Here is a 143,324-nt window from a genome sequence, read left to right as displayed (position 1 = left end):
CCCCCGGCCGCCCAGCAAAGAGGCAGCTTTGCTGCTGCCCAGGTGCAGGGAAGCCCAGTGCGAACTCTCCTGCAGTGGGTCAGCGAGACAGCTGCGTGCTGCAGGGCGAGGCCGCTGGCGCTGCAGCCTGCACAGAGCTGCTGATAGCAGACTCGTGGCCAGTTGGCTCTCTTACTTTGGTTATAAAAGAACTTTTTAAAAATAAAAAACAAGCCTTGTTCCTTACTCCTGATAGGAAAGATGCCTGAAGCACTCTGAGGTTCCGTTTCTTTGCTCATTAAGGCCCTGAAACAGCACTGGTTCTGTCTTGGAAAACGCCATCCTACCCAGCAGCTACACCACCACACAAGGGCTGACAGCCTTCACTTTGCTGAACAAACTTTTCCAGCCTTAGCTCCTCTGAGGTGCAGCCATCAGAGGATGGGGTCTCAGAGGGACAGGGACAGGCGGGCTCCCTGCTTACCATAGTCCATGAGGGATTCACAGTTCCAATTGAGGTCCTGCTCGCCCCGCGTGCAGCTCTCCCACAGCGACGCTTGGTGCACGTAGGGCTCCGACTCAGACTCCAGCCAACCCCGGCCTGCCAGTGCGATGATACCCATGATGATGGCCAGGCCCAGCAGCAGGGGCAGAAGCCAGCGGCACCGCCAGCAGGCGAGGCTGCATGCCACCATCCCGCCGGGCTGTTGGGGCACCTGCGAGCCCAAGCTGCTCGGGGAGGGAAGGGTGGGTGCCACAAGGACACTCCTCCAAGCAGAGACTGGCTGTCTGTCTGTCGGAGCTGAGTTTTAAAGCGCGCTGGGAGGAGGGAGTCCCACCCACATTCCTGGGAGCAAGCGTGGCGGCGGCAACCTGTGGGGCTGGAGGAATGGAGAGGAGAGCACAGGGCTGGGTCCTGTTCCTCACCCTGACTCTGCTCCCTCTATGCTAAGTGAGTGTGCAGTTACATTCCTGTCCCACAATTAACTCCTTGCTAGCTGCCACCCTCCCGTGTGCAACTTCACTTCTTGGTCATGGTTGTGGTGCGGCCCTGTGTCCATGCTTGTGACAGCATAGGGAAAAAGCCACAACTGCCGTAAGACCCCCAAACCACCTGGACGGACACTTCAGACATCTCTAACATCAGAGTGTATCACCATGCCTTTATCCAAACATCGCTGTCCTAAAATATGCAGTGCTTCATGTTGGCTAGGGCCATCCTCATAATTACATTCTGCCTGTCAGGTCCTCAGTACACATGAGCCTTCATTTAACCTCCATTTGTTACATGACCTCTGCATGGTACCCCTACATTATACCCAACAGACCCTCCCAAGTCTGTCTGACTTTCTCCCCACCTCTACAGATATCCTGACAGCAACTGTAGCAAGCCACAGCAAAAACTTGGAACCCTTGCTTTGCTTCACAAGCCCTGCCCTTTCCCCGGATATTTAGCTCATCTTTCTCCTCTCCATTCACCAGATAAAGACAGATTATCATTACCTGAAGTCAGTAACACTAATTATGTCAGCCGCTTTAGGTACTGAACTCTCATAATATTATATGTTTTTTCATGATTGAAATAGTCAATTCCTTGCCCAGTTTTTGGACAATTTTAATGCAAATGAGAAGAAGAAAGGTGTTTTTTGAGGATGGGAATATGACATTATTCACAAGGAAACAGCGCATCATGGCATTAAGATCAGCATTAAACAAATGTGTGGTTTTGAAATGCTTTTGAAAAAGATCAGCATTAAACAAATGTGTGGTTTTGATTACTATTGTGCTCTGACATTCAACCAGGCTGTGCCAGACACAGTACAGGAGTGGTACTCAGGACCCCTATGCCCATATATTTCCCCATTCCATGTCTGGAAATGCACCCTGAAGATGAGCAAAATGAAGGTTTCCCCATTATATTACATGAGTGCTCACTCAATATCATGGTCACAGGAGAAACATTTTTCCATAGTAAGATCTACACACATCCCATTTTGTTATCCCCATGTTATCCCATTGCCTAGTACCAGTGCAAACTCTTCATATGGGCAGATGTGCTGATCACATGGGATGCATGCATTTTGGGCATGTAACACACGCATTTGTTCAAGTCTTAGAGCAGCTTCAAGGTTTCAACAAAGAGGTCAGTAGGACAGCAGATGTTTGAGGTCTGAAGGGCTGAAAGAAATTACTGGGTATCGTGAATTACATGGCGTTCAAGGAGGATGTGGGACTATAAATTCATACTGAATTGCACCAAATGGGATTTTGTCACAGCCACGTTAAATGTGTTCAAGCTGACTGATGTCGTAGAATCACAGAATATCCTGAGTTGGAAGACACCCACAAAGATCACTGAGTCCACCCCCTGGCTCCATACAAGACCACCTAAAATTCAAACCCTATGTCTGACAGCCCTGTCCAAATGCTCCTTGAACTCTGGCAGCATGAGGCTATGCCTACTGCCCCGAGCAGCCTGTTCCATGCCCACTGCCCTCTGGTGAAGAACCTTTTCCTAACACCCAGCCTGACCTCCCCTGTCACAGCTCCATGCTGTTCTAGTGAGGAGGTACAGTGAACTTCATTTGAGTACTGTGATACCACAGTATCTTATAACTTCTTCACCATGAAGAAGTTGCAAAAATCTCAGACAAGTTACCTCAAACGAGGTGAAGGTTCACCAGACCTCTCAGCATTCTCCTCAAAGTTCCCACCAGAAAAATCTATGAAGAAGGTATATGTATCTGGAAATTATGCACTTTTATGTGCTTGTTTGAGAGAAAAAATGGGACAGTGTGAAGTTTTCATTCTGTCAATGACAATTAAAGTATATAATTTGTATTAAAAAGTAGCTTTAAAAGATTATTTGCATATTTGTTGTATAATGTGTGGCTTTCCAAAGAGTGCAAATCCAAAGCTATGGCTATGAACTATATTAATACTTAGTGGAAACTGCAGAAAGGTTTTTTTAAGTTGATGTTTTTAAGATTATCAATTTCTGAATAGTGTTGAGGGACCAGTTACAACTGTCTCAAGGGCTTTTGCCTATCAAGCTCATACTGACTGGCAAAATAATGAAGGGCTAATTTTAAAATCTAATCTGTCTTTAAGTCACCTATCTGGAAGATTTAATGGCCTTTTGATTCTGGCATACTGAGATTTTGACAAGATATCAATTTCCTGTTTAGTGATATGCATATCTATACATACACACATATCTGTGCATATACATATGTACATACACATATCTATACACATATATGTGTCTATGTGCGTATACTTCTTGTTTCTAACTCCTCTTCCACCCTTCAGTTCCTGCCACCCTTCTCCCACAATACCAATTTAAATTGTTACCAGTTTTTTATCATTTTTGAAGCCTCGATTACCACAACTTGGTCCTTTTCACATCCAATCAGATCATTGGCACCACACTGCAACCAAAATAGTCTTCCTCATTCATTCCTTATTTCCATGCCCACCATTCAGATTTCATTCCAAATTGATAAATTTTGCTTGAACTACTAGCTTGCATGCTTGACATGTCAACACATAATTTTTGCACAGGGGAGAGGGGAAAATTAACTTTTTTGCTTGTAGAGAGGACTTTGTGTGCTCAGTGCTGAGAGACGTTTTTCCAGCAGCTCATTGCCAGCACTGAAGTCACCTCAGAAGTAGGTACAGAAGCTATTTGCTTTAGCAGAAAACACAGGATCTGTTGTCTATTGTTGGAAGAGAAGTGAGGTTAAATTTCATCTGTGTTGTGAGAAATATAGCAGGAATTCACTGCTCAGAAAATTGCTCACTTTGTTAGAAGGTCAGACGTTAGAGACTTTCCCCTGTTCAGAAAGGCACATAGGGCTGGTTGCTGTGTTTATTAGTTGCATTAATGGGTTTCCCAAGACAGGGTATGCCTTGCAGTGGTGTCCAGAGATGCAAGAAGCCCACTGGGGTGCTGGGGCAGCATGGCCCCACAGTGTCACACCATACGAAGCCCACCAAAGCCCTCCTTCAACATCAACAGTTGTGGCCTGCCCACCACACCTTGGTGACCACATGAAGAGGGAGATGAGTCCCCTCTTAGTTGAAAATATGGGGCTTTTTCAATGGAGACTCAAGGATGTCCTCCTACCTACCTCCTTGTGCTTCATGTCTTGCCTTCTAGTGGCACTGCCCTCTGTACGCCAGCAAAGCCTGCAGTTAAGCACAGCATTACATTTACAGAGCAGGAATAGCTTAAGGTGAATATTCCCCTTACAATTCCTAGCATTTCTGGGTACTATTGGTGGAAATGTCACTCCATGAGGAGGCTATATACCAACGTGCTATACAGATGACATGCAAGAAAAAGAAAAAACAACTGGGAAATGCATCTGAAGTAAAAAGATAACACAACAAAGACTTCCTTTCATGTGACCAAGGACCTAAAGCACAGAGAAGTCATCTGCATTCAGTTCCAGTGTTACTTTGATTTAATAGTGAGAAAAGCTAGAAAACCAATAAACCAGTGCCTCCTGCAAACAAAATAGGCAGCTCCAGCAGCATATGTAGTTTCTGTCACCTCCAGCTTGTGTAGCCAGCACAAACACAGGGACCAGATGGCAGTAGTCTGTGGGGCTGCAAAAATACGTGCATGAAAAGCACGTAGCGCTATGATCATGAGGAAAAGATGCCCAATATTTAATTACATGAAAACCCTATTGGAAAACGCAACTAAAGGTTTGCTTTACTACATGACTGAAAATGCCTGATTCTCTCTGGGCATTTTGGATCATGCTCCTCCGTCAAATGGATGTTACTTCCAGCTATGAACACAATTATGTGTTCTGTGGTTATTATGAAAATCTAAACCCCTGCTTCCAATTTTTCTTTTATCATGTAAAAAAAAAAAAAAAGGAATTATAAGCCTCTTTCACCACCACTATCCTTACTTTTAGTTATTTATTATGCCAATAATTAGATCATTTCATAATCTTTGGGGCTCCACAGCTGTATTTTTCTCTTCACTATAAGAAGGGATGTGCTCCTCTAGCAGACAGTGCTGTGCATAGAGTAAATCATTTACCACTGCCAGCAATTATTCACCAAGCTATCACAGAGAGCGAGGAAGTGCTGAGTGAAGGTCAGCCATCAGCCCCAGCCCAGACGGGCACGGCAGGGTTCTCACAGGTACAGTTTTGCAGAGGGCAAGGGTGGGAACCTGCAGGCTGTTTCCCAAGGGTCTGTTTGGGGGACATGGTGGGCAGCAGAGAGCCAAGGTCCCACCTTAGCCCCCACACTGGCATCCATGGGGCAGGGAAGGGGTCTTCTCAGGATCCCCTAAGGGCTGGAGCTCTCTTCCTTTTCCCATTTTACCTGAAGACATTTTTTTCTATCTTGTTTACATCTTGTTTAAAGCCTTTAGGAAAAAAAGCAGTGTTTGCAGACTGAACACATGCTGTAAATCCAATTATTTTGTAATTCATGGGTGTAGTCCTTCCATAGCGTCTTTTGCTCACTTTCCTCAGTGTTCAAGTGCCCTAATTCTGCTTAATCTCTCTTCGGGCATCATGGTAGTAAGATCTCTATTTACACACTAACGAGCATCACCAAAACAAGGTAGTCACTCAAGCCATAAAACAGGATAGGGACGGGAGGGAGTGTAACCCACATCAAACACTCCAGCAGTTTCCAAATCAAATTACTGCTTCCTTATCTGTGCTGAAACTTTGCCATTATCTGAATTTAAAAGAAATCCTTTTTTTTCTTTTTTTTCTGACAAACTTTTGTCAGGAGCTCTGGTTGAATTCAGGTTACACTGGAAACTCATCCAGCCCTGGATGTGCTCTGTGCAATTAATTGATGTGCTGCTGAGACTGCTTCAAGAGCCATGCAAAAATACCAGGTTGGATGAGCAACACAAGAGCATCAGCATGGCCCACAGAGGTTGACTAATTCTTTCTCATTCCAGCACATCCTTGTATAAATACAAGGAGGGTAAAGAGCCCTCCTTCTTCTGCACACACTGTGCCTATGGTGGCTGTGAAGAGAGGCATTAAGGTGCATGTGAGGGCACTGACTCAGCTACTGAAGTTTTCTGCATTTGAGTTGTGCAGAGGTCTCTGTTCCATTTCAGAGCTGCACTGGATGAACTTCTGCCTCTATTGAAGGAAATGACAGAATCCCTGGTGGAAAAGACTTTAACCCAGAGCTCTCTAGAGGCCTCAAGACCACTTAGATCATGGCCGGACCATATCCCTGGTATGATCATCTTCATGCATGATGCTAAATGGTGGTAACGAAGTCCTCAGAATTGCCCACCTGACCCTGAAACTGCTGCTTCAGAGATGGGAGCTGGGTGCAACATGTAAATCTTATTTTCTCAAACTGAGAATATTTCTTTTTGATTCCCCCTCCTCACAGAAAACCCAAGGTACAGTGTGTTCTTATGTGTGAGAGTTTGTAGGTTTTCATGGATTGTGGTTTGTGTGTTTGTTTGCTTATTTTTCCATTTTCTAGTTACTCACAGAGGTCCAGGGAAGAGTTACTAATTCTTGGACAGCAGCATGATCATATTTGTTCTAAATTATGTGTTCAGATAAGTTGAGAGAAGATGTATTTTGGAAAACCTGGAAATGGAAACATTGTAGCTTGGCATGATCTATGGGGATACTGTCCACTTTTTGTGCCATTCTGAGAACTGTCCTCGGATTTGAAGCTCTGTTTAAGTGAGACCTGAGGCTCCTGCTGCGGTTCCCACACTCTAACAGAAGAGGTGATGCACAAGTACCTACTGACAGTTGCGATGCACAAAGCCTGGAGGAACTGGTGTTCCTGCGTTAGGCTCCAGTCGACTTTCACCCCACGAAGCAGCTGCTACCAGCAGGGGGCAGGAAACACCTCAAAAACTGGAGGGGTTTACAGACGCTTTCATTTATACTATATTTGCATGTCCTTTCTTCAGTCCATATTTTCTGTCTCGATTCCACGTTCCCCTCTGTAAAGCCACCCACATCTCAAATCTGCTTGTGCAGCACTGTTGAAGATTGTCAGCTTTTTGCTCTTTTTAGCTCATGTAAAATGATATCTTGGTTCCCAGCAGTGGCACCAGGAGCTTTTGGGATACATTTAATCTCCGTGTGCATATCCAGAACCAGACAGGGTGCATTTTGTTGCACAGCTCTGCATTAAAGACCCTGATTAGCTTTTATAAATGACTCATGCAGTAGCTGAGTCCATTGAAGCCTGATTTCCAACTGACAATCTGGTCTTTAAGTACATGCTCAAATGAGGGATCACAAAACCAAATTAGTAGTGCATGTGGACGTGGCACTGAATTCACTCAGCGTGCATGAATATCAGGACATTGAGTCATTATTTGAGGAGCAAGTCGGGGGGCTGTCTCTTATGCATCCTTTCCTAAGCCTTGCTACAGCAGGAGCTGCTTCTGTGTTCCTCCCTGGCATTGACCCATTTTGCTGTTCTATTATGCAAAACAGTGATCATAAATAATGCTGTTTTCTCTACCATAGCACTGGACAGACAGAAAAATCTCTATTTGTTCTGCTGCAAAATATTCTTCAGTTCAGCTTGGTCACACTTCCAGGATCAGCTTTCCGTCACAGAGACAGCACTGTACCTCTGATTTTGAAAGTATCTTTCTTGAGCATCTTGCTGTGATAGAAAGAGAAGTAGCTGAATGCAGGTGGATAAAAAGGGACTTTGCAGAAGATAGTATATGTAAATTACTAAAAAAATTGGATGAAAAATAAATTTTAAATTACAAAGATATGCGGAGTTAAAACAATCATGTGCAAGCAAGAGTAACAGTTAGGAGCAGTAGGAGAGGGCTGGGAGATGGGAAACAAGGAGAAAAGGGAAACACTGTGCTCAGGGGGAAGGTTTCCATCTTGGCAAGGGTGCATTTCATTAGATCATGGAGTAAGACAGTGTCTACACATTACCCTCAAGTGTTGATGAGCGTATTCTGTAAACACTTTTGCTCTTTAAAGTAGTAAACGCTGAGCTGGAAGCATCAGATTTGAGTAGAAAAGAGTGTAGATGAGGGATTTAGTTTAAATGCTGTCACCAATAATAAGAAAGCATTGACGATGTATGCTTACAGAGGAAGAGAGGAATGGTAGGCAGGGGAAAAATACTCTCATCTTTCTGTTCCTCTCTTTCTAGTTTATACTTCATATGGTAGTTAGCAATTAAATTGAAATATAACCTGCAGTGCAGTTTGATCAGTTGGAAAAGTGAGACCACGAGAGATTTCAAGTGATCACACAATAACAGATGGGGTAATAAAACCTGGGACAATAAGGGATATTTGCGGAACAAATGAAAGATCAATTTCCCTTCTGTTACAGAAGCAAGAAAATAGGCAAGTGTTAAAAAACAATCTAAAAGGCAAATTGATGAGAAGAGGAACATATGGTCAAGATGTAGAGTGTTAAATACACACAGAGGAAAATGTATACTTTCAAACCATCATTGCAGAATGCTTGTTTCTAGTTTCTGCATGCTTTTCCTTGCCACCATTTCTGAAGAAACAGTTCCTTGGATCTCTGTAGTACAAAGTATGAGGGAACTAGGTCCAAAACATAGGTTCAGCAGAAGTTTAAAGGAAAGCAAAACAGGCAGAGGAAAGAGGCTTTATCACAGCTGATCTGAATAAAAATGCTACCAAGATCTTTTTTTCTCCACGCATGCTGCTGTAAAGAGAGTGGTGCCATGTACAGAAAGTGAATGCAGTCAAAAACTGGAGGGGAATCAGCTCTGCTTTGGGCTCTAGTGCTATAATTTTCAGTGGTGGCCAAACAATGACATCCAGTGAATTCCATCATTTGTATAGCTGGAAAAAAAAAAAGCAGAAACAATAATCATGGGAAGCATCTATAAGCTTTTCAAATACTGTAAACTCTTTCAGCTACCCAGAGTCTGATTTCACTAAGAACACCAGGCACTCCTCTTGCACTGAGCCAAGCTCTCAGCTAGGCCCCGCTGAGCTCAGTGGGACTGCTCTACAAGCTAAAGATAGACCTGTGAGTTATCTGCCAGCTGCAGGGACTGCAGAGGGTGGCAGGGCACTGCCTACCCATGTAACAGGCTCAGCAGCGCAGATGGATGAACATTCCCTGGGCCTCAGATTTGGATCTCGCCTTGTGCAATTCTTAGCAACATCAGAAGTAGAACTGAACAGTATTGAGGTAAAAAATCCTAAATTTAGCAATAACAACTTCTTTTCTATATTCCTATTTCTGTTTTAAACAAGTAGATATTTCTCTTTATGCTCTATTTCCCCATTCTTATGGCAGCATGGAAAAGACAAAAGTAAGAAAATGAAATGGAAATATCCCTACTTACAGCCTCATTTGAATAAATCACAGTGAATCTTGTCATTTGCAGTGTTATGAGACTGACAACATGGAGACAACAGCAGCATGATGATGCTTATCACCTGGGCAATGCTGCAAAGCACTGTAATCTGTATTCCTGGCAGAAACTTTTTCTGGGTTATGACTCATGCAGAGCCCTGATTTTCCACTCCTGTGCAACCTGCTCTGACAAACAAGAGATTTACAGGTAAATAAATAAATAACCAGCTCCATCATCAACCAGAATTTAATAAAGAAATTCAAGATACTAGTACATTTGTTGTGTGCAGATACACCTGGATCCTGAATCCAACACCGCACCTGTGCAATGACCTGGAGCCTTGTCCCCCTCCTGCTCTGAAGACTTAGGCAGAGTTCTTCTTTTTCAGATCTTCTCTTTTACAGTCACCTGCCTCTAGTAAGCAAAGAATGGAGGTTTCTGGGGAAGAGTAGGTGGAGGGTTGAGGGGAAGAGATGAAAAGACCAGATGATGCAAAGAGTAAGGTAATGCAAGGACAAGTCTGGGCAGTGGGTGAGAGCTTGCTAAGAGTAGCTCTATCACTGCATTCTGATTAAGATCTTTCCAATGATAAAGGTAGGGTTTGGGGTTTCTTTGTAAGCGTTTCACTTTTCTCTACCTGAAGGATGGCACATCTGCCTCTCAGGACAGTTAAAAGTAACCAAATGGAAAGTACAAGAGCGGGTGGAAGTGTATCCAGGTGAAGTGAGACTGCTTTTCACTGTACACAGCAGTACTGAAGTTGAGCCTGAGAGCTGTCAGCAGCTGAACACTTGGTAGTGGAGCAAGTGATCCAATACCATCTGGGTAACTTGGGCAAAGAGAATTAATACAGTGGGTATCCTGCACCTATGAGTAATGCACAGGTGTCCTGTGCTGCCCGTCATCTTTTGGGCAGCCCACTGAAGGAGCAAAATCTTGACACGATCCTAAGCTGACTATGTGAAAGTAGGAACTGCCTTTATGAGGCTCACAGGAAAAGGTCCTCAGTGTCTGCTTCAGATAACTAGGCACACTAATCACTACATGAATGTTCCTGTATGACACATTAGGATGCAAACAGCTTGACAACCAAGTGACTTAATCTTTTATGAAGATATTTTTATCAGGAGCCCATTAAAAAGCTGCCATAAATTCATCCCTTTGGCTGAACTGATGTATTAGCACCTCAGAACATAGCAACAGCATTCCATTTTCTTGAGCATTAGGCTTTTGTGCTCATCTTTTTGAAACACTGAACTGTTTCCTCTCCTCCAGTGACTTCATGGGTTTTTTTGTTTGTTTTTGCCCTTTTTTTTTTTCTTAGTGGAAAAGACTTGTGTGCTTGTGCTAATACTACAGGAGTGAAGGTCTTCCCTCAGGCTGGTTTATTTTGTGGACATCAGGAGCATTTGGGATCAGATTACACACTAGCAAGTAGGAAAATGGCACTTCCATAATGCACGGGAGGCTAATTTATAGGCTTTGCAGCTGTGAATGCATTAGCATGCAAATCATGAGCAGACTCCACCTGTAAATAAGAGAACTTACCTTTACAAAGAGATGGCTGTTCCCAAAATATAATAAGTATTATAAATTATAGATGGGTCAGATTTCAGCTTCCTTTATATTCTTGTACAATTTCTCTAAAGGAGAGTTTAAAGATGAAATGTGTAACACAGTGCACAGCACAGGCAGTTATAATCTTTGCTGCCCAGTGCTATTATTACCTTTTGCCACTCCTTCATTTATATGGAAAAGAGCCATTCCGATTTGTCAGTAGCTTTGAATAATATGTTATTACATGCTAGTACTGTGAAAAAGAAGGATGAACTGTGGCTCAGGAGTTTTTCTGCCCACAGCTCTGCCTCAGACACAGCACTTCCTCAAATTGTGTATGTGGCTTTCGGCAAGTAATTTAAGCAATCTATGCTATAATTTCTTCAGAGAAGAAATTAGCAAAATTGAACTTTGTTTAACCTGTGTTCTCTCTTTAAATAATATTTTGGGCAAAGCTGTTTACTTTTGTATATAAAGGATTGTGTATGTTGGTACAATGGGCACGTCTGGTAGCAGAAATAACAAATCTCCATTGTCCCTGGGCCTTAGTTACATTTTCATAAGATATTTAAGAATTACCTCAGATCCCATGGGAATTAAAGTCTAAGGGTTTTTGTTTGTTTGTGGGTGCGTGGGTGTGTATGTGCACTTCAAAGTTTTGGGGATTTTTTGGAACTTGATGAGAAGGCAGCACTTATGTCATTGGCTCTGTCAAGTCCCAAACACACGCAGTGCTGATCTCTGTATGACGGCTTCCTGCCACTCCACACTTCTCAAAAACATTTTTAATGATAAAAGAGCAAAAGCAGCAAAACTGAGGAACTCCTACAAGTGTTCTCAGAACACATTACCTGGTGGAGGAGAGAATCGCAAAGCAGCACTTTCCTAAGGGAGAAGCTCTACAGGGAACTCGAAGAGAACTACAGAACTGTTATGTTCTGTTGCTCATTTCTCCCTACAGTCACAATTTTTTGAGGTTCATTCCAGCTAAAGAAAAGTCCTCCTGAAAGTGAAATGAGCTTCTAACAGAGAGAAGGCTCACTACAGCTTTGCTTATTTTATGGACGTTACACCAAGCTGAGCCTCTGACATCTGCTCTGTCCCCAGTTGTAAATGCAAAAAATAAGAATAAAAAAAAACCAACCAACCGAAACCAAATCACAAGTGCAGCAAGGAGATAAAAGTGATTTAACTGCGTATACATGCTCCCCTGACAATGCAGCTTGCACTGAAGATGGTTGTTCTCATGATTCAGAAACAAATCATGAGAAAAACAGTTCACACATGACACAGTACATTTCCTTCTGAGCTGGAGTTTTGTTGAAGCAAACCTCCACAAGACTGTTCAACTGTATGCATATGAAATTATGTGAGCTTTATGTAAAGACTGTCCTTAAATATCTTTTATGTTTTTTGCAGCTCAGGCAGTAAGGCACAATGAAGTGTGAATTATTTAAGGGATTATGCCCATGGTGGAGGTAATGCATGAGGTGATAAATGGTTTTCATGGATAACCAAACACCACAGGAAGGCTGTGAGATATCTGAGGAGCAGAGAAGGCATTCATTGAAAATATGTCCCAGTTCCATGTACAACAAGGAGAAAGTTAAAGAAATACAACTGTGGCTTTCCGGCCTTGTGAGGATTTGAGAAACTCATACAGCTACTTTTCTATAGAATAATCATCAGAAAGCACTCAGTTCTGAGGTGAATAGATTAAGGGGGAAAGTAATCGGGAGTGGAAAATAACTGGTGAGATACGTGTAGGTATAAGTAAAGATGCACCATCCATAGGAAGTATCCATTATGCACTTTGAGACAAATCCTCATCTAGAGATGCAGCTTTGTTACATGGTATTTTTGCTTCTTTTTAAACATAAAGACAAAAGACATGAACCATCCATACAACATAACCTGAATCACTATAATGCCCATATAAGGGCTTTCCCTCACTGAATGAAATTATCATCTAATGTCTTGCATTTGTGTGTGGAATGCAAATTACTGTAGAACTGGTTTCATTGCTAACATAATGGGCAAAGATCGTTAATGAAATGATTAACAAGCAGTATGTCTATTCCTTGAATTTCTCTTCAAGTTAATTAAGTTAATAAAATATAATTAACATCAAGATGTTTTATTTTCTCTTTGCATTGTAAGACTAGATACTTTAAATTGTGGCATACATATACTGCAGTATAAAGCAGGATAGACCTAGTTCTTCTGCTGATCTAAAGGCTGGACTGTCTTCTTTGACTTTAAAGACCCTGTGTCAGCTCACAGTATCTGAGGAATTGATTCCTTATGGTACAGTTCTGGGATGTGCATTGAATTTCCTTCTCAGAAGGGCATTTTGATCAATTATGAGACACATGCAGAATATATACAGTCTTGTAAATACAGACACGAGTGAACCTCTGTGTAAAGCATCAGTTTTTGGAAATGAAGGCAGACAGTATAGGAATTACTGCTGCCCTCTCAAGAGAGTATGTGCACTGAAGCCTCCAGCAGCTGCATGAAATATGTGAAGTATGCTAACTCATGTTGTTGGGGAAGACTGTGATAACTACAGGACTTACCTCTATTGCTGAAGAGAAATTCTCTAATGGTGGTTGGCCTTTGTCTTGATTCATTGGCCAACAACAGCAAATCAGTTTACCTTTTGCACAAGGCTGAACCAAAACAACTTCAGGTTGAATATTAGGAAAAAATTCATCTCAGAAGGGGTGGTAATGCATTGGAACAGGCTGCCAAGGGAGGTGGTGGAGTCACTGTCCCTGGAGGTGTTTGAGAAACATGTGGATGTGGCACTGAGGGACGTGGTTAGTGGGCATGGTGGGGATGGGCTGATGATTGCACTAGCGATCTTAGAGGTTTTTTCCAATCATAATGTTTCTATGATTCTATGGTTCTGTGAAATGGAACCTAGGAACGTAATTAAAAGGATAGAGAGAAAGAATTATTTATATTTCATATGTGCTGCATTTGTATATCTGTAAGCAACATGACTAAATTCTTTTATTCTGATATCTGCATTGCTGTTTGTAATGAGTCAACAATGCTCTGCTCTTCTGAACTGTAAGGATCAGCTTTCCTTTGATGTGGGCAACCATTGGACTAATCTGTTCTTGAATGAAAAAATCATTGAAGTTAGACACTTGGTATTTGCTATCATCCTCCAAACAGGCCAGAAATGCCACAGTAAATGAAATGAACAATATTGTTATTCCTAATGACATATTGTGGCTGTATGAAACAAAGATTGTATCTGTAAAACATATGCATGTCTCCAGTTGGATGGTGTTCTAGGTGGGACAGTTTGAAGGTTACCTGGCAGCTGCCACAGTACAATCTCATTTTCATTTGCTTTGCCAAACACTAACTGGGGCTGAAATCTTCCATCTGGATGGGAGTGGGGGTGACTGCTCTAAATTTCAGTCAGCTTAGTTTCAAGAGACAAAAGAAAGAAGATGTTTTGCCAGTGTCAATGCAATGAGATAATCTTTCTATGAGATGATGTGCTGCCACTATTTGTTGGCATGAAGAATTAAAATAAAATGTACATGTGGCTTGTGAACTAGGGCTATGCTTCTCGCTGCATAGTCGAAAACTTGTCCAAATCTTGCCAAATTTCATAATATCATTCTACACATGCTTTTATCAGCTGAAATTCTGGAGAGTCTTTTTATGCTTAAATGCATTTTAAGGGACTAAATACAAATTTTCTTGCATTTATAAGCCTGCACACCTGTGGGCTGTCATGAGCATGTGATGCAGGAGCTGAAAGCAATCAGATTTGCTTCTCTTGTACCACAATGGTGTCCAGGTCAAGGCCCAACCTAGACATAAATTGGTTACCCATTCCTAAAAGGAGACTACTGAAGAAGCATGTAATTCAGCCCAAGTTAATCTAACCTAATTCAGAGTAGGACTGTCCCAGTTACAGGAACACATCATATAAATTTAAGGATCTATGAAGGTATAGAATTTTTTTTGAGAAAAAGACAGAAGGGCTGACTGAGATTAGACATTGCCAAAGGGCAAGGCAGAGTAGTGTTTATATGGGGTGAACTTTATCTGTTGTGGAGAGAAGTGTGGGACAGGGAGGCAATGAGGATAGCTGAAAGCATCTGCACAAAGAGAGGAGATATGATGAAGAAGCCATTGCAAAAATGGGTAGAATTAACAAAGAGGCTGGATCTGCGTGGAGGGGTGAAACTGGATGAGTATCTAGAGTTCATCATAATGCACAAGCTGTACATCAATGTTTTTTCAATAATTGTATTTTGGATCTCTATTCTAACTAAATACTAATACTAGAACAAGAAGTAGGTGGACAGGATTTCAAAGACAGACGAAAAAGAAAAGACGACAGTCATTATTATCTTTTGTTTAACTAGCTGTCAGGAAATCATAGTGTTATTAATTGAGAACATCATGTATTCAAGCAAGACCTCAAATACTATTGTACGTAACTGTACATTCATTGGTTTTCAAATCTTAGACAGAATTTCCATATTACAATCTAATGTCTTCTCTTAAAATATGCCATATACACACAATTATTCTGAAGAATTAAACACTGAAAAGGCAAAAACAATACCTTATCCTCAATTAAAAGAACAATCCTCCTCAATCCAATGTCTGACTTCTTTGTTTTTCTTATCTCCCTATTCTTTAGGAGTCCAGGTGACAGAAAGGGCAAATCAGTGCAGCTAGTGTGCAGCAATCTAAGCTTTTGCAAGAGTATCTTGCAAAAGTAAGGGGCTAAGTCAGAAAAGGCCTTCTTTTTTTTTCATATCAGCTAGACTTTAAATCAGACATTTCTGCTGGCCGCAATTGCGGCAATAACATGAAGTAGAAGAGATGCATATATCCAGTCATGTACCACTGCAATCAGTGAGACTTACAATAGCAATGAAGCCAGGCTTCTGCTGTGTACAAATATGTTTAAGATCAAGCCAACTAAATACATTCAGACTGTATCCCTTTAAACAGTCATTGTTCTTTAAAGGGCCATCATTCTAATAATATCCCAAACATCTCTTCTTTTATGTCTGGTTACCCTTAAGTACACCATAGATAGGAAGGAATCCAGTTTGACTTCTAGAAACTGGATGCATCTGTAGCCTTGTTTATTAGATCCCTATTTCCTCAAGTTTTTTTTCATTTATATCTTGAGTATAGCTGAGCTGGAAGCTACAGAAATCCCAGCACAGAACTCTGCAATGACATTCTTTGAAATCCTTTTTCAAACTAGATGTTAGTAAACACTGTGTCTTTCTGCTACGTTTTCCATTTAAATTAACAGCAATATTCAAAAGCTTGTAGAAATGCACGTTTGGATATCAGCATTCTCCCTCAACCCTAAAAGGCTGTGCGCTTGTGTGCCCACTGTTGTAATAAGAGCTTTTGTCAATAGCCACTTAGCATTGGATTTTCAGATCACGACTTCAAGGCAATTACTGTCTATTCTAGGGAAGCTGGAAGCTGAATGCTATATTGCCTCGATTACAATTCCAGAAAGGATCTGCCAATAGTAATCTGAGCATTGACTTCATATTGGTTAACAGAAGTAGTGAAATATAAAAGGGCATCACTCAATGTGCAAGATCATGGGTCAGTTTACAGCAGTCTGCTCTCTTGAATGTCCTAAGAAAAACCTCCAAGCCTGTCACTATTCCACAGGTCTACTTACAGATCAACCTTTCTGTTAATACACAGATTTAAATGTCAAATTCAAGAATTCAGTCCTGAGCCCAGTCACATGGCAGAGACAGATGTATAACCAGTTGATAGTCTTCTGATGCATGCTGGAAGTATTGAATATGTTTTACTCTGAGATAACAAGAAGTATTGTCTGCAAGGATGAAGGCATATGGGGCATAACAGATCTTTGGAGTCCAAGGTCTACTTTCCTTGAAATAAATTTCTACATACTGTGAAGAAAAGAAAGTATACTAAATAGGAAACAAAGTATGTTCTGGAGCTAATCTACTCTCTTAATTCAGAACATTTTTGCTTTTGAATCTTCTAAGTTGGTCTTTAAAGTTGGGCAAATAAACGCCATTAATTAACGGAGTCAAACCACATTGCTGAGCTTTCTGAGGTTAGCACAGAGAAAAAAATGAACAAAATTATCATGTTTAATCTTTATATGTGAATAATATATGAATGCATAAAAAGAAGACTGATTTGAATTTTGTCACTGTTGCACTGTAAAACTGATGATGTTCCACTGAAACCAGGGGATTCATTTCAAACTGATCTATCTGTCTGTGGCAGAACATCATCATAAATCAACATCATCAAATAAATTTATATTTAATCTGTCTCTTTGTACTTCTGTTTACTTGTTTCTATACTTAACAAACAAGGAATCTGTCTCAGAGGAGCCATATATTAAAATCTGAAATAGTTATGTGAAAATCTACTTATCTGTTTTTAAAAATCTCATTAGATAGAATCCTAACTCAAAATGAGTTTTTCTCGGAATATTTCTAGTAATTCAACGCATTTATTTACATGTTTAACACCAAGCAGAGTATGTAAATCACAACCAAATTCCGGCCTGGTGGAGAGATATACTTAGGTCTCACTGACCTTTCCCGACTGTGCTTCACAAGCACCTGACAGATGTAGTTGATATGAAGTCCTGGTTTTCTCGGAGTGAGAGATATCTTTCTCAATCAAAGGCCTCAACTGTATGTGACCCCAAATGTGTTTAATGTGTTTGTAATTTTGAATGACCTACATTTCATACAGCATCATGACAAGTTATCAGTTCAGTGTCTTTCTAGACGCAGCTTCAGACAGTTGTTTTTGAACACTTTGAATATACTAAATACATGATGGCCAGGTGGTACAATCCTTGCTTTTACTTTCAACCAAAGAATGTACTGTTGTTACAATTTAGAATAGAATCATAGAATATCCCAAGTTGGAAGGGACCTATAAGGATCATCGACTCCAGTTTTTATTTCTCTTTCCATAGATTAAGAGTATGGGAACCCTCTGGATTAAAGTGAGAATAGTGGGACACAGTGAGTCCTCTGAAATGTATCTTTCTGGCTAACTTGGAACTTTTGTGATATTAAGTTTAACTCCATAGTTGCTTTTAATTTTCTTCCCCCTTGAAGCCTTTTAATTTCCTTCCCCCTTTTCAGCAGTCTGACCAAAGAAAGAGCTTTAGTTCAAATCTCCATGCTACCTTTTTCCCACATATTTACTCTTTTCTCCAAATTCTCTAATTTCAGGGTAGAACAGAACTGGAAATGGTACAGAGAAGGGCAATTAGTACGAACAAAGATGATAAATGAAAAAATTAACAATAGAATAGTCTCCTGTGGACTGGAAAGAAAACAGACAAGGAAGTACATGATCAGTGCATGGCATAGAAAAAGTGAATAGGGAATGCTTATGCAGTATTTCTCATAGTACAAAAGTTTGGCAGCATTAGCAGAAAAAAAAGGAAAAAGCTAAAACTGTACCAAAAAATTTCTTTTGTTTGTGCACCACTCATCTACAGAACTTGCTGCCAAAAGATGGCTGTGAAGGTCAAAAGGTTCAAAAGGATTAGATACATTCACAAAGAAAAATCTGTCAGGTATTGCTGAATACGTAAAGATAAAACCCCATCTCCCAAGAAAGTGCCTAGTCTGCAAATGAACAGAAACTGTGGGAGTTTACCAGAGGAAGGGGTGCTCTTTCCATCCTCTCCAAGAATACACCACAAATCTGTCACAAATAAGTTTGTGGACAGCAAGGACCTTGATCTGACCTAGAATGGGTATTTTGCATATCTGATACCCTTGTTGATTGCCTTTGCAATTCTGTGTGGAGATGAGAAGATTATGGTAGACTGAAGGCAGTTGGGGAATTTTTGCTTTTGATTTGTCTTTGCATAAAGTACATCTCAGCAGGGCCAGAGTCTTGTCTCACATTTCTATCCTGGTATGGGTCTCATGACTTTACTTTTGCTTCACATATTCTTTACGGAATACACATGGTTATGTTGAACAGACATTGCTGAATATATGCTAGCTTTGTTCACAGCTCCCACTCCCTGCTCTCAGCAGCACCCTTTGTCTCTGCACTTCATAGTGCTTTGCCTTTGCTCTGCAAGGTCATGCTGTGAAGGGTGCAGAATGCAGCACCTGCTCAGGAACAACTTGATTGAGCATTCAGCCAGCCTCTGCTAACTCTGTGTAATCAAGCAAAAAATGGCAGATGCCATCCTATCGTCAGTGACATAGTTACAATCTCTACAAGCAAAACTAAAAGCAAAACCCAGCAAAGGTCTTGCTTGCCAAAGTCTTGCTGCCTTTCAGGTGAAGTAAGGAAGGGTACCTTCATCTGGTATCAGCTGTCACAAAGGTGCTAGCCAGCCCATGTTGCAGCTACACCCATTTTACTGATTATTTTTGAGCAATATGTTCAGTAAAAGCAAAGCTACATGCACAGAGAGCTCCAGGAGGAAAACTGAACCCAAGGATCTTTGGCAAGTCTGGTCACTCCAGTCAATGGGGGAGAGAGTGAGGCAGCACCTCTAGAAGAGTAATGTTGAGAAATTCACTTCTGTACCTTTTTAAAGCTGTGGAACTGGGTTTTTTCTTCCTGCCTTTGGAGGGTATTTCTTTGCATTTTCTAATTAGACTGGATTTTTAAGGGACACAGCCCAACTCTTTGGTCCACACTGCCCAAAGTCTGTAGCGTACAATGAGATCCTGACGAATGTTGTTGACCCTGACACTATTAAAAAGGCTAAAGAACAGGTAATATGTGAAAGTTAGTGATTAATAGCAAATGTATGACTATTTCACAGTCCAACAAACCTTTTTGTCCTGTTTTTCATCTGTATATTCTATTCATTTTTAGGACCTCAAACACTACAGTGGCAGAGCAGGTGTGTGCATGGACGATATGGACATATGCTATAGAGATTTAAATCAGTACCACATAGCCTTCCTTGGCTACTGGAAGCAGCAGAGCTGTAGTACCATCAAGGTAAGCACAAGCTGTTCCATAATTCTGCTTACAAGCCTAATGGAGACTTGTACTAACATGATTCTAGTGCTTTGAATATGTTGAGTAGGTTGGTTTTGTTCACACACTTCTAAGCTGTGTTCTGTCATGGATCTATCCTGGGATATAATCTCCATTCACACACTGCAAAAGATCAGCAACATCATCAAATGAGAGTCTCAGAAATGTCCTGTGTATCTGCCAGTGTTAGTGCATAATCTTATAGATGTATCTTAAGATGCTCAAGAGAGCACTTTCAGTGCTCACTCTTTTGATAACTGTGAAAAAAAGTGTTTAGAAGCAGTATGGAATCCATTCTGCTTGAAAACATTAGACAGTGAATTAAACACAAATACAGCTCCGAGGTGACCTGATAGCAGCCTTTCAAAGGAGGGGACAGACTCTTTAGCAGGGTCAGTGGTGACAGAACAAGGGGAAATGGCTTTACACTCAAAGAGGGTAGATTTAGGTTGGATATAAGGAAAAAGTCTTTTACAGGGAGGGCGGTGAGGCACTGGAACAGGTTGCCCAGAGATGTGGTGGATGCCCCGTCCCTGGAGACTTTCAAGGCAAGGCTGGATCAGGCCCTGGCCAACCTGATCTAGCTGTTGTGTCCCTGTTCATTGCAGGGGAGTTGGACTAGATGACCTTTAAAGGTCCCTTCTAACTTCTATGATTCTATGATTCTAAGTGCAAGTCTTGATTCAGTGACATCAGCATCAACATCCTCTCGTGTGGATTTCAGCTGCAAAGGGTTTCCTGTAGAGACCTCAGTGAAATTAACAAACAAGTTTGTGTTGCATGTATCTAGAAAATAATCTAGAATTCAAAATTAACTTAATCATCTGCTTCCTGAAAATAAACAATTAGTTATTTACAATGAATAGACACATACATATTTATTAGTGTTCTATGGGTCTCAATGATCTCTGGTAAATCTTTTCTACATTAAAAATACCTCAAACACTACCACAGTCCTTTTTTATTGTTTTCCCCTTTAGGAAAAAATATGAACTATCTAAAAAGACGGAAATTGACTCCCATGCTTATTCCGCTAAGCACATCACAGAATAAAGAGGACAGACATGTAGGTAGGGAATAATTCATCCCCACTTCAGCCAGATCCTTGACTTAGAGCATCATGGTACATGGACAGCTCTGGTCACTAGCTATTGCCAGTAGCTAATGCAAGTTGCTCATTCCAAGGAAGGTGGAAGAGCATGGCCAGAGATAAAAAAAAAAACTCTGGAAAACTACTTCCTGTTGCTTAGAGGCTGGTTGGCACCCTGGAATCTGAAGGGTAATTGTTTTTCCGTCAGAGCATGTTTTTTTAATCCCTAAGTGCTGTAATTCTAGACATTCCCTATCTACCTACAGACCTTGCTGGCATCATTTTTAATCCTTTTCTTCAGACGTAAGTTTTACACTCTGGTTTTAAAATGCAACTATGGATTATGCGTTCATTATACTTTCCAATACAAGCAGGATCAGCCCTTGTAAAAATTTTGATAAGGTACAGCCTCTGAAAGCTCAATGTCCTATGGGAAATGCTATGGCTGATTCACCACGTGCCAATATTCTGTCTGGTGAATCACAATTGGTACACTTCCAATTAGTGGTAGAAGACATAACCGCTAATACAGCCAGCTGCTGCACGGCCTGCCTCTCTGATCTGTTGTCTTTTTCTTTTCTTATCTTGTTTGTCCTCTTGCACCTTTTGAGAGAGTTTATTCTCCAACGAGACAATGGCAATAAAACAGTCAATTAACGTGATGTAGTCACAAAAAGGGCAAGTTGCATTTCCTAGTGGTAAGGCAGGGAAACAAGATACTGAAAAAGAGTTTTGCTAGGCAGAAAGCGTTCAGGGGCACGAGGAGGCAGATCTGAGCTAGCAGTACGAGGCTGGCTGGCTGGGGACAGAGAAGTGCAGACTCAGGGCGCAGGTGAAGGCGAGCAGGCTGCGCTGCCTGCCCCTCAGCACACTCCAGTTGGGAAAAGCAGTGCAGATCCTGGATCCTGTTGGGCACGCGGCCATTTATTTGATTTCAGAGGTTGGTAAGCCCTGAGCACACGCCGGTAGGCAGGCCTGGCTGCCTCCCGCCGTGGCTCCGCGCCTTCGGCTGCCTCCCGGGGCAGGGCCGGCGGCAAGAGCAGCGCTTCAGCTCTGCAAAGCCGAAGCGGAGCCGCAGGCAGGCTGCGGGCACACCTGCGTCCTGCGGGCAGGGGCCGCCGGTCGCCATGGCGACCAGCAAGGCTGCAGCCTCCCCTAGCCCCGGCTGGATCCGACGGTGCCGACCCCGTTGCGCTGCCCGGCCGGGAGCAGCCGCCGCCACCTCTCCCCCCGGTACCGGAGTAAGACCCCGCGCCGCAGCCAGCAGCGGGGCCGCAGCCGCCGGGCTCTGCCTGCGGCGGGCGGGGCCAGGCCCGGCCCCAGCCCGACTGCGCCACAGGAGCCTGCCCGGGGTGGGAGGAGGGGGAGGAGGAGGAGGGACTCCGCCGCGGCAACAACTGACGTGTCCTCGCCATGGAGCTCGGCGTGATTCATCAGCGGCGGCAGGCAGGTTGCGGGGTGCCGCGCACCGTCCCCGCGTAGGCACGGCCGCGGCTGGGACAGCCCCAGTGCCGCATCACGCTGCTCCTCCATCTCCTCCATCGCTGCCTGCACCTGTGCCCCCGCGGCGACGCGACGGGAAGGCAAGATGGAAGAAATCCTACGGAAGCTGCAGAAGGAGGCGTCGGGGAGCAAGCACAGGGCCATCAAGGAGAGCTGCACCTGGGCCATCGGTGAGGACGGGGGGCTCGGGTGGTGCGGGGCAGGCTCTGTATCGCCGGCGGCAGCGAGACCTCGGCAAACTTGTTCTGCCGCCGGCGGGACCGGAGCGCCTCCAGCGGCTCGAGGGGCCGGGCAGCTCCGTGCTGTGGTACGGGTTCGGCGCTCCGGGGAGTAGCCGTGTGCCCCTCCTCCCCGCTCTCCGGGATTGCTTTCGTGGGTCTTCGAGGCAGATACGGGTGTCAGTGGCAACCAGTTCCCTTCTGTGTGGGGGTTGTGTTATCTCAGCCCCTTCCCTCCTCTTCATTTCATAAGTCACTGTTAACGAAAGCTCTAGTGCAGATTTTACTGCTAACTTACGTTCAGGTTTCTATTTCCAAAGCTGGATGATGATGATTATTATTGTATGTGTATTTTTCTGGATTCCATGAGTTCTGTGATCCTTGCTGTATAATGGAATGCATAGTTGCTAAAATGTGTTCTTTTAGGTGAATGCAAAGTTAGGTAAATTTCAGGGTTGGTTGCCTGTGATTTGAGGTTCTTTTGGCAATAACTGCTTGGAGCTCTGGTTGGTGTGACCTGAAACGTATATCAAGATAACTGTACACTTAACATTGCCTTAGTTTTTGAGAGATGGCAATCTTTCACTTTTATCTATACTTAGTTACAGCAGAGTCTGTGATAGTCCATACCTGTTGCTGTCTCATTACTGGCCTTTTGGTTTGATATTCCATATATTGCTTCATGAATTGATATTGTGCTTGCACAGCAGCCATGCTGTTATCCTCTGTACTGTTCCAGTTTTGTGCTGCTGAAGTGCTGGTACATGAAAGGGAATTAACTGAGGAAAAGATAGTATTTCATAGAATCAGAGAATCACAGAATGATTGGTGCCTTCTCATTGATACCTAATGTCCTGGTAGAGCTGTGTAGATCTTCGGAGAACTGGAGCACTTGTGACAGTTATTCTGTCAGCTGGCATAGGTGTAAGCTTTGGGATCGTTGTTTCAGAGATTCTATTACTCCTGTGGAACTCAGAGTTTATTTTAATAGTTTTACTGTTTCCTTTGGTTATACAGAAACCTTGGATTCTCCTGATGCTGCTATCAAGATACCTCCATATCAGCTAAGGTAGGAATATGCGATGTTGGGATTGGTAGAGCTGTGAGCATTTGTTAAATTAAAGTAAAAATTCAACTAAAAAGTGAGGTAGATGGGAAGAGGCTGAATCTGTGTTTTCATTAGTTCATATATACACACATCTCTACGTTAACCCTAATGAATAATTTGTTGATATACCCTTGGCCTCCATGTATGAATAAAATGTAAGGATAATTGTAATAATGGGCAGAAGTATGCGTAGTGATGTCTTTTCAGTTAGGAAAGAGGACTGTTTTATGGTCTGATACAGTTTGTTTTTAGTATGGTGATGCTTCTCAATCTTCTTCGTGTCTATATTTTCTTTTAAATCTAGATCAGTTCCTGTTTACTGAAAATAAATATTCTAGAAACAGGTCATATAATTGTATAACTAGGACACTGACTAGGAGCTTAAACAATACTGTTCCTATGCTTCCTCTAGCCTGCTGGATTATCTTGAGTAAGCCTCATTCTTTCTTCTTGTCTTTATTTGGTCACCTATAAAATGGAGGTGCTATTTAAGATCTCCTTTTAGAAACTGATGCTATGGAGAAAGTACATAGACAAACTTATTTGCTACCACAGAATGACTTGGATTGGAAGGGTCCTTAAAGGTCATCCAGTTCCAACCACCTTGTCATAGGAGGGTTACCACCCACTGGATGAGACTGCCCAGGGCCCTGTCTGGCCTAGCCTTGAACTCCTCCAGGGTGGGGCATCCACAGCTGTCCCTTCCGACAGAACCACTAGGAAGCATCAGATGAGAATAGCAAGTTCAATGTTGAAAACATTAGGGTATGTACTACTTCACGTAGCTTATAATTAAGATGTGAAATGTTTAGGCTTTCCTTGTTAGAAAATGTTATGAATGCTAAAAAAAAGTTTGCATTAGCTCAAAAAGCCCCTCAACAGATCCATGGAAGAAGTCAATTGAAATCGTATGCAGAAGTACCACTTCTTATTTACAAGTATTTGGCAATACATGAGCTTATAAGAGAGTATGTAGAAGTGTTGCTATGAATTTATCCTGTCCTGTAGTCTTTCTGGACAGCAGCTATTACTAACTGCAGACAAAGATTACTCTGGTTGTTTTTTTTTTGTTGTTTTGGTTTGGTTTTTTAACCACAATAATACTCTCCTGGGAGTATTTTTATCATGTAACTTCTCTCCACTGATCTTGGTACAGCTTTGCACAAGGAAAATTATGGAATTGGAGAGCTCATTTTTCTAGACTAGTCACCAAACAGGGAAGGAATCAGAGCAAGAGAACTGCTGCTCTTGGATGCCTGTCAGCTGTAGTCCAAAAGTGGCCTCCTGTCAATAAGGAATGAACATAGCACAGGTCTGACACAACCAATTCCAGATACATGCACTTCCAATACAGTTAGATGAGTAATTCCCAGGAGATCCATTACATTGTTTACTGTGCAGTGTGGCTGGAGAAAATTTAGCTTCTTACCCTCCGATTTGCTAGCCTTTGTCTTTTACACAGGATACAGTCTCTGTATTCTAAGTACTGTTTTCATTCTGTATGAATTAGCTGGCTGTTACCTCATTTTTCACTTGCCTAATGCTTCTTTACAGATATGCCTTTTTTCTCCTTCTTCCAATGTTTTTAATGTTGTATTTGTTTAGTTTAAGTGTAAATCTTTTTTAAATGAAGCTAATATCTTGACAAGTCTTGATGTGAAGGGAGTGTGTGGGTTTTTTTGTTGTTTATTGTTTCTTAGAAAATGAAAGGTACATTAGAGAATTTGAATAAAAGTTTTGGTAGTGGGATCTTTGATATGGCACTGCCACACAACCTCAGTCCTTGAGAAATACTAATTTCACCCGTACTCTGAGCTTACTCTTCTATTCTCTGCTAACAAGTTCCTATTAGACTCCAGATGATCATCTTAGGCTGGAATTTGCCTTTATGATGTACCAGTGAAACAATGATAAATGCTTATTTTTTCTAGTTGTTAAAGAGCATCGTTGTGACAGCTTGATTCCTAACACTGTAAAAAGGTAGCCTTGAAAATAAGGCCAAGACCAGAAATACAGCTAAGACTGGTGCTTCGTAGAGAGATCCTGACAGTGCTCCTTACCTTTTGTCATCTTGATCAGCAGCAGATTGCATCATCTTCTTTAACACACATCAGCCTTTGGCTGCTTATCCGCTTTGAATCTACCATTCAGTCTTTCTACTTTAACACTACTGGGTGTAACAGCAGAGCCTGGGATGTAGTCTGGAATATTCTGTGATATTAGAGTTGGTGGAAAAATGATACACGTCTTCACTCTAAGTGACCGTAGTCCATAATTTGGATCTGAAATCTGTAGTTGCAACATACTGACAGTACTAAGGGCAGCATGGAAAACAGTTCAGGAGAAAAATATGTTTTTTGAGTTCTATTCCAAGAACAGCAGATAAATGAGTGTTTTGAGTACTCTCTGTGCAGAGAGAATGTTTAAGCTTGTTTAGTAGGAGATTTTTGAGTCATTAGAATATTCTGAATACAAGAAAAATACATCAATACTTTCCTGTGTTATATTTTGGCAAGTTCACAATCTAGAGCATATCTATACTGCATGAGAGTGTGGGATATAGATTCATGAGCTGTCCTGTCCAGTTGAGGTAGATGCTGGCTCAGTTCCAGAAATAGCAAATCTAGTAAGTGCCCTAGTCAGTGTCGTTTCTCTTTCTTCACAGAACAGTATTTGGCTTCTGCTGGTGTTAGTGCTTTTGAAATGGAGAGGCTGTGCTGTTACTTAAATCCTTGTTTTTCTGCTGGAACTGAATGATTTCTGCTAATGAGAAGGAGAAGATATGAACTGTTACTCTTTCTGCTCCCTCTCCCCCCCCTTTTTTTTTTCCTTAAGATATAAAAGGCCATTTGCTGCTTTTGAAACCACAGTTCTGGATGAGTAGAGATTCCTCAAGCTTTTCTTTTGAGACAGTGGTCCCAGTGTGAGAAAGGGGAAGATGAGGTGTCTCTGCATTTCCTCAGTCTAATTGAGTTGAGATGTTTTGTGTATGTTAAAATAGCTATGTATTTGTCTACACCATGATGTTGGGGCTGACTTTTTCATTGTCCTGGTTTGCTTGTGGCTTGTCCGCAGATTCTGCTTTTGTGCTTAGCCCCTGTTACTGAGCACAGGGCAAGCTGTGCGATACTGTTTCCTGAAGTCCATGCAGGTAGGTAGCTGGCTCAGTTGTAGCGTTTGCATCAGTGCTGTTTCCAGCACCAGCAGTTTAGACAACACATAACCTGGTGTACTTGGGAGCATGTGGGATACTTTTCCCCAAGGAAGTGCGATGATTAGACATTCAGTCTGGAATGTCATTCTTTAATTAGTTTAATAGAGATCTATTGGGCATATTTTCAGACGGCTAAAGGAGACTATTTTGCTGTTCATCTTCCTTTGGTGTTAATTGGACTTATGAACTCAGTTGATGACCTTGAATATTAATTCTACAGGGGGCATGATTTAAGTGATTCATTTCCTAAAGAGATTCAAATCTCCAACAAATACAGTCTTCCCCACAGAGTCCTGCCAGTTCTGACTTGAGGTAGAAATATGCATGTGTTTTTCAGCACTTCAACTTGTGATCAGAGTGTTAAACAAGGATACGAAATGTTAAAGATTACAGAGAAATGGAATGAAAATGAGCTTGTCCGTTCAGGGCTTTGCCATAGATGCCTACTGAATTTTTGAGAAGGGAGAGTCGTGTAACCCCACCTGCGCCTGAATAGAATGGTGGTGTTTATGTCTCTGATGAACAGGTGTTGTGAAAATTAAGTATGTACTAAATGCTTGAGGAGACTGGATGAGTGGCATAAATAATGAATTAGATAAAAGGAATTGGTCATGTGGAAGTTAGCTTAAGGGGGAGCTTAATGCTATCTGCCAACCAACAATTGTTTGCTACTAAGTTGGGCTGCATTAGTTTCACTGTTTTTCAGATGACAAACTGTCCTATGGCCAACCACCCACACTGAGCTAGCCTCTCTTCTTGGCTAATTCCTGCCAAGTTTCTCCATTGCAGTTTTAGAGGCTGAAACATGTTTGGTAAAAGGTAACTAAACAGACACAAGGAAATGAGCCTATAAAAGGAACTGATGAAGGCAGATTAATATTAATATTCATGAGGAAATTGGGATATACATTTTTTTTTTTCTTCTGACCAAAATAATGGCCAAATGCACAATTTGCCCTTCAGCTGGTTGTAGGAGAAGCATTGCCGCAAACCTGAGTTTGATCCTGGAGGAGTGTGATTGAGTGCAGAAATGCATAGGCAAGACTCTCAATAGTATCAGTTACTGTCTGTGCCAGCTCAGACTTTCCCCTGTGGACGTTAAAGTAAAGTCATGTTGATGAGTGAAGCATTTTGGCACAGTGAGTAACGTAGCTTGCATTCCTTCATCAAAGAAGATGCAGAAAGGCCTTCCAAATGCTTACTTTTCCCTTCAGCATATTGATTGCAGAAAGTAATTGAATCAAAGGTACAGGCTCAGGCCTTCAAGATACCTATTTTGTGTGTGTAGTCAGGGAGATACAGACTGTGGCTTTCACAGGTGCTGAGTGTTTATAAGCCTGTTTCTGTCGGAAGCAGTTTCTTCATTTATTACTGCAAAAGCTTGCATCCCTGTGTTTTTCACATTGACCTCTCAAAATCAGCCAGTATTTCTGGGGATTGGAGCTGGAAAGGTGAAAGGTTTGTGATGAGTACACTCTTCTGTAGTAACCAGCTTATGTCCAGTTCTGTCTCTCCTGTTTGTGTCCCAATGCTCACCTTCGTGCAAGTTTTTAAGGACAATTTGTGAAGTCTGAGAAGTCAGTGCAATGAAGAGCAGTCAGGAACAGAAGTAAGTCTTATTTCTAGGGAACCTCTGAAATATCTACCCTACTTGTGATTTTTCTGTAGTCATGGGAATATGGGGATGCAATTGGAGGTTCTAGTCTGCCATTTATTTTTACATCTGTAGTTTTGCATCTGGCAAGTTGAAAAGTAGCTGTGGCTTATAAACTCTTAAATTAGCATACCAATTTTATCATGTATGTGCTCAACAAAGAATAAAAACTGTAAACATGATATGATCATGACCAGACATGTAATACCAGGGAGACTTCCATCCTCTTAACTTCGCAGACAGTTCACCCATTTAAAGAATATTAAGGCTCACGATGCATTTTGGCTTCTACATTGTGAAGAAATATTTGTAATTTCATCATTTCATTATTGTCATCATTTTTCTCTTATCTGCTTTATCTTGTGTGTTGTTTCTTGTAGTTTTTACTGTATGAGGATGGATAAAGAAGCTGATTACTCCTTTTCTGAGTTTGACCTAAGAAATCTGATTTTTTTTTTTAAAATACATTATAAAAGGTCTTATTTCCATCCAGCGCCCCTAACTTTCCTAACTACAAGGAGACTTTTAACTGATCTGTGTGTTATTGGAAATTCATACTTCAGAATTTTTAAGCAAACCTAAAATGGATGGTGAATAGTGAACAGAGTTACTACTGCTTGTGTACTTATCTGATGAGCACTATGCTGCTAAAACATAAAGCTTTACATGTGCTTATTATGGGAATATATAAACAGAGGGGAAGATCTATCAGGAATATAAGTAGATATGTCACTTCTGACTTGAGAAGTGTCTCATCTGTCGTCTCTTGTGGCTGGTGAAGTATAATAGTCTGCTGATTGTTCTGTTCTGTTATCCGTTACGTGCTGTCCCATCTGATAAGTGGACATTTCTAATAATGGTTTTGTGAGTTACGAGGCGGATTATCTGAATTATGTTTGTACATAAACTTAGAAAGCTGCAATTTATGTTATCCTATTGGCAATTGTAGTCTAATTTAAAGAGTTTGTCCACAGCATCACTTGAGACTGTGATCTTTGAGTGCCATAGGCCCAGATAATGAGCATGCATCTTTCTGCAGGAATTAAAAATAACCCCCAAAAATTTCAGATTTGTAAGGTAGTATATTAGCACACTGGTTGGTAAAACATTGGAGTTCATGATTTATTTCATTGCACATCTATCATAAATCACGTAGAATCTTTTGGATAACTAAATAGGGAAAAATTTAATGGATACATAAATAACTAATATTCATCTAGCCATTTTTCCCACTAATATTCATCTAGCCATTTTTCCTCTTCTGTATGCTGGTTTTACTATGGTATCTTGTTAAAATCTATAGATAACAGTACACTAAATTTCTTATTGCTTTGTTTGGGAGTGTTTTATGAGCGTAGTAGTTTGCCTGGCCAGGAGAAATGAGTGGGGAGGGAGTAATGACTATCTCTGAGGTTGGTTTTTGTTGGGTTTTTTGGGGGGATGGTAGCAGGTTTTTTTGGGCATACATCTGTCTTACTCTTTATTAAAAGATTGCTTCCTGTTCTCACTGCCACAACAACCTGGCATTAACTGCTCCTAGGTTTTCCTCTTGAACCTGACTGCTGAGCATATGACTCATGCTGCTCAGCCATTACAGAGTTGCTTCCTGGCATTCAGCAAGTGTGTTATGAGTTGCCTGGAAGGCCTCTGGACAAGAAATTCTAGTGGCAGTGTGGATTGCTGAGCTGCATCTCCTATGCTGTCAGTTACATGCTGGATCCAGAGTTTGGGGGCATTTGTGTAGCCTACGTTGTGTATATGAATAGAATCATAGAATTGCTCAGGTTGGAAAAGACCTTCAAAATCATCCAGTCCAACCACAACCTAACCATACTACTCTAACAACCCACCACTAAGTCATGTCCCTGAGCACCACATCCAAATGGTTTTTAAACACATTCAGGGATGGTGACTCAACCACCTCCCTGGGGATCCTGTTCCAGTGCTTAACAACCCTTTCTGTAAAGAATTTTTTCCTGATATCCAACCTAAATCTCCCCTGGCACAACTTGAGGCCATTTCCCCTTGTCCTGTCACCTGTCACCAGTGAGAAGAGACCAAACCTGCTCTCACTGCAATCACCTTTCAGGTATTTGAAGAGAGCAGTATGGTCTCCCCTCAGCCTCCTCTTCCCCCGACTAAACAGCCCCAGTTCCTTTAGCGTCTCTTCATAGGGCATATTCTCCAAGCCTTTCACCAGCCTTGTTGCCCTTCTTTGGACCTGCTCCAGCACCTCAATGTCCTTTCTGTAATGAGGCGCCAAAAACTGAATGCAGTACTTGAGGTGAGGCCTCAGCAATGCCGAGTACAGGGGCGGGATCACTTCCCTAATCCTGCTCACCACACCATTCCTGACACAAGCCAAGATGCCATTGGCCTTTTTGGCCACCTGGGCACACTGCTGGCTCATATTCAGCCAACTGTCCATCAGCACACCAAGGTCCCTTTCCGTCAGGCAGCTTTCCAGCCACTCCCCCCCAAGCCTGTAGGGTTGCCTGGGGTTGTTGTGACCAAAATGCAGGACCCAACTCTTGGCCCTGCTGAAACTCATACAGTGTACTTTGGCCCATCGATCCAGTCTATCCAGGTCCCTCTGTAGAGCCTTTCTACCCTCTGGCAAATCAACACGCCCTCCCAACTTGGTGTCATCTGCAAACTTACTGAGGGTGCACTCAATCCCCTCATCAAGATCATTGATAAAGGTGTTGAATAGAAAAGTATGAATGATGTATATGCTCTGATCTTGATTAAAAAGTTGCATTCCTTCTCCTAATGCATGTGTGACCAAGCGTTGAGAAAGGCGGTGCAGCATTGTATGATACAAGATTTTGATCAGTCTGCATGATTATTCAGAGGTGTGTAACTTGCCCTACTTCTTGTCTGGTGGGCAGGTATTTCTGTCTCAGTAGAGCTTTGCATCTGTTTTGGGATCACAAAAGTGACATAACAGCATTGGGGAGGGAAGGAGTGCATAGTGTCAGTTTCCATTATGCGTGTCTGAATTCTTGCTGTCAAGACACGATTCCAGAAATGCTGTAAGGCCCCTTGATCTAGCAGTCCCTAATCACCTGTCAGCCAGGGTTATGGCTCTTGAAGGTAATAAAGAAGCTTTGGTAATGTGCAAAAAAAGTACTTGGTTTTGAAAGATTTTTTTCTGTTACTCTTCAAAATCATTGAGTAGTTTGAGGTGGAAGGGACGTTTCAAGATCTTCTAGTCCAGTTCCCCTGCAGTGAACGGGGATATCTACGGCTCTTCTTTGTGTGCAGTGTTGTTGGTTGATTTGTTTGTCTTGGTGTTTTTAAAGGTATATGCTGTTTATGCTGTTTCGTGAACCAACTTTTTGCCCTTCCTGACATTCTTTGTAGCAGTGAAACTTTATATTCACCACTGCTTTGGCTCTTTGTTCCTCTTGTGGATTTTCTTGAATGTCTGTTCTGAATTTGTGGCCAACGCCTGCAGTCACTGTGGGATTTACGTAATCTATTCAGGATAGGAATAGCGCCAGTAGAAGATGAGAGCTGTCATAGTTTTGAGCATTTGTCCAATTTGTAGCAACCAAAACACTGCCCTCAGGATGACAATGGGATAACAGCATGTATGTGTTAAACATCTGATCTGAGTGCTTGCAAAGGAGAAGAAAGTGAGAAAATCAAGAGTCTATTGGTAATTGCCCTAGATAATGAAACACGGCTGATATTGGGTGTGTGGAAGAAGAGTTGTGGCACTGAAACTGTGTGAACTGTTTTTCCTTGATAAGCTTTCAGAATTGCAGGTGCGGGTAGTCCAGTGTGTGCTCTGCCCAAGGCCAGGAGGTATTCTCTGAGAACAGATACTCTGACGCTCACCTCATCCTTATACTTATTCAAATAGTAATAAATAAGATCAACTAAAGGATACAGATTATTTTATAATGAAGACGTTGGGGGGTTTGTATGTCACCAAACTCCTTAAGAACAGGATTATTAAGTGTCTCTCATACCTCGTAAACAAAGGGCTAAAATCTAGTGGGGTGGATGTTATAGGGAGAGTGATGATACCATATCACAGAGATTACGTGACATCTTTGGAGACAGGAAGCACCCTGGTTATTACTTCAGCCTTGTCCACTTCAATATTGTGTACAAGCTTTTGTTGTCTCTCTTCTTTCATGGAAGGTACACTGTGTGCTTATATTTGTTGTTTGTTGTTTTTTTTTTCCTCTTGACAACAGTGTCAGGCTACTATCTGGGAACATTGTGTTGAAATCAAAATGTTATTAGCAAGTATAGCAAGGAAACAAATGACCTTAAAAGCACTGTCTAGCTGAGTAGTGGTTCTGAGCTATATAATTACTGTAGTTGGTATGAGTTCTGTTGTCTCAGCTGAACGGGAGATCTAATTGTTTATGTTTGCCTTTTCCATGGGTAGACCTATAATTCTGCAGTTAGTGCAAATCCATTTATCTTGGAAAATACGTAGTTAATAAAAACAAACCTTTTTAATACCAATATATGTTAACTTATAATCTCATTCGACATTTCAGATTGAATAATTGTTAAAGTTCTAGCTAATGAGCTACATGAAGTCAAATTTAGACTTTATCCCTCTTTTCTTTTCCTCTCCATCATAGAGTTTCCTTTAATGTGCAACTCAAGCTTCACTCCAGAGGCATGTTCAGTTTATTGTGGGGTGATTATTCTGTGCTTTGGTTTGTAAAGCAGAAGGAGGGTTCTCTCCAAAAGGCTTCAGCTTTCGTCTTTTATCCTATTGCTCTAAGATTTCTACAAATACTATAAAAAAATCTTGTATTTGACTGGAAGGGTCTGTTGCAGGCATCTGGTATGCCTTGCTGCATTGTGGAGGCTTAAGAACCCCTGTACTTTGTAAATGGGATATCCATATTTCTTCAGTAGAAAAGATAAATGCCTTGAGTGTAAGCAAGGATTTAGAATCTGCTTTCTTCACGAGGAGTTGCTGCCTGAAAAAATGTGTTTATTTTCCATTCCTCCTCCAGGTTTTAACTACTTCTGTTATGAACAATGAAGTTGTTCTTGGAGTCTTTTGTCAAGGTTCTTCAAGCAATCACAGGAAGAGAAGCGTTACAGATGTTTCTGCTTCTGTATGCACATCTGTTCATATTGACACTGCTGGAGTTTTATACAAATTAAATTGTGCTTTTTCTATGGGGATAATATTTGTTTCTCTTTACTGTATTTAATAGTAACAGCTGGGAGTATGTCCAGAATTTTGAGAATTTATCTTTATCATTTATTTTCTGATGGTGGGCCAGATTTTCTGCTTGAGTAAGTGAGGTTAATGGTGTTGCATGCTGTGATTGTTCATTTTAAGCAGTCAGGACTGAGAAGCTCTTCTCAACTGTCAGTGTTACTCTGACTAAAAAATGTCAGGCTCTGGCTATGACTGTTCTGCTGCTTAGCAAACAGCTTATCAGAAAACAGCAACAACAGTGAATCAAGTCATTATCTGTTCTTTGACAGGGTTGTGAATTATTCTATGGAATGCAAATTACGTGCTGATAACTAAGGTTATCAGCCCTGAGGTTCTGAATTTTTCTTCTCCTATGTAATTTTCAGGGGGGAGATAATGCAGAGTGATGTTTTATTTTTAATCTCCTTTTAATCCATTTTCCAAAAGCTAATATGGTTACGCCATGTGAATGAAGGGAAATAACTTCTATGGTGGTAACAAATACTTCATTTGTAGTGCTCCTGCCTCTCAGTCAATATGTTGGAGGTTAGGTGAGCCCTGAGACTGATTCAGGCCCTCAAAAAAAAGAGTTAAGTGTGCCTTTTCCTATTTTCACTACAATTTTCATCATGAGATTGAACTAATGAGCCATTGTTCTCTTCTCACTGAAGGCTTTTCCCACTACAATGAGAATAGGAAGATTTTTATGATCTCTTGTTTAAAATAGTCATCTGTCTTGTTCTGACCTTTTTGGCAGTCTGTTTTAAGTGGCCTGTTGTATCATTCCTTCTGACAGACCTGCAGGGAAAGAGGTGGGTTGATGAGCCATGGCAAACTCAGACTGTTAGAAAGGTCGTTTTAACCCAGTGTGCTGAATATAAAGGCTATTTATGTTCTCGTGACTCATTCTGCAGTTCGTGAGGCTGATAGTGGTGGAGTGGGGTAGCTCAGGAAGGACCCACTTGTTCTTCTCAAGGTACGGGTCCTGGATTATGCACCTGTTCTTATCACAGCCTTTCTGCTTGACACTGGGCAGGCCTCCTGGGATTCAGTCCCACACCATGGAGGTCTAGCGGCAAAACTCTAGATGGCCTAAGGAGGAACAGGACTGAGTCTTCATCCTTGGTTCTCTCTGCTTATTCTGTTCTGTGTGTTGCTGTTGTCTCTGTTGAAGGAGTGCCTGTTAGTGCAAATAGTTGGTTGAAGCCCTTATTTATTTATTGGGCTTTAGAGTCAGGGGAAGAGAGTGGGTGGCAGTCTTTGTTTTCAAGGGAGGAGGCTGCCTTCATGCTATACTCACTTGTTCAATGCTTATGCGTTATGCCAGATTTTAATGGGAACGTTGGGGTTAGGAAAGCTGTTTTGTTTCTCCGCAACTGCTTTGTCTTGTAAAATCATTCTTCCAAACCCTTGTTCTGAAGTAACTCTTGCCATGTCCTTTGCACATGTCATCAAAGAGGAAAAGAATGATTAAAAGTGCCCCTTTCTGTTCATACCCCTCTCTGTGTTGTACCTGACTCCCCTCATTCAGGTTTAAGATACATATAGGTGCATGTACTATATGCACAGTTGTGTATATCAGTAAGTAAATTTGGGCGTTCCAGTGTGAAACTAGTTTCTCTAGTAACAGAAAACAGTAGCAGAAAACATTTATACCTACTGTAAAGTCAATTGATATGCACTAGCTTATTCTGAGAACTTCATGGAAATAAAGTGTGTTACATGTATAGCACTGTGCAAGCTGAATGTATCATCAACTTGATGTATTGCAGACACTGGAATAAGCAACATGATCCCATGGCAGGGCACCATGGGACCACTCAAAACAGGCTGCAATTATAAAACAGTTACAAGGTATAAGGGGAAACCTCAATCCCTTTCTTAATTGCATTCTGAGACTGAATTATGGTTTACATTATCCCTTGCGCAACCTTTATTGAAACCAGTTCTTAAAGGGTACACTTTAATAAGGAGCAACTGTGTTTATTTACGTCATCATCTCCTGTTCTGAGGATTGTCTTCCTTGTCCTTCTGTGTTCTCATACTGGCAGGTGATGTATTTAAATAGCAGGTCAAACTGAAGTGTGGAAGATACTCCAGCTAATCAAACACTGTGAGGTATCTCTGCAGGTGTTTTGTAGCTATAGCATGGAAATGCTGAAGGTTTTATAAACAGAGTGTATAACAAGAACAGGAAATGACACAATGCAATTTGTTTTCTCAAAGAATACAATGGGAACAGAGGCTGCAGCTACCTTAATTAGATTTTTTTCAATTAAACATTTTTAGCAAGGATGAGAAGTTCTGCTAATTGAATCTGTTCTAATTTCCGTCTCCCTGTTTGTCATGTTTTGCTCTTTATTTTGGGAAATATCTCAAGAAACAGCTCTTGTTGTTCTCTGCTGATTACAGTATGTGGTGACAGATGGCAGGCAGCATGCTGATGTGCAGGGTAGCTACACATAAGCCATAGGAACTCCCACCTGTCTTCATTGTAATGAAACTAAACTGGATCCAGTCCAGTGACTTAGGACTGCATTCCCTTTCTCCTCTCCTACCAGTCTCATCCACTTTAACACAAAAATAAGTTTGTTATGTGTTAGTAATGCCCCCAAATATTTATATACTATTGCAGTGAACTGTAGAAAGTCTAAAAGAAACATAATATTCTGTCCTGAAGAGGTGCGGGTCTAAATAACTGTTAATTTTTAGCATTCCTGTAGTTGGTACTATACACTATTGAGATTTCTTTATGTGTGTTTCTGACTCTTCGAGTACTACTCAATGCATTTAATGTTTTGGTACTTGTTGACCTACTTATTTCAAATGTGAGTTTGCCCAGAGGGTGATATTGATGACTTTTAAAATAGACTTGAATGTTCTTTGTGTTAGAGATGACTCTGTGGTTTAGACAGGTGCCACAGCAGTACTTCTCACAATTTACCTGTGTGCTACATGTGTTCCCAAGTCTGAGCAAAGGAGACAATAGATGCGTAGGTGATACTCAGTTCTATACTGGCTAAAGGGTTGCTGTCTGAACCCTGAACCAGATGTTTTGACAGTTTCTGTGTATCTAGATGAATGAACTCTGAGGAAATGTTTCCCAAATGTTCCATAATTTTAGCTGTTTAAGATGTTAAACCTATGGGTTTTTGAAGAGTCTTTCTAGCTAAAGCGATTCCAAAGGATTCAAGAAAGGATCTTGTGAGAAAACTGGGCTTAGTGCCTGCCTATTTCTCAGAGCATTCTGAGTGAAGCAAACTGACTAGCTTTTTGTTAGAAACCTCTTTTGAGATGCACGTGGAGTCTACTAGAAGTTCTTTAGAAATCTGTGCAATTCGGGGTTATTTTAAAAGCTGCTTTTGGTGTAATGCCAGGTGGTCTTTTACAAGTTCACATAACTGGGAAGAACTTACAAGCACAGAAAGACCTGCAGATTTGTCTCAGGAGATCTTTGCCAACTACAGAAGCTTACTAGATTGCTTAACTGAGCCATGCCTGTGACTCTAGTCTTTATCATTAAAGAGGAGGGAGCTGCATTTCAAGGAGTGTACAGCAGTTTTGTGCTCCTTAAGGGTACCCTTAGTGATTTGTGCCCATTTTGGGGCAAGGTGGAGGGAAATAAAGGAATACCAACTGGACCCATACAATATAACACTGATTTTCAGAGTGGACATTCGGTCCCTGCTGTAAACAGGATCTACTGAAGGAGTTTCGAGCTGAGTTCTGCAAAGCTGAAATAGCCAGTGTTTGATAACCCCAGCTTTATTTAAACAAAACAAAAAGGCAAGTTGAGGTTGTAGACTACCAGATTTGGAGGGAGGTTGGTAGGTTGTGGGCAGACTGTGGCAAGGCATAATTTTTAGGCAGCTTTGGCAATTGCCTGAAACTGCAGCAATTACTTCTCTAACCTGGAACTTCTCCTTAGCTCGTTATGAAGGAAGAACTTGCAAAAGAAGCAGATGATACACCGTGGCATAGTGCAAGTGTTTTAATTTATCAGAATATGATCCTTAAGAATTCTAAGAGAGTTGATCAATTTTATTTTTATATAATTTTTGACAGATACCTTAGTATTTCGTCAACTGAAACTTAGTGAATCCAGGTCAAAGACACCTCACATGAAAGAAGAATAAAAGAGGGAAAACACTTCATTTTGGTATTCTTAGAGATCAAACATTCTGACTCTGCTTTGAGAATACCAGAGTGGGTGAGTTTGAATACACTGAGATTTTAACACAGAAGTATGTTCCAGATGGTCAGGCATGCAGAGTTTGCATTTAGACAAAAAAATAGGTAACTAGCTATCTTCTTTTCCTCCTTGCCCTCCATACACTTGTCCTCTGAGTGGGAAATTCATGCAGGTGATTTCAAAGGGGCTCCTTGGGATATGATACTGACATTTGGAGAGCTAAGACTCTCAAGGCCTAGCACAGGATGGTTTGCCATAAGAAAACCGTGCAAAACTAGACTCTATGGGTACGAATAAGTGCCTTTATGATACATGACCTAATGAAGTGTTGCAGATCTTCAGGGAGACTGCAGTCAGACATAGGCTAAGTATCTCTGAGTGGGAATGTAATTCCTGCCAATGAGCAAGATTAGCTTAAAAGGGCTTATGGTTGCTAAGGGTTCTCCAGATGCTGCAAACATTCCCTGATGTAGAACAAGGAATAAGGAGAGAAGTCACAGCTCCAAGTAATGTTGGTTTGGTCACCAAACAAGAAAAATCCAGTGTCTGAGCACTGAGTCAAAAGCATCTAAACTTCTACCTGGGTCAGTGATTTGCTTTAACATGCAAAAGTTTGTGTTATTCTATAATGAAAGTGCAGCTTAATCATAGTTCTTCCACATGCTATTTCGGATGTAAGCATTTGTGTACACATTTCATAGAATCATAGAATCGCCAAGGTTGGAAAAGACTCCAAGATCATACAATCCAACCGTCCACCTGTCACCAGTATTTCCCACTAAACCATGTCCCTCAACACATCTAAGCGTTCCCTGAACACCTCCAGGGATCGTGACTCCACCACCTCCCTGGGCAGCCCGTTCCAGTGCCTGACCACTGTCTTGGAGAAGAAGTGTTTCCTAATGTCCAACCTGAATCTACTCTGCTTTTTCTTGTCCATTTGTTTTTGTCTGCACTATTTATGGTTGTGGGCAGCTAACATGACAGGACGCACTGTACTGTGAAGGAGGCCATAGACCAAAACTTCACCAATAAGAAGTAGGATCTGAAACTACTTCTCTGGCAGCCTGAATATTAAATAGAAGTAAAGTGACTTTTTGTTCTTTGCACATTCATTTATGCACACAGAACGCTAACAATTGAGAAGTATTTTGTGAAATTTCAATTTAAAAGATTATTCTTAAAAGAATGTGAAGACATATGCCAGCTCTCTTTAGAGGCGAAAAGTGCCTCATGGAGTTGTAGTGAAACTCTTCTTGTTTACTGTATGCAAGTACTATCTTATTGAAAGTGATACAGCCCTTCTGGAACATTGTTCTTTTGAATACTAATTTTAATTCCATTGTTCCCATTCATATATATTTACTTATTTATTTTTACTTCAGGGAGAAGTGTCTCCTTCCTCTCCAACTGGCTCTGGAATCGAAGAGCATGAAGTTGGCCCAGCAGGCTCTAGCCGGGATGCAGGTATGGCTTAAGAGTGGGGTGTGTGTACATTAGTAGGTAGTGGGTGTCAAGGAAATTTAGGCTTTGCTTTTGAAAAATACTACAGAAGAGGTATCTGTCTTTTGATGGATATAACAGTGATGTTTATGCTTCTGTAACAGTGTTCAGAATTTAGGGTGCAAGTGAAGGCTGTTGGTTCTGTAGAAGCTTGAAATGTTCTGCAGATAGGTGGGAGTTCCTGACTTTCAACATGAGATAGAGATGTAGTTTTCCTCATGTGGCCCTGTGCCCTCTGTGTGGTCCTCAGAAAGCCTTACCTTTCAGCTGCTTACTTTCTTAGAAGCTAGAGTGAAGTGTTGAAGAAGTTAATAAAAGATCCTGAAGCTGTATTGTCTATTTGCAGGTTTTTTCTACATTGTTTTCAGTATCACTGGATTTGAAAATTGCAGAAAAAAACAGCAGCATAGCATGAGAAACAAAAAAGCACTATAGTGTGACAGTATAAAATTAAAACAGTTTACGTTTCTTTTAACTGGACAAATAGCTATGCATTGGTAAATTCTTATCACTAGGGAGATATTAGCTGTGGAAGAAGCTGGTACATGTTTTTCAATAAGAAGCTTCTCTTTCAAAGAGCAAACATGAAGTTGTTTTGGGAGTGTAAGGATGTACGTTCAAATTCACTTAACTCGGCATATGAGATGTCAGGCGTATTGTTAGAGGAAGTGATCCATATGGGGCCACAACATGGTGGTGTGATGCTTCATCTAGGAAAGAAAATTACTTCCTTTAAGGTTACTGTAATTATTGGGCTTTGCATTGACATTACTTGGGAAGATAAATGCCGTAGTTCTTTCCTCTGCCCACCCTTCTCCTTCTTTCCCCTCAGCTTTTCCTGCTGAGCACAGCACTGTATGGTAGGGAACATTGCTTTGGTCAGCTGAGATCAATTATGTTGGCTGTGTTCCCTCCTAGCTTCTTCTGCACCCCTAGCCTACTCACTGGCAGGGCAACATGAGAAACAGGAAAGTCCTTGGTGCAATTCAAGCACTGTTTAGTAATAGCTAAAACATGGGTATGTTATCAATGCTGTTTTGTTCATAAACCCCAAACACAATGCCATGTGGTCTACTGTGAAGAAAGTTAACTCTATTCCAGAAAAAAAAAAAACAGTATAAGCATAGAAAATAGAAGTAGGAATGAAGTAGTACTACAGACTTGAAACTGGGAGGGAGCTTCAGGACAAAAGTGATGCAGAAAGGACAGGGTAAAGTGGACTGTTCAAAGAGTGTTCTGGGACATTGCAAGCTTTTGTTCTTGGAAACTAAGACAAGGTAGTTTTGCTCTGCAGTTGGAGCACCTAGGAGAGCCAGTTCTGGAAAAAAGATTTGAGTGAGCACATTTATTGCAGGAAGCTGTCACTAATAGGAGGTGCCAATGAAGGTGTTTCTAGACTATGTAAAAGAGGAGTTTCCAGTAGAATTCTGAGGAAATTGTGCCACTCACCACCTCTCCTTGATGTGTTACCTAATATGTGATTCTGATTTAATTATTTGTTCTTCATAAGGGTGCACTGAAAATAAATTGGAGCTGTTATGGTATTTGAAGCATTGTCAGTCTTGTTGTAGAATTCTGATAGAACCTGGTTTGTTCAGGTTCAGTGAACAAAAGCAAAGATATTTGATTTTTGTTTGTTTGTTTTTAAACAACAACAACAACAAAAAGAAACCCAACCAAACCTTTAGGGAAAACAGGAAGAGTAAACAGTGGTTTTTTGGGGTAGGAAAGGAACTTATGTGAATAAATTGAGGCTGGAATGTTAGAGGAAGTTATTTTTAGAAACTTGTTGATTTTTATGGGAGAAGTGTGAAATAACTGAAAGAATCTTGAAATGGGACATGGATATCTCAGGGAAGTGAGAACATAACATGAAGAGCTCAGTTAAGTGTTGCTGTCTATCAGTCCTACTTTCAAGCATGAAAATGTACTCTCAGAGAAACCTGGTGATGGTCTCTCATGTTCCGTTAATATTTTTCATGTTGATTCCCTCAGCCTCACACATCTCCAGTTGCTGGAGGATGCTGGCTCTGATACTGGCTTTTTCAAGACAAAGGAAATCTGGTTGGTCTGAAATACTTAGCCTGGAGCTCAATCAGTCTGTACTGAACCCATTCCTGGGTACCATATTTGTGGTTCCTATGCCACTCATTTGCTAGCAGTACTCTCCTTCTGAGGAATTGATAGCATTCACCGTGTCAGCTTTTGAATGACACTAAAAGCGTCTTGTCAATGGTCAGAAATGCTATGTCCACTGTGCTTGTGTTCTGTGTCTTTCAAAATTAGAAGACAGCTGAATCTTTTGTCTCTCACCAAGTGGAGTATCTGCTAGAACTAGTTTGAGGTCAGGGCACCAGCCTGTTAGGAAATTTTTTTATTTCTTTTTTTTTTTTTTTACTTTGTTTTGGAGGGATGGAAGGCATTACTTGGAGTGATTTGTGGTCTCACATCAGTTGCTGATAACTGCTTTCTTCTGGACACTCCAGAGGTGGCGTGGGAAAGGCACTGCTGGAATGGCAGCTGGTTCAAAAGGTGCTATCCTTTCCTTCATCATGGCATGGATTTTCCAGTTTTTGCTGTACTTCATTATGTTACTGGATCACTTTGAATTTTGTACACAGAACCTAGCCACTGTAGTACCAACATTAGTAGGCTTGGTATAGTAGTTAACAGCAGCATTAGTCAGAGGCAGTTTTGTCTTCAATCTGTGCATTGCCGCTTTCTCTCTACAGAAGCTGCTGTCTGATGAGAGGTTTGTATCCGTGGAAACAGACTCGGATGAGAAACAGTTGCTTAATCAGATGCTGAATGCCGTCAAAGTGACTCCTTCGCTCAATGAAGATCTGCAAGTTGAAGTGATGAAGGTTAGTGTTTCGCACATGTCAGTGCTTGCAGTAGAAGCTGTGTAACTGCTGGGACTAGCAAACAATTTTAGGCATTGTGTTGGAAATCTTCACTGTAGGGACTTTGATTCCTTCTTTCCTGTTGGCAGATGTCAGTTGCTTTCATTTCTGCTTGGTTTGTGTTGTCCTGGGTTAACAGGAGGTATTTAGAAAGAACTGTGACTACTACTGTTAATAGAATCTGAAACAGGACAAACAATTCACTCTATGGTAATTCACAGGTAAATGACTTGCAGATTTGGAAGTTTGTATTTGGTATTAGTGCTCATGAACTGGGCTACGCAGTTTTGTAATTTTGAAACATGTGGATAGGTGCTTGCTAGTTTGTGTGGGTATATTATAACTTGTATATTATAACTTGATAGTACTGCCTTGAAAATAATGTCTTCCAGTACCTGCATTGCTCACATGAAACAGTACGGTGATGGCTGGATCTTCAGTGGAAACCCTTGTTGAAAAAGACTCTTCTAGTGGTCTTGTGTGTTTGCCATACTTAGCACTGATTTATATGTTTGGATCTACTTACTTGACTGTCATTTACTGTTAAGTTCATAGATTAGGTGTCTTTATTTCTTTCCGATGTGTGACAGCCTTGTCCTAATGAATATATGTTACTCACTCTGAAACTTCTCTGTACTGGCTGTACTCTGCCAGTGAGGCTGGTTGCTTGCCTGCAGCATGCAGTCTGTGCCAGAACATGCAGAAGGTTGAGCCTAGCAAGAGGGAAAGAGGATGAGCGTTTGTCTGTTCCACATTTTATGGAAGCAGGATTTTGCCTGTGAACAGGCTTAATTTAATTTAATGCACTCAGATCTGCAGTTCTAACCCAGCATGCTTCTTTCCTGCCTGCAGTGAGGAAGGTGAAGGGTTAAGCAGCAGTGCTTCTGAACTGGCACCCTCTCACTTTTTGTTTTTTTGTTTGTTTGCTTTTAGCTTCCTGAGTATTGCAGATTCAGAATCTTATGTACATTGTTTCTTTGAAACAGTGATGCAATAAGCAAAATAAATAAAATATTTTAAATATTTTAAAACAAAACAAACCACCACCAACAACAACAAAAGCAATGCTCGCTTCCAGTTCTGTGCAAAAGAGAAAGGGAGACATCATCTTCCTTGTACTGAGTGAAATTTTAATGTATCAATTCTTTCCTAAAGTTCTGGATAAATGAATGGTAAAAATGGGTATATGGTAAAAATCACATTTCATCTTTACAGCCCAAGAACAATGTAAAACTTGTATTTTATTGTTTGAGGAAGACCAGAGGGCCGAAACATTTAAACAGAGCATTTAATGCTCAAGAAACTGTATCTGAGACTTACCTAAAAGCCAATTTAAGCAGTAGATCCTTTTACATTGTAACCTGAAGGTTACAAATGCAGTTGCACGTGCATCTGGGAGTAGAGGTCTGGGAGTGTGGTGAAGTCCTCAGGATTTCAAGCAGCTTGTCTCAACGATGCGGTTTTATCCCTAGTTTTGCTAAATAGTGTCGTAAAGGCAGCATACAACTACTCTTTAGACTGGGTTATTCTATCCAGAGGAGCTTAAACACATTCTTACGTGTTGCAGATATTAGATGCTCCTGAATGTGAGGTTTGTATGAAACTAGGTCAGCAGTGATAGCAGCCTGATTCTTTGTGACTTGCTGCACTGTTGCAGGAGTCTCCCATGTATTGACAATGCAACCAAAAGCTTTTAGTTATGTAAAATAGATTCTACAACAGAAGTACAGGAGTGTAAATCTCACTGTAAGTTACTGGCACTTAAGCTCCTGACTCGCTTAAAAGCTTTGTTTGGAAATCCTATCCAAAATATCTCCTGTTGTTCCCAGCAAGTATCCACCAGAAATTCACACTTTACTAATTATCCATAGCAAACACTTTGAATATTTATCTTTATGGTTCTTTGTAATTTGTCAGTTCTGCAAATGTGTATGAAGGGATTTGATGAGCTTGGGAAGCAGTCTGTAAAGTTTTTACATTCAGGTGACTGCAAATTGGGATTAGTAGTAAAAGGATGAACACAGGATAGAAGCATAAGTGCAGGTAGTTGCTTTGGTACACTTAGGGGAACTATTAATTAATACTATTAATCGAATATTATTTTATATATTAGATTATTATATATTGTTTTTGTATAATTAATCAAATATTATTTAAAAAAGGCGGCATTAGGTATAAATGGAATAGGAAAACTGTAGTGGTTGCTGTAAGTGAATGGAAAGGAGTACTAGCTGGATGTCTTCCAGCACTGAGGAAACTGAACAGTTGAGGCTACTGCTGTAAAAGTGGAATGGCACTCAGTAGTTTATGGATAGGTACTAGATCCTCCTTATTTTCAAGAGTGAATGTTATGGCATGCTACACAGATTCCCGTGTTGGAGGATCACAGAAATGGCACAATGGCAGTGTTCAGGGCAAGGCTGGACACTGGCTGAAGTACATCCTGGGCAACCAGGGAAGATTAATACCGATGAAATGCAGCTGTCAAGATAAGCTCAAAGTCTTCATCTTTCACAATACCCCTCTCCTCTGTGATAGGTGAAGGTGATTTTATCCTTTCTATAAGCTGTTTAAAAGTGGAATCTTACTTTGTGTAATAAGCAAATACTAAATTTGACTGCAGATTAGATATTGCTGGCAATATCATCAGTTCTTCTGGATACCAGCCATGGATTGCATCTCTCCGTTAGGTGTTTCATTCAGAGCAATTCTATGGGAGAAAGTTCCTCTGAAGTTCTTGCTCGTCTTTTTGAAGGACACTGTTAGTATTAGAATCGTGGAATCATAGAATTAGCTAGGTTGGAAAAGACCTACAAGATCATCCAGTCCAACCATCCACCTACCACCAATAACCCCACTAAACCATGTCTCTCAACACTATATCTAAATATATTAGTAAGTACTGGGCAATTCCTATATGAACAGTAGTAGTATGCCCAAAAGAATTTGCTGGTCTTCTCTGTGAGGAAGGAGAAAAAGCTAAAACTTCCTGGCACGAATGTGGACCAGTAACAAATAAAGGTATACTGACTGCGTTGGATTTCGCATGTACTAATGAAAGGTTTCAGTGGTGTACGAGATTACATTCTGTTTAAGTGCCAAGCATCAGATGTCTGTAGAGTATCTCAGTGAGTATGCTGTCTGCTTATTCTTTGTACCTCTAATACATTTTGACAGAGATTTATTAGTATTTTTACACTGAGAACTAAATTGGGCTTGCTTATGTGTTTTAGATCATGTTAAAAGATGCTAAAAAAGCAGGTTATCTGGAAAGTGTAATCAGTAGAAACAATGGACCTGATGCAAGGCCGCCTTAGCATTTGCCTTGCTGTTGCCATGATACTTCATTATCACACTGAAAAACCTTCTCATATATGCTGAACCTGTCTGTCCTTTTCCTATGCTCAGCTGGCTGTATCAGGGGAATGGAAAATCACACAATTGTACAGTACCTTGTTGTTGATCTTCCCGTAATCCATCAATAGATTGACTGCAGTTAAAAACGGAATGAGTATTTTTACTTGCATATTTACATTGCAGTATTTGTGCAAGTTGAGAAGGAAGAGCTATGCTGATCACTAATCAAACGTTGTCAGTTTTATCAGTGATGCACCAAAGTGACTCACTGATTTATTGATACATTTGCAGATTTACAGACAAAATTGGAGGGGGGAAAGAGGGAGTAATTCACCCTTTACATCAGACCAAGAATATGGCTGGCTCAGATGTAAGAATAACGTGGTAATGTGACATAGGGCTGCATTATAACTGAGTGAAATGCAAGGATGTGTCTTGTGTTGAGGATTAAGGACATTTTGTTGGCCTTAGCCCTAGACGAGTGAGCAAGTAGTCTGCAGCAGAAAGCATTTCTGGAGAGATTCTTGACCGAAGATAAATATCATGGATTTGGGTATGGTTGTGGGGTAGGGAGGATCTTCATTTCTTTCTTGGTTAACTGCTTTTAAATTCAGCCATTTTAAAAACATCTGAAGCCAGAAGTACATCTGCTTTGTTTAATTAGACCTTTGCCAGAGCACATGCAGTATTGACAAAAGCACTATCAGATATGACCAGATGAGCAGAGGAAAATGAAACTAATGTATAGCTGAGCATTTTTATTTTCTCTCTTTGATTTTTGGTAGTTCTTCAGCTGGAAGATCTAGAATTTACCTTTGAACACAACTGGTGCCAAAGCAGGGGAAACATAGTATGAAGGAAGAGACTAGGGCAGAAAGAATCCAAAGCCACAATGATTTTTTGCCTCTTTTCACTGAAGTTATGGTGACTTCCACTTGGAATTTGACAACCTTCTTAACAATGCAGTGCCTCTTTCTGTCTATTTATCTATCTGTGCCAACATTTTTCTAAAATAACAAAAAGATCTTTAAAAAAAATAAGGAAGCTTGATGAGTAATTGCAAGATAATAGATAAGTCCTCACTCAGAAGTAAGCTCTCCAGATAAGATGGATATACCACAAAATAGTGGGCACTGGCAGAAAACAAGAAAGGCATAATTCAGCTTTTAAATTTTCTGGGAAGATTCATTTATGTTGTATTTCTGGCTACTCTACTTATGGTGTTTTTTGAAATGGACTTGTGGGTTTTCTGGAAGCAGAATCTGTTCTTCCAAATTTGCTTGAGGGAAGACTCTTCTAATCCCTGTATTTACCTATTACCCGTGGTGAACAGCAATTTCATTTAGGAAAGGTTAGTTTATTCCCAGTGAACATAATTTTTCTGATTTTATTCTGTGGGCTTTCAGTGAATAGTCAGCCAAAACTCTTTCTAAGCTTTGAATGAGATTTAATGAGTGCTTGCTAAATCTGCTGTGTTACAGCAATCTTTTCTCTGTACCTATTCACTGATGCATTAATAGAGCATTTGGGAGCTCTCCAGCAGTAATACTAGACAGCTCTTTTTGGGACTTCAGTTCTTGGTTTTGGCTGTAGTCAGAAATAAAATCTAGATTAGAGTTCTTTGATGAAAGTTCTCTTCTGTAAGAGCAGGTGGAGTGGAACAAATACCTCTGCCTCTGAAATGCTGGTTTTAGGTTGAGTATTAGTAGTTATTTTTTCCAAGACAGGAGGGGAGAAGGGAAGAGGAGTTGTTCGGTTGGTTTTTGCTTTGGCCCTTCGTGATAGAGAAAAATTTACTATGCATTTGAAAAGTAGTTCTAAAATGTTTGATCTGAAATGGTGACAGAGCACAAGTCTAAAATCTTGGTCTCTCTGGATGATTATATTTTACACCTTTACCTTGGATGCTCGTAAATGAGCGGATCACCATAATAAGCTCTCACAAACATGGATGCCTTCCCATTGTTTTAAGCTTAATGTTTATGAAATATGTCTCCACATACAACTTGATTTTTGCTTAGTAGAATATCATTTGCAACTGTTTTGCTTTTTCTTGACTTGTGCAATCAAATGGACAGGAGAGCTGAACTGAAATAACTTGCATTTAAGAATGTATATACAGACTAAGTTCTCTATACTGCTTCTTCAAGACATGGCATGTATAATGGTTTTATTTAGGAATAAAAAGAGTAATTGCAGGACACATTTAAAAATAAGCGTTCATTGGTGCAGCAGTAAAATTATGACTGGTAAATGGTGAATGTGAATCAGCAACCTAGTTACTAATAGTTGCTGTTAATTAAAAAATAATGTTAATTATTCATTAATTTTAATGAATAATTTTGTGATTACATTATTTTTTCCTCTCAATATATTTTGTGCACTGCATTATTGAAAACGTTATTCAACATCACTTGCAATACAAATTACATTCTGCTCTCTTTATGAGCAGGGAAGGACCTGTTTCATACACAGTGAAAAATGAATATCCAACTTTATTCTCATGCTTTAAATGCAGAACTGGCTTAAATGCGTACTAATAAGAAAAAAAAGAAAAGAAAATGCTGAAAATTTGCAGATGAAAGTTTCAGCTGAATGTGATCTTTATTTCTTGTAACTGTGGTGCCTAATATGAGCAATAGGCAATAACTGATTTTTGTCCAGTTCATAATTCAGAGATGTGATAAGTCTGCACCCTCAAAGAGAGGAGTCTGCAAAAACCTGCATAATGTGCAAATGGGATTCTTGTCTACAATCAGTTCTTATCTAGCTATGCTAGCGTTCTTAGTGGCTCTCCTGTTCAACCATTTCATAATTTTAATTGTTGCAATGTAGGCCAACTGCAAATCCAGACTCTCTTGGGTTCACATCTCTCTCTCTCTCTCTCTCTCTCTCTCTCTCTCTCTCTCTCTCTCTCTCTCTTTTTTTATTCTTAATTTTAAGTAACCAGGTTAATTCCAGAGGACTGCATGACCTATCTTATGTATTTTAAAATAAGCTCATTCTGTCCTGAATTAATTAGGACTGTAGTAAGTGCACAGTACTCATAATTAAGATTATGATATTCCTATAAATCATAACTCACTTCCACCAATTTTTAGGTGCCTGACCATCATAGCAGAATCCACAGTCTTGAATGAAATACCTGAGCTTTCTCCATCGTGGTTAAAAAAGAGGGGAAGGGTAAGACGGCAGGGTTTTTGGTCCTTTGTGGTCACTTCTCCATCAGTCTCTAGCATGGATAAGACAGAAGGGGCAATAAATAAAAATGCTTGTTATCAAATACTGCATAGATTATGCTGTCTGTGCAGGTTTACTTATTCTTTTGGAGTGCTTGTGACAGGCATCCTCTTTTGTATGAGTGCTGATTTTAAAGAAGAACTGTCTCAAAAGGGAGAAATGGAGGAACTTCAGCAGTACTGGAGGCTTATCGCTCAGCTGTTCTGTGCCAGGCCGCATACACAAGTGAGTCTGAGTCATACCTGCAGATTTCCCTGTGCCAAATGGAAAGTAGCAGGTCTCCAGCTCTGGAAAGTATGATGTAACTAACAGCTGTTCAGCGTGAAGGGGAAGCACAAGTTCCTAGACTTCAGTCTTAGGTGTATACCAAGAACTTGGGGATTACTTAGCTGTTAAGGAAGTAAACCACAAAGACATTGTATGATCACAAAGCCAAGTACAGAAACCCTTTAACTTTCATGTATTGCCATTTCATCTTTCCCCTGCAGCCAGACATTATTGTTTACTGAATATTATAGTGCCAAGCAACCACAAGAACAGCTTATCTGGCTTTTTTGTCCTCTTTCCTGGATGCAGGTCAGGAGATGGTCTGGGACAGGGTGAAGTGTTCTGGCAGGCTAGACAACCTGTGGGGCACCCATTTCTTAGGTTTTCTTCCGGCTGCCTTCTTATAAAAAAATCTGTTGACTTGAAACAGGAAGCTCAAATTGGCTGTCCTGAAGTACGCTGTCACACAATGTTTCCTTGATGCAGTTTTGTTGAAACCTTGCATGTATCCCATGTTTTCATATATCTGGGTGTAAGGAAGTTCACAACTCTTTTCCCATCAAAAAAAAAAAAATCATAAATGGCAAAATCTTTCAGCTAGGGAATACACTAGTTCTTGTTTCCTTCTTGGCTGTGGGTGGATACAAGTAACTTCATTTTTATGTGGGAACTGAGTTCAGCGGGAAGATATTGCAGTTGAGAAGCAGGGGCTGTAATATATTTCTTTTATTTGTCTAAGTAATGATTAGGACAATCATTGTAATTTGCAAAGTGGTCAAACAAACTACTGTAATGCAGGAAAAAAAAGCTCTATGTTATGTCAAAAAAATAGCAAAATTCTGTTGTACGTGCATGCAGTTTATGTTAGTTGCTATGAATGGGTGGCCCCTAACTTCCTTTCTTGTGCTTTTCCCTTTCTTACAATTTCTAATCAGTTACTCTGTGATCTTTTTTTTTTTTTTTAATACCAGCATAATTTGTAGCAAGGAAACAGTACTCAAACATGTAATTACTTACACGTATCTGTATGTAAAATGATTGCCTTAAGAATATTTGTTATACAGACACATGGAACAGTTCGATGCTTTGAGTTTCTTTCTTTGTTTTTAGATGCCCCACCTAAAACTTCCTTTCTGCAATTCTTTTTCTTCTGGGTTTTACTAGTTAATTGCTTTTTTTTCTTTTCTTTTTCCCTAATGGTGATAGTCTTTCTCATCCCTCTACACTTTCCCATTTCCTCATTTCCATTTTTTGCCTCATACATAATACTTCCTCTTCTATTTTATGGGAGTTTCCTAGCACCATGAGTGAGCAGACCAAAAAGCACTCACTTCATGACTGATCTACTGGAATCTCTCTTTAAAATGTCATTCTCAATGAGAAAAGGAGCATTAGAACTTTGGCATCTTTCAATTTGCATTTCTTTTTTTTTTTTTTTACTCAGTTTAACTGTCTTCTTGTTCATAAAGTAGTGCAGTGTACCTAAATATATTGTAACCTGTGAAGTGTGAAATGCAACCCTAGCACAGTGCTAACTGCCCTTTTTTTTTTCCAAAAACCTTCTCTTTTCTCAAGTGTTACCATTCTAAAGACAAAGCCCCTGTCAGAGCTGTTAAGAAAGCCAGTTAAATGTCTATTAAGCAGTTGCTTTAAATCACTTCTTTCCTTCCTACAACTGTACTTAATGTGCAGAAGTTTCAGTTGGTTTCATAACACCATAAATAGTGCTCAGCAGTAGTTCTGTTCTAGTCTAGCAAACTAATGGGCGTGGCCATCGGGGAGCATTCAGCATGTCACCATTGATAATTTGTGAGGTTCTTCTATAGCAGATACAACCCTTTTGCTTGAAGCCCTGGTGCATGCCTAATGCTGAGCACCAGTTGCTGGTGATAGCAAGGCCTTTCATGGGTTTACTAATTCATGGGAGACACTGTCTCCTTTCTCTTCATAATTAAAAACTTGCTGTGTTTTGTATGGTGATACACGGTGACACTGTGTCCACAAGTTCATTAATGCACTTCATTTCTTCAGGCCTTGTTTTCCTTCAAAGCCGAAGAATGTAACATGGTCAGGTTACTAGTTATTCTGCCAAATACGAAGTCATTGGCTGTTCTGTTTTGCAGAAATGCTGGATGACTGCTTTAAACGTCAAATTATTAAATTATCCTTTGCTGTCTTGGGGGCACTGCTTGCTTGCTTTCACACCTTGTTGAGTTCATATGATTCCACCATAAGCTCTTCAGCGTGACAGTTGCCTTTCACTACAAATATGTACTAAGCACTTGGGGAACATGGCTGGCAACACTTAGCACTCTCCTAATCTGAAATGTTCCTTCTATAAGAGATCTCCTTAAAATGTCAGATAGACATTGTAACGTAAGTTAAATTCCATTGCAGTTCAAATACTCTAAGTCATTTTGTGTCTACTGACTTTCAGTATACCATTAGAAGCACTTTTTTTTTTCATTCTTACCTATTGTGAAAACTGCCTGTGTGTGCAGTCTTGTACTACAATTGGTATCCTGGGACTCCAGGGAGTGGGAATCGTATTTCATGTTCTATGACAGGCAAAGCTTCAACAGTAATTAAAATTAATGTTTTCATTATGGGTAGGCCATTTACGGAAATCTAATCTCATCCAGGCATTTGCAAGATAATACAAGCCAGTTATAATATCCTAGAGGTTGTGTGATTTTGAAAATATCTCTATGGTTATCAAAGCTCCTCTAAAAACAAAAGGTTGTTTTAGAGTCCAAACCAATTAAGATTTCACCACAGCAATGCAGAGCAGAAGCTGATTTTCAACTTTGTTTTGTACTGAAGATGGTACTAGGAAATGCTTTGTAGTATTTTTTTTCCTTCCACTACAAGTGGTTGTGAAAACAGAATGCCATTGCATAAGAAAGTCTCTTTTGTTAACTTTTTAAATATAGACTGCTTGAATTAGTATCATGAGCAGTTAAGCAGCCTTTGGGATTGCATTGGATTTGCATTGATTGTAGGGTAATGCAGCTGTGGCCCCTGTGTGAAGGGGCCCAGCAACTGCCCCATGTCAGGTAGGAGCCAATTCCAAAACATGCCAGCTGCTGCCCTGAGCTGAGATAGTGGTGATGCTGGTTGTGCCTTGTTAATAACATATTTAAAGAAATGGCAAAAAATGTTACACAGCAGCTGTGAGAGGGAGGAATGAGAAAATGTGAGGAAACAGCCCTACAGCCCCCAAGGTCAGTGCAGAAGGAGGACAGATGCTCCAGGACCAGAGCAGCAGCTCCCTGCAGCCGAGGAGAGGCCCACAGAGGAGCAGGCTGTCCCCTGCAGCCCGTGCACTCCACGCGAAGCAGATCTCCGCGTGCAGCCATGCAGGAGCCCGTGGTGCAGCAGTGGATGTGGCCTGAAGGAGGCACAGCCCATGGATACCCCCACAGAAGCAGCCTGGGCCAGAGCTGCAGCCCGTGGAAAGAAGCCCGCGGTGGGGAAGAGCTGGGGGAGCTGCTGCCCATGGGGGACCTGTGCTGGAACAGTGCCTGAAGGGTGGAGCCTTTAGTATGGACCTGTGTTGGAGCAGTGCTTGGGGAGCTGCGGCCTGTGGGAAATCCACGCGGGATCAGTTCAGGAAGGATGGCATCCCGTGGGAGGGACCCCATGTGAAGCAGAGTCAGAGAGTGACCATGAAGGAGCTGCAGAGATGAACATCATGGACCAACTGCAGCCTCCATTCCTTGTTCCCCTGCGCTGCTTGGGGGAAGGAAGTAGAAGAGTTGAGAATAAAGTTGAGCCTGGGAAGAAGAGCAGGGGGAAAGGAGGGAAGGTAGTTTGAATTTTATTTTTTTTTTCCCACTATCCTATTCTGTTGCTAATTTGCAATAAATTAAATTAATTGACAATAATTGGTGATCAGTCTCCCTGTCTTTATCTTGGCCATGAGTTTTTCATCACATATTCTCTCCATCATGATGAGGAAGGAGAATGAGAGCAGCATGGTGGGCACCTGGGGGCCAGCCAAGGTTAACCCACCACAGGGATATACTGTCTGGACAATCAGTGTCTGTAGTAGATCTGAATGATTAAGGGTTGTTTGTTTGTTTAATCCCATCTTTCATCCAGTAATCTCAGAAAAAAACTGCTGTCATCCTGTTCCATTGAAATGGGAAAACATGAGTTAAGTGCCTGGAAAATTGCCAAGACTGTAAATGAGCTCTGCAGCAGTGCTGATAGAAATCATAGCTGAGGGCAGTTTTGTGCGTGGTCAGAGACTGTCTTCCAGATCTTAGAAACAATTTGTAAGAGAAGATGGTGACAAGTGAAGTAAGCCAAGAATATGCAAGGAGTCTGGCAGATAACTTTGTGTGTTTCTCTGATTTTTGAAAACTGTAAAGAAAGTTGGCTTAGAAACTGTTTAGCTCTAAAGCTAGATGTTAAATATATAAAAATGAGATGGTAGGGCACAAATGTTGTACTTCAGAAGTGTAGCATGTCCTTTTCATTTCTTATTACGTGTTTTTGTTTGTCCAAATTTGTCAGCGTCTTCTTACAAAGGACTGAGTGAGAATCAGGGCTAGATACCATATATAAACTATATAAAGCTGCCATTACATAATGCTTTTCTTGGAACACTTCTTACAGTGAAACCATCTTTCCTAAGAATAGGATGAGGCCCCTGACTGTTATTTTCTTAGTATTATAAAAATGCAGCCAAATAAATTGTGAATAAGGTGTGATAACCTGTAGTGAAATACAGTTCTTCTGCTGGAAAAAGTAAAAAATAAAAAATTGTAAAGATACCGTGCATTTCAGTGGGTAGAAGCTTTTCATACTGACTGCCAAAATGTGAAGGAGGTTATTTATGTCCTTCTGCAGAAAAATGATGCACTCATCTGTGGGCAGGCACTTCTGTCTGTACCTGTAAGAGCACATAGATAATTCTCAAAGCTTCTCTTGTACATAGAGTTCAAATTACTCTAAAATTATTAAATGCTTTTTTCCTAGTAATGGATTTTTCCCCTATGGTGCAAAATAACTGCACAAAGGAGAACTCTCCCAGAGATTAAGTAGTAATGATGAGGGTTCAGGTGCTGCAGCTTGCTTGAGAAGTGCTACAGTAGAGTTGTCTGGGATTTTTTTGTCATTCTTTTTGAAGACTTTGAGATGGTTGTAGAGATCATTGTGATCTACGGAGGTGACACAGCTTGCAAATGAGAGGTGATCCAGCTTGCTTCTTCAAACTGTGACATTGATTTTCTATTGTTCCAACATAATGTGGAAATCGCAATACAGTGAAGTCAGAAAAATTATACTCTGCAGGGACCTGAAGGCAATAATCTCCCCAAATACGCAACTTTGCTTCCTTTTTTGGGGTTGTTCAATTTTGTAAGGTCTGATCAGATGCACTGTGGTGAAGTTGTTTGTTTTGTGTTCTAGGCTAAGGAGATTACCCTAGGATATCATGTCTCAGTAGCTGTCAAGGAACCAGACAGTAAAATAAAACCTAGTTCCACTGAGAAGCATGTAACAGATGAGAGAAACAATTAACAGTGATACTAACTGGTCTGATGCCCTGAGTTTCCTTTTGAAACAGTGAACAGTAGTACCTAGTGGCTGAGGAAGTTCTAGGGACTGACGTATTGCTGTTAGCGTGATCGATATTTTTCTGGTACGCTTATCCTAAGAAACTCAGGCTGTTTCAGACCAAGCAAAGCATAACTTCTGACACGGGGGGAAATCATACAGGTAGAAGGAGAGAGGACAGTAGATCAGACTCTATCAGTCTTCCATAGTGCTGGAGGGATTGGAAAGGGAGATAAGGGAGAGAGGAAGGGGGGAGGAAGGACATTGCCATGTGGTGAAAATATCATACAACACTATCCCATGGTGGATAGCATCACATTTCGCCTCCCCCTCAAAGCAAGGTGCAGGGTTTTTAGTTCCTACTCCCTTGTGAACTGGGGTCTGTGTATTACCTTTTATTGTTCATTTTCAAGTGACTACAATTACACTTACTTTAAATACCCAAGGCTTGGAAATCCTTTCCATGTCAAGCAGTAATTAATGGCTGGTTTCACATAATACGTATGTGTCTGTGTCATCTGAGTAATAATTTGTATTTTTCCCTCCCTTTCCTAACAGAAATAAATGAAAGGACTGATTATAGTTCGTGAAAAGCTTGTGGATGAAGTATAAATGGATTTTGGCTATCAACTGGTTTTCAAGGCTGGGATTGATCACAGAACTGTTTTTCCTTCTTTGGTCAGATGTAGGAGATTGATAAATAGTCCATTGGGCTACACCTCTGGGGCTAGGAGTTGCAGCTTTTCAGGAGGAAGCAGCTAAGCTCCTTGGTATTGCCAACGTCTTTATTCCAGTAGCATGGTGCTAAAAAGCTTCTGATATCTACTCTAAGAATGAAAAGAGAGGTGGCTGAAAACGCATAAAAGGGAAAGAGAAGCAATAGCAGATGAAATTTAAGTTTTCTTTCTTTCTTCCCTCTCTTTTGATTCAAGGTCTTGCTCTGTATAACATATACCTCCACATTTGAGCTGAATGGGAGTTCAGTATTGAAGATTGCCGAGGTAAGTGCCTCAGTTGTATAGTTGTTGGAGCCATTTAATGTTTCCCCTCTAGCTAGACTGTGTCTTCTGTGTCTATCCTGCCTGAATCTGAAGTAGTCCAAATCACAGCTACCGTCTTAAGGACTCATACTACTTTATGTCTAGTATGAAAATACAGCTGCAAATTGTACAGAGCTGGTGGGCTTGCATGAGAAGGCACACTTTTTGAAATTGACTGATGATAGTAAACTTGCAGTGCTGTAGCATACAACTTCTCATATTTATTTTGCTTTGTGTTTTGCAATAGGAAAACGTCCTTATGTTCTTAATAACATAGTATTGTGCTGATTCCTTACCTGGTGCAACTCTAAAACTACTGAATTTTATTGAAAAGGGATGTATAGACTATAACATGCCTTCCCAGCAGAAGTGCCACAATATGCCCTGTTAGCTTTGTGTTTATTTTTCCTAATACTTCCAAGTAAAGGATTTATTATGCCTCTGGATATATGGTGTTATCCAGGTGCTACTGGTCGTTTGTCTCCCTTTTTTTCCAGTCAGATTTTAGTCTGAAAGTCTTGAGTTGTAGAGGAACTTTGGCTGTAGAAAAACATACGTGCAGATCTACTAAGTGAGCATTTCTGCATGAGTAATATTTTGGTACATTGCGTAGCAAGCCACTGGACTGTTGATTCAGGTTAGAGAAGGTGGACAGAAACAATTCATCCTCCTGCACAGCACACGCTGTTATGTACAGAATGTTTTCTGAGATTATATTGTTAATGTAGGGGAGAGCTAATGCCCATGGAGCAATATAAGGATTGTATACATGTCCTTACAGTTTCTACATACCATCTCTTTCCTCCCAACATGTGTGCTAACTGTTCTTTCTGAAAATGAAGGCTTACTAGTATTGCCATATTTCAGCCCTGACCACAGAAAGGGGGTTCTTTAAATGTTTCTTGTTAGACTCCGAGTGAAATTTGTGTATGTAAAGCCTTAGAGATGAGTTCCTTCTCAGTTTTTACCATTTATGGGGGGAGTTTTTTTGTTTGAACAAATGTTCTGCCCAACTCATACCATGGTTTCTTTTGTGCTATGTGAGGCTTCCAGTGCCATGAGGTGTGGCTGTTCTTGGAAGTCTTTGTAAGCCCACCTGTCAAGGTTGCAGTAAGACTGAACTGAACTGGTATTTAAAGTCAGTCAAAACATTTAAGTTTTACTAAACCCTCCTTAAGTTAACATCCCAAACAGAAGAAAACAGGTTGTTTCCCCGATGTAGTTTTTCTCAGCAAACTTTCCAGCATGCAGGGTATAAGCTGATTAATTCATCTTAGTCCATCTCTGCTGCAAGTAAAGAGCTCTAATTTAGACAAAATACACACTGGGAAAAGCATTTAATGACTCTAAACCCTTCCGATTTCAGCTTACGACTAGAGGAAAATGGTCAATCAGTCATGTTCTGTGTGGTATAAACTGTATCAGAAATCATATTTTCTGTTCTCTCTGTAAATTTGGATAACAGTAGACCTGCTGTTCATTTAAAACATCCTGAAAATGTTTTTTCATAGATTAGGGTTGAACTCTGCTGTTGTTGGTACTTGCAGTTCGCTCCCCATAAGTCTATCCCAGCTCTTAAAAATCCTTGCTAGTGCAGTGGTACGAGTTACCACAATGATTGTTTCCTTTTTCTTTTAAAATGAGTAGGATCCCTGATGAGCGCAGATGAGATCTGCCATCAAAACAAACAAAATTTTTATGTCCCTTAGGGAATTAGAATAAACTATGATAGAGAACACAAATATTTTTATTTGGTATGTTTAGAGGTGCAGGTATTTTCCCTACAACCCTTGAGAAAATATTGTTTCACTGAATGTTTACCTCTTTCTAATTAGCAAATACAAGCACATACATGCTTCCTCAGGTTCCTTCCAGCCGGGTTTTAGGTAAAGCAAAGACTTTATCAGTTGGACTCAGTATTCCTTTGTATCTGAATTCTACAGTGTATAAGCAGTAGGAAACAGATAATGATTTCTGAGTTCAGCTTTTGCTTAGTCCCCGCATTTATTGTTCTGACTTGCTCCAATGGAAAGATGGCAGAGAGGAGCTATGCACTCCACTGTCTGTGCTATTTGGCGTTTCTTTCTAAGTCCCTTACTTTTCCTAGCCTGCCCTCTGTAGCAAAGCAGGAGCCACTGCAGGATTGGAAAGATGCTGCCTGTGTTATTGGTGGATCTCTTATCTGGGGATTCCCTGTGACAAACAGGTCTACCCACCTGGTTGATTTGAACCGTCCAGTCATTCTCAATTCATGTGTACCACTCAGTGACACCACAAATCTTGCTGAATATTTTCAGCCTCAAATTGGAATGTTGGAAGCATCCAACATGAAGAGTACTATATGATATGGTTTAAGTATTATTAGTAATGAAAACAGATTAAATCTTGCTGTGTGCAACTTCTCATGCTTGCCTGGACCACTACAAGAAAGTTTAATTCATGTTCTGACTGTTGTTTGTCATGTGTTTTTGTTAATCCCATCTCTGTTTTGAAAGTTTGTTTTGTTTGATTCTGTTGTTTCATTCGCTAACCCTTCTGTGTTTTGCTCTTAGTTGTGTTTTGCATGCAATAGAGCTGGAAGTCCCCGAATGCATGAAATGATCAAAATGTCCATTGCATACCTCCTTGGGGCCCTGAGCTCTCGAACTTTTACTGGCACTCCTTCATCAGTGGCTTTTCAAAAGGTACCTTGCCCAGCCATTTTAGAATACAGGCCTTCCACAAGATCAGAGCTCAAGTGGACGGTGCTGCTGCTCTTCAGCAGGCATGGGGAGGGGAGAGAAAAAGATGATATCAACCATGCTCTTACCAGAAAGTCAGCCTATCTTTGAGAATGGCATTCCATCAATTAATTTGGGAACTCTAGAAAAGGAGATTGAGCTTCAGAACAATTGTGCCATGGTTGTCAGCAGCTCAGCAGCATTTGGAATGGTTTGGCCTCTCTGAAGGGCTCTATGTGGTTAACAGGCTTTAGGATTCTTTGTTCACTGGAGTTTGGGTGGTAACTGAATGATGGGAGTAGTTGGTCCTTTTTTTTAAACTTACAAGATCGCCTTCACATGGTAATTGCTCTCAAGATCAATAAAATCCTTTGTTTTGGGAGGGGATTAGAATCTTGAGAAAGAGCAACAAGAATTAAGTCATACTCAATGATTCAGTCCCTTACATGCTGCTTCTTCAGATTATGGTCTCAGAAGATTGTGTTCCACAGCTGTTGAAAACCCATGAAGCTGTGTCAAGACTGTTACCCATTTTGTAGCTTAAGTAATTACAGTGGTTACAACAGTTCAGTAGGAAACCTCCTCCCAGAAAAATCTGATGAAGGATAGAGACTGTAGTTTGCAATGTACTGTCCCCTGGATCCCAGCTGTATTATGCTTTGGTAGCTATTTGTGTAGCATCTTGAGGCAAGAGTCCAGCAGAATTTTGGCCACAACACAGTGTCAAAAAACTGCAAACAGCTGAGCATGGAGCTGGGAACTAGGTGATACACTGATGTTCTTTCATTGCAGGCTTCTCATTTAGGTTCTCCCAGCTAAGGAGTCTTCAGGTTGCCAGCATTTAAAAGGCAGCCATTTATGTAATTTATGGTATATCACAATAGTATCTTCTGTAGTAAGAAAAGCCATTTAGAGGCTTTCAGATGTAAATATATGTGCTATATTAAATAGTATCTGCATATGTGTATACATATATGCTGCAGTAAAATGGAATCATAGGATGGTATGGGTTGGAAGGGACCTTAAATATCATCTAGTTGCCACCTACTTGATCAGGCTGCCCAGGGCCCCGTCTGACTTGGCCTTGAACGCCTCCAGGGATGGAGCATCCACAACTTCTCTGGGAGCCTGTTCCACTGCCTCACTACCCTTCTGAGTAAAGAATGTCATCCTAGTATCTAATCTAAATCTCCCCTCTGTTAGTTTAAAACCATTCCCCCTTGTCCTATCGCTATCAGACCGTGTAAAAAGTTGGTCTCTCTCTCATGTTTATAAGCTCCCATTGAGTACTGGAAGGTCACTCTGGGGCTTTCTCTTCTTCAGGTTGTACAAGCCCAACTGTCTCAACCTTTCTTCATAGGGGAGGTACTCCAGATCTCTGATCATCTTTGTGGCCATCCTCTGGACCCACTCTAATGACTCTACATCTTTCTTGTGCTGGGGGCCTCAGACCTGAATGCAGTACTCCAGATAGGGCCTCATGAGAGCAGAGCAGAGAGGGACAGTAACTTCCCTGTCCCTGCTGGTCATTCCTCTTTTGATGCAGGCCAGGATACAGTTGGCCTTCTGGGCTGCAAGTGCACACTGCTGGGTCTTGTCAAGTTTTTCTTTCACCAGAACCCCTAAGTCCTTCTCAGCAGAGCTGAACCCAATGGGTTCTTCTCACAGTCTTTACTCATGACTGGGATTGCCCTGACTGAGGTGCAGCATGTTGCACTTGGCCTTGTTGAACCTTGTTAGGTTCACGTGGGCACACTTTTCAAGCCTAAGTCCTTCTGGATGGCATCTTTTTTTGTCATATCAACTGCACCACTCAGGTTGGTGTCATCCACAAACTTGCTGAGGGCACCCTCAATCCCAGTGCCCGTGTCATTGGTAAAGATGTTGAAGAGCACTGGTCTCAAGATGGACCCCTTGGGGACACCGTTCATAGCCAGGCTCCTCTTGCGAACAGAGCTGTTGACTGCCATCCTCCGGCTGTGACTGTCCAACCTGTTCTTTAGCTCCTGAATAGTCCACCCCTTACATCCATATTTCTCCAGTTTAGAGATAAGAATGTCTTATGGGACTGTATCAAAGGCCTTACAGAAGTCCAGGTGGGTGACATCAGTTGATCTCTTTTAAACTGATTTAGTCACTGCATCATAGAAGGCTATGGTGAGGCACAATTTGCGCTTATACTGATTACAGAAAAAAAAGGAATGAATGCTTATATGAGAAAAACAACAACTTTTAAGGATTGGAGGGTATTTACATTAGAAAAAATACAGACTTGCAGAGTGGTAGTTACAAATAAGTATCTGGAAAAGAACAATCAAACTAACATTTAAAGATTCTTTTTGTAAGTGCAAGGCAAGCGCCAAACTCAGTTGGGCTTGACAGAAGGGGAAGATTTTGCCAATTTTGCCTTACCATTCCTGCAGCTGTGAGACTTATTAACCGATTAGCTGCATGTTGCTTCTTGGTGCTATTTACTCAGTTATCCATATTGCTGAAAACTTTTCATGTGCTAATAAGGCAATATGGAATAACAAGGAAAGCTGACTATCTGCATGCAAGAGACCTTGGTATCCTCTTAAACATGTGTTACTGGTAAGTTACAGTTAATATCTACGTATTGCTATCTTGTTTCCTCATCAGGTTTGCATTGAGACATATGTATCTAGCTGTCACCAGCGGAGCATTAACACCGCTGTGCGGGCAACCCTCAGCCAAATGTTGAGTGACTTGACTTTACAGTTACGACAAAAGCAAGAAAATATGGTGAGCCTCCTGGCATCAACAAGTGGTTCCATATCCATAGCTGTGTGCCTTTTAGTTTCTCTGATTGCAGTGTGTTGTCCTGGCTTATTGTGCCGTATGGATTTTATTTCAGACTTCCATAGCTAATCCCATTCAGAAGCTTTTTGGGGCTCTGACTTTGCGCCTGCCTCAGAGCAGTCTGTCAGGAAGGCAAGTCTCACATTGGCAACCCTGCTTGGCTGGGTTTTGTTCTCATTCTGTTAAACGAAAGAGGCTTTGTTCTGATGTCAGACTGCTTTGGCCTTCTCCTTTTCCATTTTTTATTTTGTTTGCTTGTTTACCCGAGATTTGTGGAAATCCTTTCGCCAAAATATTCTACGTTACAGATATTTATGCAAACCAAACAAATTCTCAGCTGTTGAAAGTGTGATCAAGTTTTTTATTGTTACTCTTATTTTTAATGAAGGTAATTTAATGGAATCCTTTGTCTGCTCAGTTGTTAGCGAAAACATTAGTTCTGTTTATTGCATTATTAAAATCCATGAGAGCTGCTTGAGTGAAACCCCAGCACATTGTCAGCAAAACTGTAAATGTTCTGGGCATACATGAAATGTCATTGGCTTCTTACATCTGTTTATGCTTGTTTGTATATAAACAAAAAAGTACTATTTGTAAGGGTCAGTATTTGTTTATCAGAAAGCTTTGAGGACTGTATTTGTGCAGATTATTTTCCCTGTACATGTTTTGGGTTAAGGTGACCACTTCTGTTTTGGATTGCTGAACTAGATTATTTTTATCCTAGTAAGCAACTGTGGAACTGAATTCATAGGTTTACTTAAACCTATCTTCTCTGTGTGCTAAGTAGGTTCATTTTACTGGCCGTAATATTTAGGACAAAAAAAAAAAAAAAAAAGGAAATTATAGTTTTCGACCTTGAGTTTGGATTTGAAATTTGAATTTTGTTAGTTCTGTTCTAAATGGAGAGTAGGTGAAGATAAGTGAAAGTTGCATTGATAGGAGGTGTCCTATACCGCAACTGAGCCAAATGATGTAAGAGGTCATTTCTATTTCCTGGCTGTCATTAATTTGTATATTGGCACTGTAATATTAATGATGATGGTGTGATAAACTCTCCAATACTCAAAGGATTTTGGTTTCAAAGTACCTTTTGAAGTCTAAATTGTACTTTCTTCTCAGTTATTTTCAGTGGGACCTACATGCCTAGTTATTACTGTATTTTCGTAGACCTAGGAAATCCCTTAAGAATTTACAAATCCTATTTCAGCTAAATGAGATGTGGATTTCTTAAATCTAAATAATTGCTTAAACAGTTCTTAAGGAATTTTTGAAAATTTAATGCAAAACCTTCACTTAAAAAAAATACAGATAGAGGACAAGGATTTGTTAAGAAAGCTTTGCTATTAAAGCATTGCTTGTATGGTGGCTTTTCTACTACAGGCACTGATTATATCACATCTGTCTTTTCTCAACAGTCAATTGAAAATAATGAGGCCGTGCAGAAATTCAAGAGTCAAGGTATCGGTACAACTTTTTTAGTGACTCCTTCCAATTCAGCGTATTAATTCTTCACTTTCCTTTCTTCAGCACACGGCTATTGATATCACAGAAATTCCATCTTCAGGATCTCTTACCTTCTCCATAGCTTGTTACTGTCTGTGTTATCTGTGGTAAGAACAGCCCTGTTAGCTCCTGATATTTCCAGTAGTGTCTTCATTTGAGCCATGTTAACAGCATTGCTCTCTACATAGTTATAGATGGTTGTTTCACAGTGTTAACTTCTGTAATTAAGGTGTTTCAGTGCTTTGGAGAAAGAGTTGATAAGTGGATTTGCAAATTGAAGCAGACTTACAGAGCAGGATGTGGAATCTGGAAATGACTGTGTTTACTGTATTTTGGGCCAGGGATGGCATTTGTATAATGGCAGCTTTTGAAAGCACATTACTAACAAAGTTCACACTTGCCAAATTATAACCTTACAAGAGATTGTTTTTCTGCTCTCATTCTGGCTTACCATCCACCGTCTTCCTTGACAGTTCAAAATATTCTCTGCTTTTGAATTTTCTCACAGTATTTCTGCAGGAGAACTTGTGTGGATGGAGGCTAAAATACTGAAAGTGGACAACTATCCCCTTTTAAGATCTATGTGGAGGATAGACAAACTTCATGGAGAGACGCAGAGATGTTTTGCTCCCCAGAAAAATTCTGGAGCTAGTCCCTTCTTTATTGTTATTATTTGCTTATTTTATTACCTGAATTGAATTTCAGCTAACCTTTTATAAATGCACGTAAGCATCAGTGCTTTCTCTGGGTTTAATACTACTGCTTTGTCATTGTATGGAGATCAGTTTCCAGCCTAGGACTTTTTCTTCTGCATCCTGTCTGAATTTTGGCTGCCTTGCTTATTGTTTATAAGCTTTGACCAACTCTGAAAGTGCTCACAGTGATTTGAGGTTGTAATCCCAAAGCAAATGTGTAATGCCTCTGATCTTTGTCCTTTTTGGAGGTACTTCAGCTGAGTCTCTTTGTGATGATGTTGTATCTGTCCTCACTGTGCTCTGTGAGAAGCTCCAGGCTGTCATAAAGTGAGTTATTTCAGCTTATAATTTGAACTTGTTATCTGGAGATTGAGAGTTTCACTGATTCATGTGATCGTATTGTCATAGTTCTGTGATTATGGAGCAAAAGTGCGATTAAATTGTTTGTGAGAAGAAGTATTGTTCATAATGCATTAATTTAATTCTCACTTGAGATGATAAGCTAATTTGACTTCTCTGTGCACTGTTTAGCTTTTAAAGAGCTTCCAACAAATCTAATCTGTAAATAACTTCCATACAGTAGTGAAGTGCTTGTCAAAGGACAAGTTTTCTTCTTTGGCTTGCTGGGTGTCATGAAAGCAGTTATTGTAGAGAGAACAATTACAGGGCACATGGTGAAATGTAGTAGAAATTATAATATCATCTAGGTGAACAAAACACATTGAGAAAATCAGTGACAGAAAAATTAATTTTGTTTAAAATACATTATTTACAGCTTTCTTTACCTACTGTCAGGTAGGCTGCTCTGCAAGTAATGCCTCCTGTTTATTTCCATGGAAACTACAACAGATACTCAAAGAACACAATAGTGCTCTTTGATAGAGTAAATTCTCAGCTACAAAAAACTATTTTTCAACATGGTCACCACCATTAGCTATGCATTTTTGCCAGTGATGGACAAGAGTCTGATGCTGTGCTTCTAAAAATCTGCACCAGCAGAGGTGACCCACTATTTCACAGCTGCTGTGATGGTGTTGCTAGGAAAATGTTGTCCACGCAGTCCATCTTTCATCAAGTGGATGGAAGTGGGAAGGTGCCAAATATGGGCTACACAGTGGGTATCGTAGGACAGTGCAGCCAGGATTGGCAGTGCGCTCCACAGTTTTCAAACTGGTATGGGGCCTGGCATTATTGTGTTTCAAGAGAAAGACTGTCGTCTTCTCTGGCCTGACTCTGGAAGTTGAAGCCTTCATCAGCTTAGTCAGTGTCGCAGTGTAGTGGCCAGCTGATGGTTTGTTCAGGTTCTGGGAAATCCAGAAGGATCACCCCTTTGTTTTTTGCAAAGGACAGTGCATATCACCTTTACCCACTGAGGGCTGCATCTTGAATTTTTTCTTTGATGAGGAATTCACGTTGCCAGTCCGTGGATTGCCCTTTTGATTCTGACTCATATCTGACTCACATCACATCTCATCAGCAGTAATGATACAATCCAGGAAACTGTCACCTTCAGCCTCACATTGGTTCAGTATGTCCTGACAAACTCACACATCGTGTTCTTTCTGTTCCTGTGTGAGCACACAGGAACAGAAACAGTGTGAGGACACACTTAGTGCAAACTTTTTGATATTCCAGTGTTGCCACCATCGTTTCCAATACATTGAAGCTGGTATTCAGCTATGTATGTAGTTCCCTGGTTGTAGTCCACCAGTTCGTTTGGATGAGCTGATCAAGGTGCTCTTCATTTCATGGTGCGACAGCAGTGCATGGCCATCTGGAATGTGGCTTGTCTTATAAGTTGCTGTTGCCACTGCTGAAATGTACCACCCACCACCTCCACTGTTTATTCTCCATAAACATTCCGCAAGCATTAATGAATGTCAGTGGATGCCATTTTTGCCACACAGAGAAATGCGATGACAGACCTTTGCTTCCAATGCAATTTTGTCTGACTTCCCCTCAGCTACCATCTGTCACAGAGCAATAACGCCTAATAGAATGTTGGTGGGAAGTTTAAACCTCTGCTGCCATGCCACCACCATCTGCTTCTGATGCTGTGGGCCAATGTAATAACATAGGAGGCATTACTTTTGGAGCAGCCCTCATATATCATGAAATACATTCCTCCAGCTCTTGTCTTGGACTGAAAGAGCACGCAAAAGAAATTTATTTACGAAACATAAACCAGAATTTGAGTGCTATGGGAAGCTACCTTCTTATGGCAGACCTCAACTTCTCTTGTCTCCTGAATCCTGCAACTAATGATGAGAATAGGTACAAGTGCATTGTACATTACAAGCACGCTGATCCCAAGTGACTACAAGATCTTTCACATTCTTCCTCTTTAAGCTCACATTGTGTTTGATTTATAGAGTAACTCACAAGGCTCTGAAAGGGGGCTGTATGATAATGTGAGTTTTTCCCTATAGACACTGACTTACGACTACTGTGGGTTTTCATCAAGGAAACAGAAAATATAACCAGAAGAAAATAGTTTAAATGCCCTTCAGATTGCCTGAAGAAGTTGTTAGTTATTCCAACATCTTCTGGTCACCTCTTTTTCCTCTTTTTAGGAGTTTCTTCTCCCTCAGGTTTTCAGATCAAATTTGAAACATTATTGCTGTTTTTCTTCTTGTCTTCTTTAGTGTCAGTTTCTTACTCCTTACTGTGAAGTCTGATGAATTAAATCTATTTTCTTTACATTACCTACAAGAAGTAGTAGATTGCTGCACATGAACTGTACAAATTAAATGGGGTGATAAAAGCAGTTGTACCATTGTAAATCTGTAGGAATTAGCAAAGTAAATCACTGCTGTAAGTTGTGGTATGGTTTTCAAGCAAACTAATGTAGTTACTTAGAAGCAAGTAAATAATCTTTGATTCAGTGTGATATGAATGGCATCTTTTCTTTTTGCCAGTGACAATCGGCAACTTCAGCTTCTTTATTTGGAGTGCATCCTCTCCATGTTAAACAGCTCCTCTCCGAGCATGCACCAGCACAAAGGATTCACTGATCTAATATGGTGAGTACATCCAAAGAGTAATAGAAATAGTCAATTTATAAATAACTGTAGAAGGGCCTTTCCCCACCACCACTCATGCAAACAAACCTGCAGGAAATCATCAGATAAGAGCAGAGTTCTCTATTAACCCACAGCCAGTTAATTCTGTACTTTATAAAAGATTTCATAGGACCTCAGGCTCAGCTTTCACCCTGTGATTTTGAAGTTGAATTGTGTAATTCTAGCGCAGTTATAAAGATGCAGTGTGCAAGAGCTTCCTTTGCTGTCCCAGAGAAAAAAAAAAAGCATAACCTGGTGCTTAGCGTCTGCAAGTCAGAGAGGTCTTCCAGATTGATAACACTTGGCAACATTACATGCAGACCCTGTACTGAAGCCTCTGGGAGCATTAGTGTAAAATCAGCATTATCTTTTTCATGGCATTTCAGAAGTTTCTTCCCTTGTATTTCAAACAACCCTTTGTTTATGCTTGTGTGTCTGTTTTTGGGGTCATCCTGTAAGCAAGGTCACTGAAGTGATCACAGTTAAAAGACAACACTTCCTGTTTTATTTAAATTTATATTATTTTGATGATCCATTTTACACTACAACTCTGCAGGGATTTGTATTTGTGCATGTATATCATGAGGGCAAGCCATGAGGGGCAGGACTTTTTAAACCTGCTTTGCTCCCAAGGAGTATGCATCCTCCAAGTACATGCTTAAGATGAATAAAAAAAACACAAAGAAGACATGAAACAGTTTATAGTTAGGGTGATGTCTGCAGTTTTTAGCAGCATAAGCATTCCCTAATCCATTAACTGTCTGGTGAAGTTGTGAGCCAGACTGATAATCGCCTTTGTTCTTTAGGAGATAAAGATTAAGTGCTCTGTTTGTCTGTCAGAGTGTTCTCCATAATTTGATACAGAAGCACTTTGATGGGACTAACATGGAGAATATGTTGCTGTTGCAACCTGTACTTATGCCTGCTCTAAGGCAGTGAATTAGCACAGTTTGAAATGTCCCTAATTGGTTACATTTTAAAGAAATGGAATAAGCAGACCCAATGTCATTATCTGATACCCGATTTAAAAAATGATTTTCATACCGTGACTTTAGGAGGCTGAACAGTTTTAGCAAACACTTTTAAGAGAGCAGTGAAAATTCTGGGCAGCATGAAAATCTTGGGAAGTAAGATGTACATGCCTGTTTACTTTTTATGCTGAAGCATTACTTGTCACTGGGCACGTGCAGGAGGTGCCAGCTGAGCCTCTGAGGCATGTGGTTGAAAACTGGGTTTGGGATTGCTTTCTTATATAGCACTTGAATTTTTTAAGTTACAATATTTCAGGCTAGAGTAAAATGGCAAGTGCATAAAGGCAAAGCTGAAATAACAGCTAAATGAGCAGAGGGCTGAGTTGGTTTTGGCTCTGGTTCCACCATGTTGGTGAGGAGGACGAAGAGGAAGAGAAGTGATCGGCTGGCATGGAATCACTTGAATGTTCCTGCAGTAAGACAGTTTAAGGAAGGATGGTGTGTTTAGTGACATATGAGAATTTACACGGCATACTTGGAGTTACTGTAGAGGACTTCGATTACATTCTCAAAAGCCATCAAAACAGAAGCTCACAACTAGGGATGCGTAGTAACTTATATGCATGCTCAGATCAGCGATGGAACATCAAGCCATGTAGTTAGCAGAGATTGTTTTCCATTTGGTCAGGTTTTTTTAAGTTCTCAAGTTGGACAGGAGAAGAAACACTTGCCAGCAGAAACCTGGTGTTCCTACCTTGAGGTATGTTGTAGCTAATTAAAGAGGGAGGTGGGCTATTCTGTGAAGGACACAGCATGGCGCAGTAATGTGAACTTGCAAAATCAGTATCATGTTTATAAAGCCCCCAGAAGTATTTCTGTACGTGCTAGCATGCTGATGCTTGGGAGATTAAAAGAACCTCATGTAGTTTGTTATTCAATCTAACCACTGCTGTTCACAGGTTATTAAAACAAGAGTGTGTGTCTCATTTAACTATGGGCTATTTTCATTCTGTTCCTGTGAGATTTTTCTAGTTACCATCTGCTGCTTTTTTTCTTTTTCTCAGGAAGCAACTGTGTCCAGCCCTAGTAGTAATCCTGGGAAATCCAATCCATGACAAAACTATCACCTCTGCCCACAGCAGCATCTGTCTAGAAGCTGATTCACCTTCCTCAGGGGTCTCTGATCATGGCCGGGGTTCAGGCTGTTCATCCACAGCACCTGCTCTTAGTGGGCCTGTTGCACGGACCATATACTATATTGCAGCAGAATTGGTTCGACTGGTGGGGACAGTGGAATCCATGAAGCCTGTGCTGCAGTCTCTCTATCACCGGATATTGCTTTACCCACCACCTCAGCACCGAGTAGAAGCCATCAAAATTATGAAAGAGGTAGGATGTAAAGTCCAGGTGCAAATCCATGCAAATAAAGCAAAATGTCAGTTTAACAGTAAATGTTGCTGAGATGTGTATGCTTGTTCATTCCATGCTTTAGCACTAGTGATGCTGTAGTTGCCCCTTTCTGAATACAATTTTTACATCAAAGCTACTCTGACAAATAGTTTTACAAAATTGTAATAGCTGTATTTGTCTCCATAATGCAAGCTGCTATGGCAACTCCATCAGTGTTCACGCTTGAAGATGGTCTTATTACTGAGTCATGACTGCTCTTTTGGATGAGATGCAGTGTAGTGGTTCTGTTCTCAACTCCTTTGGCAACTTTCCCCACTCTCTGCTCTTGCTAGAAGACATTCATCCTCACAGTGTAGTGTTCCTGACATTAAAGCGAATGTATGCTTTGATTATGTGCCAGGTTTTTGAAATGTGGTTTCCTTGAGAAACCATTATACCATATACCATATTATAGTAGCCAGAAGGAAGCTGCCAGTGTCACAAATGGCTCTGTCAAGACCTGTCCTTTATGGCCTGTCACCCTGTACCTGTAACAGCGCTTGGTGAGGCTTCTTTGTACAGCACATTCACATCAGCTGCATTCTTCTCTTGTTGTGGACTGCAAAGCAGCTTACATAATTTGTATGAACGCTGATCTCTTTTGAGGATTTTTGTTCTAGCTTGTGCATAGAGAGGCTGTCTGACGATCCCTGCTAACACCACACAGTCACCCACAGGCTTGCTGTCAGATCTCCCAGTCATTCTGGCACTTACCTTCCTATAATTTTAAACAATAGCAAGATGACAATCTGCATTTCATTTTTAAGATATTTTAGGAAAATATTAGTTCAATGTTTTTACCTTCAGAATCTATCTGTTACCTCTTTCTGTTCATCATTACACTTTCTCCCTGAATTTTCTGCTGGGTATTAACAGGACTTTCCACCCAGCAGGCTGAGTCAGAAGGAATCACTTTGTGTGTTTTTGCATGCCTACTTTTTTGTTACTGGCTGACTGAAGAGCAAAGCTCCCTTCAGTATATAACATAGTGCAGTATACTTGTATATTTAGGCATTTGAGATTGTCTTGGCTGCAGTTCAGTTGAAACATATTCAGTCAGTAATGTAAAGCACTAGAGAACAATCTGTATGTGATTCATGTTGTATATGCCATTTTTCTCTATAAGCATTTCTCCTTTTGAAAAGAGGAAGGATAGCTTTAATAAACAGAACTTTAATATGCTGTTTTTGTTTGCTGAGAGAATTTATAGTACTGCTGCTTCAGGTTCCAACATTTGACCAAACTATGACTCATTTATTGTATTTAAATAATGCTTAGATTACTCTCTAGTAAATTCTGTTTCCTTTCCTTTCAGATACTTGGCAGTCCTCGGAGGCTTTGTGATTTGGCAGGGCCCTGCTCTTCTGAGTCAGAATCCAGGAAGAGGTCTATTTCTAAAAGGAAGTCCCATCTGGATCTTCTCAAGCTGTAGGCTTTGTTTCCTCATTTGGACTCTTAAACCTATGTGCACAAGGCAGTTAAATAGTTACACCTTCAGAAGCATACCCATCTATGAGCCAGGGTATCCCCCAAGTTAAATAAGCTGTAAAACGATGTGATGGGTAAAAGCTTTTACTGATTTTTAGTGAGTCTGGGCCTGTTTGTAAAGGTAACTGCCTTGAGGTGTTTACAAAAATACCCATGTAAATTGTTTTGCAGCTGGAAATTCTTGGGTTTGGGTCCTAACATTGCAATGAAGTGATCATGCTTATTTGGAAGTACATTTCCAAGATGAAGTCCAAGGAGGTAATCCAAAATTGAAACGTTGTCAGATTGGGCATGAAGCATTCTCCATTCTCAGAACGAGCGTATCTTGTTGATAGTTTTCAGGACACAGAATTTAACTTCAGCTGGCGGAGGGGAAGATTGTTTGTTTTGTTTTTCAGTGTAAGTGCTTGTCTGTAAGGGAAAATGCACTGTGCATGCTAGTAAAAATGCACAGTAACTATTTCCCTGGTTGGCACTCCCTTTACAGAATGGCCATATCCACACAGGAGATGTAATTATTTGTTGTAATTCTAGTCATCTTTCTCAGAAGTAGTATTACAGGATAATTTCGCTTCTGTTTTTCCTAGTTCTGGAGGGATAGTTTTGGATGATAATGACAGGCTCACTATATTTGCTGCATCACTTAGATAAACTCTGTTTTAATTGTAGAATCATGGATGGGATGACAGAAGCATGCATCAAGGGTGGTATTGAAGCATGCTATGCTTCAGTGTCCTGTGTATTCGCCCTGCTTGGATCATTGGATGAGCTGAGCCAAGGCAGGGGTCTTAGTGAGGAGCAGGTCCATCTTCTCCTCCGGCGCCTGGAAGAATTGAAGGATGGAACTGAGACAAGCAGGGACTCCATGGAGATCAATGATGCTGACTTCAGATGGCAGAGGCGCATTCTATCCTCAGAAAATCCTGCCTGGGAATCAGGAAATGAGAAAAGTCCTGATATTAGCATTAGTGTTACCACAGACACTGGTCAGACCACTTTGGAAGGAGATATGGGACAGACGACTCCAGAGGATAATCTGGAAAGTCAGAAAAACTCATTGCCATCTCCAGCTGGACATGAAAGCAAGGAGATTCATTACAGAGAACCAGAGTCAGAAACCATTGACCAGCCAGATGTTGTTCAGAGAAGCCACACCATAGTCTATCCAGATATAACCAACTTCTTATCAGTTGATTGCAAGACCCGGTCTTATGGATCCAGGTACAGTGAAAGTAACTTCAGTGTAGATGACCAGGATCTTTCTAGGACTGAGTTTGATTCATGTGACCAATATTCCATGGCAGCAGAGAAGGACTCTGGCAGGTCAGATGTTTCAGACATTGGCTCTGACAATTGCTCCCTGGCTGATGAGGAGCAGACACCACGAGACTGTCCAGGTACCAGGTCGTTACGTACTGCTGCTCTCTCTCTAAAATTGCTGAAAAACCAGGAAGCAGACCAGCACAGCGCACGGTTGTTTATCCAGTCACTTGAAGCTCTTCTTCCTCGGCTTATAGCTCTCCCCAGCATAGAGGAGGTGGATGAAGCACTGCAGAACTTCTCTTCAGCTTTCTGCTCAGGTTTGCAAGAAAATATTTACTGTCCAACCAACATGCACGCTGTAAGAACGCTGTACACAGATTCTCTTGTAGGAGTTCATCTTCAGAGAACATATCCAGAATAAGAAGGTTTGTGCTCTACAAAGCACATTCCTCTGCGACAGCATGTTCTTTTTAGAGTGGGGCAAATTGAATATGCAGGTCAATCCACTGACACTTAACAGGCTCTGGATTATGTTCTCAATCAATAATAAAATAAAATTTTCTGTAGTAAGATACCTCTTCACAGGTTTGTGAAGATCTGTTGAGAAAATTTGCATGTTCTGACAGTAAGGAGAGGCTGCCCGTTAGCATGAAAACTGGGGATATGGGGAGGACTGTGACCTGTTTTGAAAGGGATTCAAGTAGCTTAATACATTGCCACAGTACTATTAGTAATGCCAAGCCTTGCAGAGATGATAGAAATCCCACTACTGCAAGCTATTGAAAAGATAAGAAAAGAGGAACAACTCCTCTTTTTCACTCTTTTTTTTTAATATTGCAATTTGTCATGACAGGAAATTGAAAACTCCAAGTCCAGACCAACTGAAAAATAGTTAAAAGATCTTACCTTGTAAGAGACAGAATACTTACTCTTCTCTCAGGGTTAGATTTGGGATTTTGACTTGGTCAGTCAAAAAAAAAAACAAACCACTATGCAAAGGCAAGTTTGTCCTGTTGATAGTAAAACTAAGATATGTACAAATGCGCGTATTGTTAGAGAGGCTTCTTTTTCCTGGCAGCGGCCAATGTGGAAATGTTCATTAAAATATATTTCTCTGTTTCTTAAACTTAATTCACCACAATTGCCTTTTCCATCACTTCTCTCCTAATCATTGCTTCATTCATTTGTGCTCGCATACACATTACTCATACAGAGTCAGAAGGGAAGCCTCCACTATCATACAGCATAATTTTGATATGAAGCTGGGTGAATGTGTTAACAGCACACAAATAAGCTGATATTCCTGATTTTCTGTTTAATGCTGCCCAAATAAGCCTAATTTGGGAAGACAGTCATAAAGCATTTGTAAGAAAGGAGATGTCTTTAAAAGGACATTGATTTCATTCTGAATTAAGGTGCTCTAAAGCATTCTTCCTGTCACAAAGAATTTATTTTCCTGTAAAGTAATGAAGTTGTAGCAGAAGACCAGGATTAGAACTCTAACTCTTGTGTACCTTGTTAGCTCACATGTAGATGAGCATACAACTTATTTTTCTTAACCTTTTGTCTATCAAATCTCTGTAGAAGGTTTTGAAGTGTTGGAAGAGGTATACCTAGCAGACTTCCAGATTTTAAAGCTAAATACTACTTTTGTTGTCATTGAGTATGACTTATACAGTGAGAAAGATAGAAGGATAACAGTGCATTTTTGCATTAAGTCCGTATTTTCTGGTTTGTACATTTTTCTTAAAAAGATGCCAGTCTTGGGCTTAGACTGTTGAGTTGAGGAAGACCCTTCACATTTCTAAGAAAGCCAGCCTCATGACCAGGCCTGTATTTCAAAATGTGCACCATGTTTCCAGTCTGATTTGGTGAAATATTCTTAGAAGATAACACTAAGGAATCCTGGACAAATACAGTAACAAGTTACTGGACTAGTTTGGAGGAGGTGTGTCTTGCTGTTGTTATGGAAATGTGATGTATCTTAGTGGCTTTGTAGAGCATTCCCCTTACTTTTGTACTCTCACAAGGTCTGTACAGTTCATGTTTCAGTAGAACAACTGGAATGGGGCTCAGTGGAGCTGAAACAACCTTAAACGAAAGTCCATCAATATTCCTGAGATGAGGACTGGTATAGATGAGGGGCATGAGTCTGAAGGCCTATATAGAGAGATCGATGGAATTTAAAACATGTCCATGGGTAGGAACTCTTTCCTGAAGAGTTTCTGAGATACCAGTTCTGCCTCTAAAGGGAATATTAAGTTATTGTTTCAGAATTCCTTCATTAGCACCAGAAATTCAAAGCACAAATTAGGTGACGAAGTTAAAGGAGCTGGTCTGACTCCTTGGATGTATAGCATCTCTTCCTGTATAATTCCTGAGGAATACATTAGGAAACTTGAATACAATTAAGATTCAAGTTGAGAAGAGGAGACAGATGCAGTTCTGAGACCAATCCACACAGAAATAGTATTTTTGTTTCTGAGTCTTTATTTATGTGCTTTGGTTCGTTCATTAATTTATCTTACATTGGGAAGTGGCGAATTACATTAGTATAGAGTTTAGCAGTCTTTCCTACCAGCTAGATCCTTAAACAGCATTATAACATTATTGTGTTTTTGTAGGACTGAAAAGCAGTGAAAGGAGATAGGAATCTAAGGTGCTGACGCAGGAATATTAGCATGGAATTGGCAAAGGAAGCTAAGCAGAATTTAAAGGAAAGTAAGATTTGGAAGTCAGTTAGTTAAAAGTCTTCTTCAACTGGTTATGATGTTTCTTCAGAAAGCTCTCCCTTGCTTGTTGCTAGATAAAACCAATGCTAAAAAGATCCCTTAGTAACACTGGAGTGTGATGTCTATCTTAAAAATACTGAATTATCTAGAAAATTTCAATATTATCTTGGCTTGAGCAGAACACTGCATTTTACATGGGCCCTCTTTGGCCTTGCCAGTTTAAATGAACTGTCTCTGTTAGGGCAGTGTACTAACCTTGCTGTTTGCTATGGCTGGCAGATTTTTATAACTGAAATTGATGGTCAGTATTCTCTTAATTTAGACATCACTATTCTCATGAGTTGCAGTATCAAGGAATTAATTCTGATAATTGTATGCCATTGTGTTAATGATCATAGCAAGCATTTTAGCACCAGATTTTGATTGCACAGCTTTTAGTGGCAAGGTTTTTGAGTAGTTAAGCATCAGTGCAAGTTTATCCATCAGCTAATCCTTTCCTTTTGAGAGCTGAGCTTCTGTCAAATTTAGTTAGTTGTTTTCTGGTATTTTTGAGGGAGCTAGGGGTCACATTCTTCCAAACACTCAAATACATACCCTGTTTGTACTAGCCACTTTTATGTGCAGCTGTACACAAGTGTGCTTTTTAAAGCATTATGGCCCACGTTTTCATTTACGTAACTCTCTACACTGAGTTTATGTTACTCTAGCCGATTCTGGGTCCAGAGGTACTTGTTTAAGATACCAGACATCAAATCGGTATATGCTAGCTACATCAAGATCATGATCCACCACTCAGCAAAGTGTGAAGATCTATCTTTAACTTCAGTGATGTAGTCACTGGGGCTACTTATAGGCCTACTGTTAAGCACAGGGTTATGATTTTGGGACTAGGTAAAGATTCTCTGTTAACATTCACCGTAAGAAACCTACCCAAACACGTGGAATTCCGTGTTGATGTAGTGTGTGGCCAGCCCTATCACCCCTCTTCCACAAAGGTTGCTCCCTTGAAAGAGTTGTTCATTTTTTAGACCCACCCTGGAACAGTTACTTTCTCTCTAAATCCGCCCTCAAACAGTTATTCACCTTATCCACGCCCCCAAAGTGACGTCAGTGGAAAGTCCGAGAAGGCAGCAGCACAGAACTTTCAAACCCTCACGAGGCAAGAAAAACATTTGCTTCTTTTCTGTGTGTGAATTTCTTTTATTTTTTATTTTTTAATGTTGATGATTTGTTGTATTTTGTCTGAGAACAGGCATGAGCTTTGTGGTGGGAGGAATATGTTCACAGTCAACCACTTCAGCAGTTAACTGAATGATGCAGCTGTGCTTCATCATGTAATGAACCTTGGAAGCTCTCTCTTTTGTTCCGTTACAAATGTTCCTCTAGAAGAAAGCTTACTCCTTAATTTCCCCTATTAATGTTAGATGAATGGATTTCACAGCTGATGTGAAAACCATGAAATATAGTGGTTCTTGGGGGGAGGGAGTCAAACATTTCTGGATTTTTTATGGCTCAGACAACAGCTCAAAGGGATTTGATTAAGTATTGCTCATACCTGATTTATTATTTTCTAACAGTAGGCCAGCTAGCTCAGAGGAAAATGCAGGTACTGCCCATCCTGCCTAGGAAGAAGAGATTGTACCATGGGGCATGGCTGTAGGGTGTAGTTTTACAGTGTTTTCAGGAGTACTGACTGCTTACGGATGATGGCTTATGCGTCTGACAATGCTGTAAAGGCTCAGCTGTCTAAGAAGCAGGTGTTGTATGAACTAAACAGGGCTTGGAGTTGTAACAAAGTCCCAGCCAGCTTGACTCTAAATATTTGTACACACACCTCTAGGCCGTGGAAAGAATGATGCCTTGACAGCCTCATCTAATGGGTGGCAGCCCTACATGTGACAGGGGGTTTGGAACTGGATAGGCTTTAAGGCCCCTTCCAGCCTAGGCCATTCTGTGATTACAGCCTGACCCTGCAAGGTGCTGAGCACTCCAGTCCCCATCCAGCAACTCATTTAGCTGGAACAGGTTTACTGGGACGTTAAAAGATCTGTGTCCCTCATTAGCACCATTCGTGCCAAGTATGCTCAGTTTCCTGTAAGTGCACAGGCTTTGCCTCTGTGCCTACCCATCTCACCTTTCTGATTAGCACTGCAGATATATCCTGCCCTCTGCTTTGTACCTGGCAGACATCCTAATGAATACTGGTGCTCCTTATGTGTTTCAAATTAAGCATATTTCTTTGCTGGACTGTGACTGGACTGTTCAGTGTGCTGCAACACTGCATTATGGATGGACTGTTTAGTTCTCTACTCCCTAATCTAGCACATTTAATAGAGTAACTTCTGCTGAAGATTCATTAGCTATTCTAGCAATCTGTTGCTGCTGGAATGCTAGGGTTAGTTTCTGATCTTTTTTTCCAGGCAAAATCTGTGTAAAATGTGAAAGCTCACATGGTGTTTTTGTTAGGTATGATGCACTCACCAGGATTTGAAGGAAACCCAAATTTCAGCTTCCAAACTCTGATGAATGCAGACAGTCTCTACATGGTCTCTCATTATACTCTGCTGCTAAACCTAAAATTGGCCAACTCGGATTACTACAGGAAGAAGCCTCCCCAAGCCCCTGTGTTGCTGGTGAGTTGGTGAATACAGGGAAAATGTTTGAAAAGAGATTGTTTAATTTTCTTTCGTATAGAACAGCTCGCGTGTAAGTGTCCTTCATGCTACTTGCTAAGTGGAGAAATAATAATTGCAAACGAAGCAAAGTGCTTATAAATTTTGCATGATAAATGTCATGCATCTGAATTACACAGCTTCTCTGTAATTCAGGGAGGAATGAATCCTGCTTACTGATTATCATTAAAGTAGCAGTCATTTTGATGGATACTGCATCTTCATAACAAATCTTCACTACCATTGTGTGATACATTATAGTAAGGACTAACAATACTTAAAGGTGTGCACCTTCATTTTACAACTACTTTTGAGCTTAATGACAAATGTCTTGCATAATACCAGCTTTGCATTTATACAGATGAAGGCATGAGTTTTCTGAGTGAAAGATAATTAGGTTTTAATACCTAAGTATTACTGAAGATAGTTCAGATGCATCTAATTGGACCCCAGTTCGTCTGTGATGGCTGTTCAGTGCGAAAGGGCCTGACTGCTGGACAAGCAGCATTAGGTGCCACAGATTTGTTTTTAATGAAGTTGAGTTCCTACCCCCACCTTGTGGAAATGTTAAGAGATCAGCTTATGCCTTTGTTGCTGTATGAGAGCTGTTATTATGGGTTGTATCTTGCATAATCTGCAATAAGAGAAGGGAAAGCTCCTTATTCATGTCATTCTCCAATGAGAATGAGGTTCATGTCGTTTTCACCATAGAGACACACTGTGATCCTCTGTTAATTCTTGGTTTTGTATAACTTCATTTCTACTCTGCATCACCTTATGCTCAGGAATAGTGCTACAAACTTATGCTGTAGGACTTACTGTTGTCTTACGTCTGGCTTTTGTGGTTGGCTGCAGAAAGAGTTCATGAAGCAGGTCCAGTCCAGTGGAGTGTTGATGATATTTTCCCAAGCCTGGGTTGAAGAACTGTACCACCAGGTACTAGAAAAGAACATGCTAGGGGAAGCTGGATACTGGGGAAGCCCTGAAGAGCACAGCCTTCCACTTATCACCATGCTGACAGGTTAGTACAATGTTATGATGCCAGGAACCAACTTTCAGTCCGGTCTAAAACAAGCTACAGTAACACTCTGTTTCACTCCATTACATACCAAACAGTGCAGCCAGGCAGTGAGTGGTGTTTCACTAATGTACAACTAAATACTCAGTGGCAGATACCTAAGTGCTTGTTCTGGATCGAACAGAAAACTTTAAAGCCTGGATTTAAAAACAAACAAATCCTCTGAAATTTAGTAGTCGTCTTCATTCTCTGAGGTCAGTGTGACCCAAAGCTGAATAGAATGGAATGTCTTATCGTCTCAACTTGTGTGTTATCATCTGTGTGGTGGCATTGTCCCAAAGTCACAGTCATTATCAGGATCCAAATGAGCAGAGACCCCTCCTTATTGCCTGCAGAGGAATGCTTGCTAATTGAGATAAATGATGAGGATATGGCCAAACAATATGTCTCTGTTATTTTCTCTGAAAGATGGCTGCCTTTTACTTCAGGAGGTACAGACAGACTTCAGGAGTTGCAAGGAAGAAATACATTTCTTTAAATGCTATTGGATCCAGTAATCTACTGATACTTCTAAAAACCAACGTGTAAAATAATACGAATTTTGGTTACCTTTAGAAAATATCATGTTATGTTTATTTAAATGACTTGTAATCTGGAACCCTGATATATATATATATGTATATATATATATATAATATATATATATAATATACCTGAATCACACAGCTGCTAGGCTTTCCAGTCAGTTACAGGCTAAGTGACTCACTGAACTTCTCTGAGCTACTTCAGTTTACACAACATGAAGATGTGATCTGCAGCTTTCTGTTTCCATAGGATGACTTTAGCAGTACCACTGAGCTTCATAAAGTTGAAATTTCTAAAATCTTTCCAAGGATACATTTAAGTGTATGCATAAAGGAGAGTTGTGCATATTCTGGCCAAATGAATACAGAAGAATGTTTGATTCCCGAAAGAATGGTGGGGACAGGAAGGGTAGGTTTGTATATTGAACCAGCGCATCTTTTATCTCTCTCAACTTCAGTTACAGCAGGTTTGGTACCTGTTAATGATGAGCGGTAAGACTGCTGTTTTCTTGATGTCAGAGCAAAGCCATTCCAGTATGCCTTCGGCACAAACAAATATAAATAGTGGAGTCTAGTACTGGAAGCCTTCCAAAGATCGGACTCCCCTTGGTTCAGATTTGTGCTGTGCTAGGGATATGCCAAATGGCAGTAGTGAGAAGCTGAAAACCCAGAGCACCTCTAACAAATACTGAAAAACAATCATTAGCTTCATTTGAGGGGGGAAAAAATATATATATATATATATGATCTGGTGAAAGGCAACAGGATGCCTATGATACTATAATGGTATAAAATGCACTGTCTTTTTGAATGTACATACTGTATGATTGCAAAGAAGTAATTAGAACAGTGTACACATGGAGAGCACTGGCTTCAGCTGAGCCATTAACTGGTAATCAAAGAGCGATGTTCTGAGAGGTTTTTGCTGACTGTGCTGAGCCCAGTGTTGCCTTTAAATATTGTATGATAAATGGTCATTTGGGGAGCTGAAATAAACACTTTTGGAAAAATAATAGCCATGTGGAGAAGAGACAGACAGGCTTCTAGGAAGCAAATCAGTCCAATGTCCTTAATATTGAACTCTATGTTGCAAACTAGTCTTGTGTTAGAGAAAATGTTGCATTTCCTTTGTTGACGTTGAACCCACGTGAGTCTACTAACAATTCCATTTAGAACATAGGATCTTGGTGTGTCTGGTTGACTGCGAGGTCTGGGAACACACAGTTTCAGGATTTAGCAAGATTTGAAAGGAAATACTCAGAAGTGCAGAGACTGTGCGTAAGGGTGCAGGAGGTCCAAAACTAGAAATATCGTGTTATCTTTACCAAGAGTTCTGCTGACTGTGTGACTTCAGGGAGCTTTTGTGAGTGGGGGTATTTGCACTCTACGAGAAAAAGCTGGTAATAGCTGGCAAAGCATATGAAGTGCCACAGCTTATGTTTATACCAAGGCTTCACCAGGCTGCCAGAAAAGAGAGACTAAAAAGCATACCTGAGAAATCAGCAGCACAAGAACCTGCTTGAAGAAGGAGCCGGTAAGAGATACTTTCTTTATGCCATCTGTTTGTTGGCTAGTAAGTAATCTGTTTTCTTTAATGTTCTGGCAGACATCGATGGCTTGGGAAGCAGTACAGTCGGTGGCCAGTTGATGGCATCTGCTTCAGCTCAATCTCCTCTTTCCCAAAATCAGAAGACAGATGATTCTGTTGTTGCAGGTATTTAGAATGTATTGTAAGCACAAGTGTATATACCAGTGGTGTTCTATACCATAAACACATTTGGGTTAAAGAACAGTAGTTTAAGGTGTGAAGGGAGTGTATCAGTGTATCCTGTGTATGAATCAGTTGGACAGTCCAGCATGCAGGGGACAATTATAACTTCTTTTTTTCCTTTTTTTTGACTGTTGATAATAAAGATGCTGTTATTTTCCAGTAGCAGTAGTAATGCATTTCTCACTCCAGGAGTTGCTTTTGCCCGATACCTCTTAATCGGCTGTTGGAAGAACTTGATTGACACTTTGTCCACACCGCTGACTGGTCGTATGGCAGGCAGCTCCAAGGGGCTGGCATTCATCTTGGGAGCAGAAGGAGCCAAAGAGCAAAACCAAAAGGAGAAGGACTCCATTTGTGTGAGCCTGGATGGACTGAGGAGGGCAGCCCGCCTGAGCTGTGCCCTAGGTACTGCTGTGTTGTGTGTTGTCATGGCAGACTAACAAAATAGAATGATAACTTTCCCTAGATGAATTTGGGGGAGAGAAAAGCCATACCCTGTTCTGATCTGGGATCATCAAGGAACCTGTAGAACTCCCCATAGAACCCACCTTACCTACATAGACATTTTGACTTGATGCAAGCTGTCATTCAGATTGCTCAGGGTTAGGGAGGAAATGCTAGTTAAACGTTCTGCTGTTCCTTTACAGGAGTTGCTGCGAACTGTGCATCTGCTCTTGCCCAAATGGCTGCTGCGTCCTGTGTCCAAGAAGAGAAAGAGGAAAAAGAAATCCAGGAGCCCAGTGATGCTATAGCTCAAGGTAACAATGTGATTAAATGATCCAGCTTATCTCATATTTTCTGCAGAGATGCAGCTGGAAGGTACTTTGCTATACACAAAAGAACAACAGAGGGAGATGTCACCATTACTCTTTCATAGGCATACAGGACGTAAGTCGAGAGGCTTCACTAAATGTCTCGTCCTAGGTTCTTAACAATATGTCATGTTAATTGTATTTATATGGAACTGAAATCAGTTGAACAGCAGGTAAGGCTAGCTGCTTTTTTTTTTCTTAAATGTGCACTTCCTAAGCTTTGTGATACTTGTACAATCAGAGGGCATCAAAGATATAGTATTTTGTTGCTGTGTTGTGTGATACCATAAACTGAACCTGCATCCCTCTCCCTGACTTGTCATGAATCGCGTTAAATAAAGCTGGAATGGTAATTAAAAAAATAGAACAGCTAAAATGTTCTGCACCCTTGTGCAGAAGTTCTGCACCCAGAGAAAGTCAATAAAGTCTTTCTGGTTGGTTGGAGATAAGATAACATCTAATTTCTAAAGGCAGGAAACTCGTAACAAAATATGCTGTTGCACAAATGACCCTACTTGGCACTGTAATTTAGTGTCTCAGTAGAGAAAACAAAACTGAATAGATCTTAGGGCAAGCTGTCTTTTGACCACTATGCTCAATATAACTGAAGTGAGTTGGCCAGGCCGCATAGAAGCAAAGAGGAGGCAGTAGAAGTGGCCTGAGGCCAACAGATCTATTTTATGGAAGTTTGGACAGTTTCAAAATTTGCTTTGATTCCAATGCAGCATGAAGATTAAGCTTTTCTGAGATTCTCATGAAAAAGAACAAGGTCCAAATGCTTGTAGTTCAGATTAGGATTAGTTTTGCTTTGACAAGAGTATCCATTATCAAAAGCTTTTTGTTGAGACTTTTGTATGGAAATAATGTGAAATCCATAAACCCTTTTTTCTATTGCAAAAGACATTTTGGTAAAAAATAGATAAATAAAAATCCAGCCAGCACAAAACAGAAACATGTAGTACTGCTGGTAGTGCTGCATATGTTCTGCTGGCAGTAAGATGTGAATTTGAGGGTAGAGGGCTGTCAGTCTCAGACTGATTTTTCATAAAATCATTCCAAGGGGATTTTCATTTTAAAACTGCCTTACGTTTATGTAGAAAAAATGGGATTCTGTAGTTTGTTTTTTGCCTAAATCCCACATTCTTTTGTAGCTTTCAGGCTGTATACCTTTTTCACCACCATATATAGAAGCAAATGTTCGTTTAAAAGCTGGAGATGGCAATGGTCTTTTTGTTTTTTGTGCTGCAGTGAAACAGAAAGTGGAGCAGAAACTGGAGCAGATGGGGAAAGTGCAGGGAGTCTGCCTACACACTGCTCATGTTTTGTGTATGGATGCAGTCCTCAACGTGGGCCTGGAGATGGGAAGCCACAATCAGGACTGCTGGCCTCATGTGTTCAGGTACTTAGCAGCTTTCCCAAAAGAAACATAATTTACACCATGTTGCCACGAGGTACCAGAGATAAAGGACTTCACATACTCTGGGAGTCTTCTCTATAGCCAGTAACAGAGTGAATTAATTGTACATACCTGTAAGAGAAAAATCACTTCTTTTCATCTCTGTTTAGAGATGAAATCAATGCTCAGAAAATTCAGTGTTGTCAGAAGACTGTGTCAGACCCTGAAACCTTCAGTGGCCTTTCAGGTTCCTCAGCTAGGCTGTTTGCTGTCTGGGGACGTGGGAGGCCAAAGGATGTAAGACGACCAGCTATCTGTGATGCGTCTGAGAGCTTTACTTACACTGTGCTTCTGACTCGCCTCTTGAGTACAGATTCAAGCATTTCTTCAGTGAGTCCTCTGATTTAGGAACACAAGAGCTGTTGTTCTGTGGCATTAATCCATCTTTTCTTTCTGTTCTCAGGGTGTGTGAGTACATCAGCACTCTGGAGCACACCCACTTCAGTGACGGCACCTCCCAGCCCTGCCTTACCATCACCCAGTCACAGCAGGCACCTGGAGGCCCACACTCAGACACTGAGCTGGGGGAGGCTTCTCCGGAACAGACCCCTGAGCAGGAGACCACCCTCAGCAGCAATCCTGTCATTCAGCCAGTTTCCATCCAGGAACTTGTCAAGGAGAGCAGCAAGGGCAGAGCTTTCGACTTCCGTGGAGGCAGCCTGCTGTGTGGGACCAGTGCTGCCAAGGCTGTTCTCACACTCTCCACACAAGCTGACAGGTAAAAGCATCACTAGAGTCTCTGCTCCTAAAACAAGACCAAAATTGACCTTTCTGTGATGCAATGGAGCCTGATCTTTACATCTGATGCAGCCACTGCTTCAGTTGGGTTTCACAAGGGAGCTACATATCACAGCCAGCAGCTCTTAAAAGGCTTGGTTTTCTGCACCTGTGCTGTACTTGCCCTGCTTTTTGGAAGCACTGGGCTGGGTATTTCTGAATCCGTCGGTAAATCACATGCATCCTAGGAATGGTGGACTTACTGCTTGTATGTAAATTAATCTATTGTGTTTGCTCATTAAAGCAGACAAAAAAAAAATAGGTGTTGTGTCTTGACAGGAAGGGATGGAGTCACAAGCCCAGTGTCAAATGGCAAGCAGCTGCTACTGTCAGGACAGCAGAAAGTTTTTCATGAAAAGCAGAATCAGGAAATCATGGCTGTGTTAACTTCTGGATGTACCATGTGAAATTTCTCTGTGATTCTATGGAAACCTGCTTCCGATCTGTGTAAAATTTTACTGCTTTTAGGGTACAGGTTTAACTCTTAAGAGCTCATTGCAGTTGAAAATAATGGCTCTTGTTTATATTTCTAAATAGCAATTCAGATACAGTAGCTTTAGATCTAAGACTTAATTTCTTTTTCATGTTAAGGGTCTTTTCAGATGGAGTGAACTGCTATAGTCAGTGAAGCTCTGATCATGTAAATTCAGAGGACCAAGCATATTAGTTTTTGTAGTTATTATTCATGAACTATTTATGCAATTAAGATACAGTTAAGGGGCAGTGGTGATTCTTTGAAAAAGTGCCTTATTGTTGTAGTGCTGCATTTGTATCTTGGAAGGGTTCTGTCTGGTCCTACACCACTCTGTTTTTCACCCTCCAATTAATAATAGTTCTGGATCAAAGTCTTCCTGTGTGCGTTGCCAGAGGCAACGCACAGCAGCTATGTACACATAAAGGTTTTCCTCTTACAAACACATTTAAGTCTCCGTATCATGAATTTTTCAGTTGATTTCTATTCTTTTATTCACAGACTCTTTGAAGATGCTGCCGACAAGTTAAATTTGGTGGCACTGGCAGGCTTCCTTTACCAGCTCAAGAAGGCTTCTCAGGCCCAGCTTTTCCATTCTGTCACAGATACAGTTGATTACTCCCTAGCAATGCCAGGTAAAAAATAAACCAGAGGCTTCTTGTCTCACATACAACTATACTGCTTGCAGGATTTACTTTGTATTCTTACGGTTTTAATTTTTCCACTTGAAATTTCAAGGTAAAAAGAAAACAATATTTATTTTAATAAGATCTTTCTGTAGGACTACTGCAAAGTCTTTAGAAAAGATGGAGAACTTTTTTTAGACAAGGATCACATCCATCCCTGCTGTGGGACACTTCAGAGGACATTCACTTAGAAGTGTTTGTAAAATGAGTGGTAGCAAATGAAGCACACAATTGAAAAATGAAAAACACAGCAGTGAGAGTTGTCTGCTTACTCCTCCCCAGCAGTGTGGAGCATATACCTTACAGTACAAAACCTTTAAAAAGTTGTCTGTTCTGTGGCAGACATGAAAACTAATTTAATTGTTTTCTCCTCTCCCTGAGGTACTACTTATCATTATCTCAGTATAAAAATTAATAGTATTTTTTTGGTTCATCCTTGTCTCCAATTGCTTTTTTTTTTAATAAAAATAGTTACAGCGTTATCTTATATGTAGCAGTAAGTCAACAGGAGTTAGTAATAATGACATTAACATTAGGATAGGGCAATTAATTGGAAACATATTTTTACGTTGAAAGTGGCATGCCCATATTTTAAAATAGCATATTCTAATGGGACGATGAAGTGTGTTTTCAAATATTGGAAGAGGAAAGGAAGATAAGTTGTTTTTAGTAGGAACACGTGATCCTTTTTCAAATTCTCTGCTTCGCACCAATTGTGTGGTAGTAAGTACAACAGACAAACCAAAGCTAAGTAATCTGCAGTCTATATTCTTTCCTGTAGATGTCACCAAAGACTTTTTTTTCACCTCCTTGCTTATCTTGTCTGCGCTTATCTATACTGGATATCGTGATTTAATTATAATGCATTACTTTCCCAAGTCTTCATGTCTTAAAAATATTCCCAAAAAGTCTTCACTTAAATGAAAGTGAAGTGTTTCTATTTCATTGTTCTTAAAGCTTGGGTCTGTCTCCTCTTCTTGTACTTACCCAGGTATAAGCTGTGTTTTACAGTGATTTCTTTCTGGCTGAGTATTATTACTTTCTGACCTGATTTAAATTGCTCTTTAGACATCCAGAGATGGAGGAGCAGCTGTTTGTTTATGCCTCTGTTTATTTTGCTTTACTTCCTTGTAGGGGAAGTAAAATCTACCCAGGACAGGAGAAGTGCGCTTCACTTGTTCCGACTTGGTGATGCCATGCTTAGAATTGTGAGGAGTAAATCCCGCCCATTGCTCCACATCATGCGCTGCTGGAGCCTGGTGGCACCTCACCTGGTGGAGGTAGGATTGGGGAGAAAAAGGGAATTTGTGCAAGGGATGGCAAAGCTGAAACAGCTGAAGAAGGCTTAATGGTCTTCTTGAAATGTGTACCAACCCTTAACATTATGTCCTATTTGGTCTGTTCTCTTCACTTTTAAGTTCCATAAATGGCCAAATATAAGCATGATCAAATGCCACTTTTTATCAAATATGGTGTATATATGTAAAACCATTTAAAAGGGAAAAACAGTAACCTGGGTAGCAACAAAAGGTAGTACTTAACGTGAGATCTGTTCTTTAGGGTTTATTGTTTAATTTATTTTTAACTCTCCTTCAATTTTCATCAAATCTTTAGGCATCTGTGGGACCCCAAGCAGCTCATACTCTCAGTCATCCAATTCCATAGCAGAACTTAACCATTTTCTTTGCAGTGGACTCCCTAGTTAGATTTGTGAGGAAGCTCTCATTGGGTTTCAGCATCATGAAGTGCTTGCGTGCCTTAAAATTGCCTCTCTAAAAGCAAATTTTGTGTTTGGGCAAAGTCTTATACTCTTCCTCTCCCTGCAGGCTGCCTGTCACAAAGAAAGGCATGTGTCTCGGAAGGCCGTCTCCTTCATCCATGACATCCTCACTGAAGTGCTGACAGATTGGAATGAGCCTTCTCATTTTCACTTTAATGAGTCACTTTTCCGCCCCTTTGAGCGTATCATGCAGCTGGAGCTGTGCGATGAGGATGTGCAAGACCAGGCAAGTCAGCCCTGATTAGGATGTCTGTATCTGACACCTACCATGCCCATAGGAAGGATGGTCATGAGAGTGCACTTGGTCCACTTGAATATTTCCCAAGTGCCCTCCACATGATGTCCCTCAGTTATCTTCAAGAATTCAGGTGGGCTCTGCCTACCTAAGCCAGCATTATGATAGCATATAGATCTCTTTTGCAATACAGAAAGATCCTTGACATGCTGCCGTTCAGGGTAGCTTACTGTTTTTCTTCTGAAAAGCAGTTGCTAAATGATATACATGTGGCCCTGTTCTTCAGTCAGGTCTTCCCTCAGAAGCAGACCCAAACGTGATGCTTGAACCTACCAAATTATTGGGTTTTTTTCCCCCAAGATTCTAGTAAACCAGGTTTTAGAACGGTACCTTCAGAGAATGATTTTGTACAATTGCAGAAGTACTGTGTTTTCAGAACTCTGCCCCTGGCCACTTACCTGTTTATTGCTTAGACCACTTCTTCAGTAGAAGTGCATGTGGCTTTAATGTGATTTAATTAAATTATCTAACAAAAAAAAATAGTCCAAATTTTGAAATCCAGATAAGAGTGTATCTAGAAATGTGTTTAGAGCCCTCCTCGTTCCTTCTGCAAGTCCAGATATGTGTCAGTTCTGGTTTTATTCTTTGAGCCTTTCCTACACTGTTTGCAGGTGGTCACCTCCATAGGAGAGTTGGTGGAAATGTGTTCTACGCAGATCCAGTCAGGATGGAGACCCCTGTTCAGTGCCCTGGAAACAGTTCACAGCGGCAATAAGTCAGAGGTTAAAGAGTACCTTGTAGGAGAATACTCTATGGGTAAGGACTTAAGCACTGACTGTTTTGTGTGTGCTTTTGTTTCCCAATCTAATTCCTTGGGGACACAAGAAATAACTCAGTACATTTTAAATGCCTGACCTGAACAGATGCTCTGAAACAGTATAGCTCACAATGTAGCAATGGCACTGTAATACTCTAGGACCATACCAAAGTATCTAATTTATTAGGTTGGGAGCGAAAGCAGAGACAATTCACTCTTTGTCCTTTCAGTTCTGGCAGATGAGTAGAATAAGAAATAAATGCTTCAAACCTATTTTAATATTTTTGTGCAAAATGATAGTGTGTGAGCGCTGAGCATAGTTTTGTCACCTTCTCACTGCCCTGCTACAGTAACTGCATACAGTCACCACTTCTCATGTCAGCTGTCTTCCTTACCACCTGAAATTTCTGCTCTTACACATCGAAGTCAGTTGGTGTGATAATCCAGGCAGGTACTTGTACAAGCACTCAATCACGGGGATTCTAATTACTAGTGCTGTTATGAACCTTGTTTGTTGTACAATTGATCCTGCATCTCACTCAGAGATGTTTGCTCATATGGAAGCTGGGTAGTGAGGACAAATAATTTTACCTGTAAATATAGCAAAAGTACAGATTAAATAAATGTTACAAGCTGTGCATGAGGGATATGGTTTGCCTCCTAAATTTTGTCTTTCAGATCTATTACAATCAGTGGCAAAGTGCTAGTATATACAGCTTTTGAAGACTTATTAGCTACTTAGGAAAAACAAAGCTATTTTGTCACTGAATTAAAAGAGTCAGAGTAGTTTTCAGTGTGCCTGCTGTGTCGTCTTGACAGTTAGGTCTAGACTTCACTGAATAAAAGTCTTAGTTACTCAACTGAGTTTTGAGTGCCCATACCTGCTCTTAACATTTGGGCGCTGGTAAGCTAGTAGTTTTTATAGAAGCAGTGAAGAAAGGAGTCAACATTGCTTTCAATGTAGGGTTACACAAATTCCCTTGGGATCAAAAGAAGAAGCATATTAGTTTTTACTTCTAAGATCACTGGAACATTTCTGTCTCTGCCCAGAACGGAAGAGATTATACAGATTCAGTTAAATGGTTGAGAAACTGTTGGAAATCCATATTTACGGGGGATGGGGAGAAATCTTAATCTTGTTATGTCCACAGGGAAACGCCAGGCCCCAGTGTTTGATGTTTTTGAAGCATTTCTAAACACAGACAGCATCCAGGTCTTTGCCAATGCTGCCACCAGTTATATTATGTGCCTTATGAAGTTTGTGAAAGGACTGGGTAAATATTTTTATTTTCCTTTTATTTTATTAAGCTATGGTATGTCAAACTTGATTCTGCCGAAAATGAGAATCCTGCTATGTAATACAGAGTATGGTAGGGAAGAGAGAGGCAGTGTCTCAGTTTCTCAAGAATTAAATCCAATTTCAATCCAAAATGCATTAAAAAAAAATCACGATCAAAGGAGAACTTCAGAAACATTTTGAATGCTATCAAGAGTTCCGGTTATTATAGTAGCAAAGATGCATCTCTCTTTTCAATGTCTTCATCATTTGATCTTATTTACATCAAGTTTTGCTTAAGTTCAGTGGTAAAAAAAAAAAATAAAAGAATACAGTAATGGAGATATGACCATGGCATTGCGCAGTGACAGCACAGATTGTTTGTAACAGAGGATATGTTTTATGTTCAGAGGCCAATGCTTCTTTGTACCCTTTCTCACCTCAGCACTGTTTTGCATATGCGGTGTTCAAAACCTGCTGAACCTTGATTGAGATCATAAGCGTTAATTTTTCTGTTGCATTACTGAGGGCAGCAGAGACTAGATGCATCAAGTCACAGTGTAAACATGGTGTTTCACCAAACTTCAGAATAGAGGAGAGTGCTGCTGGGTCATTCTGCCCACAAGTTCCTTTGCTTGCCTTGATCACTGAAGTTTAACAGTTTTCACTGAACTGTGAAATTGATACATTTCTCCCATATGTGAATTGCAAAATTTCTAGTAAGCAGTAAAGTTGAACTTTTTTTTTCTTTACTGATATGAACACAACTTAGGCCAAAGGATTCACAGAGGTATTAAGGTTTGTAAGTACCTAACTGCAATTATTCCTTTCCTAATAAGTTATTTCACTATCCATATCAGTGCGGGCAGAATTCAGCTCGCGATGACAGACTGGAATGGCAATTATTATTACAAAAGAGAAGCAAACTTGCTTGTCCAATACCAGCAAGGAGAACTTGCATCCCTTCTGTAGAAATACTGTCATATTTCTTTAGGTTTCTTACATTCATGAGATAAGTTTGTCCCATTTGTGGTTACACGTCAAAAAGAGAGATATGGGAATCATTCAGTTGTCATCTAATAAGATCGGACAAAGGATGACTTCTGGATTCTATTCAGACACTAGAGTACAACTGCATGAAAAACAAAAATCAATCCTGTTTGTTTCTCTTTTGTCCCTCCCAATGCTGCCTTTTCCATCCCCAGGGGAAGTAGATTGTAAGGAGATGGGTGACTGTGTGCCAGGATCAGGATCAGCATCTACAGACTTGTGCCTTCCCGCGCTTGATTACCTCAGGAGATGTTCTCAGGTATAGTGAATAATCTTGCACAGGTACTGTCAACGGTTTACGGGCATTCGGCCCGGTTCTGTGACGAAGGGGACAGGGGATCCACAGGCCCACGCCCCGGGAAAAGGGAAAAGGGGAAAAGGGTAAGGAGATGGCCCTGAGAGCAAAGAACAGCGGCAACAATCTGAGGAGAAACAAACTAATTTACTAAATAAGATATCGGAATGCAAAACAACACACTATAATACAATATAATTACAATTTAAGCTGATAAATCCAATACAGAGAGAGAGAATGTCCCAAAATCAAGGTAGGCCTTACTCTACTACCGACGATAAGGTGGCTGGAGAGCGAGGTGCTGCCAAGACGAGAGACGGCGGAAAAAAGGGATGAGGTCTCGTGATCTGCAAGTTTTTATACTGCGAGCTTTTATCCTTTCCCTCCAGCTGGAAAATGGTAACAGAGGAGCAAAGTACCGTGGGGACTGTAGTAGTCCTTCTCTTCTGAGAACCAGGTACATCCACTACATGATGTTATGATGTGGAATACCAATAACCGAAAATCACAAAACCATGGCAGGTACTAACATGGCCTAGGAGACAGTCCCTACCTCGAGACTTTGCATCACTGGTTAGGTGATGTGCATGAACACAACAGAATTTGCTGCAAGGCTGCTGGTAAGAGGCTGCACTGTCAGATAGAGAGTGGGAATCTGAAGGACCCTCCTGTGTTCTGGGCTGACTAACAGTAGGAAAACTGAGGAGGTAACAGCACTCAGAACTGAAGAATATGTGGGAAAAAAACATTCAAAACCTAACAGTAACACATCCAGAGTGACATAAATTCTTATTTGAACAGTTATTGTAAAACAGAGCTAGAAGTAGTAACACTTCTCTCATGTATTTTTTTTCTCTTTTTTTTTTTTCAGTTGTTAGCCAAAATCTACAAAATGCCCTTGAAACCTGTTTTCCTCAGTGTCCGGTTGGTTAACATGCCCCGAAGAGTGCAGGAGCAGTCAGCCAGCAGTGAGGACGGCATTGAGTGCATCCTTTCTGACTTTGATGACGACACTGGTAAGCGCACTGAAAGCAGGAAATGCAAGATTAATCACTTGCTTCTTTTACATGTCACTGTAAATTTTGCCAACTGCTGAAAGCAAAAAGGGAGGGAAAAACTTCACAGTTTATTGTGTCTGTTGTCTGTATGCACATACAGCTTGGAGTTCAGGTTATGTACATTTCTGTGTGTTAAAAGCTACCGCTCATATATGAGAAAAATGCAAACAGTGTCATGGGAGAAGGTAATAATATTGTAATTAAATTAATAATATTTTAATTATCCTGATATTTATAATACAACCAGTACATATGTCTGAGAGCAAACACAAAAATACTTCCTGGAACCACAGCTACGGTAAAGGAATGAAAAACTTTTTAAGGTTGATACTGACAGTCCTTCCTTTCACAGAAAAATTATTGGTGTTGAGTTAAAGTTTACAAAGAATACTTGCTGAAATATGTTTCCAAACTTCTGTCCCATGGTCTGTTGAACCAAATGAATAGAAAGCATTATGACCTCCAGAAAAACAAGGAACATTATTCTCCTAATTATCTGTGTTGTTTATATGGGTTGTGGATTAACCAGGTGTTTGAAGAACACCAGAACTAGATGTGCATGGAGCCAAGTGGCAGAGGAATGCAGACCTAGTACTTCTGAACCCATGATGGCCCTTTGAAGCAGTAGCTGGTAATATATTAGAACAATACTAGGTAAACTGACTTTACAAAAACAGAAGGTAGTGCCTCACTGGGCACTGCGGTCCCTGAAAGAAAGGCTGTTGACATCATCTACCTATACTTCAGCAAAGCTTTGGACACTGTCTGCCACAGTATTCTGCTAGAGAAGCGGGCAGCCGTGGTGTGGACAGGTACACTCTTTGCTGGGTAAAGAACTGGCTGGAGGGCCAGGCCCAGAGAGTGGTGGTGAACTGAGTTAAATCCAACTGGCAACCGGTCATGAGTGATGTTCCCCAGGGACTGGTACGGGGGCCTGTCCTGTTCGATATCTTTATTGGTGGCCTGGATGAGGGGATTGAGTGCATCCGCAGTAAGTTTGCAGATGACGCCAAGTTTGGGAGGAAGTGGTGATCTGCCAGGGAGTAGGAAGGCCTCTCTGAGGGATCTAGACAGGCTGGATAGCTGGTCTGAGGCCAGTGGGATGAAGTTCAACAAGACCAAGTGCCAGGTCCTGCACTTTGGCCACAACAACCCGAGGCAATGCTGCAAGCTTGGGGCAGGGTGGCTAGAAGATTATGTGGAAGAAGTGGACCTGGAGTCGTTGGTAGACACTCGGCTAAGCATGAGCCAGCAATGCGCCCAGGTAGCCAAGAATGTCAATGGCATCCTAGCCTGTATCAGAAATACTGTAGCCAGCAGGAGCAAAGAAGTGATCATTCGTCTGTACTTGGCATGGATGAGGCCACACCTCAAGTAGCGTGTTCAGTTTTGAGCCTTTCACTTCAAGAAAGACAACCATCAAGGCCCTGGAACATGTCCAGAGAAGGACAACGAAGCTGGTGAGGGGGCTGGAGCACAAGTCTTATGAGGAGCATCGGAGGAAACTGGGATTGTTCAGTCAGGAGAAGAGGAGGCTCAGGGAAGACCTTACAGCTCTCTACAGTTCCCTGAAAGGAGGTTGTGGCAAGGTGGGGGTCAGCCTCTTCTTACACGTAGCTAGTGATAGGACTAGAGGGAATGGTTTCAAGTTGCTCTAGGGGAGATTCAGGTTGGTTGCTAGGAAAAATTTCTTCTCCAGTAGAGTGGTCAGGTGCTGGAACGGGCTGCCCACAGGGGTGGTTGAGTCATTGTCCCTGAAGGTGTTTAAGAAACATTTAGATGTTGTACTGAAGGACATGGTTTATTGGGAAATATTGGTGGTAGATGGACAGTTGGATCGGATGGTCTTGGAGATCTTTTCCAAACTTGGTCATTCTGTGATTCTATGAAAAGTCAGTTCCAAGATGCTGCAAAACATTTTAGCCTATTTTGCCGTAGGGTGGTGCGGTGTATTTTCGTACTGTCTTTGATTCCATGCCAAACTCTTCAAAAGGTTGCTAAAAGAGAATGTTTCTCACCTCTTCCAGATTTGAAGATAACCACATTTACTGAGTGCTGAGTGAGTTGTGCTGTTTCCTTCCTTAGAAAGATAATTAAATAATTCTGTACAAAACAGGTACAAACCATTCTGGGCGGATTTGCAGTACTAGTGAGATCCCTTAGGGTTATGCGTCTCACATACAACTGAACTGCTTGCAGGATTTCCTATGCATTTTTACAGTTTTAATTTTTCCAATTGAAATTTCAAAGTGTAAATAAAACACGTTATTTAGCCTAGTTGAGTCTTTTTGTAGGGGCAATTCAAAGCCTTTAGAAAGGGTTGAGTATTTTGTTTGGACAGGGACCACATCTCCATGCACCTTTTGTAAAACACTTCAGAAGAAAATTCATTTCATTACTGGACTTTGCATTTTATAAGGTTTTTAAGAAAGAACTAGAAGATTCAATTTTCATTGGCTAACTTGTCAATCAAGACTTTAAAATACATTAAAAAAAAAAAAAAAACAAGAACTGGACTAGTGGGAGTAGCAAACTTAGACCAGAAAAAGCTGAGTGGAGGAGGAAGAGTGGGACAAAACATGAAACTTAATTAAAGGGAAAAGGAGAAAATCTATTCAAAAATTGATATTGCCCTCCATGATTATACAGCAGCAGTGAATCTTTAAGTTAATTAATTTCTTAGTCTCCATCACTTTCTGCGGGCAAGTTAGGGTGGTCAATGCAGTATCACTCACACTGCTTTTTAATCTTTGTTTCCTTACTTGTAGGTCTTATCAATGTCTGGATTATTCTGCTGGAAGAATTAACAACTGCCATATCCAACTGTCCCCGCCAGCACCAACCTCCTACTCTGGATCTGCTCTTTGAATTGCTGCGGGATGTTGCCAAGACACCTGGTAATTAAAGGACTTGATAAACTGTAAGCTACTGGAGCCGCAGCCTGACCCTCCTAGAATCCTAACCCACATCTATAAAGTGCAATGCTCTTCATGCTAGAGCTGCACAGACATATTCAAATACAATGGAATTTTCTCAGAATGGGATTTGTGGTTCCAGTTAGCCTATTGTTTTATGGTGACAGAAGGCATGTTGTAGGAGTACGTTGAAGTTCTGCATGCACAAATAAAGAGGTGCAGTATTCTGGAAGTGTCCTGGGTACAGAAAGCATTTGCTTGAAGTAAAGGAAACTGATAAGATTGTACAGTCCTGTAGACCTCCTGGGCAGCACAGGAGATTCACAGTTAGGTAAACATTCATGTAGTCCCAACTAAAACTAAACTCACAGCTAAGCCTACAACTGTGCCCCTCTCTTAACCCATAAAAAAGTTTCAGAACCTGCCTTTTCTAGAATCACCCCTGACCTCAAGCTTGGAATGAATTAACAAATATCTTGAATGTAGGCTTTGAACGCAAAAATATACAACCACCGTTGTGTTTATTTTAAGGCCCAGGATTTGGCATTTATGCAGTTGTACATCTTCTTCTTCCCACGATGTCCCTTTGGCTCCATCGCAGCCATGGTGATCATTCTTACTGGGATGTGGCATCTGCTAATTTCAAGCATGCCATTGGCCTTTCTTGTGAACTCGTAGTGGAGCATATTCAAAATTTCATACACTCAGGTACGTCCTAACACCATCAAATCTCCTGACAGTCATTGGTGGCATGTTACTGAATAGCGACTTGGGGAGATGTTTTCATTTCTTTCTGGTTGCTCAAGTTTAAAACAAGAGGAGGAGGGTTAGGAATTTCTGTTTGTTTTCTCTTTTAAAAAGAAATAGAATTATGAAAAAATACAACTTGCAAGACTTGTGGAGGTTATTTAGTCTAGCGTCTTGCTCAGATAAGGGCTATCTTCAAAATTATATCATCACAGTGCTTATTACACTTTCCAAAAGAAGACAACGAGACTTTGATGTTAAAGTACTATAGCATTCAGAAACAGAAGCTAACAGAATTTCTCCAGTACAACTGAAGTCTAGACATTTTATGTTGTTAACCTCAAAAGGACTGTTCTCATTTCAGTAGGATGTAATGCATGTTTTTAAAATTGAACTCTACAGATATCTGCATAAAAAGAATTGATTTTGCAAAGTCTCTGAATTGGAGAAAGCATAGCGAGACTGTTTGTCTTTAATTATAATGCAAAGGCAATGATGCTAAATAAAACCAGTCTGTGTCTTTTCCTTACAGATATTGGTTATGAAAATATGATCAATACTATGCTAAAAGATCTTTTCAAGTTGCTGGTTGCCTGTGTAGCAGAACCAACAGAAATTATTTCCAGAGTTGGCTGCTCTTGTATCAGGTAACAACCTCTTCACTCTGTTAGCATATTCAAAAAAGGATATCAGTATCTTTGAAGTACTTGTGGACTTACTAATTTAGCTAGCATCTCAGAGGAAGTCTACAATGTATCTCTATTTCAGACTTAGTAGCCTTTTTTTTTAAAACTGTTTTCTGTCTGCTTCAGAACCTGTAGTTTTGGACATTGCTATGTGTGTCATGTTCCTGTAAATATACTTGTACAGTACGTATATACAGTTAGTCAATAATTAATCCTTAGGAAAAATAATTAGGAGGCTTTCTGTAGGAATTCACAGGTCTTTGGATGTAGTGGATATCTTTACAGTCTTCAGTTTATTGCAAGCATAGTCAAAATAAACATTTCATTATATACTTAGGGAACATATGGTTCTTCTCTGGGAGAGGATTACTTGAGAAGGAAATCAAAGAAAAAGCAGTTAGTTAGAGATTCAGTCATATCAAAAAATGGGTCAGGATAACAACTATTAATTCTTAGGAGACTGAATATCATTAACTAGTTACTGAGTGGGCCTATTTCTTCAGTTTTCAACCTTTTCCCATTACAGGTGAGAACTGTTCAGCTCTTTCTTATGGTAATGTTTTCCCATGTGCCTACTTGTAGGTATGTATTAGTGACAGCAGGACCTGTTTTTACTGAAGAGATGTGGAGGCTTGCATGTTGTGCCTTGCAGGATGCATTCTCTGCCACTCTGGAGCCAGTAAAGGTAAACTGCCTTTTTGCTGACGGTCAAAACTAATTATAGATCCTGTCTTTTGACAGGTTGTCACACATACGCATGTACACACACAAATAAGTTTTCGGATACAGAGGCTGGAAAAGAAGATTATGTTGTAGCTTTTGTTGTTTAATAATTTACTCACAATGAAAGGCATTGGATCAACAGTGGAAGCTGAAATCATTTTTTTTGAAGCATGTTACAGACAACAGTCATCACTAACTTTAAATTGCCCCACGAGTAAGAAATCAGAAGATCCTTACCTTTTGTTCCAGCTCTTCTTCTCAGTTGGTTAAAAGTAGATCGAGACAAAGTTGCTTACTTGATCCTGTTGCTGCATGCTCCATATAGATTATTTCTCAGCTCGCCACCTTGTGACAAAAAATTCCCTTTAATACACCACTACCCAAGCTGTTGTGATGCATTTGCATCAAATACACTGAATGCTGAATAGCAGGTGATCCGTACTGGGTAGAGATCACTCCCACTCTGAATTTTGTATTACACATGAGGAGGTTCAGCAGTTCTACAATCACTGACTTAATTTAACGCACAGTGAAAGTCTGATGTTGTGTTTCTCTATAGAACCTATTGGGCTATTTCCACAGTGGTTCTGAAAGCTTTAGTGGAGACGCCTGTGAAGTGAAGGTGGCAGCCCCCTCCCTCTCGCCGAGTGCTGAAGCTGAATATTGGAGAATCAGAGCCATGGCACAACAGGTAGAGACTGACATTTCAGGGAAGGTTGGAGAAGTCTTTAAACTTGGGGTTTTTCTTTGAGCATGTTTTTAACACAACCGTCCTCACAAACCCTATGAGCAAATCGAATGAGACTTCCTCATCCCTAGGCTATCATTTATTTATCTAACAGTAGTAGTGAGAAAAAGCAATGAAAACTAGAAACAAAAATATTAGAACTTACCTTGTAAATGGGCACTAGGGAGAATGCATGGCAGGGGGTAGATGCACAGCTATCTGATCAGGACTACAAGCCTATTGTGTAGTATAGCTTTAAAAAAGGCAGTTGTAACATACATCAGTGGAAGCCTTTCTGATAGAAAAAGAGAAATAGTGTCACTGTGAATATTCATCTAGAACGTCATATGCATTTCTGACTATCTTGTTAAGAATGATAAAAAGGGCAAACAAAATACATTAGAACAGGTACTGTGATGTTACGTTAGAAAACTAGATTTGTTCAACCCATCAAATGAGAGTTTGAAGAGGAATATACTTTTTTTTGTATGTCTATAAATACATGGGTATAGACTGGAGAGAAGAAGATTATTGAGAGTTAGAAGGTAATGTTGACGTGGAACAAATGATTTAAAAGTCATCACTAACTCCTAATCAGCAAAGTAGTCTGGAAGAAAACCTTCTCAGGATTCTTTTGTCTACACTGAATGTTTTTCATTTTGAGAAAGTGTTTATATGAAACAAGTTCCTTGAAATACAGCAAACTGGACTTAATGACCTACAGGGTACCTTTAAATTGTCAGCATTATATAGCAGTTTCTGCATGGGTAAGCAGCTGGATTAAAAGAGCCAACAGATGTTTGATGTCAGTTTCTAACTTAATCATCTCCTGATGCTGCTTGAAAATCTGAGATGTCTCAGATATTCAGGGTTTGTGATCACAAACAATGTGGGAGTGGCAGATTTTATTTGAATAGAAAAAGTGTTTTAAAATAAAATTTCTGGAGAGGCAAAGCTCGTAAAAGTGAGAAATGGAACAGTTAGGCTTCTCTAGGAGACACCCCTCAAAGGCACAGCCTGAGTTCTTCTCATCAGGGATTTAACACATCTACTAAGCTATGAAACAAAGCTATGGCAATTGAGAGTTGTTTCCCTGCTTCCCTCCCAAGTAACTACAAATTAGGTGTCTATTGTCTCTTTGTGCATCCTGTAAAATAAGTTGTCATAGATCTGTCACAATTCACAAATTCTGCTGTCAGCCCCTCCATGGACCCACTGCAAGTGAACCTAAATGTTTTATGTAATTTGTCATTTTCTAGGTCTTCATGCTGGAGACCCAGTGCTCCCCAAAGACCCCTAGCAACAAGGAAGGGTTCGAACATGCCCAGTCGTGTGTGCTCGTCATTGACCTGCCACCAGATAAGAAACCAAATGGGCATACCCAGAGAAGGTAAAATAGCTTCTCAGGAAAACACTGTGTTATTAAGTGCAAGGCAAAATTACTGTCAGGCTGGCAGAGATGAGAACAGAGGCTATGCCTCTCTACAGGGCTCAAAAAAACTTCTAGTGGATAGTAAGAGTTGGTAGGTTGCAAATACCTGAAGGAGGCCACACAAAGCTTTATAGTAAAGGGAAGTAAGTATCTGAAACTAGGAAAAGAATTCTCATAGGAAATACTAGGAAAACCTTTCTCATATTGAGATTATAAAAATACCAGTTTGGAGAAAGCTTTCAAAGTGCTGTTGTATTTGTAATGATACCTAGCAAATGAAATAATTTCTGCTACACTTACTGGTCTTTTAAATTCAGTATTATTGGAATAAGAAGGTTGAAATAGGCTAATGGGTAATCTGGAGGAGTATAAAGAGGCTACGTGAAAAACTTCAACGCTGTCAACATACTAGTCTAGGGAACTTTCATTTTTGCTTGGCACTTTTTATTTTTAAAGGAAACCTTTTATATTTTACCACCTCAGAAAACTGTGCATCTGCATGACTTAGTCTTATCCTGCCAAAGAAAATTTCTTTTTGCTTGCACTTGGTTGTTTGAATAACCACTATGGTATCACAGGGCCAAGAATTAGTGCTGCATTCAGGGTTTGTGTTTATATTGCAAGGTATATATTACATGATATAAAATAGTCTTATACCAGATACCAAACCTGCTACTGAAACACTTCAGGTATGCTCATTCAAAAGTGAACTATTGCATGTAACTGGGAGTCAAAATGTGATGGCCCTTCCTTGGATGGACAGGAAGAAAGACCATGCAAGCAAGAAGCTTGTCTTTAAACAAATAAAGTTTGCAATTAATACAAACTCTGTATGGTCTCACACAAGTCTTTGTCTAACAACTGCAAAAAGTGTATTCCCTGATGGGGAAGTATTACCCCAGCAATACTCGTTTTTCACCAAAACAGGGATGAAAAGTTGACTGTGTCACTGTTTATCATATTACTTGCTAGCAGCACAGTAATATGCCAGTCTTGCATGCTTGTAACTGTGGCCTCTGAAGTTTTACTTTAACCTTAGTGGAGTTTTCTCTTCTCCCTTTTGCTTTTGTTTCCCTGATCTGCATCGTTTCACAGGAAGCTGGGGTAAGGGAGCTTTTCTTCTTCCTAAAAAGTAACGATATGCTTCAGGTCCAAACTTTCTTCAGAATAAGAAAATACTGTCCTTAACCAGCTTTGGCATCGTGTTTTCACCTATAGTTCTGTTCTAGTTTTTGTTGGGTTTTTTTGTTGTTGTTTTGTTTTTTAAATTGCGTAGTACTTTGAATTGTCCTTGTAAATTTCCTTAATGGTTATTATGAAGAAAGCAGATCTCCATACTGCTCCTCCTTTTGGAATGGAGTTAGTCTCTTGAAATCAAGCACACGTTTAACTCTGTGTGCTCTTAAGAGCTTTTCTGAGTCAGAGCCTCTCATGATTTTTACAACAGAAAACTAATTCCCCACAAGGAGCTCCAATGTATGTATTAATCATCAAGATTGTACTGCTGTTAGATAATCAGACTTAATTTCAACCACTGTATCAGCACTGACAGCTATAGCTATAGTAAGTAAGCGAGCTGACATAGATAAGCTAACCGTGGGAGTGCTGTTCTTTCTGCCCAACAGCTTCTATACATATATGCCAGGCCCTCAAAAGTCTGAGGATTGTCTCTTCTAGTTTTTGGGGTTTTTTCCTTTCTTTTTTAAATCAGGACCATTTGTTTGGCTTTACAAATCAATTAACATAAGGACAAAGATTGACTTAGAAGAAGAGATGTTTTAACTCTTAATATTGCATTCTCAAAATAGATTTTGATAGAATTTCTCAAAAAAAAACTGGAAAATAATCTAGGTATTTTGTTTTAGTACTTCGAAAACACTTCTGAAAGTTTTTTTATGAAAACAGGTTAATTTTTATGCCAGAATTTTAGAGGTCAATAATTGAACATCTTATGTTACCTGAAATTTTACTTCGACCTAAAACTTCAGTATTGCAAGCAAACTGAAAAGTCTTCTCCTCACCTAGTAATAATGCAACTTAAACTGTGATCCCTCATAGTTCCCTAAGTCAAAACAAGTACATATTATGCACTGACCCTATTTAAAATATCACAGCTTTAATCTGATGCAGACTTGTTTACAATTACTAACGTAAAATGGGCTTCACAGTGCATAATTTTTAATCTGCAAGATGCCAATGTCTTGTTTTAACTATAATCTAATCCACCCCTTCTTCTTAACCTCCCCTGACTGTAAGCCTGCCAATATTACTTATTAGTAAATTACCTGAAAACTTTGTCTGGGGGAGTTTGCTGTTCACATGTTCCCTGTGCAAATAAGAAAATCAGTGAGATCTAGAACAGCTCACAATGTCCAACAGGAGAGAATCACCCAGTATTACATGTAAGAAACAGGGCTAGGATCTCAGTGTCCAAGTTGAAGTCTTAAGAGCAAATATTCATCAAGATTTAAGCTTTTTTGCATGTTCCATTGCACTGCTGATGTTTTTGAAGATTTTTTTTTTTGTTGGTTGGTTCTTTGTGTTTTATTTTTGAGATATACCACTGGCATTATTGGAAACAGAAAGCAAATGGTAAACCAGCTCAAGCCTCAATTTATCATGGCAAAGTAAAGGTTTGCTGAAATGCCAGTGAAGGAGTCTTAAGGATGATTCTTAGCTTTGAGTTCAGCAACAACAAAAATAGAAAATGTACTCAGGGGCCAAGGGCAAAAGTGCTGCATAATTTGTGTGTTAACAAATTCTTTAATTACAGCAATCTGAAAATACTAAAAGCACCTGTAGCTACCATGAAGTCAAAATACAGAGTATTTAAATAAATAATAATAAAAATAAATAAATGAATAAATAGTAGAGCTTTTTTTAATACTGTCTCTGCGAAGTTCCATTAATGCTCTTTCTGTGGTCAGTTATTTTTCTTAACACATGCAGGTGTTATCCCATCTAGGAAGGCTGAAAAACCATACTAGACAACTTCATCTTCGTCCAATTCTTTGTAACAAGGCTCTAAAATTTTGGCTTTTCAAATTCTTCCTTCATATTAGATTCTAAAACATGAAGTAGTCCCGTACTTCTAGCATAAGTATAACATACAATCATATTTTTTTTTTCTTCCTATGCTTGGTTTACCAAGTATTCCTTTCAGGACAATAGTAGTGAGCTTGCTGTCACACCAAGTTCTGCTCCAGAATTTATATGACATCCTACTGGAAGAATTTGTCAAAGGCCCTTCTAACTTGGAGGAGAAAATGACAATACAAGTACCAGAAAACAAGCTGGCTGGTTTTCTCAGGTACATCTCCATGCAAAACTTGGCTGTCATCTTTGACTTACTGCTGGACTCCTATAGAACAGCCAGGGAGTTTGACACCAGACCTGGGTTGAAGTGCTTGCTGAAAAAAGTATCTGGCATTAGCGGAGCTGCCAACTTGTATCGCCAGTCAGCAATGAGCTTCAATATTTACTTCCATGCTTTGATTTGCGCTATCCTGACAAACCAGGAGAACATCACTGCAGAGCAAGTGAAGAAGATCCTCTTTGAAGACGATGAGAGAAGCACTGATTCATCACAACAGTGCTCTTCAGAAGACGAAGACATTTTTGAAGAAACTGCTCAGGTCAGTCCCCCCCGGGGAAAAGAGAAGAGACAGTGGAGGGCTCGAATACCATCTCTGAGCGTACAGCCTGTCAGCAATGCGGACTGGGGATGGCTGATCAAGCGGCTTCATAAGCTCTGCATGGAACTGTGCAACAACTATATCCAGATGCACCTAGACCTGGAGAATAACGTAGAGGAGCCTCCCGTGTTCAAAGGTGACCCATTCTTCATTTTACCATCCTTTCACTCAGAAACCTCCACCCCATCAACTGGAGGGCAGTCTGGGAAGGACACTCCATCTGAGGATGACCGGAGTCAAATAAGGGACCAACTGGGAGAGAGCCTAACACCACGAAGTGGAGAAATGCTGCTACTTCCCCCACTCTCAAGTCCTAAACCAGAGAAAAAAGAACAAAACAGGAAAAAGGAATGGTGGGAGAATGCTGGCAACAAGATCTACACCATAGCCACTGACAAAACCATCTCTAAGTTCATGACAGAATACAAGAAAAGAAAGCAGCAGCAGGCCATGACATCCTTCACCAAAGAGGTCAAAGTGGAGAAGAAAGGGGAGCTCCTGGGCTCCAGAGGGCAGGACTCACCCATACTCCAGCGGCCACAACATCTTATAGACCAAGGTCAAATGAGGCATTCATTCAGTGCTGGCCCAGAGATCCTGAGACAAGAGAAGAGACCACGCTCAGGATCCACAGTCAGCTCCCTGAATATATCTGTTAGGGATGCCGAGGCCCAGATACAGGTAGGACACTTACAGAATGCTAATAATGGCAATAACTTAAAACATACCTAAAATATTTTTCTGTTGCTTTTATTACTATAATTATAGTCTCTTCATAAAATGTCTTCCTTAACTAAAGAAATCATCATGATGAGGACTGAATATTTCATCAGCTGGCAGTGATAAAAACCTCATTCTGTCCCATGAAAAGAAAATCAATCTTTAGGGGAGGTATTATCAGGCATATACCAGCACAGCTTCTGAGAGCTCTTCCGTGACTGGGGCCAAAGCTGCACATTGCTAAAAACAACCAACAGTGAACTCTTTGCTTACTGCTATAGGCTCCAGCCTACCTAGGGCTTCTGAAAATGTGGGGGTACTTGTTGCAACGCTTTTGTATCTAAGAAGCTTTTTGTTAATTCCAAAGCAGAAATATTGGGCTCTGTTGCTAAATAGGAACTTGCAATTTGCATGTCCGAGTAAGCACATCAGTGAAAGCATTAAATTTGGAAGTCTTTGTTTGCTACTGGAGGAGATAATAGGTAATGAAGAGTGATCATGATATGTGAAATACAAAGTCAAATGGCATCATACAGCACTGAATTATGTAGACACAGTTAACATTAAATTAATACGCTGGCATTATTCGGCCCTCTTCATGAAGCTGCAATGATGAGAAAGCTTTTTTTTTCTGCCTCAACTGAGGGACTCCTCTATATAGAAAGGTCTTCTAAAGAGTCTTTTTTTTGTATCCAATTTGTTTGTAGGCATGGACCAACATGGTGCTGACAGTTCTCAACCAGATTCAGGCCCTGCCAGACCAAACTTTCACAGCCCTCCAGCCAGCAGTGTTCCCATGTATCAGCCAGCTGACTTGCCACGTGACAGATATCCGTGTCCGTCAGGCAGTACGGGAATGGCTGGGAAGAGTGGGCCGTGTCTACGATATCATCATTTAAACTAGCTGTGCTCTGTTTCAGAGGGGAGAAGACAGCCAAGATATATAGCAAAGAGGTATTTGGGGTTCATTAACTGCCTATTTGTTGGTGAGAAATTAAGAAACAATGAGCTTGTCAATGTATATCCCCTATCTGCTTGAGACTGTGTGTCCTTCACTCATACTAGCAGAGGAGGCGAAGCATGAATGTGTCCAGGAGGTCTGGAACGACCCCAGAGTCTGCCAGTAAATCAGGCTGGTACCTAAAGGCAAAATACATTTCAGTAACCTTCACTTAAATTAAAATTTACAACAGTAGGAGCCACATCAAACTCTAGGTAAACTTGCACACTTGTAATTAGCTATGAATGGAACTGTCATATGGATGTCAAACCAGGCAAGCAAGCCCTGTATAACTAAAAATAATCAAAAAGGTGGCAGTTGTTCAGAATAACTTTTTCCATTCTGAAATTAGCATGAGAGAGGAAAGCCAAATAAAGATTATTGCAATACTGTATGCCTTGCTCACTGAAGAAGGTTGAAGTTTGTTTTGCTCCGAGAAGAGCCTTTGAAATCTGGTCACATTCCAGGTAGCTAGTGAGTGATTATTAAAGTATCTCTGGTCTTAAATGGGTGAACCAAGCACAGGCTATTCATCCTTTCATTACCCTTGTGGAATAATGCTTGGGAGAAAAAAAAGGCACTGTCAAGCTGCCTTCTCTACAGCACCACCTTGGTTACTTCAGCTATGACCACAGGTGACCATTTTTCCACGTGTATAATTTCTCTGAAAGGCTGCAGGGAAGTTTGTTTTGCTATTTCCTCTGAAGCTAGAGGGGAAGACACACCACAGAGCAAAGCTACTGCCAGCCTACATGCCAGTATCCAGCACTCACAACAGAGTGAAGTGTTCCTCCAGCTAAAGCAACACTGCAGCTAAGCTGACTTAAGCATCTACTAGAACTACTGTAGCCAGGACCCTTACACCTTACATTAAACTTAGCCTATTGCTCTACACTGAGGTTAATCAAGATGGAAAAGTCTGAAAAGAAGGTAACTAACTTTTCTGTTTCTCTCCCCTTTCTTATCTGCTGCAGTAAACAGGGAGGGAACAGAGTCTCATATAGGTACATTCCCCCTCTGTGCAGTGCTTCTGTAAGGACTACTACAGTCTGCCACTATTATTAACAGGGGGAGAAGTGGAAGGATTGACTACTGTATTGTCAAATACATATGTGATGCTGTTCACACTGGACAAGTGAAGGGTTACTTTGCTTCACAAATTATGTCACAGCCCCTGGGACTTGTATTCCTATACTACATCATTTGTTGATTAGATGTTTAAATAATTTATCAGAACTAATTAAACCTTAGGTGATCTCTTAACGATGTTCTCCCAAGGCTTTTAAAATGTGCATACCAACTAAATATACAGCTTCGGTCCCTGCATCCTCTAAAATGTCATCTTTTTACGTCAGTCCTTGACTTTGCACAACTAACTATTTTTAGCATCTTGAACCTGAAAAAATGGAAGGTCAGCCAAAAAAAACCTACTGAATAGCCATCACCCAAGCCGATGCATTTACTAAGAGTCTGCCACTGTCGTCCTGCCTTTGCCCTCCCTCACTCACTCCCCATTTGCCAACTGCTACACTTTTGTGTGGGGAACACTTTGTCCTATATTACTCTGCGGTGTCAGTCACACTGTTTCCCTTTCTTTCAGAACGTCACTTGCAGAACTGTTTCAGGAACATCAAAAATTCCTTAAAAACAACTCATTCTTACTACATGCACTGACTATAAATAAGTAATTTAATAATACTATCAATTGTCAGTTTTCCCAACAGATGGAATATTTCCCCGGGGACAGGTGAGATTGTATACCAAGCCCTTAGCATATTGCTAGGTTTCTGTTGCCGTGTCTTTCTTACACACCTTCAGGTTGAGTAGGAGGGTGGTTATGTTTTGTTAATCTTTTTATTTGGCATCTATACAGAACTGCTTTTAAAGTAGGACATTAATTAGGCAACAACCAGAATCAGAATACACACCTGTATGCGAGGACACTCAAATGTGCTATTTTTCATTATATGCTCATTTTGGGGATTGAGGTCTTCACTGTGCTTACCTAAAACTGAAGCAAATCCTTGATTTCTGTTGGAGAAGTAAAGCTGATAGCAGTACCAAGGGAGTCACTGAGGATTCCAGAAAGGGGCCTGTTATCTAGGAAACACAGTGGTTACATGTTACCTGTAAATCACAAAGAGAAGCTCTAGGAATGAAATGCCTGCCCCCAGTCAGGCACCTGAACAGTGGATAGCCCAGTGTTACCTGCTTAGCTAGCTGCTTGACCAAAACACTGCTGTACTGCAATGCATTTTAAACTTCTCCTTCCAAATTATGCACTAAGTGCCCATTGTCACCCTCTGTGCCTCTGTTCTCCCATACCCCTCCCTTAGGAAACCGTATGAGGACACAAGTAACTGCATCTTTCCAGAAATATCATGTAAAAGGATGGGATGAGTACAAAGGAATCTTTGTAGCAGCAGGCTTTAGATGAGCAACGTTTAGCAGATGCTGCTCTTCCTTTTCCTTCTGTGTGAAATGGTAAGCAGGTGAGAACAGCTTACCACCACTTGAGGAACTGTTAATCTGAGAGCAACATGCGGAGTCGGTTCATCGGGTTCTTTTCTGCTAGTTTAGCCATAGACGTGAGCGAGCCCCAAAGAATCATAGAATCATAGAATTAGCTAGGTTGGAAAAGACCTACAAGATCACCTAGTCCAACCATCCACCTACCAGCAACAACACCACTAAACCATGTCTCCCAGTGCTATATCTAAACGTTTCTTGAACACCTCCAGGGACGGTGACTCAACCACCTCCCTGGGCAGCCCGTTCCAGCGCCTGACCACTCTTTCAGAAAAGTAGTATTTCCTAATGTCCAGAAGAAGTAAAATGCTGAGTGCGAAGTCACCATTTCATAGGCCCGTGTGCTCTGTTTCATTCATACTTTCAGCCACTTGGCCTAAAGCTGCTAGCCCAGAGAAGGAACTTGCACAGAATGGTCCCAGGGAAGGGTATGGGCACTAGCTCCCTGCTCTGACCACCCCAAGCACATCCAGCAGCACAAAGCAGCCCTCCACACATCTTTCTCATTTAACGCATTCAGACTCTTACTAGTAGCCCTGTAACCCACTGTGCAAGGTAACAACAGCATAGAACCTACTGCTGTTGAATCAGAACATTTATCTCCTGGTTAACCTGCTTTCATCAGGATGTTAATATTTAATGCTCTCCTAGAAGAGAGGCTTACTTTAGAATAATTGACTTCACTCAGCATCCAGTAAAAATTATTAGAGAAAGGATTACATAGACCTGGGAAGAACTCCTCTTGTAAAACACTAAACGCAGGAACACAGCTTTTGTCTCATCACAGATAAAACAGTACACTTCCTCTGGAGTTCAGCTGGATCCTGTCAAGACCAAGCATAGTTTTCACCTGTGGCTTGATCTGGTAAGGTACTTTGCCTTTAATTTGAGCTTCAGGTTCTGTTTAATTTTACTGTAAAATTCACTGATGAGTCCTCATCTGCCCAAGAGGTAATTCCCACCTCTAAATACCCTGTGTTGCCATATGTAATCTCCATTTGCTCTGGATATAGTAGTATCTCAGTGGTGGTATCTCCACTTCAGAGCTCAGTGCAGGACCGGTATGAAACTTGAGTGTCGAACAGGCTAACAAGTAGAGAGGTCCAGCTGTGTGTGTTGCCTGCACTTGCCATCTTCTGCTTCGGCTCAGGCCCACTCTCAGAATGCCCAAGCTGTTGTTAGTAGTGGAAATATTTATACTCTGAACTCAGTCCTTGAATCCTTCAGCTCCTGCATACAAGTTCTCAGGAAGGGGAAAGTCCTATATAGTTTCTGCTATCACTTTCTCTGTTGTGGTCCTTTATACACCTCACTCCTGAAAATCCACAAGAGCCAGCACAATTCTCGTGCATCACACTGCCCCCAGACTAGAACCTTTACTGTTGCACAGATCCAATTTTAATGTGCAAGAAGCCAACCATAGCAAGCCTTCATTTCTAACCAGCTCCTGTTTACAAGCTTAGTTGGAAACTGAGCATGCGGAATGTAGCTGTTTTCACTTTTAGCAATTCATTCGAGAAATGCTATTACTGAGTGATAAACTGTTTTTAATTCAACAAAACAAAACCAACTCCTCCTTTCCCATGTCTTATTTTTGTGGAGGTATGATAAGAATATGCTTAAGCAAGCAATTTAATCATTCTGGTTATAATCACTTCTGGGAAGATCTGTTTATAGCGGTAAGCATGGCATACGAAATTAGATAGATAGTTGATCTCTTTTTCCTCAATTTCTGATCATTCCACAATTCTTTGAAGAAATTGATGCAATACCATCAATTTAAAAATACGTATACCTTCTCCTTCAGTATAAAAGGACCAACTTACCATAGCACAGAAGCACAAGTGTTGGGTTTTATGCAATGTAGATAACATCTGGCAGCTATTGACCCCTCTTCTCTGAGCCTCCCCATTTTGAGCTGAGCTTCTGTAGGGATACAACATAAGGGTCTATTAGCAGCCCTCACCAGCAACACACCTGGGTCTCCAGGAAGTTGTACAGTTGCATGGAAGAAATCTCACCTCCTCTTTGTGTTGTTTCCACTATTGCCCCTCAACATACACCTTATATGCGATACTAACTATGGTTTCATTTCATACTAAACAGCTTTGGACAAACACGACAGGCTGGCTATTTAAAAAGAAAATAACAAAGCATCTAGAGTAAGTGTGCATCATTCTTTTCACTTAATGCTGAGAGGTCCAAGTTGAGAGCTAGAAGCAGAGGGAAGAGGAAATGCCCTAATTCTGACTTTGGATATCAGTGGAGCTACGCTGCATGATCCTGGATTAATGCAATAATGAGCTTGCCTGTGGGACCAGATCCCTCAAATCCTCTTTATTTTTGGCAAATTCACAAGCAAAGGTTTGCTTACTCTCCCCTGCCACATCATTTCAGGGGACTGGGTTTATGGAAGGCATTTTTTGTTAAGAAAAAAGTGGAAGGAGGATCTGTTTCAATTCTTGCAACTCAACATCTCACTTATCAAAAGGTAGTTAGGTATTTCCATCCATGGAGCATTAAGACCCTATTTCCTTTTCACACCTTTGCTTAGTGTAGTCTGTGGCGAAATGCCATGCTTCCTCAGGAAGCAAACTCAAGCAGGAGAGCTGAGCTAGCGGTTCAGCAAGGGATAAATACCGCCTCCACAGTCAGGCCGTGGCTCCTGAGCCCCCAGCTCTGGAAGAAAGCACGACTTGATACCAAAGGAAGTGCTGCCAGGAAGGGCCAAGCCGTGTCGTAGCAAAGCCCTGCACTGCACACCATTTCCTGGAGCAGATGGGAGTAAGAGGTTTGAAAGTATGAAGTGACAGCAGGGAGCACCTTCTTTTCAGTTCCCCTCACCTCCATTTTTGTCATTATTTACGATACCGCAAACTTACTTCCATGGGCCCTTTGACCAGAGCTGAAAACTGATAGAAAGCCAAAGGGAGTATACACTCCATTTTGCCAAAGATCTGATTCTTCCTATTCCAAAATAAAAAGCAAATTCTATTTCCATGATGATGGCTACCATAGAAAGCATTTTACTACAAAGCATTATTCCCAGGATTTCATCTCTATAGCTGTATATTCAGGAGGAGCCACTACTGTTTTTAAGAGAGACTGTAAATGTCTAGAGTTCTTACACTGGATTTACCTTCTACGGAGCTCATACCTAGCTGCAGTTCCCCAGTTTCATTCATGTTTCCTCCCTCTACCTTTCTCCTATTCTTTAGAAAAACACCCTCTTATTATCTGCTGCGTTCCGTTGTGCTGCTTTGTTTGGTTCTTCAGTGTCCATTGGTCAGGAAGTCACTGTAAGCTGGCTTGCAAATTGTATTTTGTGTATATTTTGTTCAGACTGAATTCTGAAATGGAAATATTTTAAAACAAAAAAAAGTTATAAACTATTTATGTTGCTTGTGTTGTAGAATAAAGATGCAAATGCAAAATAATCTTGTGTTTGTTTTGTCTGAAGGTAGTTATTTTGCAGATTGTGATCAAGCAAAGCATAGCAGAACTGAAAAGGGCTGAAATGCTGCAGGACTGCAGCTTTCACAGGTGGCCTGGGGAGTTCAGCCACTTGGAACTGATTTTGGTTTTTATTTTTCAAGGAGAGCTGAGATCTAAACACTGTAACAAACAAACCCTGCACCACTCCACACCAGAGTCTGGGCTGGGAAAGACAGGGAGTGGATTAAGCTACTGAGATGTCTAAAGGTTCACACAGAACCTGCAGAATTTCACAGAACAAGTGATTTCTCCCCTTGTTAATTAATAACTAGCAAAAATACTTCTGGCTTTGATTCCATGGGAGATGGCATTTTTGGGGAAAAAAAAAAGAGCAGCACTGTAGCAGCAAGGACACCTACTTTCAATCATATAGATGTCCTGAAAGGGAACCTTTGGGGCTGAACTCTAATGTTCCGCTTACACACTGACATACACAATTTCACTGCCACTGAAGTCCAGACAGTGCCTCTCTTCCGTGCTCCCAGTATCAGAGCTGCTGCAGATACCACTAGGGACAAACAGAGATCCTTGGAGCACCAGTTCTCAGCCAAACGGTGATGAGTTTGCAAGCCAGAGACTCCCCAGCCACAGAGCATAGCTGGCGCTCAGAAAGCATTCCCATTCTAGAAGGGCATACCAACAGCAAGAACAACACAATGCTTCCCTCCTTGTCAAGGCTACGCTAGGGCACCCTCTGCCACCCAAATCCCTCATTTTGATCCAGTTAGGATCAGTAATTTCTCCTGCTGTTCAAAAACCTTTCGTTTAATGGAACCATTACATGAAAGCACTTCCTGCCCGACCACCATGCAGACTTTCAAATGCAAACAAAACGTGGATACGGAGAAAGAAATAGTCAACCAGGACTCTAAAGGAGAAGGGTTATGGTGCTCCCTGGAAGCAGGAGCGTTTCAGTGACAAGACAGTAGTCCACGTAACATTCAGGGTACACTGCTGTGCACCTGGGTCATTCCATTGAGTCTTGAGAGTGAAAATTCTGCTGCCAGCTGTCCCACTGAGGCTTACTGCCGTCTCCAGTCACGGTCTTGTGGAACCAGAGCTTGAACCTGCATGGCCAGGTTCCTGTTGTTACTCCATGCTGCTAACTACGTTAAAGCCAGTAAGGAGCATCTCTCCTCATTCAAACATCTCACCTCTGTCCTTCTGAACAGATATTTCTTTTGACTGTCCCCATCATAATAGTACTCCCAGCAGTGACTTAAGCGCTGAAGCAACACAAGCTCTGGCCTTCAATGTCTGTTACACAACAGCCTCATCAGCAGGAAGGTTAAAAGAAATGAATTAGAGCAGATTACAAAGCAACTAAATGAAGCCGTGATGCTTTAATAATCTTACAGCATTTCTGGCAGAACAAGAGTGTTAAACCCCAACAGTCTGATCTAATTCCATTCCAGGAAACTACATTCTGCTGCTCTACATCTCACATAGATGCCATTAAACAGATTTTCTTTTCCTCCTAAACAATATTCTTTAATGTAAAACAGCAACTGGGTACATACAAAAAATACTATTCCGGAATTTCCTTAACTCTTGACATATATAAGGTCCTATCTGTCCTCTCAGAGTGGGGTCGGATCAGCCTGGCTTCTGCTGCCACTGGGTGGGAGAGGAAGAGGTCCACACATGGTACAAGCTATGAAGTTTCTTTGTAGTTGCATAGATAAGACACTCGTACTTCCCCCATTTGTTGTCTTGCCAAAGAAAACAGCTGTCACCAAATATATGTAATATGAATATATACATTTTTTTTGAAAGCCAATTAATTAAATCTCAAGTCTTCTCTCTCCTTCAGTGGAGTCACTGAACTCATGCACCAGACTCCTGCGCAAGGTGGAAGAAAGGCAGTGGTCACTGAATGCACTGCTTTGTAGGCAAAGTTCAACAGACTGCTGTTGGTACAGTTAATTAACTGGTGGTGAGACATTCCCATAGGAATTTTCACCAAACATGTTCATCAGCAAAAATAGATAATGATTTGGTTTTAATAGGAGTTGTTTTGAAACTGGGAGATCTGCACCACTGAAGTAGAGACAATACCTGTGGGTCGCCATCTCTAAGGAAACATGCTGAAGCTCTTTCTTTGCTCCCGTTAGCATCAACCCCTAATGAGATTTCTCACCATCCTCATCTCCCACCACAGTCAAATAAAATGACTAAAAATTAAAATAGTTTAGAATACTTATTCAAGGTGGCATTTCCCAATTATTTACTACATTTTTGGCTGTTACATTACATTTCTGGCCTTTTTTTTTTTTTCTGTACTTCATATCAGAGTCTCCTTTGTGGCAGAGACTACAAGGAGACCAACAGACCAAAACAAAACTGAGTAAGATGCTGTATTTAAATCTGTCCCCGTAAGTATGCCCAGGACGTCAGAAACAGACAAACCTTCGAGCCTGGGAAATAAGAATGTCAAACACAATGAGAAAGTAGAAAAATGGTTTTGTAAGTGCATTGCATTAACTTGTGTAAGGAGAGGAGGGTGATGAGGCTCTTTGTTGGCTGGAAACCCTTACCTGCAAAAGCAGTTCATCTTCTCCTGAGAAAACATGGGAATCTGTTCCTAGGTCGAAATGCAATGATTGCACATAAAAGCAAGGAGGAAGTTTGTGTGCCCTGATAAAAATGTTCTTTCAAAGTCATAACTACAGGAGCACTCATCAGAGCAGATCTTACATCTCCCTCGCACACAATACCTTCCCTTTTAAAAGGATGCTAAATAATTGAAGATCTCAAATGCGAGCTCTTGTGACCAGCCCCAAACCCAGGAGAGTAAAGATAATTCATTTGCAAAGCCAACCATGGAGAAAAGGAGAAAAAAGTGAAAGTTAAAATCTAGTTTGCTAATATGTTCTTTTCTTGCAAACTTCCAATCAAATCTCCTTTAGCATTTCAAGGGAACCAAAGCAGTGAGAGCAATGGAAAGGAAATGCAGCATAACAGCCTGCCACAGGATGTTTTAGGCAGAGCTGTGCCGAGAGTAGGACAAGAAGGACAACCAGCATCAAGTGTGGGTCTCTGGTAAACACCTCCTTACCCTCCCTCCCTGCTATGCTTGTAGACTACAGGGCAGTGACCGCCAAAGTAAAACAGAGAAAGAAGATGATGGGGTACACTGAGTGCCAAATTGTGTCATTTGTCTCACATCCAATGCTCGAGTATGAGCCCTCATTAACAAGCTGTGCTGGATGAGCAAGCATCCCTTTAAAGGAGGATCCTATGTGTGGTGAAAAGTAACATTTGGAGTCAAATGAAGCAAAAAAAAAGAAAAACTGAGTGGTAACAACAACACACAAATGCCTCTAACCAGTCAGGTCTGGTTGTGCCCCTACAGACCCATCATAAGTGCTCACCTGTACAGGCCCAATCACCCTCCCGGCAGATGCCTGGTTCCTCTTGCCATAGCACTCCAACACCTTGAGAAATTCAGACCTGGACACAGATTGAGATCTCCATTTTGCAGCAGGTGTTACACACCTGCCTAAGCAGCTGACTGAGCACACCGCTGCCCCAGGTAGAATCTAGTTTCCACATCATCCTGGACCCAAGCCTTCACCACCATACAACTCAAAAGCCATCCAATTGGATAGAAGGCTAGCCATCCAATTGGATAGAAGGCTATCCACCCTGAACAGTGGATTTCAGCACGCTCACAGTCCAATTATTTCTAACTTGTATTTATTTTCCTCCAAACATCCAGACATCCCTCAGACAAGATGTGTGTTACGCTGTGGGGTGCCTGCTGCACTGAGGGGACACCCCAGGGAGGACACCTCCTTGAGACTCCCTCTTTTTTCCTCCCAGTTGGCGGGTGAGGAGAATTTTCCCTTTTCTTTCTCTATTTCTTTTTCTTTCTGCCAAAGAAGAATTTCTTTCGTCTTCTTCATTTCTTTCTTTCTTCTTCATGTAACTTTGAGGGCCACCAACAACAACCCTGCTTGTAAAGCTTTGTGCAACAATGGTCACATCCACATTTCAAGGCCTGACCTCAGCTTTGCCCACAAGCTCAACCAATAATGACTGCACTTGAGAAAATAAAGCTTTTGCTATGTCTTTAGACTTGTCACCTTTCTATGTATGATTTTCTTTACATATTTCATTTCTATAGTAAACTTTATCTTACAGGCTGCAGGGGGCTGCGCACCTTCTCCATAAGCTGTAAGTAGGAATGTTCAGGCTCAGAACAGGTTCAGCTTCAGGATGCAAACTCAAATTTGAAACGGTGCATGTGTTATTGCACAGCACGTGTGCTATTTGAAACAAAATGTGTGTTATTTCAAGCAAAGCACTGTTCCGGTTCACCTAAATGAAAACAGCACAAAATTGCCAAAAGACTTTCATCTGATGCTCTGATAAATAATGAACACTTCAATTCAGAAAGTTTCACACGGATTCAGAAGCCCATGGGATGGAATCGTTTTCTCCCTCTCCTTGAAGGAGAGCCTTTCCTTGACAGCAGGGCACAAAGCTGAACACTTGCCTCCCACACGGTCCCACGCAGATGGGATCTGTAGCTTCAGAAAAGCTACTGAACCAGTCATAAAACAGGGGGTTAAGGAAAACCAAGTAAACAGTGCCTAACCCTTCACAGACCCTAAAGGCCACCTACTATTTTATCTATGGTCAGTTTTGGCTCACAGCTCATCCTCGCACATGTACGGGTAACTGCAACTCACTCTGCTCTACAAGCCTAGCTACTGCATCTGTTGCTTCAGTTAATACAGGGAATTTTGAACTCAAGCATTCATACTGTCATTGCTAAGCAGGCTTCAGGACAAGAATGTATTCCAAAAGCTGTATTTCCCAGGCTGTCAAATGTTTCGAGCATTTTAGTAACAGCAACTAGAGTCTTACAAATTTGTTGCTAATGACGCAAAGATATTGGGGCTTCAGTATTTCTGTAATGGAGGATGCACTTGGGTCAAGGCAATCCCAGTCACGAGTATCAACTTGGAGATGAAATCCTTAAGAGCAGCCCCGCCAAGAAGGACTTGGGGGTCCTGATGAACAAAAAGTTGGACATGAGCCAGCAGTGTGTACTAGCAGCCCAGAAAGCCAATGGTATCTTGGGCTGCATCAAAAGAGGGGTGGAAGCAGGGAGAGGGAGGTGATTATCTCCCCTCTGCTCTGCCCTTGTGAGGCCCCATCTGGAGTACTGCATCCAGGCTTGGGGCCCCCAGCACAGAAAGGATGCGGCACCTCTGGAGCAGGTGCAGAGGAGGGCCATGAAGATGATAAGAGGGCTGAAGCACCTCTCCTGTGAAGACAGGCTGAGGAACCTGGGCTTGTTCAACCTGGAGAAGGGAAGACTCCAGGGAGACCACACTGCAACCTTCCAGTTCTTGAAGGGAGATTACAAGCAGCAGGGGGACCAATATTTTACATGGCCTGATAGTGACAACACAAGGAGAATGGGTTTAACCTAAAAGAGAAGAGATTTAGGTTAGATGTTAGGGAGAAATTCCTTACTCAGAGGGTGGTAAGGCACAGGCTGCCCAGGGAGGTTGTGGCCATCCCATCCCTGGAGGCGCTCAAGGCCAGGCTGGATGGGGCCCAGGGCAGCCCTGCTCATGGCAGGGGGTTGGGGCTGGGTGGGCTTTAAGGTCCCCTCCAACCTAAGCCATTCTGTGATTCTGTGATTTAGGGCACAATGGATATTGTGCTCCCTACTAATATCAGGGGCAACACATCATAGAATTACACTGCTTGCCTCTAATGTCTCAGCACATCGGAAATGTGAATTATTTATGACCAGATCTTCACTCTGAGAGCTAGGAAGGTGCCCATTTTCTGCACTGGCTTCCTATGAAAGTCTCTCCCTGCTCAAACATTAGAATTAGTATTAGCAACACTGACCGATTATTATCAACACACTTTTATAAATCTTTACAAAACTTTAATCACTCAGGTGGTACCATTCCACACCAACTATTTTCTCCAGATTGACAGGATCAGTCAAAATGAGTCAATGAATTTTTTTAAAGAAAAAGGCAGGGGAAAAAAAAAAAGGCTGTTTTTTCTATGCTAAGGTCTGAAGGGCTCCAAAGTGCTGCCTCACTCACACTTCAAAGCAGCAAGCCTGACAGCTGGCTGAGAGGCTTGGACTCGAGGATGCTCCTCCCCTCAGTCTCCACAAGAAAACATGCCCAAGCTACAGGGATATATACAAACTCTATGAGAAATAAGTCTCAAGTGATCCGCAGAGTTACTAGAAATCTGTCTGAAGCTGTGGTAACACATCAACCTGGAGTGGCAGCACTTTTGCACAAGCAGATCTATACAGATGCAGTGTATTACACAAGCTGCAGACCCCTGGAAGCAGAAAGACTTTGGCTCTAGTGCTCTCTGTAATCTTCCTGCTGGGTCCATTGATTATAAACCCAAAGAGACTACCACCATTCTATATTCTGATTACCTGCGTGACAGAGGTCACCATGTTTCCTGAAATTCCCTCTTAGCTTCACCTCTACAAAGTTAAATAATTCTTGAAGGTGTTCCAGAGGCAAAGAATTCACAGCACTTTGGAAGTTAGGTCAGTTAGTCTTCAAAGTGCACACCTTATTTTGGCTAAAATTCATCAAACAGGGCACTGATACCATATAAGCAGACATCATCTTTTTCTCCTCCTCATTATTCATGGCAGTCCCAAAGCATATTTACAGTAAGGTTCTAAAAATAGCATCTGTAATCTTAGGGGTTGTGTTAAGACCCTAATTAAGATGGTACACGAACATTTCCTGCTCGCACGTGAGATGACAGATTTAAACTACACAGTCTCCTGAAGGAATTCATTTTAACATCGCAGTTTGGGACGGATAGCTGTCATTGCTGCTTCCACACAGAGTCCTGGGACACCAAGCAGAGGAATTTGGCTGCTTCTGTGTGACCTGTTGAGTCAGGACCCAGCTGCTCAGAGGACACAGCAGTTCACACCTAGGCAGCAAAACCTGCTATGAACAAGGTCTACAGTTTTCTGGGACCAGTGACCTCAAAAGAACAGTTGAAGAAAGAAGTCCAAGCAAGAAATACAACTTAAGAATCCTGACCTCTGATTTTGTATTATCAGCTCCGAAGAGAAACTTTGCTTTAACAGGCTGACCTTGAGAAGCCATACAAGACACACCACAGTTGAACAGGGTATTACCCACAGCCTCCCACTGCTCAGAGGAAAAAAGGAAAAGACACCTTCAACTATGAGAGCAGTGAAGCACTGGCACAGGTTGCCCAGGGAGGTGGTGGATGCCCTGTCCCTGGAGACATTCAAGGTCAGGATGGAGGGGCTCTGAGGAACCTAGCTGTAGGTGTCCCTCTTCATTGCAGGGCATTGAACCAGATGAACTTTAAAGGTCCCTTCCAACTCAGACAATTTCATGATTCTATGAACTTCTTTCTCGCTGAGAGTTAAACCCTGAGCCAGATTAAATACTTCTCCCTTCAGAGGTTAATACACATCCCTGTCATTTTATTCGCTTGAAGAACACAGCAAAGGCTTCTCACTCAAAACAACCTCCACGTAACAACGTGCACCCTAGAAACCAGTAAGTGAGCCATGAGTCAAATACGCTGACAACTCATTACTGGAAGTGCTCGTATGCTCCCAGTGACCAAAGCTGCCCTGGCAGCCTTCTCTCTCTGGATTTACCATTAACGTTTGCATTCTCATGCTGCTAAATAATTCAGCACAGCATTTAGCCTTCCGTCCCTGCCTCTCTATGCAGCAGATGCTCTCACTGTTTACTGTAGGCACCAGCCACAGGGAACAAAAACACACCTAGATCCTCGGTGCTTCTTACACTCTGTAATGGAGAGGAAACTTTCACTCTTGGCATAGGAGCTTTTTATTATTATTTTGTTGGAAAAGCATTTGTTAGATCCCTAAATATAGGCAGTTATTTATCTGCATGAAGTCAGGACCATGTGGTCTCAGCTTCACATGCAAATTCCCTTTTTAATAATCCTAATGCGGGGAGCCCTCCAATCAGAGCACTATCAGCCACGGGCGCCCTGATACCTGATGCCAGCTTTGCTGGTAATGTAGGCCACTGAAGCAAATCCAGGGAGATTGACTTGGAAGTGAAGAGAGAAACGGAGATCCGCCTGCTTGGCTTCCTGACACGGGGGTTTCTGTTTGTTTTCTCCCTTTGCTTGAGACTCAGAAGGGGACACAATTTCCAAGCAATCATTAGCGGAGAGCAGCCCAGCAGGGTCAGGGCTGGGAGGCGGGGACACGGCCACAAGCAGTGAAGCAAGGTAGAGGCACGAAGGCAGAAGAGCGGGTGGATGAAAGCATGAGGTGGCTCCTGGGCAGCAGCCGGAGGAAGTTTGGACACGCTGACAGGGGGAACTACGACTGGCTGGACACTGAACCAGGTGGGCCACTTCTGGAAACAGAGCTCCAGGTCTGTACCTGCCCGTGACTGTGGCACCTCCTTTGACTTTACATGAGTGTATACATTTGTGCAGTGTATAGCACAGAGTCAGTGGGAGGGTATTGAGCTGTATCAAAGCAGTAATGCTCGATTACATAGAGCCAAAGCATTTATTGGTGTTGTTTTAAACACATCTGTGGTGAAGGAAAAATCATTGGAAGGAAAATCTTGCTGGAGCGACTGCTAAATAAGTTCATTTCTTTTAAGCAGAGTGCATTCCTTGATTTCCTTTCTTTTAAATACATGTTTATGCTTTGGATCTGGTCCCATGAAGCTTTTCTGCAGATGTTAAGAGCGAGTATCAGGCAACGATGAACTCTTGTTCTCTAAGCTGCACGCTGATTACTTCTGAGAGAGGATCACAGGCAGGCGAGCGGGGAGGAAGGGGGAGTAGCTGTCAGAGAGGAAAACACAGCCTGCCTGTGTTTGCTTCTGTATGCTTTTATGTAGAGAGAGGGCTTCTCTGAGGGGAAACTAATTTCAGGTGCACATGTACCCTTAGTAAACATCTATGCCAAGTAGCACTAGTCAGTACACTGACCACGCTACTTAGCTATCAAGTGTACAGCTGTAAAAGAAAAGGGAGTAGTTGTGTGGGGGTGTCAAAACAGGAGGAAAAGCAGCTTTGAAAACAACTCTATGATTTCATGAGTCTACCTCATCAGTAGGCCTGCTGGTGTTTGAATGGCAATGCCTTTGCACCTTGAAACTGGTTTTGTCTGGACGTGGGAAACAAACATCATCCATAGAATCACACTCTAACAGGTATTGGACAATTCAGTGTAAATCTAGGCTCACCTCAAAGTTGCGCGCCATCGCTGGTGTATACAAAAACACATCAGAATATTTTCCTGCTTGGTAGAGTTTGGCTTTCGACAAGCAATAGTGAATCCGCTCTAAGCAGCAGGGTGGAACATAGAAAAACACCTGGGCATGGGACACAGTTATTGACATCAAAGCAGGCTTTATTCCAAATCCACTGGAAGCATTTCAGAAGTACCTGTTTCCTGATTCAGTTTCAAACACCTTCTCAAAAAGGTTAGTACGAACACAAGCTCAATTTTTAAAAAAAAAATCATTTAAATTAAGTTTTGAGTACCCCAGCAAATCATTAGCAACACAATGAATTTTAGCACCAACCACTTTGATGAGAATTTAAGCAAGCCAAATAAACTTTCCTTTTTCCATCCTTATACAAAAGCTTCCTCCTGTTTTGCCGTATGAGGTCCTTCCCTTCTAAAGTAGGTACCAGGTTTCTTTTGTCTAAACATGTTCTCAGTTTTAATCTCACTCAATTCACTATGGAAATGCCACACAACTCATCTGCGCTCTGTTTCATTCCCTTACCAACAGGCATGAGGAAGAGCTCATCTTAACTCATATGGGTCACATAATCTGTAAGCCGGCAACTGTACATGCTCAGCACAGTAAAAAATGTAGGCAGGCAGATTACCAATGAAAGGCTTTACTATTTCTGTGCTTTGCTCAGTGTTTTGGAAAACTGATCCTTTGCTTCACTCCCCATAAAGGTTTGCACCTGAAAATAATTAATATGGCAGGAAGCAATCCACAATGCCCAGACCATTCTACTAAAAATCAGTTCTAGAAAAAACAAGTCTTTTTAGACAATTAATCCCTTTTACTGCTGCACATCTTCTGGCCTTCCTCTTATTATGAGGGCTATTTTCCTTGTGTTTTTGTAGCTTATCTCATGCTGGAAGTCCAAATTTTAGTGCTGTCAATTAGAAAAATCTACAGTAGCTGCTGAAGGTAACACAGGCAGAGCATTTTCGATTACTGAAGATGCAGCTTCATTTCTAGAGCATTTGGTTTATCAGTTCCAGCAGTTATTTTCCAACACATATACTGGCCCACTGTTTCATTCCTAGCTTTAAAACTTCAGGAAAAAAAATGTTTAATTTTATTATAATTTTTGGTAGATGCTTTATGGCCATAGAATTTTCCAAGATTTTATGTCAAGATCTCTGCAACATTCTTCAGTAGCCCCATAGCCACTCATCCCAGCAACAGGCACAAAATCACAGCAGAAATACAGTGATCAATGCTGCTCAACTGTCTTCCGATACTTCAGTTGTGACTGAATACACCTACAAGCTATTAATCAGCTGCAGAGAAAGTTTCTTGAACCACATCTCAGTGTAAAACCAGACTGTAAGATATTTGGCAGGAGGCTGTATCATAACGGACAGTAACTCACTGTGATTTATGCTTGAGGTCCTGAGCATCTGTTAATTCGCATCCAGTCCCTCAGTGTGTTCTCATCTCCTTGCCACACCGTGTATTCTCAACATCTCAGTCCCTATGTGAGACCGCGTCCCAGACAAGGCAGCACCAGGCAACTGTAACACCAGGTTGCGCTTCCATCAGCACAGGAATGAAACAACAATTCTCCTCAGCCATTTTTCAAAATACAAACATCCTTTCAGTGCAATTCATAGAATCATAAAAGTTGGAAAAGACCTCTAAGATCACCAAGTCCAACCATCAGTCTATCCCCACCTTGCCCCCTAACCACATCCCTCAGTGTCACACCTACACATTTCTTGAACACCTCCAGAGACAGTGACTCTAGCACCTCCCTGGGCAGCCTGTTCCTATGCATTATTCCTCCTTCTGAGAAGAAATTTTTCCAAATATCCAACCTGAGAAAGAATAAACCCACATTCCTAGTGACGATGCATTTGGCTGGAATCAGGACTTGATATACCTTCTACTAGTCTCATATATCAACCACTGGCAGTGTTCCCTTCTGCCCTAAACAACCACCACACCAGCACACAACTCACAGATGTTAAGAGAAGTATTTGAATCTGATTGACAGCTTGCTCCCTACAAATTAAACCTCAAACTTAAACCTAAAATACATACTCTTCACTGACAATGAAAAAAATGCTATCCCATAAAAGCTCAGCTCTTCCAAATATCTATTAAGAAAGTACTGCCAGCATAACAGACTCAGGGAATCTCAATATCCATAGTATACAAACTAAAGCAATTTTTTCCTCACTTCTCATGTGTAGTGTTTTAAGAACCTCATAAGGTAAAATAAAAACAACTAGCAGCAATTTTTTTAAAGAAAATCTCCTTTGTTTATTAAATAATTTAATTTCTGCATTAGAAAAATAGCTAAATGTTTTCATCAAGCTTCTTATATAATTTGATGGTAAGGTAAGACAACAGCTTGTACTGCCAGAAGCTCATTAATAAGAAATGATCAGGAAATATGAGATAATTCTTCAGTATGCATTTCTGTGGTTAAAAGACCGCTGAGGAAGAAAAGCTTAATAGCTAATCCCTGATAGTTTCTATGTGTTTTAAAATGACTTTGATGGGCTTAGTCTCAGACCCACAACAACTCAGGGGGAAAAGAAAAAGACAGAAGTCTGCTCTGTTTTTCTGCTGAAAGTAAAAACCTATTTACGTACTTTTTCTTAAGCATGACCACATACAAATAATTTAATAATATGGCTATGAAATGGAAAGGTAACAAAGGCATGGCAGATAATCAGTTGAATATAGGTTACAGCGTGTTTATGTATCTACCAGAACGACAATGATTCTTGAAGAATAAACAAAGTTTTCGTAGACTCTAGTCTAAACCTGCATGAGATCCAGTTATCAGAAGCTAGAACTAGATAGACTTAGACTGGAAATAAGATCGATTCAATTTTAAAAGTGAAGCAAATACAACAGAAGAAAATATGCGTTACTAAAAAAAATAGCTTAGAACTTCTGTCACACTACAGCACAACTCAAAAGCTTGTTGCAGAGGTCTTTTGTGCCATCTAATGCAGGAGAGTAAGCTGACAGACTGGTCACGACTGCTGACAGCACTCCCAGAAGTTCTTTGTCTGTAGTTTTAAACAGGAAAAAGGATTCTGGGATAGCTGGCAGAACAGGCTCGAGGAAGAGCCCCAGTTCTGGCTGTCCCAACACACCAAGTTTTATTTGGGGCCGGCCCGTAAGGATAGAGCAGCTAAAGAACAGGTATTGCAGGTGGCTGGTCCAGATGAAAGGGGAAGCTGTTATAATATTTGTTCTTTAAAGTTAACAGCAGAGCTTTACAAACAGAAATACCACTGTCCAGTGGATGACTAGTCCTTCTCCTCTGCAATCCAGTGTTGCCTCAAGTTTTAAAAGCTTAACCAGTCTCCCACACAGAGAACAGGTCCCAGCTGAACGAAGAGCAATAAAAAACATATACCAAAATACACACAGTTCCAGGCTGTTGGTATTTTTCCCCTCTCATGAAAAAGGACTTTCCTAGATAAACATCTCTCTTAGCAACTTTGTCATTTATATTGTCTCTAGCTGTCAAAGTATTTTGTTTTAATAAACCAGCAAATAGGATTTGGCAAACCACTAGACTGCAAAATACGTTGTGTTAGTGGCACTAATGCAGACAAAATGGTTTGGGAATGGAAATACTAGGTCATTGTTACGGGAATGTGTTTTTTCTCTATGTTTAAGTGGTCTCTATGCGTCCAACACACTACCTATGTGCTTTTATTACAGAGTAGACAACAGATAAGTTCAACCAAAGATGACATAGAGCCATTTCTGTGCATCATTTTGCCTGCCACCGTGATGCTCTTCCTGGCATTCCTGTTGCTCTTCCTGTACCGCCGCTGCCAGCGTCCCATCCCACAAGGGCAGATCTTCAGCGCTGACCTCCCCGAGGCCCCGCCTGAGCATGACGTGTCTAATTTCCTTTCTGTGCTGCCCTGGAACAGCGACCAGAGTTTTCACTACTCCACTCTGCTCCCAGATGCCACATTCCTCTCCATTTGCTTGCCCCCTTCCTACGAGGAGGCTACCACAAAGACTGCCCTGGATGGGGCTCACACTGAGCTCTCTCCAGACCCAGTGCCACCTTACGAAGAGAGCACGCTGCCATCCAGCAGCACCAAATAAGCTTCCTACGGAAGCACCTTAGTTGAAGTATGCTGCCCCTCAAGGCGCAAATATGGATCTGCTATGGCCTTTAAAATTAGCACAAATAATCCAAATGAGGTAAAACCAATGAATTGTGAAGGAGCAAACAAAGTAACAAGGAATTAGAATATCCTAGAATGAGGTGAAGAGTATCTTCCATCTGTAGCAAGGCTAAACACCACATCAGTGCTAGACTGGTTATGGGGGAATCTGAGAGAATGGAGCATGTCATACAAGGATTAGACTTACAGACAGCTGAGAATCTGCCCGTCTGCAATTCCAAAGAAACATAACAACACTGATGACTGGACTTGATGATCTTGAAGATCTTTTCCAGCCTAGATGACTCTATGATAAATTATACTACAGATTTACCAGTTGCAAAAAGGGCTTTTAGCATGAATCTATGCCAGTTTGGCTTTTTCTACTTTACGTATTTATTTTTCACTGAGTTTCTGAAAAACTGATTTACTTAGTCAGCATGTACTAACATCGCATCATTCTTCAGTGCTCTGGAATGATCACAGCCCTCAGGAAAGCAAATAAACTCTAAAAAAAGTTTTCCAACAACCATCCCCGAAAGTACAACCATGCACTGTTCTTGAAGGCTGACTTCTACTACGATTGAACAGTGAGAACAACCTGAGAAGACTGGATCATTCTGGATGAGGAAGACTCCAGCACCATCACACACAAGCACAGTCACACTCTTTGCTACAAGACAAGGTCTGCAAAATCCCAAAGTTCTAGGCTACTGACTTGATTTATTTTCCAATTTACAAGTCTAAAATGATAAATTCTGTGACCTTTTTAGTATCATGTGTTAAAGAATTAGGGAAAAAAAATCAAGTGCACAAAAGAAAAAAATCTGAAGTAAATATCATTTAAATGTGTTGGTGCCAGTGGTTCTCAGGAGGGCTTGCATAAGCTTGCTTTAGAAAGTGACACATCTTTAGTTCCTTCTTACAGAACAGCATTTTCACTATGGTGACAGATGCTCTTGTTGACTGACAAAATCCAGCCTTCATCACTTCAAACGTAGCATATTTTGCCTTAAAATATCTGCTACGTTCTGAAATTAGTTACTCTGTTCTTCAGCAGTTCATCCTTGCCATTTTAGTGCCTGAAAGCAAGCTCGGGCTCAATGTTCTAAGCTGCTCTCCAGTCATCTTCATTACAATTCAGATGAATTCTTGAGTGATATTTCTAGTGATCAAAACCGATGTACTTCTAGGACTAGCCAAGAATTGCTATACCCTCCAGGAACACTGAGCAATCATCTCCCATGTAGTATTTATTGGGTAACTCAAATCCTGCCTTAGACAAATAGTTTCTCTTTGTTTGCATTACTCCAGGTAAATTAAGAACAGATAACTGCTCACATCCAAATTAACAATAATATACATCCCCATTACTTTAGTTCCTTTTGCCAATAGACTTCTTTTATTTTCATCTAGAATTAGTGTCTCATACCTCCTTCCAGCACCATTTTGTCTGGTCTTGCATGTTAATCGTCCCTAGTGGGTTTTACCCTACCCAGTATCTCAGTCTTAAATCACCACTCCAAATAAAAGGTCCAGCTGATGAATTACTCCCTGTCATATAGCAACTGCCACCGACTATACCAGCCCATGACACACCCAACAGTAATCACAGTATCATTGTTATTGCTACTGTTTGATCAGGTCCTCTGCGGCAAACATAGCTCACAGTATAAAAGGAACTCACATCCAGCTCCACTAATCTGAAAGATGAAGGCTTATAGCACACTATCTAAAAGAGAGACGTTGGGGTTTCAGCATTAGACAAGATGACTGAAACATTAAATTTTCAAATACAGAAAAGTAACTGTGAACAGAATGAAACAACCCTGCATATTTCATGCCTGGACTGGTGCTAGGAAGCTTAAGTTGCAACAAGAGAAAAATTTCTAAAAGCAAACTGCAGTCTAAAAGGGCAGCAAAGCACTGGGAGCATCATCTCTGGTCATAGTAAGAAGTCAAAGAATCATCTGTCAGCAGTGAAGGATGCTAGCTGGAGCAAGGAACGCTTAGATGTCTTCCCTGGGCCCTTCCCTGCTCCTACATCATAAGGTTGTGTAAAAATAAAGTCTGTTCATTGTTTCTAAGTTCTGTAAGCAAATGTCTGTCTCTTTGAAAACCAGACACCATGAATTTTCACATACGAACACAGAGCACTGTAAGCCTGTACTATATAACCGCAAGGTGCTTATAATTTTTTTGTTTAAATTCAATGAAGATTAGAACTCATTAAAATATTAAAACCTGCTAACACACATATAAGGTCTTTTGCGTTGTGGGCTCACTGTGACACACAGGGTAACACAGCTTCAATTTTCTAATAACCAGCTAGCTATGTGATTACGTACATACAACCACTTGTTTATATTTAGTAAAAAAAACTATGGAGTAGTAGAGGCTCCCTCTTACTAAAATGGCTTTCAAAGGCTTAGAGGGCAATCTCTGTGCTTGAGCTCTCTGTGAGAGTTGTCAGAGTCCCTTACTGCCCACTGCTTCGTGGTCTGAGACACACACATATCTTGTGCAGATGAAAGCCTCGTGCTCAAAACGCATTCAGAGGAAAAGAGCACCAATAGTTTGTACAAAATGGTTCTATTAAACATGCACTGAAAGCATACAACCCACATCTCCTGCAATAAGATAATGGTTTAATATTAATAGAATATCCTAACCACAGTAGAAGCTCATAAAATGAAGTATTCAATAAAACTGATTCATGCTTACATACAGACTGAGCATCTGGCACCTCTCTGCTGTGCTGAAAACTAGCCCGTGACTCGGTCGTTTGTACTTGCCAGTGGTGAAATGTGCTTTCAAAACAAGACAGTCATTGCTTAGCCTTCTGAAATAACCACTTTCCACCCTCAGTCTAGAACATAATCATTGTCACTGGTGTGCAAAGAGAGAAGAAGCATTTCAGCGCACATCTATCCCTGAGGAGAGATGCTCATTTGTAACAAATATTTTGACTAGTAATTCAGTCCTGGTTTCAATGAAGTGGAAGAGAATGAAAAAGCAAAACATAACATCAAGTCAGAGTGTCTTTATAATATAGTTCAACAGTTCAGCTATTCAATGATAGTTCAACAACACTATGGTGGCCCTGATAATAAAATAAATGGCTTGATCTACACTGACACTGATTTTGCTTGGGTCCCTAAGCCCACAAAACTTCTGAATACAGACACACAACTACATCCTCTTGCCAATGCAAACCCCACTAACAAGAACTATGTACACTCTTGGAGTGAAAGAGCTCTTACAAATGTAGTTCATAACCGAATACATGTTTTTAAGTTGACTGCTAATTCAATGAATTCTTTTAATAGACTTCCAAGCACAGAGAGTACAAAGCGGAGCAATACTATTCCTACTTCATCTAAGGAAAAGGAATATACAAAAGAACACAATCACAGTGCAAAAATAATTAGAGAAAATGCCCATCCAGAAATATACCTCTCACAAACTTGCTTTTCTCTCCCTTATATCTCATTATTCACTTCTCTCTCATTTGGTTTAATTCACTTTCATGCCAGATAAAAGAAGGGCAACACAGAAAGAGAAACTAATGCTATGGGCTGACCCAAAGCCACAGAGTTCAAAACTAAATGTCAGATCTCATGTTCTACCCATAATCTGGAATTTGGGTTTCTCATCATAAAGTGCATTGCATGAAACCGGTTTTTCCTAGAGGCTAAACAGAAATATTCAAGTATATTTCTACAAATACATTTCACTACCTGTGTAGGCAACAATATGCCAAATCACTTAAGAGGGATATCTTAAAATACAGTATGTTTTTCAGCACTGTGCTATTTGTCTTTTGCTTCCAGTTGGAAAACATACAGTTGACAAAACCCTCCTCAATCACTAAGGCCTCGAGTTAATTCGGAAAGAACGTACATCTGTCTTTTAGACATGAAAGTCAGTTTGAGGAGAACTACCTTGTACTGTATCTTTCCCCCTTAGCAGCCCTGGTGCTGCAGCTTACACCCACCCACGAGGCAGCAAGTCTCTGTGATTTTCTGGTAATGTAAGTATAAACTTCTTTTGTTATAGTGCTTTTATTCTTTGTTTTAAAACCCTGATTCTCCTTAAGCCTGGGAATTAATTCTACTTGAAGTCTTATCATCCTTCTTTTCCCTATCTCCTCCTGTTTCCTTTAAAAGGAAAAAAAAAAAGGAAAAAAAAAGAAATCCATAAAAAATGGCTTGATATCTCTAAGGAGTACATATTTCTGTTTCTAATTTCCCATCATTCCTCTTTAAACAATCGATATCTTTTCTCTCGCTCTTTATCTATTAGACTGACACTCATGAAGAACTTCAAAGCTATTACAGTTTGCCTGCATAATTCTTTTTTTTTTTTCCCTTTAATTCTTCTTAATTTTGGGATTTGTTAATTTTTTTATTTTAATTTTTTTTAATTTTTTTAAATTTTTTTTATTTTTTTTAAATTTTAATTTTTTAATTTTGAGATTTGTTTTGGGATTCGCTGCTTTGAGAGTTATGTCTCACCATTTCATTCACTACCCACACATACGTAGCTTGAGGGCTCGTTAAGGAACACTCTTGTTCTGTACCCGTAATTTCCAACTCGTGGACTAGAGATACCAGAGGTCTGCGCATTTCTTTTAAGCAGCCATAACTGGTGACCGGGAAAGTTGGTTCACACACATGCAATGTAACCACATCAGTACTGCAAAAGCATTGACACCACTAGAGAAAAGGTTACGTTCAACTGATTTTCCCTTCTCAATATTTATCTAGTGCATATCATTTTAAGAGTCACAGTGTCCCCACCACCCCACCAAACATCACCTGGAGTACATAAAGAAATAAAGTCTTTCAAGCTCTCTCTATTCCCTGGTAGTGTGACATATAATGGAATACAGTACCTCTCACTTTCAAATCACAGGTTCCAACATTATCCAGTCACAGGAGGACAAAGGCTTGCTCTGTCCTAAGCCTGATGTCACTCCACTGTCTGCTGTGAAGAGAACACTGCCATTCAACTCCATGTGATTGCTAAGATTCCAGACTCAGGTAAGGCCAAGACAGCAGCTCACTATTATCCCTCTTAGCGCCTCTGAGATAGACCAAACAACGTTGAAGTCCCTGCTCACACTAGCTCAGCCCTCACCTTCCCCATGCCAAAAATGCATGGGGGTACTTTGGCCACACCTCCTGCTTTGTGGAAGGAGAGAGGAAGCCAGGAGAGTTCTCAGGCTGCCCCCAGCAGTTCTCAGGGCAGGTGAAACAGATCTTCCATCAGCACCTAACGAACTTGCCCAGCCACTCCCAGCACTGCATGTTTGTTCGCAGGCATAGAATTGGAGGGAAACACCTCAGCTTTCTTTGCTTTGACCTTGTTCTGTGAACAAAGCAAATGCTTTCCACTAAGTCCTGGGGGATTTTCTTTAAGACTTACTTTTAACTCAAGATCTCTGTTGGAACAGAAATTAATAATCAAGGCCTAGGCCCTCAGAATATATTTTTATTAGAAAAGTAGCAAGTTAACATGCTGATAACACCTAGATTTGTGTGGCAGTGGTCACAGCCTTTATGAACCAGGACTTGAGGGAGCACCTCTTCCTTTTCCTAAAAACACAACCTGGTATAAACAACACTATAGAAGTACTGCTGCTTGATACTGCATGTTATGCTTTGCAGGGCAGCCTGGAAGCCAGAAGCTCCTTTTCTGATCTATTATTCCTTATCTAGTTTATTTATTCCTTATTTTAAATGCAAAATCTGAAGAGATTTTAGAGATAGGGCCACCCCTGTGCTGATACAGCATCTGGCTCAGGCAATAGTAGCTGAGGGTGATGGCAGCAGGTAGCAATGAGGGCTCAAGATGGTGGCACAGAGCTGGCAGCAGCCATTTTCACCCTCCCACATACACACCCACTGAGTTAATCACATTAATCTGCTTGTACAGCCTCCACTGGGATCATCTTAGGTTTGTGAGAGCTGGCACAGAGGTGCTCTGTCCTTGAGCAGTGAGACAACTGCTGAGAGCCAAGCAGTCACTGGCACCTTGCGTTCACCAAGACCTGGTCAAATGCCCTTAGTGGTACAAATGCTTCCCCACTCTTTTATGCTTTGTTTCTGACCCTCCTCCCCACCTGCCATCAGGTACCTGCAGAGCTTGCACGTACACCCCCTACCTCACACCTTTTTCTGGGGGTGCCCATGCTGGTGGCCAGCCCTGCCCCACAGGTACCTCAAAGAGGGAATAGCTGGAGATGTCACAAGGCATTGCAGGCAGCAAGAGGGGAGTGGGGTGCATGGCGGTGGTTGAATGTGTCTGGTAGCTGTGCCAACATGATTGCTAGGTGGGAAATAACACAGCTGAGAAAAATCACAGAGAGCCGGGGAGGCAGCAGGTGAGTAGAAATAGTGAGGAAGGCAGAAGTTGCTTCACAGATACCACAGACAGCAATTGCTACCTTCCAAGAGCTTCTCAAAGCTCACATTAACTGTGAATCTTAATAAGGTTTCGCATGTGACCTGCTTTTTAGCAGTGTGGTGAAGGAGTTCCCAGAAATTAAAGCAACTCTTAAGCAATCATTAAACAGCCAAAATTTTTCTTGGCTAGTTTCAATTAGATCCTAGCGCTGGTCTTGAAAACTGGTTAGCTGCTTCCACCTGGCCCGGCCTTTCCAGTCCCACAGGCAGCTGTGCTCTTTTCTTGTGCCCAACTCTGAGGGACTTAACACTTTCTAGTCCTCAGACGGGAGATAAAAACTGAAGCTAATAAGCGCCTTACAGGGACCAGAACAATCTTTTTGCTAGGTCCTTAAAGAGCTTTGCCTACAGGGAGCTGTCCCCATTCCTAACAGGCTTCCCAAACAACAGACAGGACCAGTACCAAATCTTCAGGCATCCTCCCGCCAGTCCCAGTGCTAGGAGTCTCCTACGTAACTGAAGAAAACTTTTGTGTTGTTTAGTAAGGAAGGTTTCTTCAGGAAATTAGTCTAATGTAATGATTGTTGCACGTGAGCTCAGCCCTCTCTTTTCCTCTTACTGGCTTTTCCACCTTGTTACAACTCTCCCTGTGAAATCTGTATGAATTAGCTAATTTAAAAAATACAAAGTTTCATTGAAGTAGGAAAGGGGAGGTAATAGTGACTCCACTAAAGGGCAACACTGCAGTATCAGGTCATCTCTGGTAAGGCAGTAAAAAATCTGCAAAGACTCCGTAAAGATTGTGAGCATATTATTGTAGTATACACTGTGTGATGCAGCAGAGCATCCAACAAGATATGAAGGTACAGAAAAACCTGCATGTGTACTTTGTTGCTCTCAGAATTAAGGCAAGACAGTGAACCTATATCAGATTTATTTGCTTTACTGCCCCTTGTACAGAATAAAAAGAGCCAGTGGAACCTATGAAGATGCCACCAAGATAGAAGCCTACTTGAACTCCATACTCTTTAGCCGATCTGCTGGAGTTTCTATGCGCCGTTGAGCTGTTTTAACTTACCTGGTCTTCTGCAGAGATAAAAATGTAGATGATTCCCCATGAAGCCTGGTGCAGCTCCCCCCTCCATCTATCTTTGCAGCATTCTGTCAATTTTGTATGAAAACAAGGCTGATATTAGCTCTTAATACAGCAGAAGTCATTACCCTCCAACCACAGGCTTAACTGAGTTGATTCTTATGCAAAACCCAGATCTTTTTTCCCCTTTCTTACGAAGTCCACAGTTTACATAAGTTACATGCACACAAATGCACATGCATTACATGCACATCAAAGCACATATTACTTTCTATAGTCACACCTTTTCCTTACTTGGTTGTTCATGTATTGCAGTAAAATGTTGCACCAGCAGGAGCTAGGGAGGACAGGGAGAAACCTGAGTACTTAGCAAACATCAAGGCAACAAACTGAATTCCAGATTCCAGTGTTTTCTTCAAATTATAGACAACTGAAAAGTTTAATTGAAAACCACAAGGGAAAGTGTGGGTCATTTCCATTCATGTTTTCAGTACTCCTAGTTAAGCCCTATTTGATGGAATTTTACTTTTTCAGAAAGCATCTCTCAGAACTTCAGGTTCTTGAGAAATGCAAATGAAGATGTACAGTCATTTATCTTACCGGCTTGTTCATTGATGTTTAACAGATGCTGACCTTTGTCCCAGGACCACACCTCTTCACAAGTAACACGGAAATCCAAATGATTGCAGATGAAGAGAGCACAGCAAAACACACTGCAGGCATCAGTGTTAAAGGTGGAGGCTAATAGGCAACAGGAGAGGATTCCAGAGCCTCTATTGTCAAGATACTTTCTCCCCTCTTTCCTCAGCAAGCATTTTAGATAACATCTAACACATACTAACAATTTCTCTTCTAGAATGACGCTGTAATTTCCCACTCAGTGGTGTTCATTTGAGACAGAGCATGTTTGTGGCACAGGAAGTAATTTTTGAGTTTCTTTGTTCCCAAAATCCAAACTGGCTTGACAGAAGTCATCACATCGTGCAAGAAATTCATCCTGTGAATTCAATGACCGATTTGTTACATTCTCAAGAGTGGTTCCGATGCCTGGGACTTCCAAAAAAAAACAATCTAGAAACAAAGTAGTGCTGGCAATTTTTTAATCTCAGAAACATAGCTTACCAACTTCTCTTCACATTCCACAGTCTTCACTTCTGTTTGAACATTTCACTGAAAGCTGCATCAGTAACTGGAGTAAAACAATACTACCAAAGTAGGGCTGCTTCTCAGCTGGTGCTGCTGCACACCGACACCGACCACTTGTTGCACTATGGCTCTTTCACCAAGTTTAAACGGGCCCAGAAGTCAGTTTACTTGTTCCAAAGGCCATTACTAGCTCTTTCTAATACTCTTCCCACACTGGGTTGTAGGGAAATGGACACAAAAATCCCTGCCTTCAGGAGATTACAAGGTATATTCGACTGGGTTGACTATATTTTACTAAAAAAGATGTTAATTTCCCAAGAATATGTGAGTTAAACCACTTAAATACTGCTACTAGGGAAGCATTCTTCTTCAGATGGTAGATCAGGCATTTTGTTCTCTCATTTGTTGCCAGAACGTATCTTCTGATTCTTGCTGTAATTCTTACATCGATGGAAAAGAACATTCATTTTGTTTTTCCAAATTACTTTTCCAAATACAGAATTTTTATTTAGTTTTGAAGCCATAGTGAATATGCAGAAACTTTGCAGCCTGCCTCTCCTCATGGGTTTTTACTTTTTTGTTCCTCCAAGTAGTTAGTGTTTCTGTTTTTATACCAGTCTGGTGCACAAACAGAGCAGTACACTACAGACAGAAGAAACTCCTGCGTGCTGGGGCTGGGCTTTCTCTCTTCAGTATATACCCCCCTACTACATGCATATATGCACACATTTGGATTCCTTATTAACAGGCAATTTCCTACTCAAAATCAATGGCATTTTGCATTAGCATTGTTGGGAGAATTCATTGGCTCTTGAATTGCTGTTCACTCATTATGTGTAATTAACTGCAAAGAGCTACACTGGCAACAGAAAGTGTACTCATTCTGCTGCTGAAGCACTTTTCAGGCATTTATCCTGTCTCTCAGAACAGCACATGACATTGCACTTCTTTATTAAGCATCTCTGTATCTTACTGTCTTCAACGCGCATTAATTCCAACTTAGTCATGAAAGAAGTAACTTCTGAAATTGATTCAGCAAATAAAGCGTAACGGGAAAAATCAGGAAGATAATATAATGTACGCTTTTGTGTTTTTATGGGTACTGAAGTTCATTTCAATAAAACAGATACAATAATTCCTCAATACCACTCCAATTTTTTTAACACTTTATTGCTGGAGAAGTCCATCCTTTCAATCTTCTCTTATAGAAGCAGGCAAATACATCATTTTGAACCACTTAATGCACCATAGCAAACGTTTGGTTGGAGCAGCAACTGCTGCTATAAATGGCTTTCCCAGAACTTTGTGGGATCTGAAGAATACCTGACAAGATACATTAGCTTGCAATATTATGAAGGCATTTATTCCTGTGCACAAATGACCCCTCTTCGCTCCAGGAAATGACTGATAAAGTTTAGCAAGTACTGGAGTACGGTGATTCTGGAGAGATGCAGCCAGTCTGTGGGAACCATGGACATGGGGATGTTGGTAGAAATGAATGTGAGCATTAGCCTCTTTGATCCCATATTCTTTCCCGTTGTCAGGTAAGGCTTTTGTACACAGAGCCCTCCCAACTGTTGTGCTCGAGCCTGCAGCTGCCTGCCCAGTATTCCCTCATGTTTCCTCACTTCAGCCTATTACTTCTTCTCTAATCTCTCAGAACTTTGCCTTTGCCTTTTCTGATACACTTATCCATGTTTGACTTTGTCTTCCATACCTTTTGCATTGAGAAGAAACATTTAAGGCTACATTTTTCTTCTCCCTTGCTGTGACTATCCAACTGTTGATTTGCACTTTTCCCTCTTCTGCACAACCTGAAACTTCATCTCTGCATAAGTCTGTCTGCCTGATATCTTACCGTCACTCTTTGCACTCGCTGCACTTCTCAGAAATCTCCCTACTTCACCTTTTCTGCCATTATTCTGTGCCTTCTTTCCAACAGCCTTACGCATGAACCAGCATCCCGGTTCCTCAAAACCACCTCTTCATCAAATCCACCTCTTTCTTGAATTCTTTTCACTGGTTTCCAGCAGCCTTCCAAACCTCCTCTCACCAAGCTATTGCTCCTTGCACAACCATCCTTCATTTCAATTCATTTGTTCCCCTTTCTTCACTGTATAAACAGTGGAAACTTGTAAATACCACACGGCCTTATGGATGTAATAACTTTTAATAATTTAAGGACTCTTATTCTAAGGGGAGTTTGGGCTGTGAACATTTGACATGAGTAAGAATGAACTTTGAATACAGTCAAAGGAAGAAAAATATAGGAAAATGGTGAAGTAAAAAAACATTCACAATAAAAAGAGAAACCTATTAATCTTGAATCTAGCTTTAACAGCGATTCTTGTTTTAGAGGAAAAGTGTAAATCAACTGCAAACTATGAACAAGCCCTGTAATAATATGATTAATCATCAGGATCACACCAGACCTTTTCTTTAGCATGGCAGAAGTTTCCTCATTTTTCCTCCCCTCCAAGGGCTCTGGATGTCTTTAGCAGAGGTTTCCAAATCTTAACCTATAGTTGCTGACCAGCAGAACCACCACAATTACAAATCCTTCCTATGCAGGAAGATTATAATGGAAGAGATTAACTCTGAAGTTGGATGTACAACATAAAATATGTTTTTCTTACCATAATTACATACACACCAGAGTTGCTGCCAGTTCTGAAAGCACAGCCTAAAGCCGCTGTGCTCTTGGGCTGAGTTCAGCTGCGAACACTGGAGCTGAGAAGAACATAGCTGAAAAAATCTGAGCTACCAATTCTGAACCGGCTGCAGAGGATAGATGATATGGTGACACCCGCATATAAAAGTTACATCAGTTGCCTACATAAATACAAACACTACTAAATATATTTTAGCACACTGTTCACGTTTTACATCTTATGCTATGTTAAATGTAGTCCTGTAGCAACATCAGTAGGGTTACATAAACACTGCCTTCTGCACACTAGTCAGACCCTGAGCCTCAGATCAAACACACGCCAAATGTGAATTTTACATGAGCATCAAGGCAAGCTGCAGTAGAAAAAAATCAGCTCACACTACTTTTAATCCCACCTACCTGCATACACATGTAAGCCACAACTTTCCAAAGAGTTTCCCATTTTGCCTATAAAAACTTAAGATAGCGTCAAATGGCCAACAACAAGCAAAAAAATGGGCCAGGCTCCCTCCCAGGGGCACTTTTTTGTTGTAAAAACGCTGCAAAGCATTGCAGAAGTTGCAGACAACAGAATCATAACTGTATAGGAACTGTTGAGTCACGGCCTGAACCACTGATTGAGCACCTGGAGGAAAGACCCTGTCAGCCCTGGGAGCACAGGTGAAGGCAATTCTCCTGTGCAACCAGAAGGGAAGGAACCTGGCTCCACCCCTCTTAGGCCTCATTTAAAGGCTGACTGCCACTGAAGAAGGGCTGCTTCCTGGAGATCCCTCCTTGGTGGAAGCTTTTCCCCATGAACCCAGAATCTTCCAATACAGGTGAGTGATTTATTTCCCTTCCTTTGTAGCACCTTGCTATTGTGCTGGTCCTTCCACCTCTTTTGTAATGCCTTTTCTATCACATTGGTCTTTCTGACTGCTACACATAATTTTCTCTAATACTGCACATTTGCACTTAGACTATTTCCCCAATTGTAAACAGTAAAGCAAAGCCTGAGTACCCTCCTATTGGGATAGAGGTATGAGGATAAGACAACCACATATCCCTTTGAGAAGGGAAGTGCCTGCTGGTAAAAGTGCTCTGTGCACTCTCCTATGCTCTATGTGTAGTGTGATCACAGCTCAAACAGAAACAGTCAGTAGACATCTAGCAGTTTTATCTAATTCAGATCAATATTAATAATAGCTGAAATCTCTATTTCACCCAGTTACATTTATATTTGATTCCAAAAATCCAATGGTTCCAATAGCATGCATGAATGGTAGAACGATTGCTATGCATCAGTTAGTCCCACCCTTGTTCCCATGAGTGCAGCTGGATTCACTTTTCATTTCGCTCTTGCTCTGCTTATAATCTGGTTCTCCAGCAGTTTTAGTTTTCTGGGACAGGTTGCAAGTAAGAAGCAGTAGATACACTCACAAATAATACTGGAAAAAGCTTATGACTATTTCAGGATTTTTAGTCTCAGCGTTGAGGTGCCAAAATGGGATGGATATGTAAGTATGCTTTAGTTCTGCCTCTAAATGGAATTAGTAACTTTTGCAATGAAAACTGTAGATTAGTAGCATGGTCTAGGCATTCATTGTGTTGCCATATGCTGCTGGACACATCTTTTGAAGGAGATTTTAATCAACTCAAAAGACAATATGGCAACTGGCAGCTGCCTTCTTTATTGAAGTGAAGTCACAGCATTTTCATCACTATTCCCCTCTTGTGAAGGGAAGAGTTAAACAAAGGCCCCTGAAATTTACATTACTAACAAGTAGAGGAATGAAGAAAGAGATTACAAGCATATTTCTCTAAAATAAATAATCTACAAAGAGTGCTTTTTCTTTTTAAAAGCAATCTAAAAATGTATAAATTCTACGGTAGGGAGATCAAAAGATATTTTAACAACTTTCAATATTTACAAACAATACAAAAACTGCTCACGCCATCAAATGATGCAAAATTCTTCTTACAAATTAAAAGCTTAATTCCTACTAAGAACCAAAAATTCCTGCCAACATTTCCGTTTCAATTACTGGTCTTCTTTACAATTGGAAAACCGTTAAATGTTTTTATTATCCATAAAATATACAATAAAAATGAACTTCACTAAATTATTAAGGTTAAAAAAAGAAAAGAAATACTACAGGCAAATCAAAAAGGAAAGTAACTGTAACTTATTCTTTGGTAACCAAAAGTTAGCAAGTATCCATATTTCAAGTGATGAAAAGTAATAACTCTTCAATTTTGATAAATGGAAGAGAGACTTCTGGCAAAAACATAACTCCCAAGTTTCAGTTTTGAAAGATAGGCTTCACCTACAGCTCTGTAGTGCAAGTTCTCAAATTCTGTTTAAGAATTCAGAAACTTAACTGTCCCAAACTCCGGCAGTATACTACTTAATTCCTCACCCATTTCTCTGCTGTCTGCTCACATCCTCTACACATATCCAGTTGTTCCAGTTCTCTAAGGGAATACTCTGGCCAAGGAAGCAGTTCACTTGGAAATGAGTGTTTCACCAAGTGTACGTGTGTGGCTGCATAGCAGCTAGTACTGTGTTGTTGTCTCCCTCGTCTATGTCAACTTTTTTCATTTTCCCTCAGGAAAAAACAAAGTACCCTGGACAAATTCATAACCTGGTGACCCATTAGCAGGACACACTTCATTTAATGCTGGGGCATACCTGGATAAGAAGCCATGTGGCCCTAGCACCAACCCTACTACCTTCCGCAGGTTCCTCATCCTACCTCTCTGCTTAATGAATGCACTACGCTGCACCAACACAATGCTTTTGAAGCAGATGTCCAGCTTGTACCACAGAAGCCTTCCTCTTCCTCTTTTGCAGGCTTAAATTTTACTTGCACAACTGCAGTCTCAAGAAAAAAGAAAAACTTCACACCCCTACAGGCTCTGAGAAAACTCCCCTACCCCTGCCCCCAAGAGGACTTCTAAGGCTTCACACAACAGTTTCAGATGTTAATTTCTTTAAGCCACAGACCACTCATTCAAAGCAAGTCCTCCCCTCCCCACCCCACCCCTGCAGAACTACTGTTGCTTCAGCCTTTAAACACACACATGCAGTTCATGGAGAAAATGCTCAGCGGAGTAAACCTGTCCTGATCTGGGCTTTCCTCTGGAATCTAGTCCTCTGTCATTTTCTAGACTAATATCCAATGCCATCTGTCACTGCCGCTTAACTTTCTTCAGCTGAAGGACTTAGGTACTTCCTTGAAGTACCTGGCTGAGTCATTAAGTCTAGATGGGTTGGATCCAAGGTCTCCTTGCAGTCTGGCTCCTCAGAATACGGAAAGTCGTTCATGTCTATTTCATCACTGTTAAATACATCGAGCTGCCTCTCTTGCTGCTCATCCAAAGTCCTTTGGGCCCTGCTCTCTGACTGCTCCATCACTTCCCCATCTCCTTCGCTAATCACAGTCATGGGGCTGCTCTGGATGCGGTTGCGAACGTTGTACTTGCTGCTGGCAGCGGAGGGCGGTGTTCGTGATCGGCCGTACCTAGTGCTGGAGAGGGACATGCTCCTCGGCATCAGGCCTTCACTCCTAGCCCACTCCTCTTGGGCCCGTTTGCTCTTGCTGGGCGAGCAGCTGGCAGGGCTGTCAGAAATGTCAGGAGAGGCATCCACCTTGGCTCGGTGGAACCGTGGATCCGTGTGCTTCAACATCTCTGCTGCTGACATGCGGGAACTGGTGTCACAACGACTCCCTTTCTTCAGCAGCAGGGCTTTGAAGTTGTCATTGCTGGTGCTGCTCTTGCGAACGCTTCTCTGAATAGATCCTGCCTGTTTGAGGGTAGATAAGGTTGGGGAAGCACCAGTGGGCGTTACGGGGGGTGAAGGAGAATGGTTGCGGGTACGATCGTCCTCAGAATCTTTACGGCCAAGGACTTTCCTTTTGGATCTAAGTTTGAAAAACAAACAAGAAAGACAAAACAAAAAATGAAACTTTTTGCCACTCCTAATTAAATTCAACTTAGAGGGATGACAATGAATTAAGCTACAGCCAAGAGAGGGAAAATGGAGAAGTAATGCATCGGCATTAATGCAAGTACTGGAGGTATAAGCTACCTTTGTTATTCTTTTTCTGCAAATCTGCAACAGTGAAACTAGAAGTCCAATGCCTAAACACTGAACCTGTTTAGCAAATTAGGCTTCTTGGAGCCAGTATTCAACTGCTAAGATTGATTAATTATAAAGATAATTCTCGACGTGATTTTTCTTGATTAAAAACATGCCATCAAATATCTTGGTTTTTTTGGTGGATTTTTTTCTTGTGGGATGTTGTGGGGTTTTTTGTTCATTTGTTTTTGTTTTTCTATTATTGTTGGTTTGTTTTGCTGTTTCATTTGATGCTCCCTGGAGAACTGGTAGTGCAGTTCAGCGCACTTGCCTTTAGCAAAGGATATTGCAATACATTGTTTCTACAGATTAGGTCAAGTAAACAGCAGATCCTCACCATCCATCCAGAGACTCAAACACGAACAGTGAAACCTGAGCATGCTGGTTTCTAAATAAGATGCATAGAAAAAAAATAACAATGCTGATGGTGCTTTACCATTGCAAGTTTTTGATTAAACAAAGAAGAGGTCAACTTCCTGACTGAATTTTGTCTTCCCAAATGAAAGTGCCCAGTGGTTTTAATTTAATGTAAACAAAAATAACAAAAATAAATTTAAGAAACAATCATAGGACTGGGAATAAGTGGAAACCAGGGTTCTATTGCTCCATTTTTCCCTTAAAGAAAGGGATGTATTACATGCCTCCTATCTGTATTAAAGTTGCTTATCTGTAGTAATGTTGCTTATCTTTATACGTTTATTATCTTCTTTGTAGACTAAACAAGAAAAAAATTTTAAAAAATTGAATAAATGCTGATTTTATCCATACTCTTTTGCCAAATGTTTAAAACAAGTCCGCAGACTTGTAACAAATACAAGATTATCATGCTGTAATTCCATATTAATTTTTATCAAGCATATTCAATGCAGACTGTTCCCCCTGCAAAACGGGCTTCTGCTCAATGGGATCTTTAGCTGTACTTTCTTAAAGGGTTTGAGATTTTGCCAAGGCAAGCTCAGATGTCTTCATGCATTGCAGCCTACTGACAGAAAAGCACAAAACAAAGGAACAGGATCCATCAGCTAAGTGGGTGGCAGCAACAGTCATTGCCATAAACTGCCAAGACTGAGGAAGGATTCTGCCTCTCTAAGTGAAGTTCACACATAGATCACTTGTGGTATCCCCCACAGGCAACTATAACAGCTGTAATTTTCAGCTGCCCCCACTGCCCCCACTTTTCCTTCTGAAAGAAGAATGTAATACTGACATCCTCAGTCTGAATGGACAACAGAAGATAGCATAAGGATAAAACCGTTACTTTGGTAGTGGCAAACATAAGCATATTGCATAGATTTAACTGGGTGTCAGTACTGCAGGCAGCAAGTGGTTTTGGTGCTTGGATGCTCTGTAAGGCTGTGTGTAAACGTGTACTTGTGTTACATGGCAGAGATTTCCCTTCAGTAGGATTCTGGCTGCCTATGGGTATCTTTAAACACTCCTAAACTGAGGCTGTGTTGCTGCCAAAAAATAGAATTAAATTCCAAAGAAATATACAGCAAAACTCAATTTCAAAGATCTGCACAGAAAGACTTGGTTATTCTGGCTTGAAGTAACTCAACAACACAGTGAATGCAAGGCAGAATGGTCAGTTTGCTGTCCACACCTAAGCAATTTTTCTCAGCATGTGTAAGTTATGGCAGAGACTTAAAATTAAGAGCCAAATTTGGTTTTGGTGGCTTTTCAGACAGAGATAGGATACATATTTGAACAAAACCATTTCATAAACTTAGATTTTTCTTCCTACCTTTGATGCACATACAACTAAATTTCTTGTCCTACTCAAAAGCACATATTCAAGAGTGCCAATCACTGAAATAATACCTTTTAGAAATTGGGTGGAGAGGGAACATTTTTCAACTAAGGATAGTGGTTCAAGTCTAAAGCCAACAAAAGCAAGGTCTTTACAATGAATGTGTCAAGCAGCTTTAACTATGTCACATCCAGTTCCATTGTCCATTTCCCCATAAAATCATGAATTCCATGTATGTGCACACACACAGAGATCCACTCTCTATCTGCATACATAATGGAAAAGGTCACTGGCCAGAACACTTCATTCTAAAAACAGACATGTCGCAGTCCTAGTGAATGCCATGCAGCATGATTGCAACAGGCCATTTTTAGAACAGCTCCACAAGGCCAAATCCTAAGGGATAACAGTAAGTTACAGAAGGTCAGTATTATATATATGTAACTTTATGTAATAATATATATACATAATTTTGGTAACATCTCCTAAGATCCCAGCTGTGTTCTCACAAAGAGGCTTCTTCCATCCCTCAGTATTCCTGATGCAGAAGTCACGCACATACGTGCAAACTGACTAGACACACAGGTAAACATACACGGATGCCACTGAGCACTTCTGTGACCAGGAGAACGGCCTCTCCACATTTTGAAGTAAAAGACAGAGCCACAAGATGGCACTACCACTACATTGATTCTACTCTAAATGCAAGCTCAGTAGTTCAGAGAGTGGTAATGGTCTTCTGTGTGTACTGTTTAAATGGTGCACACGTTTCATTTTATATTTTGAAGCTTTTTTTTTTCTTGTGAACCTAACAAGAACAGCACAGAAAGCTAGTTGCCTATTTTGCTTTTAAGGGAAATGAATAATGACATTAATAAGAGCCAGTATTGCACATTTCATTCATGAACCAGTTTGACACAAAACACCCGACTTCAGGCTGGATTATGGCAAACTATAATCCAGCGTTTGCCATATGTTTTTTCATATGACTGACATGTTGCGTTACTTGCCAGTTTCAGCCACGCTTGCCATGAAGCATTAGCGTTGAGCCTCTGTCCCAAACTGCACCATATAAGCAGCGAAGAGTAAAAAGAGATGGAGAACGAGAATGAAAACAAAAAGATACACAGAAAAAGCAACAGTAGAGTTAATACGGCAGATTGAGAACAGTACAATAAATACTAGATGTAACTTGATATTTAAGGGGCAGGATATTTATTACGTAATCTGTACTGAATTAATCAGGTAGCTTTTAGTTCAGAATAGATCAAATATATTTGTAAAGCAGTAAAACACAAGCTCTTTTCCATACGTTTTTCATACATAATCTTAGTAGAAAGCAGATAAATGCGTGCTTTCGGTTAAAGCAATGACTTGTAATGGGGTGTTTTAGTAAAACAATGTCAATTTATTTTTGAGACAAATAATGGACCAAACAGTACGGAAAGGGCAATTTCTACAGTACCTGTGAATGGCTGCAAAAAGATCCTCAGTAGTCCTCGGTCTTGCTGGTGTTGCCACTCCGTCTGTCTCTTCCCCATAATTATTGCTTGGCAGGAATGAACTATTTGCTGTATCTGACTCAAACACCTCAGCTATGCAGAAATAATGAATGATACTGTCAGTCTGCCACAGGAACCAACAGGCTTATAATCTCGAAAACACCCCTCTTTGCTTCAGAAATTGCACTGTATGAAATACCTATGCTTGTTCAGACACATGCAGAGTACAATACTAAAAGAATATTTCTATGATCTGCATTAAAATGCAAAATCAAAATTAACAAAGCTAACCTAAAGCTAACATTGGACGTTTTATTGCCAGCACGGTTAAATAGAGCATCCTTTTTATTTCTGTGTCTGCAATAGCAAGAAGTCAGAATGGAACAAATTTCATCAAGTATTAATTCTGCAACTTCCTTTAGGCTTTTAGCTCTAACTATTGCAAGAGCTCCTTTTCCCTACAGAAGAATGCTACAACAGCTATCCTCACTCCCCACCTTCTTTAACACAGCTATTGTTACGTTGGAAGAAGAGTCAGAGGAAGCAGACTCACCACTTTCGCTCTCCTGAGACAGGTGTCTTTCAGTGTTACTGCTGCTGTCTTGGCTGCTGCCTGAGCTGCTTCCTTCATCAAAAGCCGATGGCTCCTCTTGCCTGGGCTCCTCTTGAACTGGTGATGCAGCGGGCTGTACCACAAAGGCACCAGCTCCCACTGCTTCAGAGAAGGTGACTCTGGCAGCTCCTCCCTCAGGAACCAGGCTGCCAGAGTCCATCTCACTGGAGCTGAGTCCATCTGTAAGGCAATTTCTCGCCTCCTCACAGTGTGTAAGCACAGCGTCTCTCTTAGTCGGGCTTGATGTGCTTCTGACAGTATCACTCACTTCAGCTATTTTCTCCACTGTGAGATCTAAATGTGGAGGTGGTACAACAAGGAACAGTTTAGGTTTCTTTGAAATGGGAGGTGGTTTCTTGTTTGGCAAAATGACCTGAGTCTTGTCTGGAGATGCTGGTGACCCCTGCAGTGGCATGCCAGAATGGAAGTCTTCGCTCCGCACTGGGGACTTGGGTGTG

At 40.9% G+C, this 143,324-nt stretch overlaps 3 protein-coding genes and 1 long non-coding RNA gene across 19 annotated transcripts in view; 1 reads left to right on the top strand and 3 right to left on the bottom strand.

The window, feature by feature from the left end:
• Positions 1-852, bottom strand: part of PERP (PERP, TP53 apoptosis effector) — a 10,282-nt gene extending 9,430 nt beyond the window's left edge. Inside the window, exon 1 of the mRNA XM_021391147.1 lies at positions 464-852. Coding sequence (XP_021246822.1) covers positions 464-674 — 211 coding nt within the window. The 5' untranslated portion in view covers positions 675-852. The remainder of the gene's footprint in view (positions 1-463) is intronic.
• Positions 22,381-110,053, top strand: ARFGEF3 (ARFGEF family member 3). 9 transcript variants are annotated; one of them, XM_021390699.1, is made up of 38 exons: positions 22,636-22,701; positions 23,767-23,818; positions 33,720-33,824; positions 39,491-39,572; positions 42,341-42,472; positions 55,873-55,941; positions 58,533-58,664; positions 61,341-61,463; positions 62,936-62,978; positions 63,967-64,045; positions 66,637-66,741; positions 68,816-69,140; positions 70,516-70,628; positions 71,358-72,268; positions 75,759-75,842; positions 77,150-77,316; positions 78,211-78,376; positions 80,564-80,671; positions 80,918-81,133; positions 81,376-81,486; positions 82,789-82,939; positions 83,400-83,714; positions 84,747-84,880; positions 86,066-86,211; positions 86,758-86,937; positions 87,618-87,762; positions 88,915-89,037; positions 90,245-90,348; positions 91,256-91,400; positions 94,211-94,339; positions 94,889-95,065; positions 95,637-95,751; positions 96,373-96,475; positions 97,073-97,204; positions 98,500-98,630; positions 99,768-99,776; positions 101,824-103,048; positions 103,795-110,053. In XM_021390699.1, exons 3-38 carry the CDS (start codon positions 33,745-33,747, stop codon positions 103,984-103,986), a joined length of 6,702 nt encoding a protein of 2,233 aa, XP_021246374.1. In that variant the 5' UTR covers positions 22,636-22,701; positions 23,767-23,818; positions 33,720-33,744; the 3' UTR covers positions 103,987-110,053. The 9 variants fall into 9 exon arrangements, with proteins under 9 accessions (XP_021246381.1, XP_021246372.1, XP_021246377.1 ...); XM_021390697.1 differs by lacking the exon at positions 33,720-33,824 and having other exon boundaries at positions 22,383-22,701; XM_021390702.1 differs by lacking the exons at positions 33,720-33,824; positions 58,533-58,664 and having other exon boundaries at positions 22,383-22,701.
• LOC110395817 lies at positions 91,273-106,227 on the bottom strand. The gene is made up of 4 exons (XR_002436639.1): positions 106,093-106,227; positions 102,891-102,964; positions 96,751-97,535; positions 91,273-91,409 (listed from the first exon to the last, which is right to left on the bottom strand). It is a non-coding gene; the product is annotated as an uncharacterized LOC110395817 (long non-coding RNA).
• The window catches only part of NHSL1 (NHS like 1), a 163,602-nt gene continuing 154,639 nt past the window's right edge, over positions 134,362-143,324 (bottom strand). For all 8 annotated transcript variants that reach the window (XM_021390707.1, XM_021390708.1, XM_021390709.1 and 5 more), the window contains 3 exons: positions 142,807-143,324; positions 142,217-142,346; positions 134,362-138,783 (listed from right to left, as the gene is read on the bottom strand). The exon at positions 142,807-143,324 is cut by the window's right edge. In XM_021390707.1, the coding sequence (XP_021246382.1) occupies positions 138,060-138,783; positions 142,217-142,346; positions 142,807-143,324 (1,372 nt within the window). In that variant the 3' untranslated portion in view covers positions 134,362-138,059. The remainder of the gene's footprint in view (positions 138,784-142,216; positions 142,347-142,806) is intronic.

The sequence above is a fragment of the Numida meleagris genome, chromosome 3 (genome assembly GCF_002078875.1).
Source record: "Numida meleagris isolate 19003 breed g44 Domestic line chromosome 3, NumMel1.0, whole genome shotgun sequence".
Classification (NCBI taxonomy): domain Eukaryota; kingdom Metazoa; phylum Chordata; class Aves; order Galliformes; family Numididae; genus Numida; species Numida meleagris.
Note: the sequence above shows the minus strand (reverse complement) of the source record. Positions and strands in the feature narration are given on the sequence as shown.

What these genes read in the sequence shown, in the direction of transcription:
- ARFGEF3 (XM_021390697.1), top strand. Translation starts at nt 22,617, where the DNA reads ATGGAAGAAATCCTACGGAAGCTGCAGAAGGAGGCGTCGGGGAGCAAG. An exon ending in TGCAAGTTGAAGTGATGAAG is followed by an intron (nt 42,473 to 55,872) that starts GTTAGTGTTTCG and finishes TTTTGATTCAAG; the next exon opens with GTCTTGCTCTGTATAACATA. An exon ending in TCAGAGCCATGGCACAACAG is followed by an intron (nt 97,205 to 98,499) that starts GTAGAGACTGAC and finishes GTCATTTTCTAG; the next exon opens with GTCTTCATGCTGGAGACCCA.